At 40.3% G+C, this 144,179-nt stretch overlaps 1 protein-coding gene across 1 annotated transcript; it reads right to left on the bottom strand.

Annotated features, from left to right (window-relative positions):
- Positions 1-33,077: 33,077 nt before the first annotated feature.
- Positions 33,078-101,634, bottom strand: PLEKHF2 (pleckstrin homology and FYVE domain containing 2). The gene is made up of 2 exons (XM_053715221.1): positions 101,412-101,634; positions 33,078-35,268 (listed from the first exon to the last, which is right to left on the bottom strand). Exon 2 carries the CDS (start codon positions 35,252-35,254, stop codon positions 34,505-34,507), a length of 750 nt encoding a protein of 249 aa, XP_053571196.1. The 5' UTR covers positions 35,255-35,268; positions 101,412-101,634; the 3' UTR covers positions 33,078-34,504.
- Between the last annotated feature and the right edge of the window lie 42,545 nt (positions 101,635-144,179).

Below are 144,179 nucleotides of genomic sequence, written 5' to 3'. Positions count from 1 at the left end.
TCATTGAATTCAAATAGGCAATACTCTCTTCACATCCCTCTGACATTCACTGCACACTGAGAGGAAAACCGGGCTCCAGCCTGCTGCGAAGCGCATATCAACGAAAAATCTAGCACAAACTTACTTCACCACCTCCACAGGAGGCAAAGTTTGTAAAACTGATTTGTGGGTGTGGTGAGGGGTGTATTTATAGGCATTTTGAGGTTTGGGAAACTTTGCCCCTCCTGGTAGGAATGTATATCCCATACGTCACTAGCTCATGGACTCTTGCTAATTACATGAAAGAAACAAGTGTTACTCACAGTCATGTGGGTGCTTTGTGTGTGCTCCTCTTGGGAGTCAAAGCAATATTGTGTGCCTGCGTTACTTGTAGCCAAAGAGGAAAAAAATACTAGCAGACAAGATAAAATGACTGCTCAGTTGTGGAAAATATACAAGGCAGTGTCAAAGATAGCGCTCGTGGGGAGCCATCGTGTGACCCATCTCCCACCTATGCCCTTTCACCTACAGGGTGTCCAGTATTTTTATGGAAGACTGCTGGCAACCTTGTTTGCAGGTATTTTTAATTCCAGTATCACAACCCATTATAGTGGACAAAATACCTGCTCTAATTCATGACAGCATGTTATTTTAACACTGGAGACTCTGAAACTCAATCAGCAGCAGTAGTCTCTGCTGAGTGGTAGTTTCTGCTTGGGACCAGCGGTTCTCTGCAGCTCCTCAAAGGGACTTTGGGGTAGATTTATACCGACAGCATACGCTGTTGGTAATTAACATTACACAAACAGTTCTGCCACCCTAGAAGTCCCAATTCATTTAGCCATTACAGTCTTTTGCACCAATATTAAAAACATTTATTGCAGTGCTTTGTCTCTTAAGTACCTACAAAAATGGCAGTGCTTTCTTTTGTTTTGTTGTTTAGCATGCCACAAATATCTAAATGCAAAAAAAAAAAAAAAAGTGAATTTCTACAAGAAAGATGGTAAACAGCAGCATAAGGTAATTGTTTTAAGTACCTTTGCCTGCAACATTCTAAACAATGGTTGGTTAGTTTACAGAAAAAGATCCTTTAATTTTTTTCCCCAATTGGCCACACACCAAAGGCGACCAGGAACATGAATTTTGCCAGGCTTTTCAAGATTACATTCGGAAAGAAAATCATATATTCATTTTCGTAAGCAAATATCTGGATGAAAGCACCAGCAAAATTTAAAGAAAATTAGAAAATACTGACTAAATTCATCAGCATTAATTTGTTTTCTTTAATTACTTTTTAGGGGTACAATACTTACCCCTAATTTGTTCTGGATAGCACGCTATTCCGATCCTCTTATTGCTAGAGATTTGGCCTCGCTAACAGGAGGCTTTGCGCGCTCGGCTCCCAGGACCTGCACGGCCAAGGCTCTGGCAAGAAGAGGATCGGGTAAGTATTGTAGATACTGGTGAACTTTTCACCTGTAGCTTTGAAACATTTCACCAAACGAATGTAAATGTTTAACTAAATATCAGAATGTGTTTTGTTTTAAAATTAAAAGATTACTTAATAGTGTAGCCAGCAAATATTTGGGGAAACGAATGTCCCCGAAGATTCGGAACAAAACTATTTCTTGGCTGCACAACTCTATTGTATACCTAAACTGCTATATTTTTGCAATTGTGTTCAACTCTTCCAAAAGTGATGAACATGTATTTAATATGCATAAACAGGATGAATAGTTATCACAATACCAAACAGAAAATCCAATATACATATGTGTTAAGAAATATTACTTCCCCCCCTAAAACTAAGTTAATCAGTTCTATTTGGTCTAATCTGTAGGAATTTTATATAGTTCAAAAAAACAAATTATGCTTACCTGATAATTTCATTTCCATCTGTGGGAGGAGAGACCACTGCTTCATTCATCACTTGTGAGAAATAAGAACCTGGCCACCAGGAGGAGGCAAAGACATTCCAGCCATAGGCTTAAACTCCCCACTCCCCTCATCCCCCAGTCAATCTGCCAAGGGAACAAGGAACAGTAGGAGAAATATCAGGGTATAAATGGTGCCAGAAGATTAAAAATAAATTTAGGTCCGTCCACAGGAGAACGGGCGGGTGCAGTGGACTCTCCTCCCACAGATGGAAATTAAATTATCAGGTAAGCATAATTTATGTTTTCCATCTTAATGGGAGGAGAGTCCACTGATTCATTCATCACTTGTGGGAACAAATACCCAAGCTCTAGAGGACACTGAATGAAAAAAAACGGGGAGGGTAAAGGTGGCCACCTTACAACTGCTCCATAGAAGCCTCATTCTTAAAGTCCCAAGAAGAGGCCACAGCTCTACTCGAGTGAGCCGTAATCCTCTGAGGAGGCTTGTGTCCTGCTATCTCATATGCCAGACGGATCATACTCCTCAACCAAAAAGATAGAGAAGTTCCAGAGGCCCTTTGTCCCCTGCGCCTTCCAGAGTACACAACAAAAAAAGGACGACGTCTGAAATCCTTTGTGGCCTGAAGATAAAACTTCAAGGCCCGAACCACATCCAGATTATGAAGTAACCTCTCCTTCGGAGAAGGGTTAGGACACAAAGAAGGAACTACTATTTCTTGAAGGAATCCCAAGCCAGTGCGAAGAACAGCCTTATCAGCATGAAAAACTAAGTAGGGAGGCTCACATTGCAAGGCCGCCAACTCAAGAGACTGCGTGCCAATGCAATAGCCAATAACAATTCCAAGAGAGAATCTTAATGTCCAGGGTATGCATAGGCTCAAGCAGAGCCTTCTACAAAACCTTAAGAACCAAGTTTAAGCTCCAAGGAGGAGCCAGATTCCTGAAGACAGGTCTAAACCTAAGCAGAGCATGAACAAAAGACTGAATGTCAGGAAGCTCCGCAAGCTTCTTATGCAACAGTACAGATAAAGCCGAGATCTGTCCCCTTAGGGAACTGGCGGCAAGACCCTTATCCAGATTGTCCTGAGAAAGGCCAAAATCCTGGATACCCTGACCTTATGCCAGGGATATCCTCGTTCCTCACACCAGGGCAAGTAGGTCCTCCACAACTTGTGGTAGATGCGTCTAGTAACCGGCTTCATGGCCTGAACGAGTGTCAATCACTCTCTCTGAAAATCCTCTTGGCTAAGGCTAGGCGTTCAATCTCTACGCTGTAAGCCTCCGAGAATCGAGATTTTGATGTTGAAAGGGACCTTGGGCTAGCAAATCCTTGCGACAAGGTAACTTCCACGGCGGAGATGACGACATCGCCACTAGATCAACAAACCTCCGCAGCCATGATTGAACAGAATAGACAAAGCTTGCTCCTGCTTGATGCGGGCCACTACCCGAGGTAGAAGAGGCAACTTTGAAAATATGTAAATTAGGTTGAAAGCCCAGGGTACCGCTAAGGCGTCTATCAGTTCCGCCTGGGAATCTCTGGATCGCGACCTATATCTGGGTAGCTTGCAATTGAGTCTGGACGCCATGAGATCTATCTCCGGCATCCCCCATCTGCTGCAGTTCTCCACAAACATCTCGGGGTGGGGAGACCATTCCCCTGGATGAAACGTCTGTCTGCCGAGAAAATCCACTTCCCAGTTGTCCACACCAGGAATGTGGATCGCTGAGAGCGAACAATTGGGAGTCTCTTCCCGTTCCAGAATCCGAGATACTTCCCACATTGCTATTTTTTATGTAAGCCACCAAGGTAATGTCTGATTGGAATCTGATGAATTGGGACGACCCCAGAGTGGGCCAAGTCCTCAGAGCGTTGAATATCGCTCGAAGTTCCAAAATATTTATAGGTAGACTCGATTCCTCTAGAGTTCATCTGCCTTGTGCCTTTCTGGCACCCTAAACAGCTCCCCATCCTGATAGACTTGCATCCATGATTACAATGTCCCAGGATGGTCTCAGGATGGATGTCCCCTGAGACAACTGCCCCAGTCGGATCCACCAAGATAGTGACTCCCTTACCGGTCTGTCCAAAGATTTCTGTTGGGACAAATCTGAATGATCGCTGTTCCATTGTCTCAACATGCACAGCTGAGATGGAACCTGGCGAATCTATGCTGGATACCATGAGCCCGATTACCTCCATGCACCTGGCCACAGATGTCCTGGAGAATGTCTGCAGGGCTAGACAGTTGGACGCAAGCTTGCAACATCTCTGATCTGTCAAAAATATCTTCATTGCTAAAGAATATATTATCGTACCCAGGAACTTTACCCCCTTTTGCTGGGGACCAATGAACTCTTTCCTTTGTTTGTCTTCCACCCGTGGGACCAAAGAAGAAGAGCCTGGACCAGGATATCGTCCAGATACGGTGCCACTGCAATATCTCTGGCTCTCGCTACAGCGAGAAGAGCTCCCAGAACCTTTGTAAAGACTCTTGGGGCAGTCGCCAGACCAAACGGAAGGGACACAAACTGGAAGTGCTGGTCCAGGAAGGCGAATCTTAGAAATTTGAAGTAATCCTTGTGGATTGGAACATGAAGGTAAGCATATAGTCATAAATTGCCCCTCTTGAACCAGGGGCAAAATTGTCCAGATAGTCTCCATCTTGAACGATGGAACTGACAAAAACTTGTTTAGGGCCTTTAGGTCCAGAATTGGACGAAACATGCCCTTCTTTGGGACCATGAAAATGTTTGAATAATACCCCAGACCTCTTTCTGCCAGAGGGACAAGGATGATTACCCCGACAGATGAGAGATCCCTCACACACCCCAGGAAGGCGTCTTTTTTTTCTGATCTTGAAGAGACGTTTGAGAGGAGGAACCTGCCTCTGGGCTGATACGATTTAAAATCTATCCTGTACCCCTGGGCGACGACCTCCAGGACCCAAGGGTCTGAAATGTCTCTCTTCCAGGCCTCCACAAAAAGAGATAGTTTGCCCCCTACCAGATCCAAGGACGGGTCGGGGGCCGCCCCTTCATGCTGACTTTGACTCGGCTGGCTTATTGTTCTGCTTGGACTTGTTCCAAGAGTTTGCTGGCTTCCAAGATCCGTTGGATTACTCAGATTTTGCGGCCGGCTGCTGGCGCTGAGACTTGTCCGCACGAAAGGGACGAAAAGTAGATACCATAGGTTTGGCCTTCTTATCCTGAGGTAAGATGGGCCAATCAAAACCTTCCCCTTGAATGGTAGGGAAATCAAGCGAGACTTAGACATGTCGGCAGACCATGATTTTAGCCACAGAGACCTGCGGGCTAAAACAGAAAACCCTGATTTCTTAGCAATCAGGCGAATAATCTGCATGCTAGCATCACAAATGAACAAATGCGCTACCCTTAGGGCTTTGATTCATTCTAGAATCTCATTGAGGGGAGTCTCCACCTTGACCATTGCTGATAGTGCGTCACACCAGTAGGTAACCACAGCGACTGCCGCCACCGGTTGGAAAACAAACCCTGTGAGTTGGAACATCTTCCGCAACATGGACTCCATCTTTTTATCCATGGGTTCCTTAAAAGAGGAGCTATCCTCAAGCAGAATGGTCGTTCTCTTAGCGAGTGTGGAGATAGCACCATACACCTTAGGGACGGTTCCCCACAGTTCGATATGTGTGTCCAGAATGTGGAAAAACTTCTTAAAAGAAGACGAGGGAGAAAAGGGCGAACCCAGTTTCTCCCATTAATTCTTTATAATGTTCGCCATTTTGATAGGAACCGGGAAGGCCTGGGGCACTACCCTGTCCTCGTAAACCCTATCCAGTTTAGGGATCGAATGTTCCTCCGAGAGTTTTGGTTCCGGAACCTCCAGCGTAACAAGCAGAAAACACAAATGCTCCATCCTAAATTTGAAATCTGCAGACGGAGGCCTAGACGTAGCCAATTCCAACATCCTCTGATAATTTGGAGTTGTCATCCTCAGCAGATAATCTGTCTGAGACATCCAGCGGAATCGAAGACCCCTGAGACGGATAGCAGTGCCAAACCTTCCTCTTAGTAGGATGAGGCATCGCATTTATGGCTGCAGAAACCGCCGTCTGTAAATGATCTGTGAAGTCTGGAGGCGAAAGGGCCCCTCCCATGGAAGGATTAGTAGTGCCCTGGGGAACTGCTGTTGTAATCGGAGATGATTGTAGGGAACGCACATCGTGGGGCAGAGAACCCTCAGAGGTGGACGGCCGATTTGTACTAAGGGCTAGATTTATTATAGCTGAGGCGTACAGGGGCGTGTATACGCGCCCCTGTACACCTCAGCTCGCCTGTGGCGGGGCGAAATTACCCACAGGTATTTGGCATTGCATACGAGCGCAATTTTGCGCTCGCGTGCAATCCCGCCCCCTGCCCGCGCACAGCCAATCACGCGCGGGCAGGAGCTGTCAATCTGGTGACCGCTGCTTGATAAATCACGGCGAGCCAGTTCTTGTGAGAACTTGCTTCCGTAGGGGCTTGATAAATCTAGCCCTAAATACTTTATTCTTTTTTGATACAGCAATATTGTCAAAGCATGTGGAACAGAGTTGTGTCGGCGGTTAAACTGAAACCTCCTCACAGTATACACAGTTAATAGGTTTAGATAAAGAGGGAGTAACCTCCAACATATCAGAGTCCTCCATAGCTTGCTCCTTTATTACGGACTTGATCAAATTATTAAATGGTACCTTTATATCCCAATGGCCGGGGCACTCACCACCTCCTATGACCCAGACTACAAGAAACCGCTTTTGTCTCCTCCGAACGCAGGTCGCAAGAGAGTAAGTTACAGAGGCCACACAGGGTCACATGGAGTGCCATGCAGGATCTCCCCTGCATTCGAGCGGGAGACGCACCAAAAAAAAAAAACCCTGCCTCAAGCTCTTGCTAATGACTGACTGTTCCACACTGACAGAGCCTCATCTCACACAAGTGCAGCAGAAACACAAACAATATTATGCATAATAAAATCCCCCCTGTTCCATAACCCGCTTTCAAGGGTATTACCCTAGATCAGGGGTGTCAAACTTGCGGCCCTCAACCTAATTTTGTGCGGCCCACGCCACCTCCATGAAAAATATTAATTATAATATGCTTATTACTTAAAGAGCGAGTGCGCTTACTGTTAGGGATGCACATACATTAAAACATACGTTATTAAAAAGAAAAAGACAGATAAGTGCATAATGATTTCTTTAACACATGCAGTTCATTACTATGGTAGCACTGATTTCCCACATCATTTCTGTCCATTCCTTTCCATCATTTTCTCTTTAACTAAAATCACATACTTTATATATATTTCTATGTATTTATATTATGTACAACAGGTATGTCTATCACTATTATAAACAGTGGGTCGCAGATGGAGCGTGTGTCTCACCTTCTTAAAAGCATTAGAGCACATTTCCTCAAGCCAGAGTAAGTTAATTAGGAGTTACAGAACACAATTTTTTGAAATGTATACAGTTATAGCAAATGCCACTGCACTGTTTAGCAATGACAAGATATGTAGGTAGTGAGCGGCCCACGTGAGTTGTTCTTGTATGGAAAATGGCCAGCGACTAAAATGAGTTTGACACCCCTGCCCTAGATTCTATAAAGATAAAAGGACTCACACTGTGACCCTGTCTTCTTGCGTTACCATATACATATATATATATAGTGAAACTATCATACCAGAATCAACGCCGTGAAACAGGAACACGGCCCTTCAAGTGTGACAGGTTAGTAGCGTCGCTCCTGACATGGACTTCAGAGAAGAAAAACACAATTTATGCTTACCTGATAAATTTATTTATCTTGAGGTGTATCCAGTCCACGGATCATCCATTACTTGTGGGATATTCTCCTTCCCAACAGGAAGTTGCAAGAGTACACCCACAGCAGAGCTGCTATATAGCTCCTCCCCTAACTGCCATATCCAGTCATTCGACCGAAAACACGCAGAGAAAAGAGAAACCATAGGGTGCAGTGGCGACTGTAGTTTAAATGAAAAAATTACCTGCCTTAAAATGACAGGGCGGGCCGTGGACTGGATACACCACAAGAGAAATAAATTTATCAGGTAAGCATAAATTGTGTTTTCTCTTGTAAGGTGTATCCAGTCCACGGATCATCCGTTACTTGTGGGATACCAATACCAAAGCTAAAGTACACGGATGAAGGGAGGGACAAGGCAGGTACTTAAACGGAAGGTACCACTGCCTGTAAAAACCTTTCTCCCAAAAATAGCCTCCGAAGAAGCAAAGTATCAAATTTGAAAATTTTGAAAAAGTATGAAGCGAAGACCAAGTCGCCGCCTTGTAAATCTGTTCAACAGAAGCCTCATTTTTAAAGGCCCAAGTGAAAGCCACAGCTCTAGTAGAATGAGCTGTAATCCTTTCAGGAGGCTGCTGTCCAGCAGTCTCATAAGCTAAGCGGATTATGCTTCTTAACCAAAAAGAAAGAGAGGTTGCCGAAGTCTTTTGACCTCTCCTCTGTCCAGAGTAGACAACAAACAAGGTAGATGTTTGACGAAATCTTTAGTAGCTTGTAAGTAAAACTTTGAAGCACGAACCACGTCCAGATTGTGTAATAGACGTTCCTTCTTTGAAGAAGGATTAGGACACAAGGATGGAACAACAATCTCTTGATTGATATTCTTGTTAGATACCACCTTAGGTAAAAACCCAGGTTTGGTACACAGGACTACCTTATCCGTATGGAAGATCAGATAAGGAGATCACATTGTAAAGCAGATAACTCGGAGACTCTACGAGCCGAGGAAATAGCTACCAAAAAAAAAGAACTTTCCAAGATAAAAGTTTGATATCTATGGAATGAAGAGGTTCAAACGGAACTCCTTGAAGAACCTTAAGAACCAGATTTAAGCTCCATGGCGGAGCAACAGGTTTAAACACAGGCTTGATTCTAACCAAAGCCTGACAAAATGCCTGAACGTCTGGAATATCTGCCAGACGCTTGTGCAAAAGAATAGACAGAGTAGAAATCTGTCCTTTTAAGGAACTAGCTGACAATCCTTTTCCCAAAACCATCTTGGAGAAAAGATAATATCCTGGGAATCCTGACTTTACTCCATGAGTAACCCTTGGATTCATACCAATAAAGATATTTACACCATATCTTATGTTAAATTTACCTAGTGACAGGCTTTCGTGCCTGTATTAAGGTATCAATGACTGACTCGGAGAAGCCATGCTTTGATAAAATCAAGCGTTCAATCTCCAGGCAGTCCATCTCAGAGAAGCTAGATTTAGATGATTGAAAGGACCCTGAGGTAGAGGGTCCTGTCTCAGAAGCAGAGTCCATGGTGGAAAGTATGACATGTCCACCAGATCTGCATACCAGGTCCTGCGTGGCCACGCAGGCGCTATCAAAATCACCGAAGCACTCTCCTGCTTGATCTTGGCAATCAGTCGAGGGAGCAGAGGAAACGGTGGAAGCTTGACGTTCTGGCTAGACGCCATGAGATCCAGTTCTTGTTTGTCCCAATGATGAATCAATTGTGCAAACGCCTCCAGATGGAGTTCCCACTCTCCCGGATAAAAAGTCTGACGACTTAGAAAACTATCCCTGAGCCTTTAGGGAGTTCCAGACTGTGCCCCAACTTAGAAGGCTGACATTTGTTGTAACAATTGTCCAATCTGGCCTGCGAAAGGTCATACCCTTGGACAGATGGACCCGAGATAGCCACCAGAGAAGAGAATCTCTGGTCTCTTGATCCAGATTTAGCAGGGGGACAAATCTGTGAAATCCCCGTTCCACTGACTGAGCATGCATAGTTGCAGCGAGCGGTCTGAGATGTAGGCGTGCAAACGGCACTATGTCCATTGCCGCTACCATTAAGCCGATTACATTCATGCACTGAGCCCCCAAAGGGCGCGGAATGGAATGAAGAACACGGCAGGAATTTAAAAGCTTTGACAACCTGGACTCCATCAGGTAAATTTTCATTTCTACAGAATATATCAGAGTCCCTAGGAAGGAAACTCTTGTGATTGGGGATAGAGAACTCTTTCCTTGTTCACTTTCCACCCATGCGATCTCAGAAATGCCAGTACTACGTCCGTATGAGACTTGGCAATTTGGAAGTTTGACGCCTGTATCAGGATGTCGTCTAAATAAGGGGCCATTTCTATGCCCCGCGGCCTAAGGACCGCCAGAAGCGACCCCAGAACCTTCATAAAGATTCTTGGGGCTGTAGCTAATCCAAAGGGAAGAGCTACAAACTGGTAATGCCTGTCTAGAAAGGCAAACCTGAGAAACCGATGATGATCTTTGTGTATCGGAATGTGAAGATAAGCATCCTTCAAATCCACTGTAGTCCTATATTGACCCTCCTGGATCATAGGTAGGATGGTACGAATAGTTTCCATCTTGAATGATGGAATTCTGAGGAATTTGTTTTAAGATCTTTAAATCCAAAAATTGGTCTGAAGGTTCCCTCTTTTTTGGGAACCACAAACAGATTTGAGTAAAAACTATGTCCCTGTTCCTCCTTTGGAACTGGATGGATCACTCGCATAACTAGGAGGTCTCGTACACAGTGTAAGAATGCCTCTCTCTTTATCTGGTTTGCAGATAATTGTGAAAGGTGAAATCTCCCTTTTGGGGGTGAAGCTTTTAAGTCCAGAAGATATCTCTGGGATATAATTTCCAACACCCAGGGATCCTGGGCATCTCTTGCCCACGCCTGGGCGAAGAGAGAAAGTCTGCCCCCTACAAGATCCGTTACCGGATAGGGGGCCGTTCCTTCATGCTGTCTTAGAGGCAGCAGCAGGCTTTTTGGCCTGCTTACCTTTGTTCCAGGTCTGGTTGTCTCCAGACCGTCTTGGACTGAGCAAAAGTTCCCTCGTTTTGCATTAGAGGAAGTTGATGCCGCACCTGCCTTGAAGTTTCGAAAGGCACGAAAATTAGACTGTTTGGCCCTTGATTTGGACCTGTCCTGAGGAGGGGCATGACCTTTTCCTCCAGTGATATTAGCAATAATCTCCTTCAAACCAGGCCCGAATAGGGTCTGCCCCTTGAAGGGAATGTTAAGTAGCTTATTTTTTGAAGTCACGTCAGCTGACCATGATATAAGCCATAGCGCTCTGCGCGCCTGTATAGCAAAACCAGAATTCCTAGCCGTTAGTTTAGTCAAATGAACAATGGCATCAGAAACAAAGGAATTGGCTAGCTTAAGTGCTCTAAGCTTATCAAGTATGTTCATCCAATGGAGTCGCTACCTGTAAAGCCTCTTCCAGAGACTCAAACCAGAACGCCGCAGCAGCAGTGACAGGAGCAATGCATGCAAGGGGCTGTAGAATAAAAAACTAATTTCTTATCCATTGGATCTAAAAAAGCACAACTGTCCTCGACAGGGATAATAGTACGCTTTGCTAGAGTAGAAACTCTTCTCTCCACCTTAGGAACTGTCTGCCATAAGTCCCATGTGGTGGCGTCTATTGGAAACATTTTTCTAAAAATAGGAGGGGAAGAGAACGGCACACCTGGTCTATCCCATTCCTTATTAATAATTTCTGTAAACCTCTTTAGGTATTGGAAAAACATCAGTACACACCGGCACTGCATAGTATTTATCCAGTCTACACAATTTCTCTGGCACTGCAATTGTAACAGTCATTCAGAGCAGCTAAAACCTCCCTGAGCAACACGCGGTGGTTCTCAAGCTTAAATTTTAAATGTAGAAATATCAGAATAAGGTTAAATCATCTTCCCTGAGTCAAAAATATCACACACAGACTGAAGCTCCCCTTTCTCAGCTTCTGCATATTGTGAGGCAGTATCAGACATGGTTCTTAAAGCGTCTGTATGCTCTGTATTAGGTCTAACCCCAGAGCTATCTTGCTTTCCTTTAAATTCAGGTAGTCTGGCAAATACCGCTGACAGTGTATTATCCATGACTGCCGCCATGTCCTGTAAAATAAACGCTATGGGCGCCCTTGATGTACTTGGCGCCATTTGAGCGCGAGTCCCTGAAGCAGGAGTCAAAGGGTCTGATACGTGGGGAGAGTTAGTCGGCATAACTTCCCCCTTGTCAGAATCCTCTGGTGATAAATTTTTTTAAAAGACAAAAAAACAGAATTTATGTTTACCTGATAAATTACTTTCTCCAACGGTGTGTCCGGTCCACGGCGTCATCCTTACTTGTGGGATATTCTCTTCCCCAACAGGAAATGGCAAAGAGCCCAGCAAAGCTGGTCACATGATCCCTCCTAGGCTCCGCCTACCCCAGTCATTCGACCGACGTTAAGGAGGAATATTTGCATAGGAGAAACCATATGGTACCGTGGTGACTGTAGTTAAAGAAAATAAATTATCAGACCTGCTTAAAAAAACCAGGGCGGGCCGTGGACCGGACACACCGTTGGAGAAAGTAATTTATCAGGTAAACATAAATTCTGTTTTCTCCAACATAGGTGTGTCCGGTCCACGGCGTCATCCTTACTTGTGGGAACCAATACCAAAGCTTTAGGACACGGATGAAGGGAGGGAGCAAATCAGGTCACCTAAAAGGAAGGCACCACGGCTTGCAAAACCTTTCTCCCAAAAATAGCCTCAGAAGAAGCAAAAGTATCAAACTTGTAAAATTTGGTAAAAGTGTGCAGTGAAGACCAAGTCGCTGCCCTACATATCTGATCAACAGAAGCCTCGTTCTTGAAGGCCCATGTGGAAGCCACAGCCCTAGTGGAATGAGCTGTGATTCTTTCGGGAGGCTGCCGTCCGGCAGTCTCGTAAGCCAATCTGATGATGCTTTTAATCCAAAAAGAGAGAGAGGTAGAAGTTGCTTTTTGACCTCTCCTTTTACCAGAATAAACAACAAACAAGGAAGATGTTTGTCTAAAATCCTTTGTAGCCTCTAAATAGAATTTTAGAGCGCGAACAACATCCAAATTGTGCAACAAACGTTCCTTCTTTGAAACTGGTTTCGGACACAGAGAAGGTACGATAATCTCCTGGTTAATGTTTTTGTTAGAAACAACTTTTGGAAGAAAACCAGGTTTAGTACGTAAAACCACCTTATCTGCATGGAACACCAGATAAGGAGGAGAACACTGCAGAGCAGATAATTCTGAAACTCTTCTGGCAGAAGAAATTGCAACTAAAAACAAAACTTCCCAAGATAATAACTTAATATCAACGGAATGCAAGGGTTCAAACGGAACCCCCTGAAGAACTGAAAGAACTAAATTGAGACTCCAAGGAGGAGTCAAAGGTTTGTAAACAGGCTTAATTCTAACCAGAGCCTGAACAAAGGCTTGAACATCTGGCACAGCAGCCAGTCTTTTGTGAAGTAACACCGACAAGGCAGAAATCTGTCCCTTCAGGGAACTTGCAGATAATCCTTTTTCCAATCCTTCTTGAAGGAAGGATAGAATCCTAGGAATCTTAACCTTGTCCCAAGAGAATCCTTTAGATTCACACCAACAGATATATTTTTTCCAAATTTTGTGGTAAATCTTTCTAGTTACAGGCTTTCTGGCCTGAACAAGAGTATCAATAACAGAATCTGAGAACCCTCGCTTCGATAAAATCAAGCGTTCAATCTCCAAGCAGTCAACTGGAGTGAAACCAGATTCGGATGTTCGAACGGACCCTGAACAAGAAGGTCTCGTCTCAAAGGTAGCTTCCAAGGTGGAGCCGATGACATATTCACCAGATCTGCATACCAAGTCCTGCGTGGCCACGCAGGAGCTATCAAGATCACCGACGCCCTCTCCTGATTGATCCTGGCTACCAGCCTGGGGATGAGAGGAAACGGCGGGAACACATAAGCTAGTTTGAAGGTCCAAGGTGCTACTAGTGCATCCACTAGAGCCGCCTTGGGATCCCTGGATCTGGACCCGTAGCAAGGAACTTTGAAGTTCTGACGAGAGGCCATCAGATCCATGTCTGGAATGCCCCACAGCTGAGTGACTTGGGCAAAGATTTCCGGATGGAGTTCCCACTCCCCCGGATGCAATGTCTGACGACTCAGAAAATCCGCTTCCCAATTTTCCACTCCTGGGATGTGGATAGCAGACAGGTGGCAGGAGTGAGACTCCGCCCATAGAATGATTTTGTTCACTTCTTCCATCGCTAGGGAACTCCTTGTTCCCCCCTGATGGTTGATGTACGCAACAGTTGTCATGTTGTCTGATTGAAACCGTATGAACTTGGCCCTCGCTAGCTGAGGCCAAGCCTTGAGAGCATTGAATATCGCTCTCAGTTCCAGAATATTTATCGGTAGAAGAGATTCTTCCCGAGACCAAAGACCCTGAGCTTTCAGGGATCCCCAGACCGCGCCCCAGCCCATCAGACTGGCGTCGGTCGTGACAATGACCCACTCTGGTCTGCGGAATGTCATCCCTTGTGACAGGTTGTCCAGGGACAGCCACCAACGGAGTGAGTCTCTGGTCCTCTGATTTACTTGTATCTTCGGAGACAAGTCTGTATAGTCCCCATTCCACTGACTGAGCATGCACAGTTGTAATGGTCTTAGATGAATGCGCGCAAAAGGAACTATGTCCATTGCCGCTTCCATCAACCCGATCACTTCCATGCACTGAGCTATGGAAGGAAGAGGAACGGAATGAAGTATCCGACAAGAGTCTAGAAGCTTTGTTTTTCTGGCTTCTGTCAAAAAAATCCTCATTTCTAAGGAGTCTATTATTGTTCCCAAGAAGGGAACCCTTGTTGACGGGGATAGAGAACTCTTTTCCACGTTCACTTTCCACCCGTGAGATCTGAGAAAGGCCAGGACAATGTCCGTGTGAGCCTTTGCTTGAGGAAGGGACGACGCTTGAATCAGAATGTCGTCCAAGTAAGGTACTACAGCAATGCCCCTTGGTCTTAGCACAGCTAGAAGGGACCCTAGTACCTTTGTGAAAATCCTTGGAGCAGTGGCTAATCCGAAAGGAAGCGCCACGAACTGGTAATGTTTGTCCAGGAATGCGAACCTTAGGAACCGATGATGTTCCTTGTGGATAGGAATATGTAGATACGCATCCTTTAAATCCACCGTGGTCATGAATTGACCTTCCTGGATGGAAGGAAGAATAGTTCGAATGGTTTCCATCTTGAACGATGGAACCTTGAGAAACTTGTTTAAGATCTTGAGATCTAAGATTGGTCTGAACGTTCCCTCTTTTTTGGGAACTATGAACAGATTGGAGTAGAACCCCATCCCTTGTTCTCTTAATGGAACAGGATGAATCACTCCCATTTTTAACAGGTCTTCTACACAATGTAAGAATGCCTGTCTTTTTATGTGGTCTGAAGACAACTGAGACCTGTGGAACCTCCCCCTTGGGGGAAGTCCCTTGAATTCCAGAAGATAACCTTGGGAGACTATTTCTAGCGCCCAAGGATCCAGAACATCTCTTGCCCAAGCCTGAGCGAAGAGAGAGAGTCTGCCCCCCACCAGATCCGGTTCCGGATCGGGGGCCAACATTTCATGCTGTCTTGGTAGCAGTGGCAGGTTTCTTGGCCTGCTTTCCCTTGTTCCAGCCTTGCATTGGTCTCCAAGCTGGCTTGGCTTGAGAAGTATTACCCTCTTGCTTAGAGGACGTAGCACCTTGGGCTGGTCCGTTTCTACGAAAGGGACGAAAATTAGGTTTATTTTTTGCCTTGAAAGGCCGATCCTGAGGAAGGGCATGGCCCTTACCCCCAGTGATATCAGAGATAATCTCTTTCAAGTCAGGGCCAAACAGCGTTTTCCCCTTGAAAGGAATGTTAAGTAGCTTGTTCTTGGAAGACGCATCAGCCGACCAAGATTTCAACCAAAGCGCTCTGCGCGCCACGATAGCAAACCCAGAATTCTTAGCCGCTAACCTAGCCAATTGCAAAGTGGCGTCTAGGGTGAAAGAATTAGCCAATTTGAGAGCATTGATTCTGTCCATAATCTCCTCCAAAGGAGGAGAATCACTATCGACCGCACTTATCAGATCATCGAACCAGAAACATGCGGCTGTAGCCAGGGCCGCCATCAGGGGGTGACAGGGGCGACTCCTGTCAGGGGCCCAATGGGTCAGGGGGGCCCCATGAGGCAAGAACTAAAAAAAAAAAAAAATTTTTTTTTTTTTTTTTTTTTTTAATTTGGCAGCCACCAGTGGGTACTACAGCAGAGTGCTAATTGAGCATGGGAAATGTTATTACAAGGAGTAAAGTATTAGCATTTGAGAGGATTTCTAAGTGTGCACTAAACCACTATGCACAGTGTGAGACAGACTTGGCACTTTGTTTGTACAGTGTGTGCCTAAGTGAGACAGCAGATCACTTTCATTTGCAGAAGAGGTAGGAATTACTTAGTAAATGTTTTTTGTTTCTTTGTGCAATTTCAGATTGTAACTTCAGTGTGGTAGTAATTGTATGGTGGGGCCAGGGGTCCATAAAAACACATTTTTTTTAGCAACAGTGTATTTATGATTATTTGATAATGCTGTAGAAATTCTATATTTAAAACCATGCAGAAATGTTTCCTCCTCAATACACAAACGGTAGGTGCCCTTTTGGCAGATATGCATTTTTTTAATTTGAAATGAGACAGGTTAACTCCACAGCTGGCTTAATTTTGAAATACATACCAACAAGCCTAAATCCTGCATTTAACCAGATCTAATGGTATGAGTACCACAGCTTATGGTTCCACCAAGACCATATAGAGTACAGCATTTTCAAAATCGATAAGTACAGCTGACAGATGGGAACATTTGTACACTATATTTGAAGTTGTGCTCTTGGTTGGGGAAAATGGGGAAAAAACAAACTGTCAACCTTAAGTACTTTTCTTTATCTAGCCATCTACCCAGATCATTAATGTACTATTTTGAATTCACAGAATTATTTTTGTTTGCACATTTACAAATATAATTCTTTAAAAAGTGATCTCTTAATTTCTGCATTTTTTTTTATCATGCATGTCACGCACTGTTGATTTAGGGGATGCAAGGTGCATACATGTTTCCTCCTGTGAGTGTTTCTGTGGGTGTCTGTGTTTATGTCTTTGTGCTTTGGTTTGTGTCTCTATGAGTGTGTATGTATTGTTATTCTGTGGGTCTCTCTGTGAGGGTGGGTGTGTATGTCTGTGCATTTTCTGTGGATGTCTGTGAGGGTGTGTGCATATATCTTTGTGCTTTTTCTATGGGTGTCTCTGTGAGGGTGTGTGTATGTTTGTCTTTGTGTATTTCCCTGGATGCCTCTATGAGGGTGGGTGTGTATGTCTGTGTTTTCTGTGGATGTCTCTGTGAGGGTGTGTGTTTTCTGTGGGTGTCTCTGTGAGGGTGTGTGTATGTCTTTGTGTGTTTTCTGTGGATGTCTCAGTGAAGGTGTGTAAATGTATATGTCTTTCTGTGTTTTATGTGGTTGTCTCTGTGTGTGTGTGTATGTCTTTGTGTGTTTTCTGTGGGTGTCTCTCTGTGTGTGTGTGTGTGTGTGTGTATGTCTGTGTGTTTTCTGAGGCTGTCTCTGTCGGTGTTTCCTTGGGTGTATGTGCAAGTTTGTGTTTCAGTTTGTGTGTGTCCATTGTCTGTTCCTTTTTAGGACATTTTGACCTTACTACTGATTCACATCTTTCTACAGACTTTGAGACTAATGAGACCTTTCCGGAAGTCACCTAATCCACCATTTAACCTTTAAATTATTGTTTAGGCAGTTCAGGGCCCTTCCATTCAGCCACTGCATGCTGTTGTCATCATTTAGTTGACATCTTCCTTTACAAAAAGATAATCAGAACTCCATATTTTGCTTTCTAAATCTCTTTTTTTTACAAAACTACCTCATTACTTGTCAGGTCTATGTCAGTGTCTGTTTGGGTGTCTGAGTGTGCTTCTTTGTATGTCTGCTAGAGCGTCTATATGTGAATCCTTCTGTGTGAGTGTGTGTGTGTTTCAGTATATGAGTGTGTCTGTGTGTTTGTATGTTACTACCTTTACAACATTTCCAAGTTTAAATAGACACTTAAGAATAAAGTGCATATACGTTTTAGTCACTTGGTCAAAAATTGCACATGTCAAATGGGGGGGGGGGGGGGGGGGGTGTCTGTGTGTTTGTAACTACCTTTACAACATTTCCAAGTTTAAATAGGCACTTAAGAATAAAGTGCATATACGTTTTAGTCACTTGGTCAAAAATTGCACATGTCGGGGGGGGGGCCCTGATCAATGGTTAAGTCAGGGGCCCCAAAATTTCTAGTGGCGGCCCTGGCTGTAGCGACAGGGACAATGCATGAAATTGGTTGTAGAAGGTAACCTTGCTGAACAAACATCTTTTTAAGCAAACCTTCTAATTTTTTATCCATAGGATCTTTGAAAGCACAACTATCCTCTATGGGTATAGTGGTGCGTTTGTTTAAAGTGGAAACCGCTCCCTCGACCTTGGGGACTGTCTGCCATAAGTCCTTTCTGGGGTCGACCATAGGAAACAATTTTTTAAATATGGGGGGAGGGACGAAAGGAATACCGGGCCTTTCCCATTCTTTATTAACAATGTCCGCCACCCGCTTGGGTATAGGAAAAGCTTCTGGGAGCCCCGGCACCTCTAGGAACTTGTCCATTTTACAAAGTTTCTCTGGGATGACCAACTTGTCACAATCATCCAGAGTGGATAATACCTCCTTAAGCAGAATGCGGAGATGTTCCAACTTAAATTTAAATGCAATCACATCAGGTTCAGCCTGTTGAGAAATGTTCCCTGAATCAGTAATTTCTCCCTCAGACAAAACCTCCCTGGCCCCATCAGACTGGGTTAGGGGCCCTTCAGAAATATTAATATCAGCGTCGTCATGCTCTTCAGTATCTAAAACAGAGCAGCCGCGCTTACGCTGATAAGTGTTCATTTTGGCTAAAATGTTTTTGACAGAATTATCCATTACAGCCGTTAATTGTTGCATAGTAAGGAGTATTGGCGCGCTAGATGTACTAGGGGCCTCCTGAGTGGGCAAGACTCGTGTAGACGAAGGAGGGAATGATGCAGTACCATGCTTACTCCCCTCACTTGAGGAATCATCTTGGGCATCATTATCATTATCACATAAATCACATTTATTTAAATGAATAGGAATTCTGGCTTCCCCACATTCAGAACACAGTCTATCTGGTAGTTCAGACATGTTAAAGCAGGCATAAACTTGATAACAAAGTACAAAAAACGTTTTAAAATAAAACCGTTACTGTCACTTTAAATTTTAAACTGAACACACTTTAATACTGCAATTGCGAAAAAACATGAAGGAATTGTTCAAAATTCACCAAATTTTCACCACAGTGTCTTAAAGCCTTAAAAGTATTGCACACCAAATTTGGAAGCTTTAACCCTTAAAATAACGGAACCGGAGCCGTTTTGAACTTTAACCCCTTTACAGTCCCTGGTATCTGCTTTGCTGAGACCCAACCAAGCCCAAAGGGGAATACGATACCAAATGACGCCTTCAGAAAGTCTTTTCTAAGTATCAGAGCTCCTCTCACATGCGACTGCATGTCATGCCTCTCAAAAACAAGTGCGCCACACCGGCGCGAAAATGAGGCTCTGCTTATGTCTAAAACAGTGCCTGCCGATAGTATTATATCAAAATACCCAGATAAAATGATTCCTCAAGGCTAAATATGTGTTGATAATGAATCGATTTAGCCCAGAAAAAGTCTACAGTTTTAATAAGCCCTTGTGAAGCCCTTATTTACGATCGTAATAAACATGGCTTACCGGATCCCATAGGGAAAATGACAGCTTCCAGCATTACATCGTCTTGTTAGAATGTGTCATACCTCAAGCAGCAAGAGACTGCACACTGTTCCCCCAACTGAAGTTAATTGCTCTCAACAGTCCTGTGTGGAACAGCCATGGATTTTAGTGACGGTTGCTAAAATCATTTTCCTCATACAAACAGAAATCTTCATCTCTTTTCTGTTTCTGAGTAAATAGTACATACCAGCACTATTTCAAAATAACAAACTCTTGATTGAATAATAAAAACTACAGTTAAACACTAAAAAACTCTAAGCCATCTCCGTGGAGATGTTGCCTGTACAACGGCAAAGAGAATGACTGGGGTAGGCGGAGCCTAGGAGGGATCATGTGACCAGCTTTGCTGGGCTCTTTGCCATTTCCTGTTGGGGAAGAGAATATCCCACAAGTAAGGATGACGCCGTGGACCGGACACACCTATGTTGGAGAAATGATCTTTATTGCTTAAAGTGAAATCAGTACATTTGGTACACATTCTAAGATGGGGTTCCACCATGGCTTTTAAACATAATGAGCAAGGAGTTTCCTCTATGTCAGACATGTTTATACAGACTAGCAATGAGACTAGCAAGCTTGGAAAACACTTTAAATCAAGTTAACAAGCAAATATAAAAAAAGTTACTGTGCCTTTAAGAAAAACAAATTGTCAAAATTTGAAAAACAGTGAAAAAAGGCAGTGAATCAAACAAAATTTTTACAGTATATGTAATAAGTTAACAGAGCATTGCACCCACTTGCGAATGGATGATTAACCCCTTAATGCAAAAAACGCATCAAAAAAACGAGACTTTTTTAACAATCACAACAAACTGCCACAGCTATGCTGTGGCCTTACCTTCCCCATAAACGATGTTGGAAGCCTTTTTAGCCCTTTAGAGATGTCCTATAGTATTCATGGGACTGCTGAGGGAAGCTGGATGTCTCATTTTGTAATTTTAACTGCGCAAAAAAAGCGCTAAAATAGACCCCTCCCACTCATATTACAACAGTGGAAAGCCTCAGGAAACTGTTTCTAGGCAACATTTAAGCCAGCCATGTGGAAAAAAACTAGGCCCCAATAAAGTTTTATCATCAAAGCATATATAAAAACGATTAAACATGCCAGCAAACGTTTAATATGGCAAATTTAAAAGAGTATATATCTCTGATAGTAAGCCTGATACTAGTCGCTATTAAATCACTGTATTTAGGCTTAACTTACATTAATCCGGTATGAGCAGCATTTTCTAGCAATTCCATCCCTAGAAAAACTTATAACTGCAGATACCTTATAGCAGGATAACCTGCACGCCATTCTCCCTCTGAAGTTACCTCACTCCTCAGACATATGTGAGAACAGCAGTGGATCTTAGTTACAAGCTGCTAAGATCATAGAAAAACGCAGGCAGATTCTTCTTCTAAATACTGCCTGAGAGAAAATAGTACAACTCCGGTACCATTTAAAAACAACAAACTTTTGATTGAAGATAAAAAACTAACTATATTACACCACTCTCTCTTACTACCTCCATACGTGTTGAGAGTTGCAAGAGAATGACTGGATATGGCAGTTAGGGGAGGAGCTATATAGCAGCTCTGCTGTGGGTGTACTCTTGCAACTTCCTGTTGGGAAGGAGAATATCCCACAAGTAATGGATGATCCGTGGACTGGATACACCTTAAAAGAGAAAGCAGGCAGCGAAACTCGTCAACGATGATTGCTAATTGAGCTGTTTAACCGAGTCCGGATGGGTTCGCAGAAAGACTCTCCCTGCATCTCCGGACTCTAACTTTCACCCATGCTCTCACTGAGAGGCTAACAGGACTACTTAAAACTCCAGTTCCATTTTGAAGAGTACTACCCTGCATAAAAGACTACTCTGAATCTTCCGACACTTCTCTGCCAACCTCCTGTGATGAAAGGCAAAGAATGACTGGGGGATGAGGGGAGTGGGGGAGGAATTTAAGCCTTTGGCTGGGGTGTCTTTTCCTCCTCCTGGTGGCCAGGTCCTTATTTCCCACAAGTGAGGAATAAAGCAGCGGACTCTCCCCCCATTAAGATGGAAAAGAGAGAAAGAAAAAGCAGCAAAGTGTATATCAACAAAAGTTTTATGGGTTTTCAAACAATACCCAGGAGGGCTACATGACAAATCTTACAGTAGATTTGCATAATTAACACATGCATGATAACAAGACAATGCAATAGCATCCGTATGGAGCTTGATGCCCCGTGTTTCAGGCTCGCCGTAAAAAGAAGTTATGAAGCAGCGGTCTAAAGATCTGCAGGGGGCGGTATTGCACCAGCAGTTCACAAGAGCAATGATAAATGCCGAGAGCTTATGCTGTCGGCATTTATCGATGTGCAGCGGACATGATCCGCTATATCAGATCATGTCTGCTCACACAATCATAAATATGCCCCTTAGTCTGAACTTGAAATGAGATTTTCTTTCTGAAAATGTTCAGTTATGCCTATTTCCACTTCCACTGCATTGTGCGACAGTCATCAGCCAATCACAAATGTAAATATGTATATTCTGTGAATTCTTACACATGCTCAGTAGGAGCTGGTGATTCAAAAAGTATAAATATAAAAAGACGGCACATTTTGTTAATGGAAGTAAATTGGAAAGTTTGAAATTGTATGCTCTATCTGAATCATGAAAGTTTAATTTCGACCTGAGTGTCCCTTTAATATGTCAGATTAAATGAAAGAAAAGTGAATTATAGTCCACATAAAAGGAACAATATGTTATAATAATAAATATAAAAACAAAAGTGTTAAATGTAATATTTTATTTAACAGTTTGAAAAAACAAAAACAGCCAAAAAATACTGGATAATCAAAGTGCTAAGTTTAGCATATATATATATATATATATATATATATATATATATATATATATATATATATATATATATATATATATATATACTGCAACACAATTGAAAAGAAAAAAGGAAAATTACCCACAAAATAACAAGAGTTGATTTGTACTCAACACGACATGCATTATTTAACAAGAGCAAATATTTTCATAGAAAACATCATACCAACCGAAAAATAAATTACAGAAAATGTTTGCTAAATGTAAATTGCCAATAAAGTCCCTTTGATTTGTATTATTAGATTACTGTGCTACTCATTGTAACAAATTCACAAAAAACCATGTTGAAAATTTTAGCTGGTCTTTAACACCCTTGTCATTTTTGAAAACATTAAGTTTTAAGGATTTTTGGATAATTCACATCATGTTAGAAGAGATCGTTCATAGATCCAAGATTATATGTCAATATGTATATGCAGAAAGTATAGAGATTGTTCATAAATCCAAGATTGCATGTGCAAATATATATATTCAGAACATATAAACTGGCTTACAGTACAACTTCAAAGCACCTTATCCAAATAGAATCAGATTTTCCCCCCCAGACCTACTTTAATAAATAAAATAAAAAAACTATTAGCAAAAGGAGATATATATGTCCCCAATTAATAATTCTCTACACACATTATAAGAAAACATTTAAGGTTTTCCAAAGGAAGTGCCAACAAATGCCAGGTCATAATAGGACAAATGGGATGTGCATTTGGGTGTTTCGTTATCAAACAAATGCCGAATACGGCCACCCCTAGAAGCATTCAGTTCTTTTCGGAGCCAGATTTATTCTTGTGTAAGTGCTACACACAAAGATCTGGATGTGCACACAAGAAGAAATGTGGCTCCAAAAAGAGTCAAATGGTGCTGGTGGCGGCCGTATTCGGCATTTGTTTGATAACGAAAACACACATGCCCAGACTGAATGGCTAAGGTATAGATTGTAATAATTTTATCTAGAGAAGAAATACCAGGGAATATAACAAAGCCAAGGGGTTAGTTTTAGCAGTAGGACATCCCATACCTTAGAGATTTCATAGGAAGAACACAGCATATTTAGTTATTTGTGAAAGTATTTTTCTAGGAGTCATTGGATTTTTCTAGGGTAAATAAAATTGAAAGCATTTTAGAACCATTTAATATTTTTTTAAAAATACAGTAGCTTAAATGTGATGAGTTTTTAAAACATACATTAAAAAGAACACTGGTTGTATATAATCATGTAACATCTCTTTTTTGGTGATGTAGTTTTCTAAGCCTGTCAGTGCCTTTCAAAAGCGCTAATAAAATTAAGAACATGTGTTTCAGGCTATTTATTAAATAGTAGGTGGGTTAATCAGTCACTCGTCATTATTTCACTTGTGTTTTAATTAAAAAAATAACCCCAAAATCTTGGCTGCTAGTGGGTCCTCAGAACACATTTTTTTTTCATATTAAGATGCTATATAAAAGGGAACAAACAAAATACAGGATTCTCTATAATTCTAGAGTGAACAGATAATCCATATTAATACTGTGTACAAAGATAACCGTAAGGGATCCATGTTATTACTCAAACAGTGAATTAATAAAAATAATAGCAGAGATGGGCACTTGTAAGCAAGCCTATGTAAAACTTTGTTACAAGAAATACATAGGGCAATCATTGCACAGACAAAGGAAGTGGTAGCAAACACCAGAATGGCTTACAATTTGTTGCACAAGATATTCTTAGGAGAAAAAAAAATGTGTACAGTTTGGAGGCTGAAACGTTGGACTATGTCAAAATAAAGAATTTGAAAATGAAAAGCTGAGCTGAGTCATATGTAAAGATATCAATACTTGATGGAAGCTCAAAAAAGCAAATTAAGGGAAGCGCCAATTGTTTTCTAACACCTTGGATTGCCCCAAACACATATTAAGCAGTGATTTACCCCCTGATGCAACACAGTGGCCTCAGAGTACTAATCTGGCCCCTGCAGTCACTGTTATTGCTGCTTTGAATTGTGTGTAGCATGATGGGAATTAAAGTGCAATTCAAAGTGTGATACCAGCAGCTGCAGGGGAAGAAAGCGCCCTATAATGTGCAGTGTAGGATGCCAGGCACAGAAGGACTCAAATCTCAGCACCAGCGCTATAGCACCCAGCATTTGTAGAGAAAATAAATCAGATTGCCATTTTGCAAGCCCATATGTGATTTTTCCGGTGTCCAGCAAAACTGAAAATGAACTGAACTAATCAAGATCAAATGTAATGTTAGAAAGTAAATCAATTCCCATATTTATTTTTTTACCAAACATTTAAATAAAGCACAATTTAACCACTGCATTTTAGTATGGCTATTACTTTTTTCCTTGCTGTGCTTTTAAAGGATAGGAAAGTAAAACAAACTTGCATGATTCAGATAGAGCAGGTCATCATTTGACACTTTTAAATTCACTTCTATTTTCAAATGTGCTTCTTTCTCTTGGTATCCCTTCTTGAAAAAGAATACGCGCATATTATACACTAGTGGGAGCTAGCTGCTGATTGGTGTCTGTACACATTTGGCTTTTGTGATTGGCTAACTAGATGGGTTCATCTAGCTGCCAGTAGTGCAATGTTGTTCCTTCAGCAAAGGATAAGAAAAGAATGAAGCAAGTTTAATAGAAGTAGATTGGAAAGGTGTATGTATGTATGCTCTATTCAAATCATGAACTGAAATTTGGGTGTTTCCTGTCCCTTTAAAAATGGAAGCTCAACACGATGACACCAGACACAGTTCAAAAGCCTATTTTTATTTCAACACTGCAAAAAGCAGAATATTTTAAAAACTGAAAGCAGATAACAGTCCTGTAAATACAAAAATGTTTTTCTAGTATCAAATAAGCGAGTCTAAAGGGACAGACCCTAAGCAGGTGGTAAATATTAGACATTGGAAGCACTAAAGACAGTATACTACTTACCTTTATAAAAAGTCTGGGATTCCTCTTGTGGAAAACACTAAGCTCCGCTACATACCACAGGGGGCTGAAGTTCTTTTGCTGTTTTCCAGAAGGGGAATGTTAGATTATCTATCATGACAAACTCTGTTTCTGATTTGTAATATTTAACTGCTGCTCTAGGGACTTGTGTCCCTCTAACTAGGAACCTTTTCAGGCCTCATAGTCACTAAGGCTAGAGAGGGAGGTGAAATATAAGGTTTGATGCTTTCTCTGATTTCCTCTCATCTAATAAGCACAGGGATAGAGTTTGCAAGATACATACAGTACAGTTTTAATACATCTGATAACAGATTGCCAAGTCTGGACATACTTGGCACTATATTTAATATAGTGACTATCTAGAATAGCAAAAAAACTGAACATTTTCTATAATGCATTACTGATTCATGACAAGAAGTTGCAGGAAAGAGGTTTCATTATTTAAGAGGGCAATCTTATGTAGACCTCACCATAAACTCAAACCTCACCTATTTCCCAACAAACAGTAATTAAATAAATTTTAATCACTAGCCACATTGGTTTAAAAATTTTTTATATATATATATATATATATATATAAAAAAAAAATCACTTGCTCGTGTAAATTATTGCAATATAACCCTTGATTGTTTCTTCTTATGATAATTACTATAACTTGCTTTAACGGAAAATAAAAACGATGCGATTGTTCCTTTTTTCCCCCTCATATACACAGTAATATGCTCTACGGCTTTCATACACACATTGGGGTCAATTTATCAAGCTCCGTACGCTGCTCCATAACCTGTCCGCCTGCTATGCAGCGGACACGATACGCTACATTGTATCATGTCCGCTTGCACATTAATAAATTGACCCCATTGACAGAGTATATGTACTGTAAAATAGCAGTATATCTAATTAAATTTTAACAGCAAGGATGTCCGTGTTTGCATTACAAAAAAAAAAAAAAAAAAAAAATAGTCACAGAGAAGCACTAGATATTATATAACTAGCATTTCACTTGTACACTTGACTTTTTCATGGATAGCAAAATATTATGCATATACGCACAAAGTAATTACACAACACAAAATGATTTTATCAGGGAGGCTGGCACTCCCCCCCCCCTCACACAAATAATAGGAGCAGTCTAAATTATGTGGAGTCAACGGAGGGGTCTATAAATAGAAACATTACACTTATGAATTTTAAGGAGTCATAAATACTCATAATAATAATTCCTTAAAGGGACACTAAACCCAATTTTTTTTTCCTTTCATGATTCAAATACAGCAATTTTAAGCAACTTTCTAATTTACTCCTATTGTCAATTTGTCTTCGTTTTCTTGCTATCTTTATTTAAAAAGCAGGAATTTAAGTTTAAGAAACGGACCATTTTTGGTTCAGCACCTCAGTTACCCTTGCTGATTAGTGGCTTAATGTAGCCACCAATCAGGAAGCACTATCCAGGGTGCGGAACCAAAAATGGGCTGGCTCCTAAGCTTAAATTACTACTTTTTCAAATAAAGATAGCAAGAGAACGAAGAAAAATAGCTAATAGGAATAAACTTACAAAGTTGCTTAAAATTGCAAGCTCTATCTAAATCATGAAATAAAAAAAATGTGGGTTTAGTATCCCTTTAAGCTCAAATATCAACTTCCAAATATGTAATACCCTAAAAACAGAATTTATGTTTACCTGATAAATTACTTTCACCAACGGTGTGTCCGGTCCACGGCGTCATCCTTACTTGTGGGATATTCTCTTCCCCAACAGGAAATGGCAAAGAGCCCAGCAAAGTTGGTCACATGATCCCTCCTAGGCTCCGCCTTCCCCAGTCATTCGACCGACGTAAAGGAGGAATATTTGCATAGGAGAAATCATATGATACCGTGGTGACTGTAGTTAAAGAAAATAAATCATCAGACCTGATTAAAAAACCAGGGCGTGCCGTGGACCGGACACACCGTTGGAGAAAGTAATTTATCAGGTAAACATAAATTCTGTTTTCTCCAACATAGGTGTGTCCGGTCCACGGCGTCATCCTTACTTGTGGGAACCAATACCAAAGCTTTAGGACACGGATGATGGGAGGGAGCAAATCAGGTCACCTAGATGGAAGGCACCACGGCTTGCAAAACCTTTCTCCCAAAAATAGCCTCAGAAGAAGCAAAAGTATCAAATTTGTAAAATTTAGTAAAAGTGTGCAGTGAAGACCAAGTCGCTGCCTTACACATCTGATCAACAGAAGCCTCGTTCTTTAAGGCCCATGTGGAAGCCACGGCCCTAGTGGAATGAGCTGTGATTCTTTCAGGAGGCTGCCGTCCGTCAGTCTCATAAGCCAATCTGATGATGCTTTTAAGCCAAAAAGAGAGAGAGGTAGAAGTTGCTTTTTGACCTCTCCTTTTACCAGAATAAACAACAAACAAGGAAGATGTTTGTCTGAAATCCTTTGTAGCATCTAAATAGAATTTTAGAGCACGAACTACATCCAAATTGTGCAACAAACGTTCCTTCTTTGAAACTGGATTCGGACACAAAGAAGGCACGACTATCTCCTGGTTAATGTTTTTGTTAGAAACAACTTTCGGAAGAAAACCAGGTTTAGTACGCAAAACCACCTTATCTGCATGGAACACCAGATAAGGAGGAGAACACTGCAGAGCAGATAACTCTGAAACTCTTCTAGCAGAAGAAATTGCAACCAAAAACAAAACTTTCCAAGATAATAACTTGATATCAACGGAATGTAGGGGTTCAAACGGAACCCCCTGAAGAACTGAAAGAACTAAATTAAGACTCCAAGGAGGAGTCAAAGGTTTGTAAACAGGCTTGATTCTAACCAGAGCCTGAACAAAAGCTTGAACATCTGGCACAGCCGCCAGCTTTTTGTGAAGTAAAACAGATAAGGCAGAAATCTGTCCCTTCAAAGAACTTGCAGATAATCCTTTCTCCAAACCTTCTTGAAGAAAGGATAGAATCTTAGGAATTTTTATCTTGTTCCATGGGAATCCTTTAGATTCACACCAACAGATATATTTTTTCCATATTTTATGGTAGATTTTTCTAGTTACAGGCTTTCTGGCCTGAACAAGAGTATCAATGACAGAATCTGAGAACCCTCGCTTTGATAAAATCAAGCGTTCAATCTCCAAGCAGTCAGTTGGAGTGAGGCCAGATTCGGATGTTCGAACGGACCTTGAACAAGAAGGTCCTGTCTCAAAGGTAGCTTCCATGGTGGAGCCGATGACATATTCACCAGGTCTGCATACCAAGTCCTGCGTGGCCACGCAGGAGCTATCAAGATCACCGATGCCCTCTCCTGATTGATCCTGGCTACCAGCCTGGGGATGAGAGGAAACGGTGGGAATACATAAGCTAGATTGAAGGTCCAAGGTGCTACTAGTGCATCTACTAGAGTCGCCTTGGGATCCCTGGATCTGGACCCGTAGCAAGGAACCTTGAAGTTCTGACGAGAGGCCATCAGATCCATGTCTGGAATGCCCCACAATTGAGTTATTTGGGCAAAGATTTCCGGATGGAGTTCCCACTCCCCCGGATGAAATGTCTGACGACTCAGAAAATCCGCTTCCCAATTTTCCACTCCTGGGATGTGGATTGCAGACAAGTGGCAGGAGTGAGTCTCCGCCCATTGAATGATTTTGGTCACTTCTTCCATCGCCAGGGAACTCCTTGTTCCCCCCTGATGGTTGATATACGCAACAGTCGTCATGTTGTCTGATTGAAACCGTATGAATTTGGCCTTTGCTAGCTGAGGCCAAGCCTTGAGAGCATTGAATATCGCTCTCAGTTCCAGAATATTTATCGGGAGAAGAGATTCTTCCCGAGACCAAAGACCCTGAGCTTTCAGGGGTTCCCAGACCGCGCCCCAGCCCACCAGACTGGCGTCGGTCGTGAGAATGACCCACTCTGGTCTGCGGAAGCTCATCCCCTGTGACAGGTTGTCCAGGGTCAGCCACCAACGGAGTGAATCTCTGGTCCTCTGATCTACTTGTATCGTCGGAGACAAGTCTGTATAATCCCCATTCCACTTACTGAGCATGCACAGTTGTAATGGTCTCAGATGAATTCGCGCAAAAGGAACTATGTCCATTGCCGCGACCATCAAACCTATTACTTCCATGCACTGCGCTATGGAAGGAAGAAGAACAGAATGAAGTACTTGACAAGAGCTTAGAAGTTTTGATTTTCTGGCCTCTGTCAGAAAAATCCTCATTTCTAAGGAGTCTATTATTGTTCCCAAGAAGGGAACTCTTGTTGACGGAGATAGAGAACTTTTTTCTACGTTCACTTTCCACCCGTGAGATCTGAGAAAGGCCAGGACAATGTCCGTATGAGCCTTTGCTTGTGGTAGGGACGACGCTTGAATCAGTATGTCGTCCAAGTAAGGTACTACTGCAATGCCCCTTGGTCTTAGCACCGCTAGAAGGGACCCTAGTACCTTTGTGAAAATTCTTGGAGCAGTGGCTAATCCGAATGGAAGTGCCACAAACTGGTAATGCTTGTCCAGAAAGGCGAACCTTAGGAACCGATGATGTTCCTTGTGGATAGGAATATGTAGATACGCATCCTTTAAATCCACCGTGGTCATGAATTGACCTTCCTGGATGGTAGGAAGAATTGTCCGAATGGTTTCCATTTTGAACGATGGAACCTTGAGAAATTTGTTTAGGATCTTGAGATCTAAGATTGGTCTGAATGTTCCCTCTTTTTTGGGAACTATGAACAGATTGGAGTAGAATCCCATCCCTTGTTCTCCTAATGGAACAGGATGAATCACTCCCATTTTTAACAGGTCTTCTACACAATGTAAGAATGCCTGTCTTTTTATGTGGTCTGAAGACAATTGAGACCTGTGGAACCTCCCCCTTGGGGGTAGCTCCTTGAATTCCAGAAGATAACCTTGGGAGACTATTTCTAGCGCCCAAGGATCCAGAACATCTCTTGCCCAAGCCTGAGCGAAGAGAGAAAGTCTGCCCCCCACCAGATCCGGTCCCGGATCGGGGGCCAACATCTCATGCTGTCTTGGTAGCAGTGGCAGGTTTCTTGGCCTGCTTACCTTTGTTCCAGCCTTGCATTGGCCTCCAGGCTGGCTTGGTTTGAGAAGTATTACCCTCTTGCTTGGAGGATGTAGAACTTGGAGCTGGTCCGTTTCTGCGAAAGGGACGAAAATTTGGTTTATTTTTAGCCTTAAAAGACCTATCCTGAGGAAGGGCGTGGCCCTTACCCCCAGTGATATCTGAAATAATCTCTTTCAAGTCAGGGCCAAACAGCGTTTTCCCCTTGAAAGGTATGTTAAGCAATTTGTTCTTGGAAGACGCATCCGCTGACCAAGATTTTAGCCAAAGCGCTCTGCGCGCCACAATAGCAAACCCCGAATTTTTCGCCGCTAATCTAGCCAATTGCAAAGTGGCGTCTAAAGTAAAAGAGTTAGCCAATTTAAGAGCATGAATTCTGTCCAAAATCTCCTCATAAGAAGAATCTTTATTGAGCGACTTTTCTAGTTCATCGAACCAGAAACACGCTGCTGTAGTGACAGGAACAATGCATGAAATTGGTTGTAGAAGGTAACCTTGCTGAACAAACATCTTTTTAAGCAAACCCTCTAATTTTTTATCCATAGGATCTTTGAAAGCACAACTATCTTCTATAGGGATAGTAGTGCGTTTGTTTAGAGTAGAAACCGCCCCCTCGACCTTGGGGACTGTCTGCCATAAGTCCTTTCTGGGGTCGACCATAGGAAACAATTTCTTAAATATAGGGGGAGGGACAAAAGGTATGCCGGGCCTTTCCCATTCTTTGTTTACAATGTCCGCCACCCGCTTGGGTATAGGAAAAGCTTCGGGGGGCCCCGGGACCTCTAGGAACTTGTCCATCTTACATAATTTCTCTGGAATGACCAAATTGTCACAATCATCCAGAGTAGACAACACCTCCTTAAGCAGAGCGCGGAGATGTTCCAATTTAAATTTGAATGTAATCACATCAGGTTCAGCTTGTTGAGAAATTTTCCCTGAATCTGAAATTTCTCCCTCAGACAAAACCTCCCTGGCCCCCTCAGACTGGTGTAGGGGCATGTCAGAACCATTATCGTCAGCGTCCTCATGCTCTTCAGTATTTTCTAAAACAGAGCAGTCGCGCTTTCGCTGATAAGTGGGCATTTTGGCTAAAATGTTTTTGATAGAATTATCCATTACAGCCGTTAATTGTTGCATAGTAAGGAGTATTGGCACACTAGATGTACTAGGGGCCTCCTGTGTGGGCAAGACTGGCGTAGACAAAGGAGGGGATGATGCAGTACCATGCTTACTCCCCTCACTTGAGGAATCATCTTGGGCATCATTTTCTCTAAATTTTTTGTCACATACATCACATCTATTTAAATGAGAAGGAACCTTGGCTTCCTCACATACAGAACATAGTCTATCTGATAGTTCAGACATGTTAAACAGGCATAAACTTGATAACAAAGTACAAAAAACGTTTAAAAATAAAACCGTTACTGTCACTTTAAATTTTAAACTGAACACACTTTATTACTGAATATGTGAAAAAGTATGAAGGAATTGTTCAAAATTCACCAAAATTTCACCACAGTGTCTTAAAGCCTTTAAAGTATTGCACACCAAATTTGAAAGCTTTAACTCTTAAAATAACGGAACCGGAGCCGTTTTTATATTTAACCCCTATACAGTCCCTGGTATCTGCTTTGCTGAGACCCAACCAAGCCCAGAGGGGAATACGATACCAAATGACGCCTTCAGTAAGCTTTTTCTATGTATCTGAGCTCCTCACACATGCATCTGCATGCCTTGCTTCCCAAAAACAACTGCGCATTAGTGGCGCGAAAATGAGGCTCTGCCTAAGATTAGAGAAGGCCCCCAGAGAAAAAGGTGTCCAATACAGTGCCTGCCGGTTATTCAACATAATTCCCAAGAATAAAATAACTCCTCAAAGCTATAAACTATTAAAAATGCTTATAAATCAATCGTTTTAGCCCAGAAAAATGTCTACCAGTCTTTAAAGCCCTTGTGAAGCCCTTTATTCTTATTTAATAAAAATGGCTTACCGGATCCCATAGGGAAAATGACAGCTTCCAGCATTACCAAGTCTTGTTAGAAATGTGTCATACCTCAAGCAGCAAAAGTCTGCTCACTGTTTCCCCCAACTGAAGTTAATTCCTCTCAACAGTCCTGTGTGGAAACAGCCATCGATTTTAGTAACGGTTGCTAAAATCATTTTCCTCTTACAAACAGAAATCTTCATCTCTTTTCTGTTTCAGAGTAAATAGTACATACCAGCACTATTTTAAAATAACAAACTCTTGATTGAAGAATAAAAACTACATTTAAACACCAAAAAACTCTAAGCCATCTCCGTGGAGATGTTGCCTGTACAACGGCAAAGAGAATGACTGGGGAAGGCGGAGCCTAGGAGGGATCATGTGACCAGCTTTGCTGGGCTCTTTGCCATTTCCTGTTGGGGAAGAGAATATCCCACAAGTAAGGATGACGCCGTGGACCGGACACACCTATGTTGGAGAAAGAGCTATTACTTATTCTTAACTTGAAATTACAAAGCATTCAAATCCATGGATTTTACCCTCTCTATGATGAGCTGATACTTTTGTAATCTTCCAGGATCATTTTAGTTTCAGTGATTTTATTAGAAGTAAAAAATAATTCTCTAATGCTTTTCACCCCGTTTGCACTTGATCTTTTGTTCAAATTATGAATTTGGTATCCTTGAACGTCTTAGACTTTCAGTTTTAAGGTTCATAGTTCTGTTAGGAGAACCATAATCACCATCAGTACTTCTGTAAAATGTTGTTGCTATCTAAGCCAAAAACTTAATACATTTAGTTTGCATGCTCCACCCTTTATTAATTAAATTCAAGGGAATTCTTTTCAGATGATTTTGCAGTTTCTAACTTTTATAGACCTTTTACTAATATAACTTATTATAGTGTCATATATTGTGCTACTAAACGTTTTAAAGTAAGCAACTCCTTCGAGGCTCCCAAAATTTCAGTCTGGCTTCAACATTTAATATGCTTGAGTGTATTAAAAAAAAAAATCCATCCAAGTCTTTGTGTACATTTTGTGAAAATGTTTTAGTGCAATAAGTTAGAAAATTCTTGATGAAACATTTAAGAGACAGATGCTCCTTACCAAACAAACTACAGGCTCATTCATTCTCATTTTGGTTTGAAAACGATTCAATCGTGTATGTACTGTATGTTCTATTGATGCTTTACTATTAAATAAATTGATTTTTATTTATTTTTAGAACTGCCTGTATAAAATGACAGTTGCTATGGATACACGAGCTCTATAAAAATTGCTTATTTGATAAGTAATAAAATCATGTTACAAATGAACGCTTGTATTATTAGAATTTTTCCCATAAGAGACAAAGGGAAGACAGAAATATAAAACATTGATTGTAGCTTTAAGTAAAATACAAATGGACATTTGTATAAAACGATTGTGTACATAGGAATAAAAATACTCTGGAAAGCTAACCATTTGTTTTAGCTTTATGAAGTACACTGCTTTTATTCCTAGTGTTTGACCAAGCACCATGCATAGAATTAGTACAACTAAGTAATAGTATTTCTAAATTTAGGAGATAAGGCACAGAATAGTTTTATGCTTATTGCATGTGTGTGTAGAAACAGAATTTCTCATTCATTTAGAAAATAGTATTGAAGTCATAAAAAAGGTTTCCATTTAGATTCTTATGTACCTACCCCTAATTTTCTTAAATAATTATATCTCAGAAAAAGTAGATATTTTGCAGATTTTCAAAATCAAAACATACTGTGAAGAGAAAAAGAAGCAACTGAACTCCCCCCCCCCAAAAAAAAAATAAAATAATAATTATAGAATCTATAAAGTTTATCCCTGAAGGAACGGAAGTATTTTTATATTGAGGCACATCAAATTAAATATTCTCAGGCAAAACCAGACTATTAATTGGGGTTTACACAGTTGCTGAAGCTTTTAAGAACCCCATGTAGAAGCAGCTCAATATTTATTAAAATGTTCCAAAAATGTGTGCTGCATTAGCTTAGTCACTGCTATCTTCATCATCCTCATCGTCGTCGGACAAATCGTTTGAGGTTTTGGGAGATTGGCAAAATAAGTCTGATCTGCTGGCTTGGCCTAAAGTCAATTCCCCGGTGGTTAGAAGATCATAGCAGAAATCACAAACTCGCACAGGCTTCGAAGACTGGCTTGGCAGAAGAAACTTTTTTTCAGAACAGGGCCCGCAGATAACAAAACCACATTTCCGACAATGATGGCGGCGGTTAACTGGGGTAAACTTAACCTTCTGACAGCGCATACAAATTGAGGCCTCAGAATCCGGGATCCAGACAGCAGCATGTTCACTATTAGGAGTCTTTCCACTTTTTGATATTAAATCATACACACATTTATTTATGTGATTCATCCATTCAGATTTTTCCGTTGCAGTGGCAGCATAAACGGCAAACGATTTTGTGGGAGTCTTGATAAGCCACCCATTTCGTAGGTCTCCCTCGTCGGGCAGTGTGTCAATTGTGACATTTTCTAGAGGAATAATGTGTTGTTTATTATATTTCTTCTTCTGTAAAACAATATTACCATACACAAGAATGTCGTTGAACAGGAAAAACTGCCTTGCTTTAGGTTTCTTCCTGCAAAGTTTTGTTAACACACCCTCTCCGATAAGGACTCGGCCAGGAATAGCCAAAGGTTGACCAGCAGCACCAAAACAGTTTTCCACTAGATTTATACGCCTTGCATTTGCTTCACTATTTGCCAAACGATCTACCATCTTCTTTAAACAATCTAAAAAAAAAATTAAAAAAAATATACAGTCACAATAATTGCATAAACATTTTTTTAACTTATGGCTTGAATATTAAAAGCAAATGAAAACAAAACATTACTCATTTAAACTTTATACTATATTTTTAACAAAATACACAGCCACATTTTTTTTCTACAATGGTATACTGTATATGTATAAACTACATACATTATTAAACATCTTTAAAAAAAATTGCCCTTTGCAAACATTTTACAACATAATGTTCCTTTAATTTATAGGTAATTGTCATATAGTCTACAGCAGGGTTCGACGAATCTGTTTAAAATTTAGGAGCCAGTGGGAATATTTAGGAGCCAGACAAACTTTTAGGAGCCAGACAGTGGTATTTTTATGTTGAGAATAACCCAAAAAGTTAGGACCAGGGGTAAAATTCTAGGAGCCAGTGGCTCCCTGGCTGATGGGTTTGTCGAGCCCTGGTCTACAGACTAGATCACATACTATTTAAACACCTAAAGGGAGATGAAACTCAAAATTATTCTTTTATGATTCAGATAGAACACACAATTGTAAACAACTTTCCAATTTACTTCTATTATTAAGTTTGCTTCATTTTCTTTGTTGAAAAGCAAACCTAGATAGGCTCAGAAGCTGTAATGCACTGCTGGGAGATAGCTTCTGATTGGTAACTGCACATAGATGCCTCTTGTCATTGGCTTACCAGATGTGTTCAGCTACCACCCAGTAATGCATTTGTGCTACCTTAACTAAGGATATCAAAAGAATTAAGCAAAATTTGAAAATAGAAGTAAATAAGAAAATGATTTAAAATGGTATTCTTTATCTCAATCATGAAAGAAACAATCTAGGTTTCATGTCCTTTTAAAGTTAAGGATTATTATTACTCACATGAACACCATGTTAAAATTATTTTGCTCATGACAAGGGTTAAAGCTGAAGCTATTTAAATTGCTACACAAAACAATCAGGACCGACATGTTTGCGCACAACAGCACCACAATATAAAAACTCACTGAAATACTTCACAAGTGTAAAAACCGTGTTTATTTTATAGAAAACATCCATTTCTCAGAAACCTGCAATACATTTGAAATAAGGGATTTTAAAATGACACAAAACGAAAAAAATGATGATTTCTATAGATGCATGAACAGAGCTTTTCAAAAATTCCATTAGAAGCTTTTTATTTCTTGCAACATGCGTCTTTTTGAGAATTTTTTTCTCTCTGTGCTAGAGTGATAACGTGCAGCTAACTAGAGATATGACCATTGTTATTTTCACCAGAAGTGATATCAGCTGCTGTTTATTTACACAGTTATTCTATAGCAAATAGTGTAGTATTGAAATGTTCAGTATAGGTGGCAGATTCAGCACACAAAAACAGCTATTTCAAATGACAGAATAAAGTTAAAGATAAAGGAGCGGTTTATAAACAAATACACTCCAAAAGGTAAATTGTAGACACATTAAAGGGGAGTACCCCTTTAAACTCTCAAGACATTGTATACAAATGTAACTAATTGCCTCCTAACACAGCTGCTTTAACAACAAAATCACTAACATTTTTGGGGGCATCACAGAATTTAAGACGTCTACTATACTACTAGATTTCGTCATGTTTTTGAGGTTTGATTTCAGACTTTATAAAGATATACCAGAAGGTACATTGCACTGTTAAACTGGTTTCCCATTGATGTTTTTCAAGTGACTTGTTATACCAGCTGTACACAAAAATTGTTCCTTTAGGTTTGTTTGCATATAAAAATAGTTGTTTGTTAACTGAAACCACAACCCAATGAAATGGGCTGACCTTGCAGGGAGAACAGATCTCACTAGCATCTCTCTATATTTACACAACATCCTCCTTATTTTACCTCTCTATACACAAGAGGACCAATACTTAGGGCCTAATGATCTGAAACTAGCCTGCTTTGATTGATCACTATTTAGCAACCTGTGTGTCTCTCCATCACAACCAGAACTCTGCATAACTAGATAGGCAAATTTTAGCTTGAAAACAGTCTTTCTAAAATTCTTATAAATGACCTAGCAGAAGGAGAGTTTTAGATCATCCAGGCCCTTCGGGAGAACAATGGAAAAATTATAATTTTAGTACCACTTTGTCAAGAGAGGGGGGCGCTCCACATACACAGGGAGCATGATTTTGTTTTCTCTAAATCTTCTTCTTTACATTACTTTTTTTTTTTAAATAAAAAGGGACAGTCTAATCAAAATTAAAAACTTTTATGATTCAGATACGGCATGCAATTTAGTTTTATCATCAAATTTACTTTACTTTGTTCGCTTTTGGTATTCTTTATTGACCTATGTAGGCTCATATGCTTATTTCTAAGCACCTTAAGGCCGCCTCTTATCTCAGTGAATTGTGATAGTTTTTCACAGCCAGAAAGCTCTAGTTCATGTGTTCCATATTAACAACACTATGCTCACTCCCGTGTAGTTATTTATGACTCAGCACTCATTGGATAAAATGCAAGTCTGTCAAAAGAAATGAAACAAGGAAGTAGTCTGCAGAGGCTTAGATACCAGGTAATCAAAAGGTAACTGTGTTGGCTGTTGAAAACTGGTGAATGGGTAATAAAAAGGGATTATCTATCTTTTCAAACAATAAAAATTCGGGAGTAAACTGTCCCTTTAAGTATTTAAATTTTCAGTATGGGAATAAAAGGAAAAACAGCCATTTCAAATTACAAAATAAATGTAAAGGAACTATATGTAAACAATATCCATGCAATTTCATGGATATATAATATCCAAAAAACATAATTTATGCTTACCTGATAAATTTATTTCTCTTGTAGTGTATCCAGTCCACGGATCATCCATTACTTGTGGGATATTCTCCTTCCCAACAGGAAGTTGCAAGAGGATCACCTACAGCAGAGCTGCTATATAGCTCCTCCCCTCACTGCCATATCCAGTCATTCGACCGAGAAAGGAGAAACCATAGGGTGCAGTGGTGACTGTAGTTTAATTAAAATTTAGACCTGCCTTAAAAGGACAGGGCGAGCCGTGGACTGGATACACTACAAGAGAAATAAATTTATCAGGTAAGCATAAATTATGTTTTCTCTTGTTAAGTGTATCCAGTCCACGGATCATCCATTACTTGTGGGATACCAATACCAAAGCTAAAGTACACGGATGATGGGAGGGACAAGGCAGGAACTTAAACGGAAGGAACCACTGCCTGTAGAACCTTTCTCCCAAAGACAGCCTCCGAAGAAGCAAAAGTGTCAAATTTGTAAAATTTTGAAAAGGTGTGAAGCGAAGACCAAGTCGCAGCCTTGCAAATCTGTTCAACAGAGGCCTCATTTTTAAAGGCCCAGGTGGAAGCCACAGCTCTAGTAGAATGAGCTGTAATCCTTTCAGGGGGCTGCTGTCCAGCAGTCTCATAGGCTAAGCATATTATGCTCCGAAGCCAAAAGGAGAGAGAGGTTGCCGAAGCTTTTTGACCTCTCCTCTGTCCAGAGTAAACGACAAACAGGGCAGATGTTTGACGAAAATCTTTAGTAGCCTGTAAGTAAAACTTCAAGGCACGGACTACGTCCAGATTATGCAAAAGACGTTCCTTCTTTGAAGAAGGATTAGGACACAATGATGGAACAACAATCTCTTGATTGATATTCCTGTTAGAAACCACCTTAGGTAAAAACCCAGGTTTGGTACGCAGAACTACCTTGTCTGAATGAAAAATCAGATAAGGAGAATCACAATGTAAGGCAGATAACTCAGAGACTCTTCGAGCCGAGGAAATAGCCATCAAAAACAGAACTTTCCAAGATAAAAGTTTAATATCAATGGAATGAAGGGGTTCAAACGGAACTCCCTGAAGAACTTTAAGAACCAAGTTGGCTTAATCCTAACCAAAGCCTGACAAAATGCCTGGACGTCTGGAACGTCTGCCAGACGCTTGTGCAAAAGAATAGACAGAGCAGAGATCTGTCCTTTTAAAGAACTAGCTGATAAGCCTTTGTCCAAACCCTCTTGGAGAAAGGACAATATCCTAGGAATCCTAACCTTACTCCATGAGTAACTCTTGGACTCACACCAATAAAGATATTTACGCCATATCTTATGGTAGATTTTCCTGGTGACAGGCTTCCGAGCCTGTATTAAGGTATCAATGACTGACTCGGAGAAGCCACGCCTTGATAGAATCAAGCGTTCAATCTCCATGCAGTCAGTCTCAGATAAATTAGATTTGGATGATTGAAAGGACCTTGTATTAGAAGGTCCTGCCTCAGAGGCAGAGTCCATGGTGGAAGAGATGACATGTCCACTAGGTCTGCATACCAGGTCCTGCGTGGCCACGCAGGCGCTATCAGAATCACAGATGCTCTCTCCCGTTTGATTTTGGCAATCAGTCGAGGGAGCAGAGGAAACGGTGGAAACACATAGGCCAGGTTGAAGAACCAAGGAGCTGCTAGAGCATCTATCAGCGTTGCTCCCGGGTCCCTGGACCTGGATCCGTAACAAGGAAGCTTGGCGTTCTGGCGAGACGCTATGAGATCCAGTTCTGGTTTGCCCCAACGATGGACCAGTTGAGCAAACACCTCCGGATGGAGTTCCCACTCCCCCAGATGAAAAGTCTGATGACTTAGAAAATCCGCCTCCCAGTTCTCTACGCCTGGGATGTGGATCGCTGACAGGTGGCAAGAGTGAGACTCTGTCCAGCGAATTATCTTTGAGACTTCTAACATCGCTAGGGAACTCCTGGTTCCCCCTTGATGGTTGATGTAAGCCACAGTTGTGATGTTGTCCGACTGAAATCTGATGAACCTCAGTGTTGCTAACTGAGGCCAAGCTAGAAGAGCATTGAATATTGCTCTTAACTCCAGAATATTTATTGGGAGGAGTTTCTCCTCCTGAGTCCACGATTCCTGAGCCTTCAGGGAGTTCCAGACTGCGCCCCAACCTTGAAGGCTGGCATCTGTTGTTACAATCGTCCAATCTGGCCTGCGGGACAGATGGACCCGAGAAAGCCACCAGAGAAGAGAATCTCTGGTCTCTTGATCCAGATTTAGTAGAGGGGACAAATCTGAGTAATCCCCATTCCACTGACTTAGCATGCATAATTGCAGCAGTCTGAGATGCAGGCGCGCAAATGGCACTATGTCCATTGCCGCTACCATTAAGCCGATTACTTCCATGCACTGAGCCACTGACTGGCGTGGAATGGAATGAAGGACACGGCAAGCATTTAGAAGTTTTGATAACCTGGACTCCGTCAGGTAAATTTTCATCTCTACAGAATCTATAAGAGTCCCTAGGAAGGAGATTCTTGTGAGTGGTGATAGAGAACTCTTTTCCACGTTCACTTTCCACCCATGCAACCTCAGAAATGCCAGAAATATCTCTGTATGAGACTTGGCAATTTGAAAGCTTGACGCCTGTATCAGGATGTCGTCTAGATACGGAGCCACCGCTATGCCTCGCGGTCTTAGGACCGCCAGAAGTGAGCCCAGAACCTTTGTAAAAATTCTCGGGGTAGTGGCCAACCCGAAGGGAAGAGCTACAAATTGGTAATGCCTGTCTAGAAAGGCAAACCTTAGGAACCGATGATGATCTTTGTGAATCGGTATGTGAAGGTAGGCATCCTTTAAGTCCACTGTGGTCATGTACTGACCCACTTGGATCATGGGTAGGATGGTCCGAATAGTTTCCATTTTGAATGATGGAACTCTGAGGAATTTGTTTAAGATCTTTAGATCCAAGATTGGTCTGAAGGTTCCCTCTTTCTTGGGAACCACAAACAGATTTGAATAAAATCCCTGTCCTTGTTCCGTCCGCGGAACTGGATGGATCACTCCCATTACTAGGAGGTCTTGCACACAGCTTAGGAATGCCTCTTTCTTTATCTGGTTTGCTGATAACCTTGAAAGATGAAATCTCCCTTGTGGAGGAGAAGCTTTGAAGTCCAGAAGATATCCCTGAGATCTCCAACGCCCAGGGATCCTGAACATCTCTTGCCCACGCCTGGGCGAAGAGAGAAAGTCTGCCCCCCACTAGATCTGTTTCCGGATAGGGGGCCGTTCCTTCATGCTGTCTTGGGGGCAGCAGCAGGCTTTCTGGCCTGCTTGCCCTTGTTCCAGGACTGGTTAGGTTTCCAGGCCTGTCTGGAATGAGCAACAGATCCCTCTTGTTTTGAAGCGGAGGAAGTTGATGCTGCTCCTGCCTTGAAATTTCGAAAGGCACAAAAATTAGACTGTTTGGCCTTTGATTTGGCCCTGTCCTGAGGAAGGGTATGACCCTTGCCTCCAGTAATGTCAAAAAATAATTTCCTTCAAGCCAGGCCCGAATAAGGTCTGCCCCTTGAAAGGAATGTTGAGTAATTTAGACTTTGAAGTCACGTCAGCTGACCAGGATTTAAGCCATAGCGCCCTACGCGCCTGGATGGCGAATCCGGAATTCTTAGCCGTTAGTTTAGTCAAATGAACAATGGCATCAGAAACAAATGAGTTAGCTAGCTTAAGCGTTCTAAGCTTGTCAATAATATCATTCAATGGAGCTGTCTGGATGGCCTCTTCCAGGGCCTCAAACCAGAATGCCGCCGCAGCAGTGACAGGCGCAATGCATGCAAGGGGCTGTAAAATAAAACCTTGTTGAATAAACATTTTCTTAAGGTAACCCTCCAATTTTTTATCCATTGGATCTGAAAAAGCACAACTGTCCTCAAACGGGATAGTGGTACGCATTGCTAAAGTAGAAACTGCTCCCTCCACCTTAGGGACCGTCTGCCATAAGTCCCGTGTAGTGGCGTCTATTGGAAACATTTTTCTAAATATAGGGAGGTGGGGAAAAGGGCACACCGGGTCTATCCCACTCCTTGCTAATAATTTCTATAAGCCTTTTAGGTATAGGAAAAAACAGAATTTATGCTTACCTGATAAATTACTTTCTCCAACGGTGTGTCCGGTCCACGGCGTCATCCATTACTTGTGGGATATTCTCCTCCTCTACTGGGAAAGGCAAGGAGAGCACACAGTAAGAGCTGTCCATATAGCTCCCCCTCTGACTCCGCCCCCCAGTCATTCGACCGACGGTTAGAAGAAAAAGGAGAAACTATAGGGTGCCGTGGTGACTGTAGTGTATAAAGAAATTTTTTTCAACCTGATTAGAAAACCAGGGCGGGTGTGTCCGGTCCACGGCGTCATCCATTACTTGTGGGAACCAATACCAAAGCTTTAGGACACGGATGAAGGGAGGGAGCAAATCAGGTTACCAAAATGGAAGGCACCACGGCTTGCAAAACCTTTCTCCCAAAAATAGCCTCCGAAGAAGCATAAGTATCAAATTTGTAGAATTTGGCAAAAGTGTGCAGAGAAGACCAAGTCGCTGCCTTACATATCTAATCAACAGAAGCCTCGTTCTTGTAGGCCCATGTGGAAGCCACAGCCCTAGTAGAATGAGCTGTGATTCGGTCAGGAGGCTGCCGTCCGGCAGTCTCATAAGCCAATTGGATAATGCTTTTCAGCCAGAAAGAGAGAGAGGTAGCAGTAGCTTTTTGACCTCTCCTCTTACCAGAGTAAACGACAAACAAAGATGAGGTTTGTCTAAAATCTTTTGTTGCTTTCAAATAGAACTTTAAAGCACGAACAACATCTAAATTGTGTAATAAACGTTCCTTCTTTGAAACTGGATTCGGACACAGAGAAGGAACAACTATCTCCTGGTTAATATTCTTGTTGGAAACAACTTTTGGAAGAAAACCAGGCTTAGTACGCAAAACAACCTTATCTGAATGGAAAACCAGATAGGGTGGATTACACTGCAAAGCAGATAATTCAGAAACTCTTCTAGCAGAAGAAATAGCAACCAAAAACAGAACTTTCCAAGATAGTAACTTAATATCTATGGGATGTAAAGGTTGAAACGGAACCCCTTGAAGAACTGAAAGAACTAAATTTAGACTCCAAGGAGGAGTCATGGGTCTGTAAACAGGCTTGATTCTAACCAAAGCCTGAACAAAAACTTGTACATCTGGCACAGCTGTCAGTCGTTTGTGTAACAAGACAGATAAAGCAGAGATCTGTCATTTTAGAGAACTAGCTGACAACCCTTTATCCAAACCTTCTTGGAGAAAGGAGAGAATCTTTGGAATTTTAATCTTACTCCAGGAGAATCCCTTGGATTCACACCAACAGATATATTTTTTCCATATTTTATGGTAAATCTTTCTAGTCACAGGTTTTCTGGCTTGGACCAGAGTATCTATCACAGAATTTGAAAACCCACGCTTGGATAAAATCAAGCGTTCAATTTCCAAGCAGTTAGCTGCAGAGAAACTAGATTTGGATGTTCGAATGGACCTTGTACTAGAAGATCCTGTCTCAAAGGTAGCTTCCATGGTGGAGCCGATGACATATTCACCAGGTCTGCATACCAAGTCCTGCGTGGCCACGCAGGAGCTATCAGAATCACCAAGGCCTTCTCCTGTTCGATCCTGGCTATGAGCCTGGGAAGGAGAGGAAACGGTGGAAACACATACGCTAGGTTGAACGACCAAGGCGCCACTAATGCATCCACTAGAGTCGCCTTGGGATCCCTGGATCTGGACCCGTAGCAAGGAATCTTGAAGTTCTGACGGGACGCCATTAGATCCATGTCTGGAATGCCCCATAATTGGGTTAACTGAGTAAAGACCTCCGGGTGGAGTTCCCACTCCCCCGGATGGAAAGTCTGACGACTCAAATAGTCCGCCTCCCAGTTGTCTACTCCTGGAATGTGAATAGCAGATAGATGGCAGGAGTGATTCTCTGCCCATTGGATGATCTTGGTTACTTCCTTCATCGCTAGGGAACTCTTTTTCCCCCCTGATGACTGATGTACGAAACAGTCGTTATGTTGTCCGACTGAAATCTTATGAACCTGGCTTCCGCTAGCTGAGGCCAAGCCAGGAGCGCATTGAATATTGCTCTTAGTTCCAAAATGTTTATCGGGAGAAGCGACTCTTCCCGAGACCATAGGCCCTGAGCTTTCAGGGAGTCCCAGACCGCGCCCCAACCCAAGAGGCTGGCGTCGGTCGTAACGATGACCCACTCCGGTCTGCGGAAACTTATTCCCTGAGACAGGTGATCCTGGGTCAACCACCAGAGAAGTGAGTCCCTGGTTACCTGGTCTACTTGAATTTGGGGGGACAAGTCTGTATAGTCCCCATTCCACCGATTGAGCATGCACAGCTGTAGTGGTCTTAGATGAATTTGAGCAAAAGGAACCACGTCCATTGCTGCGACCATTAGCCTATTACTTCCATGCACTGAGCTATGGAGGGTTGAGGAATAGAATGAAGAACTCGACAAGCGTTTAGAAGCTTTAGCTTTCTGATTTCTGTCAGGAAGATCTTCATTTCCACAGAATCTATTATTGTTCCCAGAAAAGGAACCCTTGTGGACGGTGACAGTGAACTCTTTTCTATGTTCACCTTCCACCCGTGAGATCTGAGAAAAGCCAACACAATGTCTGTGTGGGCCCATGCTTTGGAAAGAGACGACGCTTGGATTAGGATGTCGTCTAGATAAGGTGCTATAGCGATGCCCCTCGGCCTTAGGACCGCTAGAAGGGACCCTAGCACCTTTGTGAAAATTCTGGGAGCAGTGGCTAACCCGAATGGAAGCGCCACGAACTGAAAATGTTTGTCCAGAAAGGCGAACCTCAGGAACTGATGAAGAGTTTTGTGGATTGGGATATGCAGATACGCATCCTTTAGATCCACTGTAGTCAAATATTGACCCTGCTGGATTGTCGGCAAGATTGTCCGAATGGTTTCCATCTTGAAGGTTGGAACTCTGAGGAACTTGTTTAAAATCTTTAAATCCAGAATTGGCCTGAAAGTTCCCTCTTTTTTGGGAACCACAAACAGGTTTGAGTAAAATCCTAGACCCTGTTCCCCGGAGGGGACTGGGTTTATCACTCCCATCTTTGATAGGTCTCTTATACAATGTAAGAATGCCTGTTTCTTTATCTGGTCTGAAGATAAGCGAGACAGGTGGAACCTTCCCTTTGGAGGAAGTCCCTTGAACTCTAGCAGGTATCCCTTGGAGACTATCTCTAGTGCCCAGGGATCCTGAACATCTCTTGCCCAAGTCTGAGCGAAGAGAGATAGTCTGCCCCCTACCAGATCCGGTCCCGGATCGGGGGCTACCTCTTCATGCTGTCTTGGTAGCAGCAGCAGGTTTCTTGGTCTGTTTACCCTTGTTCCAGCCTTGCATGGGCTTCCAAGCAGGTTTGGGCTGGGCCGCGTTACCTTCTTGTCTAGCGGCAGTGGAGTTATTAGCCGGTCCGTTCCTGAAATTGCGAAAGGAACGAAAATTAGACTTGTTCTTAGCCTTAAAAGGCCTAACCTGTGGGAGGGCATGGCCCTTACCCCCAGTGATGTCTGAAATAATTTCCTTCAATTCCGGCCCAAAAACAGAATTTATGCTTACCTGATAAATTACTTTCTCCAACGGTGTGTCCGGTCCACGGCGTCATCCTTACTTGTGGGAATATCTCTTCCCCAACAGGAAATGGCAAAGAGTCCCAGCAAAGCTGGCCATATAGTCCCTCCTAGGCTCCGCCCACCCCAGTCATTCGACCGACGGACAGGAGGAAAATATAGGAGAAACCATATGGTACCGTGGTGACTGTAGTTAGAGAAAATAATTCATCAGACCTGATTAAAAAAACCAGGGCGGGCCGTGGACCGGACACACCGTTGGAGAAAGTAATTTATCAGGTAAGCATAAATTCTGTTTTCTCCAATATTGGTGTGTCCGGTCCACGGCGTCATCCTTACTTGTGGGAACCAATACGTGTCGCTTTAGGACACGGATGAAGGGAGGGAGCAAATCAAGTTACCTAAACGGAAGGCACCACGGCTTGCAAAACCTTTCTCCCAAAAATAGCCTCCGAAGAAGCAAAAGTATCAAATTTGTAAAATTTGGCAAAAGTGTGCAGTGAAGACCAAGTCGCTGCCTTACATATCTGATCAACAGAAGCCTCGTTCTTGAAGGCCCATGTGGAAGCCACAGCCCTAGTGGAGTGAGCTGTGATTCTTTCAGGAGGCTGCCGTCCGGCAGTCTCGTAAGCCAATCGGATAATGCTTTTAAGCCAAAAGGAAAGAGAGGTAGAAGTCGCTTTTTGACCTCTCCTTTTACCAGAATAGACGACAAACAGAGAAGATGTTTGTCTGAAATCTTTTGTAGCTTCTAAATAGAATTTTAGAGCACGGACTACGTCCAAATTGTGTAACAAACGTTCTTTCTTTGAAACTGGATTCGGACACAAAGAAGGTACAACTATCTCCTGGTTAATATTCTTGTTAGAAACAACCTTTGGAAGAAAACCAGGCTTAGTACGCAAAACCACCTTATCTGCATGGAACACCAGATAGGGCGGAGAACACTGCAGAGCAGATAACTCTGAAACTCTTCTAGCAGAAGAAATAGCAACCAAAAACAAAACTTTCCAAGATAACAACTTAATATCTATGGAATGTAAAGGTTCAAACGGAACCCCTTGAAGAACTGAAAGAACTAGATTTAAACTCCAGGGAGGAGTCAAAGGTCTGTAAACAGGCTTGATCCTAACCAGAGCCTGAACAAATGCTTGAACATCTGGCACAGCTGCCAGTCGTTTGTGTAGTAAGACAGATAAAGCAGAAATCTGTCCCTTTAGAGAACTCGCAGATAATCCTTTATCCAAACCTTCTTGCAGAAAGGAAAGAATCTTAGGAATTTTTTATCTTATTCCATGGGAATCCCTTGGATTCACACCAGCAGATATATCTTTTCCATATTTTATGGTAAATCTTTCTAGTTACCGGTTTTCTGGCCTGAACCAGAGTATCTATCACAGAATCTGAAAACCCACGCTTTGATAGAATCAAGCGTTCAATCTCCAAGCCGTCAGCTGGAGGGAGACCAGATTTGGATGTTCGAATGGACCCTGAACAAGAAGGTCCTGTCTCAAAGGTAGCTTCCATGGTGGAACCGATGACATATTCACCAGGTCTGCATACCAAGTCCTGCGTGGCCACGCAGGAGCTATCAAGATCACCGAGGCCCTCTCCTGTTTGATCCTGGCTACCAGCCTGGGAATGAGAGGAAACGGTGGAAACACATAAGCTAGGTTGAAGGTCCAAGGTGCTACTAGTGCATCCACTAGAGTCGCCTTGGGATCCCTGGATCTGGACCCGTAGCAAGGAACCTTGAAGTTCTGACGAGACGCCATCAGATCCATATCTGGAATGCCCCATAATTGCGTCAACTGGGCAAAGATCTCCGGGTGGAGTTCCCACTCCCCCAGATGGAATGTCTGACGACTCAAGTAATCCGCTTCCCAGTTTTCCACACCTGGGATGTGGATCGCAGATAGGTGGCAGGAGTGATCCTCCGCCCATTGTATTATTTTGGTCACTTCTTTCATCGCCAGGGAACTCCTTGTTCCCCCCTGATGATTGATATACGCAACAGTCGTCATGTTGTCTGATTGGAATCTTATGAATCTAGCCTTTGCAAGCTGAGGCCAAGCCCTGAGAGCATTGAATATCACTCTTAGTTCCAGAATGTTTATCGGGAGAAGAGACTCTTCCCGAGACCATAGTCCCTGAGCTTTCAGGGATTCCCAGACCGCGCCCCAGCCCACTAGACTGGCGTCTGTCGTGACAATGACCCACTCTGGTCTGCGGAAGCTCATTCCCTGGGATAGGTGGTCCAGGGTTAGCCACCAACGGAGTGAATTTCTGGTCTTCTGATCTACTTGAATCACTGGAGACAGGTCTGTATAGTCCCCATTCCACTGTTTCAGCATGCACAGTTGTAATGGTCTTAGATGAATTTGCTGCAACCATCAACCCTACTACTTCCATGCACTGAGCTATGGAAGGACGTGGAACAGAATGAAGAACTTGACAAGCGCTTAGAAGTTTTGACTTTCTGACATTTGTCAGAAAAATCCTCATTTCTAAGGAATCTATTATTGTTCCCAAGAAGGGAACTCTTGTTGACGGAGACAGAGAACTTTTTTCTATGTTCACCTTCCATCCGTGAGATCTGAGAAAGGCCAGAACGATGTCTGTATGAGCCTTTGCTTTTGAAAGGGACGACGCTTGTATTAGAATGTCGTCCAAGTATGGTACTACTGCAATGCCCCTCGGTCTTAGGACCGCTAGAAGGGACCCGAGTACCTTTGTGAAAATCCTTGGAGCAGTGGCTAATCCGAATGGGAGGGCCACAAACTGGTAATGTTTGTCCAGAAAGGCGTACCTTAGGAACTGATGATGTTCTTTGTGGATAGGAATATGTAGGTACGCATCCTTTAGATCCACGGTAGTCATAAATTGACCTTCCTGGATAGTGGGTAGAATCGTTCGAATGGTTTCCATTTTGAACGATGGTACCCTGAGAAATTTGTTTAGGATCTTTAAATCCAGAATTGGTCTGAAGGTTCCCTCTTTTTTGGGGAACTACGAACAGATTTGAGTAAAATCCCATTCCTTGTTCCGTCATTGGAACTGGGTGTATCACTCCCATCTTTAACAGGTCTTCTACACAATGTAAGAACGCCTGTCTCTTTATTTGGTTTGAGGATAAGTGAGACATGTGGAACCTTCCCCTTGGGGGTAGTTCCTTGAATTCCAGAAGATAACCCTGAGAAACTATTTCTAGCGCCCAGGGATCCTGAACATCTCTTGCCCAAGCCTGAGCAAAGAGAGAGAGTCTGCCCCCCACTAGATCCGGTCCCGGATCGGGGGCTACTCCTTCATGCTGTTTTGTTAGCGGTAGCAGGCTTCTTGGTCTGCTTACCCTTGTTCCAGCCTTGCATCGGTTTCCAGGCTGGCTTGGACTGTGAGGCATTACCCTCTTGCTTAGAGGATGCAGAATTAGAGGCCGGTCCGTTCCTGAAATTACGAAAGGAACGAAAATTAGACTTATTCTTGGCCTTGAAAGGCCTATCTTGTGGGAGGGCGTGGCCCTTTCCCCCAGTGATGTCTGAGATAATCTCTTTCAATTCTGGTCCAAAGAGAGTTTTACCCTTGAAGGGGATGTTAAGCAATTTTGTCTTGGATGATACATCCGCTGACCAAGACTTTAGCCAAAGCGCTCTGTGCGCCACAATTGCAAACCCTGAATTTTTCGCCGCTAATCTAGCTAATTGCAAAGCGGCATCTAAAATAAAAGAGTTAGCCAACTTAAGTGCGTGAACTCTGTCCATAACCTCCTCATATGGAGTCTCTCTACTGAGCGACTTTTCTAGTTCCTCGAACCAGAACCACGCTGCTGTAGTGACAGGAACAATGCACGAAATGGGTTGTAGAAGGTAACCTTGCTGTACAAAAATCTTTTTAAGCAAACCCTCCAATTTTTTATCCATAGGATCTTTGAAAGCACAACTATCCTCAATAGGACAAAAAACAAAAACAGGCGCCACATGTGTAGGTCAAAAAAGATAAATTGAATCCAAACAGCAACAGAATAAGGGTACTCACAAAATGAGCGGCACTCTATTGTGCCAAAAAGAGCAGGCTGGTTTTCTACAGCAAACCAGCTGGCTGTGTGTAAGATCCCCACCGAAGATGTGCAGTATTAGGGTTGTGCTGCCTGTAGAGGTGTTATCTACTCTGGATGATTGTGACAACTTGGTCATTCCAGAAAAATTATGCAAGATGGACAAGTTCCTAGATGTTCCGGTGCACCCCGACGCTTTTCCTATACCCAAGCGGGTGGCGGCCATAGTGAATAAGGAGTGGGAGAAGCCCGGCATACCTTTTGTTCCCCCTCCTATATTTAAGAAATTATTTCCTATGGTCGACCCAAGAAAGGACTTATGGCAGACAGTCCATAAGGTCGAGGGGGCAGTTTCTACTTTAAACAAGCGCACTACTATTCCTATTGAGGATAACAAAAGAAGCAGCCGTGATGATAATCACTGAGCTTCTATAAGAGGCGCTAGAGTTAAACATACATGTAAACAATATGATATATAATATACACTGTATGTACAAAATGAAAACAATGCAAATTGGTACAGTACAAATAAAATAAGTAAATGAAAAAAATAAACAAAATTAAAAGAAAAGTTGGACAAGCCAAAACTGTTAAGTCCAATGTGTATCCTCGGACGTCCCAAAGGTAGATAGGCCACTCTCTGTCGTCACCCAAGGGGATGATGTACTTCTATGATATTAAGACAAAAAACAAAAACAGAGGCGCCACATGTGTAGGTCAAAAAAGATAAATTGAATCCAAACAGCAACAGAATAAGGGTACTCACAAAATGAGCGGCACTCTATTGTGCCAACAGGAGCAGGCTGGTTTTCTACAGCAAACCAGCTGGCTGTGTGTAAGATCCCCACCGAAGATGTGCAGTATTAGGGTTGTGCTGCCTGCAGGGCTTCTGGATAGGATCCAATAGTATTCCTTCCCTTCAGCTGAAACTGTAGGTGGAGTGGAGAGATGGGCTGAGATGCCCTAAGGTTACTGATGTGGAGACAAACACACCAACGCCAGACTGATGTAAAAGTTAAAATTAGTATTTTATTATACAGAATAAAAATACCAAAAGTATAACAATATACAGCTGGGTTGTGTGAATATAAATCTCCTAATAAGAGTAAAGTAGCTACGCGTTTCTCGGGAGACCCCGTTTCCTCAGGCTGGTATACTCTCTGTGTATAAAATCACCCTTTAAATAGGGCTCAGTAACCTCATGAACATTCGTCCCTCCCCTTCCTTCTCAAACGATATCCAATCACATCCTTCCTTTCCTACTACACCCAATTGCTGTTGTAACTAAGATTAAATTTATAATGATCAATGTCTGTTAATAATTTCTAATAATAAAAGTAACCAAGTTTATCCTGTTGTGATCATAATGTGTTGAAGTGTGAACTCTAATCTAAGTTAATAGGTCTCCATCGTGACTTAATGTGCAACGCTGTGTATAGCCATATAAGTAAACAAACAAAGCATGTGTTTCGTAATCGGCCAATAGTATGCCTCCATTTGGTGGGTTTGTGTATGAGTCATCAGGCGTTCAAGTTAGTATGCGATGCTCTTCGCTAAGGGAAAACCGGAAGTGACAATAGGTCACATGATTCCAGTTGTCCGCAACTACAAGTGTAAACAAACTAGTGACGTATGCTCGCCTGACCGCCAGGGACCATGCGTATTCGGCTCAGCGCGATCAGTCAAGACAGAGAAACAAAAAAACTCCATGGTAACCACCATTGGGTGTTAGTAACCTAAGGAGTATAAGTAGAAATGACACTATGTGAGTAGTTATCTACTTAAATAGAAGTGCGATGTGGCGTGAAATACTTAATCGCAAAAACTAGCCATATACTATTGTTGCGATGTATAGTGGGGTGAATATAATATATGTTTGATATATTGTGCGCTCCGGGATTATACACATATTTATTCCTAAAAATATATGAATGAAATTAGCTATAGTGGGAATATGTATATGTGTATGTACCCACAACTAAATGTGTGAATAAATATACATAGTTGTATGCTATCCTAGAGCGGGACAAACAATTATATTTGTTAATAGGTGAATAACTAATAAAGTTAAAAATATATGTGTTTTATGAATGTGTTATGATCTCTAGTGTACAATTGATGTATAAAGTGAGTAGAAATGAATTATAGTGAGTGTGCCTTAAATTAGTGCAGGATATGTGATTGGAGACAAGGTCAATAATAAAATATAAATGATATATCGTAATACCAACAGCAACCGAAGTGAGGAAAGTCTAGACAGTGGATAAACATGATTCCATAGAAATATTAATATATACACATAATACTTGAGCATAAAATTAATTGGAATCACAATTGATTCTACAAAAAGAAATATGATGTTTTAAAATTAATCCAAATAACAGATATACATAAATATACATGATTATAAAAAAGTAATATAAACCTCATATTTTTAATAAAATGATTCCCATGTGACCCTATCCTATAAATCCTGATATGTATTTACAAAAAAGCTGCAGAGTCAATGACTTCGTTGAGACCTGTGGGGAATAGACTATTGAATTTATATATCCAATAGGTTTCTCTTTGTCTCAATTTTGAGAACCTATTGTACAGATTGCTTTGTGGAATCCCTTCTAATGGAGTAATTTTGAAGGAACATTTCCCTGGGATATATTTATCACAAATATGTCTTGAAACACTATGTTTTGGAGATTTAGATTTTATGTTTCTCAGGTGTTCACTCCAACGGGTTCTGATTTTCCTACAGGTCCTGCCTATGTATTTCATCCCACATGCGCAAGACAGTACATAGATTACGTAGATGGAGTCACATGATAGTCGGCTTTTAATGGGTACCCTTTCCCCTGTATTATGGGATACTAGATTATCACATCCGTGTGTTATATGTTTACACATGTAACATAGTTTTTTACCACATCTAAAGGTTCCTATCTTATTAAAAGGTATGGTTATTATGGAACATGTTCCCCGATCTAACAGTGTTGACCGGTTTCCTTTTTGACATTACCACCTTACTAGGGGCCAATTTCTGTTTGTAAGTTGGTGCTCTTTTGAAGACTAATTTGGGTTGAGATGGGAGGGTTTTTTTCAAAATAGGATCCTTTAGAAGGATAGGCCAATGTTTTTTCAGTATCTTATTAATACTTCTGTGATTAGAGTTATATTGGGTCACAAATAGAGGTTGCTTATTTGTAAATCCCTCCTTATCACTCTCCTTGGATGATATAGATGATAATAGCTGATCTCTATTGAGATCCCTCGCTCTCTCATAACCCCTAATGATACGTTCAGAAGGGTATCCCTTTTCTAAGAACCTGCGTTTAAGGATGGTAGATTGCTGATTATATTGCTCTATTGAACTACAATTCCTACGTAATCTGCAGAACTGACTAAATGGAATATTAGTTTTCCACCTCGTCAGGTGGTTGCTAGAAAAATGCAAGAAATTGTTGCAATCTACTTTTTAAAAAAAAGTAGAAGTGGATATACTATCTTCCTGGTCCCAGGCAAGAACTACATCCAAAAACTCTATACTGTTTTTTTGTAGATTGTGAGTGAACCCTATACCCATGTCATTTTCATTTAAGTGTGACACAAACCCCAAAGCATTTGACTCAGTGCCATCAAAAATAAAAATCAGATCATCTATATAGCGGCCATAGAACACCAGATTGCCCCTCCATTGCGAATGGTATATATAGCGATCTTCAAAATACCCCATAAATAGGTTCGCAAAACTAGGGGCAAATCTGGTGCCCATGGCCGTTCCCTTGATCTGTAAATAAAAAGTGTCCAGAAACTGAAAATAATTATGTTTCAAAATGAAATTAATAAGTGAAATTATATAATCCTTTTGGACATTGGGCATATATAGATCTCTATCCAAATATATCTTTGTGGTAAAAGCACCCAAATCATGCGATATATTTGAATAAAGTGATCCAACATCACAAGACAGCCATAGGTAGTTCTTACTTTTATCCAATTCAATAAGGGAGAGTTTATTTAGCAGGTATTTGGTATCCTTAATATAAGATGGTAAATTAATAACATACCTCTGGAGGTAGATATCAATGTATTCCGACAATTTGTCGGTAATGCTATTAATGCCTGCTATAATCGGCCTACCTGGTGGCACTTTTTCATTTTTGTGTAATTTGGGGAGATGGTAATAGTATGGTATACTAGGGTGGTCCGGGGTAAGATATCTTTTTTCTTTTTTTGTTAGGATCTTAGATGTAGTGCCTAATTCCAATAGGGCATTTAGAGTTATCATATATTCTTTAGTGGGATCATATGATAGTTTTATATAGTAATCAGTATCATCCAAAATGCGGCAAGCTTCTTTGACATAATCAGAGTAATTTTGTAGAACTATACCACCTCCCTTGTCAGCCTGCCGGATGACCAAATTTTGGTCATCCATCAGACTTCTAAGAGCCCTGGCTTCATTAGGCCAAGTCTTCTTTTTTCCCATAATTCTTTTCGGCATGGATTCAAGGTCTTCCAAAACTAATTGTTGGTAAAGATCGACATATGAAACTTCCTCCTTAGGAGGATTGAAAGTGGAAGGAGGTGCCAGAGAGGTATGTATTATCCCCTCAAAAAATTCCTCCATTAATAAATTGGAATCATAAAAAAGAACAGTTGAAGGATCCCTTGTTTGATCTGAATCAAGTAATATAAGTGAGCCTTCCGTATTTTGCTTCCTCAAGGCTTTAATTGCAAAATATCTCCGTATTTTGCTTCCTCAAGGCTTTAATTGCAAAATATCTCTGCAGAGACAGTTTGCGAGTGTACTTATTGAGATCAACAAAAAGCTCAAATATATTATGGGGGTTCGGAGGGCAATATGAAAGGCCCCTTCCCAAGACTCTCACTTCGTCATCGGTGAGTGTGTGGGATGAGAGATTAAATATGCCCTTTCTTAGTTTTTGGAGTTTTTATTTTTGGTTGGTTTTCCCTCTCCCTCTCCTTCCCCGTTTGGTTAAGGTCTTTTCTTTTGATTTGTGGGGGGGGGTTGGTCTCCTCCATAGGGGTGCTAAATTGGGGTTCTCTAAAAAAACCCCAGTAGATGTGGATGGAGTATTGATAGCTCTGGATGTAGATGTGGAGGGTCTTTCCCCTCCAGGATGATCAAATACACCATCCTGTCCAGGGGTGAGAGCCTGGAATCTATTATGAATAGGAATGTAATTAGGATTATGATGTTCCTGATGTTGTGATGTTCCTCTATAGTCTCTATCTGAATGGGTCGATTTAAAATGATAACCTCCTATTTGGGAATTTTCACTGAGACCCCTATTCTGATTCTCATGTGGGTACTGATGATCATGATGATAAAAATTAGAACGATTGGTGTTATGCAAATTATCTCTATCAGTATAAGAGGATGGCTTATAGTTGTAATTGTTCTTATTTTTATTTTTGTGGTGTTGAACTACAGTCCAATCATTTGTTTTGTTGGGTTTGGTTCTATTGAAAGTGTAAACATTACCTTTACTGTAATCTTCCTCGTCTCTCTTTAATTTGTGATTTTTGTTAGTGATAATTTCTGTCAGGTACTCATCAACTGATTTGATAGTTTGGGTGTTGAGTTTATGATATTCCGGATGTTCTTTAAACCCTTCTAGTTCTTTCTGAATGGTATCTATTTCTAAACCAACCTCATCAACTAGTTGTTGTCTATGGGATATGAGCAAATCAATTAGATTAAAAGAACATTCATCTAAAATGTTATACCACTTAGTTAAAAGTTCAGGGTTATTTTTAAAAGAGCAATTTTAGAAAATACGTAAACCCCGAGGGATCTGTTTCTTTTCTTTATATTTTTTAAGACAATCTAGATCCCACCAATGCCTGTTTTCATTTTTGAGTAAATCTTCCAGTTTAGTGAATAAGCTCTCTATACTTGCATTGGTAGCAGGATCTACAATAATCCCTGAGTTGCCATCACCCTGTGCGGTGCTTTGTCTCCTTAATGCTCTTTCAGAGGAGGATAACATAGTGGTAGCAACTGGGAATCAGCAGCTCTCTTATCAAACCAAAAACAGGTGTACTATAACAAAAGAAGCAGCCGTGATGATAATCACTGAGCTTCTATAAGAGGCGCTAGAGTTAAACATACATGTAAACAATATGATATATAATATACACTGTATGTACAAAATGAAAACAATGCAAATTGGTACAGTACAAATAAAATAAGTAAATGAAAAAATAAACAAAATTAAAAGAAAAGTTGGACAAGCCAAAACTGTTAAGTCCAACGTGTATCCTCGGACATCCCAAAGGTAGATAGGCCGCTCTCTGTCGTCACCCAAGGGGATGATGTACTTCTATGATATTAAGACAAAAAACAAAAACAGAGGCGCCACATGTGTAGGTCAAAAAAGATAAATTGAATCCAAACAGCAACAGAATAAGGGTACTCACAAAATGAGCGGCACTCTATTGTGCCAACAGGAGCAGGCTGGTTTTCTACAGGTAATGTCAAAAAGGAAACCGGTCAACACTGTTAGATCGGGGAACAGGTTCCATAATAACCATACCTTTAATAAGATAGGAACCTTTAGATGTGGTAAAAAACTATGTTACATGTGTAAACATATAACACACGGATGTGATAATCTAGTATCCCATAATACAGGGGAAAGGGTACCCATTAAAAGCCGACTATCATGTGACTCCATCTACGTAATCTATGTACTGTCTTGCGCATGTGGGATGCAATACATAGGCAGGACCTGTAGGAAAATCAGAACCCGTTGGAGTGAACACCTGAGAAACATAAAATCTATATCTCCAAAACATAGTGTTTCAAGACATATTTGTGATAAATATATCCCAGGGAAATGTTCCTTCAAAATTACTCCATTAGAAGGGATTCCACAAAGCAATCTGTACAATAGGTTCTCAAAATTGAGACAAAGAGAAACCTATTGGATATATAAATTCAATAGTCTATTCCCCACAGGTCTCAACAAATTCATTGACTCTGCAGCTTTTTTGTAAATACATATCAGGATTTATTGGATAGGGTCACATGGGAATCATTTTATTAAAAATATGAGGTTTATATTACTTTTTTATAATCATGTATTTTTTTGTAAATACATATCAGGATTTATAGGATAGGGTCACATGGGATTCATTTTACCAAAAATATGAGGTTTATATTACTTTTTTATAATCATGTATATTTATGTATATCTGTTATTTGGATTAATTTTAAAACATCATATTTCTTTTTGTAGAATCAATTGTGATTCCAATTAAGTTTATGCTCAAGTATTATGTGTATATATTAATATTTCTATGGAATCATGTTTATCCACTGTCTAGACTTTCCTCACTTCGGTTGCTGTTGGTATTACGATATATCATTTATATTTTATTATTGACCTTGTCTCCAATCACATATCCTGCACTAATTTAAGGCACACTCACTATAATTCATTTCTACTCACTTTATACATCAATTGTACACTAGAGATCATAACACATTCATAAAACACATATATTTTTAACTTTATTAGTTATTCACCTATTAACAAATATAATTGTTTGTCCCGCTCTAGGATAGCATACAACTATGTATATTTATTCACACATTTAGTTGTGGGTACATACACATATACATATTCCCATTATAGCTAATTTCATTCATATATTTTTAGGAATAAATATGTGTATAATCCCGGAGCGCACAATATATCAAACATATATTATATTCACCCCACTATACATCGCAACAATAGTATATGGCTAGTTTTTGCGATTAAGTATTTCACGCCACATCGCACTTCTATTTAAGTAGATAACTACTCACATAGTGTCATTTCTACTTATACTCCTTAGGTTACTAACACCCAATGGTGGTTACCATGGAGTTTTTTTGTTTCTCTGTCTTGACTGATCGCGCTGAGCCGAATACGCATGGTCTCTGGCGGTCAGGCGAGCATACGTCACTAGTTTGTTTACACTTGTAGTTGCGGACAACTGGAATCATGTGACCTATTGTCACTTCCGGTTTTCCCTTAGCGAAGAGCATCGCATACTAACTTGAACGCCTGATAACTCATACACAAACCCACCAAATGGAGGCATACTATTGGCCGATTACGAAACACATGCTTTGTTTGTTTACTTATATGGCTATACACGGCGTTGCACATTAAGTCATGATGGAGACCTATTAACTTAGATTAGAGTTCACACTTCAACACATTATGATCACAACAGGATAAACTTGGTTACTTTTATTATTAGAAATTATTAACAGACATTGATCATTATAAATTTAATCTTAGTTACAACAGCAATTGGGTGTAGTAGGAAAGGGAGGATGTGATTGGATATCGTTTGGGAAGGAAGGGGAGGGACGAATGTTCATGAGGTTACTGAGCCCTATTTAAAGGGTGATTTTATACACAGAGAGTATACCAGCCTGAGGAAATGGGGTCTCCCGAGAAACGCGTAGCTACTTTACTCTTATTAGGAGATTTATATTCACACAACCCAGCTGTATATTGTTATACTTTTGGTATTTTTATTCTGTATAATAAAATACTAATTTTAACTTTTACATCAGTCTGGCGTTGGTGTGTTTGTCTCCACATCAGTAACCTTAGGGCATCTCAGCCCATCTCTCCACTCCACCTACAGTTTCAGCTGAAGGGAAGGAATACTATTGGATCCTATCCAGAAGCCCTGCAGGCAGCACAACCCTAATACTGCACATCTTCGGTGGGGATCTTACACACAGCCAGCTGGTTTGCTGTAGAAAACCAGCCTGCTCCTGTTGGCACAATAGAGTGCCGCTAATTTTGTGAGTACCCTTATTCTGTTGCTGTTTGGATTCAATTTATCTTTTTTGACCTACACATGTGGCGCCTCTGTTTTTGTTTTTTGTCTTAATATCATAGAAGTACATCATCCCCTTGGGTGACGACAGAGAGCGGCCTATCTACCTTTGGGACGTCCGAGGATACACATTTGACTTAACAGTTTTGGCTTGTCCAACTTTTCTTTTAATTTTGTTTATTTTTTCATTTACTTATTTTATTTGTACTGTACCAATTTGCATTGTTTTCATTTTGTACATACAGTGTATATTATATATCATATTGTTTACATGTATGTTTAACTCTAGCGCCTCTTATAGAAGCTCAGTGATTATCATCACGGCTGCTTCTTTTGTTATCCTCAATAGGAATAGTAGTGCGCTTGTTTAAAGTAGAAACTGCCCCCTCGACCTTATGGACTGTCTGCCATAAGTCCTTTCTTGGGTCGACCATAGGAAATAATTTCTTAAATATAGGAGGGGGAACAAAAGGTATGCCGGGCTTCTCCCACTCCTTATTCACTATGGCCGCCACCCGCTTGGGTATAGGAAAAGCGTCGGGGTGCACCGGAACCTCTAGGAACTTGTCCATCTTGCATAATTTTTCTGGAATGACCAAGTTGTCACAATCATCCAGAGTAGATAACACCTCCTTAAGCAGTGCGCGGAGATGTTCTAATTTAAATTTAAATGTCACAACATCAGGTTCAGCCTGTTGAGAAAATTTTTCTGAATCTGAAATTTCCCCATCTGACAAAACCTCCCTCATGGCCCCTTCAGATTGGTGTGAGGGTATGACAGAACCATTATCATCAGTGCCCTCCTGCTCTTCAGTGTTTAAAACAGAGCAATCGCGCTTTCTCTGATATGCAGGCATTTTGGATAAAATATTAGCTATGGAGTTATCCATTACAGCCGTCAATTGTTGCATGGTAATAAGCATTGGCGCGCTAGAAGTACTAGGGGCCTCCTGCGTGGGCAAAACTGGAGTAGACACAGAAGGAGATGATGTAGAACTATGTCTACTCCCTTCATCTGATGAATCATCTTGGGCAACTTTACTAACTGTGGCAGTACTGTCCTTACTTTGTTTGGACGCTATGGCACAATTATCACACAATTTTGAAGAGGGAGACACATTGGCTTTCATACATAAAGAACATAGCTTATCTGAAGGCACAGACATGTTAAACAGGCTTAAACTTGTCAATAAAGCACAAAAACCGTTTTAAAACAAAACCGTTACTGTCTCTTTAAATTTTAAACAGAGCACACTTTATTACTGAATATGTGAAAAAATATGAAAGAATTGTTCAAAATTTACCAAAATTTCACCACAGTGTCTTAAAGCATTAAAAGTATTGCACACCAATTTTCAGAGCTTTTACCCTTAAAATAACGAAACCGGAACCGGTTACAGATTTAACCCCTATACAGTCCCAGCTACAGCCTTTGCTGTGACTTTACCAAGCCCAGAGGGGAATACGATACCAAATGACGCCTTCTAGGAACTTTTCCAACCACTTTCAGGTCCTCACACATGCATCTGCATGTCTTGCTCTCAAAAACAACTGCGCAGTAATGGCACGAAAATGAGGCTCAGCCTACAACTGGGAAGGCCCTTCCTGACTGGAAAAGGTGTCTAACATAGTGCCTGACGTTAAAAAACGTTCCCCAAGTTTATAAGTGTGAATTATCAGCATAAACATGTATAAAATGTCCAAATAAATCGATTTAGCCCATAAAAGTGTCTACCAGTTTTATAGCCCATATTAAGCCCTTTATTCTGTTTGAGACTAAGAAAATGGCTTACCGGTCCCCATGAGGGGAAATGACAGCCTTCCAGCATTACACAGTCTTGTTAGAAATATGGCTAGTCATACCTTAAGCAGAAAAGTCTGCTGTTTCCCCCAACTGAAGTTACTTCATCTCAACAGTCCTATGTGGAAACAGCAATCGATTTTAGTTACTGTCTGCTAAAATCATCTTCCTCTCACAAACAGAAATCTTCATCTTTTTCTGTTTCAGAGTAAATAGTACATACCAGCACTATTTTAAAATAACAAACTCTTGATAGTAGAATAAAAAAACTACAACTAAACACCACATACTCTTAACCATCTCCGTGGAGATGTTGCCTGTGCAACGGCAAAGAGAATGACTGGGGTGGGCGGAGCCTAGGAGGGACTATATGGCCAGCTTTGCTGGGACTCTTTGCCATTTCCTGTTGGGGAAGAGATATTCCCACAAGTAAGGATGACGCCGTGGACCGGACACACCAATGTTGGAGAAAAGGGTCTTACCCTTGAAAGGAATATTAAGTAACTTAGTCTTGGACGACACATCTGCCGACCAGGATTTTAGCCAAAGCGCCCTCCGCGCTACTATAGCAAAACCTGAGTTTTTCGCCGCCAATTTGAAAAGCGGCATCCAATATAAAGGAATTAGCTAACTTTAATGCGTGAATTCTGTCCATGACTTCTTCATAAGAAGTCTCTTTCTGGAGCGACCTTTCTAGTTCCTCGAACCAAAAGGACGCCGCTGAAGTGACAGTAATAACACACGTAGCTGGTTGAAGGATGAACCCTTGCTGAACAAAAATCTTTTTAAGCAATCCTTCCAATTTTTTATCCATAGGATCTTTGAAAGCGCAGCTGTCCTCTATAGCAATAGTTGTGCGCTTCGCTAGTGTAGGGTCTACTATGGGAAACATTTTCTTAAATATAGGAGGTGGGGCAAAGGGTACACCTGGCTTCTCCCACTCCTTATCCACTATGATCGCTACCTTCCTGGGTATTGGAAAAGCGTCGTCGTGCACTGGGACCTCCACTAGAACATCTACTACCATAGAATCACAGTCATCCAGAGCAGCTAATACCTCCTTAAGCAAAGCGCGGAGATGTTCTAGCTTAAACTTAAATGCTACTATATCAGGTTCTGCCTGTGGAGAAATTTTTCCTGAGTCTGAAATTTCACCCTCAGACAGCCCTTCCCTCACAGCCAATTCCGATTGATGTGAGGGTAAAATAGATAAGGCATCGTCAGCGTCTGATTGTTCATCCTTTTTATCTATATTTAAAACTGAACAATCACGCTTTCTCTGAAATGCTGGCAGTTTGGATAAAAGATTTGCTATAGAATTATCCACTACTGCTGTTAATTGTTGCATAGAAATAAGCACTGGCGCGCTAGGTGTCGCCTGCGCGGGCACAACTGGTGTAGACACAGAAGGAGAGGACTTAGAACTATCCCCACTACCTTCATTAGATAATCATCTTGGGCAACATTATGAAATGTAACAGAGCTGTCCTTATTTTGTTTGGATGCTATGGCACAATTATCACACACACTCAAAGGGGGAACCACATTTGTCTCTACACACACAGAACATAGACATGGCACAGACATGTTAAACAGATTTAGGCAGACAAACAGTGCAATAAAAACGATTTTAAACAAAAACGTTACTGTCTCTTTAAATAATAAAATGACACACTTTATTTCTGAATGTTCAAAAAACTATGAAGGCAATATCCGATTTTTATGAAATTTGGACCCCAGTGACTTAATGCTTAGAAAGTATTAAAACAAGCAAACCGGAGCCAATTGTTGGATTTAACCGTTTTTATACACCACAATCCCTGCAACAGCATTGCTGTAGCTTTTTACCTTCCTTAGGGGTCAACCATCCACAGAAAAAAACCTTCTGGGGTCACTTTCTGAGCCACAGTACCCTCTCACATGAAACTGTATGCACTGCCTTAAAATCAACTGTGCAGCTGAAGCTCCAAAATGAGGCCTCCTCCCTCAGTATACTAGAGTGAAGGGGCCTTCCTGACTAGATTTAGGTGTCTAAAACAAGCCAGATCAATAAAAAACGTCCCCAAGTGTGTATAAGTTTATAAAACATTTCAAATGTCATGGTATTGTAATAAAAACCAATCGATTTGGCCCCTAACAGTGTCTACCAGCATAAAAATCAAAAAGGGGAAGCCTGTTATCTTTTTTGCTGAGGTGAAAGAAAAACATAATTTATGCTTACCTGATAAATTCCTTTCTTCTGTAGTGTGATCAGTCCACGGGTCATCATTACTTCTGGGATATTAACTGCTCCCCTACAGGAAGTGCAAGAGGATTCACCCAGCAGAGCTGCATATAGCTCCTCCCCTCTACGTCACTCCCAGTCATTCGACCAAGGACCAACGAGAAAGGAAAAGCCAAGGGTGAAGTGGTGACTGGAGTATAAATTAAAAAATATTTACCTGCCTTAAAAACAGGGCGGGCCATGGACTGATCACACTACAGAAGAAAGGAATTTATCAGGTAAGCATAAATTATGTTTTCTTCTGTTAAGTGTGATCAGTCCACGGGTCATCATTACTTCTGGGATACCAATACCAAAGCAAAAGTACACGGATGACGGGAGGGATAGGCAGACTCTTTATACAGAAGGAACCACTGCCTGAAGAACCTTTCTCCCAAAAATAGCCTCCGATGAAGCAAAGGTGTCAAATTTGTAAAATTTGGAAAAAGTATGAAGCGAAGACCAAGTTGCAGCCTTGCAAATCTGTTCAACAGAGGCCTCATTCTTGAAGGCCCAAGTGGAAGCCACAGCTCTAGTAGAATGAGCTGTAATTCTTTCAGGGGGCTGCTGTCCAGCAGTCTCATAAGCTAAACGAATTATGCTACGAAGCCAAAAAGAAAGAGAGGTAGCGGAAGCTTTTTGACCTCTCCTCTGCCCAGAGTAAATGACAAACAGAGAAGACGTTTGTCGGAATTCCTTAGTTGCCTGCAAGTAAAATTTTAGAGCCCGGACTACATCCAGGTTGTGCAGTAGACGTTCCTTCTTTGAAGAAGGATTTGGGCATAAAGAAGGAACAACAATCTCTTGATTGATATTCCTGTTAGTAACTACCTTAGGTAAGAACCCAGGTTTAGTACGCAGGACTACCTTATCCGAATGAAAAATCAAATAAGGAGAATCACAATGTAAGGCTGATAATTCAGAGACTCTTCGAGCCGAGGAAATAGCCATTAAAAATAGAACTTTCCAAGATAACAACTTTATATCAATGGAATGAAGGGGTTCAAACGGAACGCCCTGTAAAACATTAAGAACAAGGTTTAAACTCCATGGTGGAGCAACAGTTTTAAACACAGGCTTAATCCTGGCCAAAGCCTGACAAAAAGCCTGGACGTCAGGAACTTCTGACAGACGTTTGTGTAACAGAATGGACAGAGCTGAGATCTGTCCCTTTAATGAACTAGCAGAAAAACCCTTTTCTAAACCTTCTTGTAGAAAAGACAATATCCTAGGAATCCTAACCTTACTCCAAGAGTAACCTTTGGATTCACACCAATGTAGGTATTTACGCCATATCTTATGGTAAATCTTTCTGGTAACAGGTTTCCTAGTCTGTATTAAGGTACTAATAACTGACTCAGAAAACCCACGTCTTGATAAAATTAAGCGTTCAATTTCCAAGCAGTCAGCTTCAGAGAAGTTAGATTTTGATGTTTGAAGGGACCCTGTATCAGAAGGTCCTGTTTCAGAGGTAGAGACCAAGGCGGACAGGATGACATGTCCACCAGGTCTGCATACCAAGTCCTGCGTGGCCACGCAGGTGCTATTAGAATCACTGATGCTCTCTCTTGTTTGATTCTGGCTATCAATCGAGGAAGCAACGGGAAGGGTGGAAACACGTAAGCCATCCTGAAGTCCCAAGGTGCTGTCAGAGCATCTATCAGGACTGCTCCTGGATCCCTGGATCTGGACCCGTAACGAGGAAGCTTGGCGTTCTGTCGAGACGCCATGAGATCTATCTCTGGTTTGCCCCAACGTCGAAGTATTTGGGCAAAGACCTCCGGATGAAGTTCCCACTCCCCCGGATGAAAAAGTCTGACGACTTAAGAAATCCGCCTCCCAGTTCTCCACTCCCGGGATGTGGATTGCTGACAGGTGGCAAGAGTGAGACTCTGCCCAGCGAATTATCTTTGATACTTCCATCATAGCTAGGGAGCTTCTTGTCCCTCCCTGATGGTTGATGTAAGCTACAGTCGTGATGTTGTCCGACTGAAACCTGATGAACCCCCGAGTTGTCAACTGGGGCCAAGCCAGGAGGGCATTGAGAACTGCTCTCAATTCCAGAATGTTTATTGGCAGGAGACTCTCCTCCTGACTCCATAGTCCCTGAGCCTTCAGGGAATTCCAGACGGCACCCCAACCTAGAAGGCTGGCGTCTGTTGTTACAATTGTCCAGTCTGGTCTGCTGAATGGCATCCCCCTGGACAGGTGTGGCCGAGAAAGCCACCATAGAAGAGAATTTCTGGTCTCTTGATCCAGATTCAGAGAAGGGGATAAGTCTGAGTAATCCCCATTCCACTGACCTAGCATGCACAGTTGCAGTGGTCTGAGGTGTAAGCGTGCAAAGGGTACTATGTCCATTGCCGCTACCATTAAGCCGATTACCTCCATACATTGAGCCACTGACGGGTGTTGAATGGAATGAAGAGTGCGGCAAGCACTTTGAAGTCTTGATAGCCTGTCCTCTGTCAGGTAAATCTTCATTTCTACAGAATCTATAAGAGTCCCCAGGAAGGGAACTCTTGTGAGTGGAACGAGTGAACTTTTCTTTTCGTTCACCTTCCATCCATGTGACCTTAGAAATGCCAGCACTAACTCTGTATGAGATTTGGCAGTTTGAAAGCTTGAAGCTTGTATCAGAATGTTGTCTAGGTATGGAGCTACCGAGATTCCCCGCGGTCTTAGTACCGCCAGAAGAGCACCCAGAACCTTTGTGAAGATTCTTGGCGCTGTAGCCAATCCGAATGGAAGAGCCACAAACTGGTAATGCCTGTCTAGGAAGGCAAACCTTAGGTACCGGTAATGATCTTTGTGAATCGGTATGTGCAGGTAAGCATCTTTTAAATCTACAGTGGTCATGTACTGACCCTCTTGGATCATAGGTAAAATTGTCCGAATAGTCTCCATCTTGAACGATGGAACTCTTAGGAATTTGTTTAGGATCTTTAAGTCCAGGATTGGTCTGAAAGTTCCCTCTTTTTTGGGAACCACAAACAGATTTGAGTAAAACCCCTGTCCCTGTTCCGATCGTGGAACTGGATGGATTACTCCCATTAACAAGAGCTCTTGTACGCAGTGTAGAAAAGCCTCTTTCTTTGTCTGGATTGTTGACAATCTTGACAGATGAAATCTCTCTCTTGGAGGAGAGTATTTGAAGTCCAGAAGGTATCCCTGAGATATTATCTCTAGCGCCCAGGGATCCTGAACATCTCTTGCCCAAGCCTGGGCGAAGAGAGAAAGTCTGCCCCCCACTAGATCCGATCCCGGATCGGGGGCCCTCAATTCATGCTGTTTTGGGGGCAGCAGCAGGTTTCCTAGTCTGCTTGCCCTTGTTCCAGGACTGGTTAGGTTTCCAGCCTTGTCTGTAGCGAGCAACAGCTCCTTCCTGTTTTGGTGCAGAGGAAGTTGATGCTGCTCCTGCTTTGAAATTACGAAAGGAACGAAAATTAGACTGTCTAGTCTTGGCTTTGTCCTGAGGCAGGGCATGGCCTTTACCTCCTGTAATGTCAGCGATAATCTCTTTCAACCCGGGCCCGAATAAGGTCTGCCCTTTGAAAGGTATATTAAGCAATTTAGACTTAGAAGTAACATCAGCTGACCAGGATTTTAGCCACAGCGCCCTGCGTGCCTGAATGGCGAATCCTGAATTCTTCGCCGTAAGTTTAGTAAGATGTACTACGGCCTCCGAAATGAATGAATTAGCTAGTTTAAGGACTCTAAGCCTGTCCGTAATGTCGTCCAGAGTAGCTGAACCAATGTTCTCTTCCAGAGACTCAATCCAGAATGCCGCTGCAGCCGTGATCGGCGCAATGCATGCAAGGGGTTGCAATATAAAACCTTGTTGAACAAACATTTTCTTAAGGTAACCCTCTAACTTTTTATCCATTGGATCTGAAAAAGCACAGCTATCCTCCACCGGGATAGTGGTACGCTTAGCTAAAGTAGAAACTGCTCCCTCCACCTTAGGGACCGTTTGCCATAAGTCCCTTGTGGTGGCGTCTATTGGAAACATTTTTCTAAATATCGGAGGGGGTGAGAACGGCACACCGGGTCTATCCCACTCCTTAGTAACAATTTCAGTAAGTCTCTTAGGTATAGGAAAAACCTCAGTACTCGTCGGTACCGCAAAATATTTATCCAACCTACACATTTTCTCTGGTATTGCAACTGTGTTACAATCATTCAGAGCCGCTAACACCTCCCCTAGTAATACACGGAGGTTTTCCAGTTTAAATTTAAAATTTGAAATATCTGAATCCAGTCTGTTTGGATCAGAACCGTCACCCACAGAATGAAGTTCTCCGTCCTCATGTTCTGCCACCTGTGACGCAGTGTCTGACATGGCCCTAATATTATCAGCGCACTCTGTTCTCACCCCAGAGTGATCACGCTTACCTTTTAGTTCTGGTAATTTAGCCAAAACTTCAGTCATAACAGTAGCCATATCCTGTAATGTGATTTGTAATGGCCGCCCAGCTGTACTCGGCGCTACAATATCACGCACCTCCCTCTGAGCGGGAGATGTAGGTACTGACACGTGAGGCGAGTTAGTCGGCATAACTCTCCCCTCGTTGTTTGGTGAAATTTGTTCAATTTGTACAGATTGATTTTTATTTAAAGTAGCATCAATACAGTTAGTACATAAATTTCTATTGGGCTCCACTTTGGCATTGCAACAAATGACACAGGTATCATCTTCTGAATCAGACATGTTTAACACACTAGCAAATAAACTTGCAACTTGGAAATACAATTCAAATAGAATAATATTAAAACGTACTGTGCCTTTAAGAAGCACAGAAGATCTATGACAGTTAAAAATTAATAAATTGAAACAGTTATAGCCTCAATCCTTGTAAACAACACAACTTTAGCAAAGGTTTAATCCCATTAGCAAAGATAACAATTTCTGAAAGCAGGAAACAAATTACAGAATAAAAGTTTTTATTTCAGTCAAACTATAATTCTCACAGCTCTGCTGAGAGAAATTACCTCCCTCAAAATAAGTTTTGAAGACCCCTGAGCTCTGTAGAGATGAACCAGATCATGCAGGGAATACAATGAGTTGCTGACTGAAATATTTGATGCATAGTAAAAGCGCCCCTCCCCCACACACACAGCAGTGAGGGAGAACAGAAACTGACAGAAAAAACAGATTTAAGCAACTGCCAAGTGGAAAAATGGTGCCCAAACATTTATTCACTCAGTATCTCAGCAAATGAAAACGATTTTACATTCCAGCAAAAACGTTAAACATAATCTCTAGTTATTAAACAGCTTTATGTCTTTATTACAGTGTAATTCTAGTGAAGTACCATTCTCCCAGAATACTGAAGTGTAAAGTATACATACATGACATTATATCGGTATGGCAGGATTTTCTCATCAATTCCATTGTCAGAAAATAAAAACTGCTACATACCTCTATGCAGATTCATCTGCCCGCTGTCCCCTGATCTGAAGTTTACCTCACTCCTCAGATGGCCGAGAACAGCAATATGATCTTAACTACTCCGGCTAAAATCATAGCAAAACTCTGGTAGATTCTTCCTCAAACTCTGCCAGAGAGGTAATAACACACTCCGGTGCTATTTTAAAATAACAAACTTTTGATTGAAGATATAAAACTAAGTATAATCACCATAGTCCTCTCACACGACCTATCTAGTTGCTGGGTGCAAGAGAATGACTGGGAGTGACGTAGAGGGGAGGAGCTATATGCAGCTCTGCTGGGTGAATCCTCTTGCACTTCCTGTAGGGGAGCAGTTAATATCCCAGAAGTAATGATGACCCGTGGACTGATCACACTTAACAGAAGAAAATGGCTTACCGTTTTCCCTGAGGGGAAAAATGACTGTCATCTAGCATTAGCCTGTGTTGTTAGAAGGAGACTAGTCATACCTGAAGCAGATGAGTCTGCAAACTGTTACCCCCAACTGAAGTTCTCTGGTTTCAACAGTCCTGCGTGGTAACAGTAATGGATTTTAGTTACTTGTGCTAAAATCATAGCCCTCTTAAACAGAAATCTTCATCACTTTTCTGTTGTAGAGTAAATAGTACAAGCCAGCACTATTTTAAAATAACAAACTCTTGATAGAAGAAATAAAAAACTACAACTAACACCACAAACTCCTCACAATCCCCGTGGAGATGCTACTTGTTCAGAGCGGCAAGGAGAATGACTGGGGGGCGGAGTCAGAGGGGGAGCTATATGGACAGCTCTTGCTGTGTGCTCTCCTTGCCTTTCCCAGTAGGGGAGGAAAATATCCCACAAGTAATGGATGACGCCGTGGACCGGACACACCAATGTTGGAGAAACGTCAGTACACACCGGCACCGCATAGTATCTATCCAGCCTACACAATTTCTCTGGAATTGCAACTGTGTTACAGTCATTCAGAGCAGCTAAAACCTCCCCAAGCAATACACGGAGGTTCTCAAGCTTAAATTTAAAATTAGAAATCTCTGAATCAGGTTTCCCCGAGTCAGAGATGTCACCCACAGACTGAAGCTCTCCGTCCTCATGTTCTGCATACTGTGACGCAGTATCAGACATGGCTCTAACAGCATTTGCGCGCTCTGTATCTCTCCTAACCACAGAGCTATCGCGCTTGCCTCTTAATTCAGGCAATCTAGATAATACCTCTGACAGGGTATTATTCATGATTGCAGCCATGTCCTGCAAGGTAATCGCTATGGGCGACCCTGATGTAATTGGCGCCATATTAGCGTGCGTCCCCTGAGCGGGAGGCGAAGGGTCTGACACGTGGGGAGAGTTAGTCGGCATAACTTCCCCCTCGACAGAACCCTCTGGTGATAATTCTTTTATAGATAAAGACTGATCTTTACTGTTTAAGGTGAAATCAATACATTTAGTACACATTCTCCTATGGGGCTCCACCATCGCTTTCAAACATAATGAACAAGTAGGTTCCTCTGTGTCAGACATGTTTAAACAGACTAGCAATGAGACTAGCAAGCTTGGTAAACACTTTAAAACAAGTTTACAAGCAATATAAAAAACGTTACTGCGCCTTTAAGAAACACAAATTTTCCCAAATTTGTGAAAAAATGCAGTTACACTAACGAAATTTTTACAGTGTATGTAATAAGTTAGCAGAGCATTGCACCCATTTGCAAATGGATGATTAACCCCTTAATACCAAAAACGGAATAACAAATGACAAAAACGTTTTTTAAACAGTAACAACAACTGCCACAGCTCTACTGTGGCTTTTTACCTCCCTCAATATGACTTTTGAAGCCTTTTGAGCCCTTCAGAGAAGTCCTGGATCATGCAGGAAGAAGCTGGATGTCTGTGTCTGAAATTTTTGCTGTGCAAAAAAAACGCTAAAATAGGCCCCTCCCACTCATATTACAACAGCGGGAAGCCACAGGGAACTGTTTCTAGGCAAAATTCAAGCCAGCCATGTGGAAAAAACTAGGCCCCAATAAGTTTTATCACCAAACATATGTAAAAAACGATTAAACATGCCAGCAAACGTTTTAAAATACACTTTTATAAGAGTATGTATCTCTATTAATAAGCCTGATACCAGTCGCTATCACTGCATTTAAGGCTTTACTTACATTACTTCGGTATCAGCAGCATTTTCTAGCAAATTCCATCCCTAGAAAAATATTTTAACTGCACATACCTTATTACAGGAAAACCTGCACGCTATTCCCCCTCTGAAGTTACCTCACTCCTCAGAATATGTGAGAACAGCAAAGGATCTTAGTTACTTCTGCTAAGATCATAGAAAACGCAGGCAGATTCTTCTTCTAAATACTGCCTGAGATAAACACTCCTGTACCATTTAAAAATAACAAACTTTTGATTGAAGAAATAAACTAAGTATAAAACACCACAGTCCTCTTACGACCTCCATCTTAGTTGAGAGTTGCAAGAGAATGACTGGATATGGCAGTGAGGGGAGGAGCTATATAGCAGCTCTGCTGTGGGTGATCCTCTTGGAACTTCCTGTTGGGAAGGAGAATATCCCACAAGTAATGGATGATCCGTGGACTGGATACACTTAACAAGAGAAAGTGTATATAAATTTACACACTTATCAACTAATCCCACCGTATTGAATTTATTAAAAAAAAAATTATATCTGGATGGTATAATTGGAAATTCGATAATTCCCCTTTAAATTAATAGTTTTTATCTTATTCGTTAAAACAGTGTGGATGTGTGTGTATATATATATATATATATATGCACTAAAATAGATAAATTAAATATCTCTTTGTTGGTTTAGAAGTAATTCTATGAGTGGTTACAAATGTCACAATCTCAGTCTGAGCATAAATTGCTCTCGTGTTTTTCAGGATACCCTTACTTGTTGGCTTATATTAGCATTTAGACCGAGTGTGTTACTATAAGCGTTATTTGTTGCAAAAATTTATCTTTCTTGTAAATAATACAACGCCTTATAGAGCAATAATAGTGTTTATAGTTATCATGATTTGATTAGTGCTTAGAATTATCTAATACACTTTAAATAAGTTTTAATCATGGATGTTTCAAATATAACCCACGTAAATAAAATCGGATGTTACGTGGTCACTGATATTTTTTCTGCGTTTGTTATAAACATTCAGTGCAAATCTCTTTTAAGAATACTTATCTATTAGCTTGTAAATGTATTTGTTATACAAGTGGTTTAAAACACGTACATTACGATTAATCAAATGGTAAATTATTACAGATATTTCTATCAGTTGGTCATCGACGTTTCAAGTTTGAATATTGCCGCCTAGTAACCGCTGTGCTTTAACCTGTATCCTCTCAATTATACTGCTTTCAGCTTCTAAATAGTTGCTTATGGCATTCTTAATAGATAGTCTTGGCAATAATACTAAATTTGCCCCACCAAATGTACAATTATTGCAGTGATATTAAATCATTGTAAGTGTCAAATCTATTTGCAACTTTAAAATAAGTAAGGAGTTGAAAGAATCAATAGTCCTTCCTTAACATGTTTCACCGTTTTAGATTCCGGCTTTTTAAAAAAAAAAAATAATAAAAAAACAAAACAAAAAAGCCGGAATCTAAAATGGCTACGCAAAAGATCTATGTTACGTGTGTGCGTTACATGCAATAGTTGCAACAAATTACCGTTATATCAGAGGTTATAGTTAACCAGTTTTAATAACAAAAGTGATGATACAGTACATTTGATATTAAATATATAATGTACTTTCACATTGTGAACCATTAGTGATAGCACATTGATGATGAATTGGTTCTGCATAACAGACCCGAAGTACCAAAGACTTTCTCTATGTCTGACATAAAACATTGGACACAGATGGCAAATATTAGGTATAGATATTTGATTATTTCGACATGGAAAAGATGGGGCATTCACAGATGATTTCTTATAATCTATCATTATAAAGAAAGTGCATATTTTGCTAGCAGCCATTCCAGGGCTAATATATTTCAAAAGGGCTAAAACAATAAAATAAAAAGTAGGGCATTATATTAACCCTTTAAATTACATTTTGTTGTCATTTACAGAGTCAGCTCAGATACTTAAAATGCATAATAGTCCAATACACACAAGGACAGCACTTAAAGCATAAAATCATACATAAAAGAACCCACCAAAAAAGGGTGAATAAAAACCAATGATTTAAAGCAAAAAAAAAAAAAAAGTGTTTTGTTTTTTTTCAATTTAAATCTTATTTTTTTTTTTAATAAAATGCTTATTGTGGAAAATAAATAAAAGCTAAAGAAAGCTTCTATTTGAGATACATTATAATCCTTAACTAAGGATTAGTTGTTAATTATGTAGCATGAGGCTGTATATTCATAGCCATAATGTTTGTTTGTTTTTTGGTAAATTAATTTTTTCCCCATCTTGAAGATATTCTTGGTTTTGCAGTTCTCAAAACTGAACTTATGTCTGTAGGAATAACATGCTTTCTTGTTCACAATATATATATATATATATATATATATATATATATACACACATACATACATACATACATACATATATATACACATATACATATATATATATATATACACACACACCTTAAAAAAAAAAAGCCATGATTTAAATCAAGTCTTAAAAAGGGACAATGAAACCAATTTTCTTCTTTCGCGATTCAGATGCATGCAATTTTAAGCAACTTTCTAATTTACCCCTATTATCAATTTTCAGCCTTCTCTTGCTATCTTTATTTTAAAAAGAAGGCATCTAAGCTGTTTTTGGGGTTCAGAACCTTGGACAGCACTTGTTTATTGGTGGGTGCATTCACCAAAAATGGTCCGGCATCTAAACTTACATTCTTGCATTTCAAATAAAGATACCAAGAGAATGAAGAAAATTTGATAATAGGAGTAAATTCAAAAGTTGCTTAAAATCTCATGCTCTATCTGAATCACAAAAGAAAAAAAATTGGGTTCAGTGTCCCTTTAATTACTTGTGATTTAAAGCTAATCCACCCCACACAATAATAGTTGATGACATCTAGAGCACTGCCTATAAAAAAAGGGCCCTGGCACCAGGTTAATAGCTAGACATACTTTAGCTGGGTAAAAGTGCAGGAATCACATCTGAACTTCTTTCAGTAAAGCCTGTCAGGGACAGCCACAGATGAACTTCTCACGCTGAATAATTCCTCTGCGGAACAAAGCAGCAACTATTGCAGCGGGGGTTGGGCTTTCAACACGAAAAGGACAACCTATGATTTGTGCAAATTGCCTTGTTTCAGGCTGCTGGGATTATGGCCCTCTCCCTTCAGTGCAAGTTCAGAAAACAGGCACAGTGACACCTTTATACTAATCCTTTTACTTTACTAGTCTGACTGCTATAAAAACAGGGGGGGGGGGCACTTTGTCAGTTTCAGTGGAACTGAAGATTTAAAGGGACAGTCAAGTCCAAAAAAAAACTTTCATGTTTCAAATAGGGCATGTAATTTTAAACAACTTTCCAATTTACTTTTATCACCAATTTTGCTTTGTTCTTTTGGTATTCTTAGTTGAAAGCTAGACCTAGGAAGGCTCATATGATAATTTCTAAGCCCTTGAAGGCCGCCTCTAATCACATGCTTTTGTATTTGCTTTTCACAGCAGGGGAGAGCTAGTTCAGGTAAACCCTATAGATAACATTGTGAGCACGCCCGTGGATTGTGGCAGACACTGCACTAATTGGCTAAAATGAAAGTCAAAAGATAATAAATAAAATGTCATGTGATCAGGGGGCTGTCAGAAGATGTTTAGATACAAGTTAATCACAGAGGTAAAAAGTGTATTATTATAACTGTGCTGGTTATGCAAAACTGGGGAATGGGTAATAAAGGGATTATCTATCTTTTAAAACAACAAAAATTCTGGTGTTGACTGTCCCTTTAACTAATGAATAGTCTGAAACAGTCCCACCCCCCATCAGTAAGAAACTGACCACGTTACCCTTTTTTCTTGTGCTGCATTGGTGATTTTTATCTCCAGAATCCTTGAGCTTAGGATTCATGAAAGCACATAAAAAGTATGTATGAATAAACATAAATTCTATACAATGACAGTTGAAATCACAATGGATTGTATAGTGTTTAAAGTGGATATACAATATAGATATATATGCACAGCTTTTCTTGGAAATATTATCTGCCAAGGCAGAATTTCAAAGTAGGTTGATGAGGTTTATGTGCATTGAGTTTAATGTAGAGGTAAAAGTCTCTCTCTCTCTCTATTAGGGCTGAAACAACTAATCGATAAAATCAATAAAAATTGATGACAACGATTTTCATTATCGATTAGTTCCTTATCGATTAGTTGTTATGCTGAGCCTCAAACTGTTCAGCGCTGCGGCACCATCTTACTCCTCCCCCACGGCATGCAGACTGCTTTGCGCAACGGCACCACCTTACTCCTCCCACGGCGTGCAGGCTGTTTACAGAACTGGATGCAATAATCTACTCTCATCCTATTGGTTGAAGCGTAGCTCACGTGACGTTACAGGAAGCTGTATTAGGGGTCGGCTGCTTTACATAGTCATTCTCATTGCGTGTTAGAGTAATGTGCATAAGTAGCTTTTATCTCTTCCTTGGCCCCCAGCGTTTGGTAGTTGGATCGCAAGCATGCTGTGAATGCAAACTGACCATGTGTTCCCGTTTGCTCTTCTGTTGGCGGTGTTTTGAATCACTAGGAAATAATTTTATAATTTCGTCATCTTACTGATAGCGGGCCTGAGCGGGGGGTTGCTGTAGAGTAGATTTAGCGGTGCAGGACTGGGTACTAAACGCACTGTTAGGCAGGACAAAGTAACACCAGACCAGTCAAAAAGTTTACTTTAATTACCTGGTCGGTCCTGCCTAATAGTTCCTAGTACCCAGTCCTGCACAGCTACATCAGGAAATACATCACCACTGCACTGCAAAAATTTACCTCAAAAATACAACTTTAAAACATTTATAAACTTTCAGTTTGTTAGCAAATTCCACTGTTCTATTTTAATTTTATATCTTATATCCCTTTATTAAAATGAGCTATGGCACTGCTCGAGGAACTACAGTAACTACAGTAAAACAAGAGACAAGGTCCCTTAAGTCCCTGCTTGTATAATAAAGATTCTGTCCTATTTTCTGTTTTTTTTTTTTGGCAAAAATAAAATAAGCAAGCACTGGGGGAGTGTGGTGGAAGGCTGTTGCCTTATGGGAGCCTTTTACACACACTAAATTAATCTGTATTAAAGGATCTGGGACTTGGTATAAGACTACAGTTGTGCCTCTGCATTTGCACTTAAGTCTCTCTTTGGGGACAGCAGAATAATATAAAAGTTAAACTACAGGAAGAGTGGACAAAATAAATAAGGTAGAAAACTCTTATTTCCTTCTGATTCAGAGACCTGGCATATATATGATTTTTGCAGTAATTAATGTAAGAAAATTGATATTTTGAAATATACAATTTTATTACACAATCTGTTTTAGACTTGATTCACTTAAACATGCATGTTCACACTAATGAGGAAGTCCAGTCTGTGAACAGAACTTATTCAGTCATAGCCCAGAGAATTACTGAAATAGCGTACTAAGCCAGCAAGTTTTATTAAGTTCAGGAGGGGATTTTAAGACAATTTGTTTACAATTTCTTAACATTAGCTAAGTAGTCTCCGTGTCAATTATGCAAAACAGGGGTTTGGGTAATAAAGGGATTATCTATATTTCTCTTGTAAGATGTATCGAGTCCACGGATTCCTCCATATTTGTGGGATATTCTCCTTCATAACAGGAAGTGGCAAAGAGAGCACCCACAGCAGAGCTGTCTATATAGCTCCGCCCCCAGTCATTCTCTTTGCCTGCTTAACTGCTAGGAAGGGTGAAGTGAGTGTGGTGACAAAAATGTTGGTTTTTATTTTCTCAAGCAAAAGTTTGTTATTTTAAATGATACCGGTGTGTACTATTTACTCTCTGGCAGAAAAGGAATGAAGATTTCTGCAAGGAGGATGATGATCTTAGCACTTTGTAACTAAGATCCACTGCTGTTCTCACAAGGGCTAAAGAGTACAGGAAAACTTCAGTTGGGGGAACGGTTTGCAGGCTAAACTGCATTGAGGTATGTTCAGTCTATTTTTTTCTAGACAGACTGTGTTATTTCTAGAAAAGGCTGGCAATATCCCCATGAGGGAAGGGTAAGCTGTATTCAGACAAAAAAGGATCCCAGCTTGCATAAAGGGCTCATTAGTTACTGGTGACACTGATAGGAAAAAACGTTTTGGTTTTATTGCAAATATAACGTTTTTTGAGGGACTTTAAGGGGTCATTGAGGCTTGTTTAAGGGTTATTAACCCACATGGCTAGTTTAAGAAACACTCTGTTGTGTTTCTTTTAGGCACCATAACATTGAGTGAGGTGGGAGGGGCCTATTTTTGCACCTCAGTTGCGTAGTTTCTTTTCGTCAGAAACATCCAGCTACTTCTCCAGAGGTTCCTACTGTGTTTGAGGGCTGTAAAGAAGTTTCCCCCCCCCCCCCCCACAAATCGTTCCTAAAGGGCAGGTAGGCGCCACAGCAGAGCTGTGGCAAGGTGCTGAACATTTTGTCAATAAGGTTTTTGCATTAAGGGGTTAATTGTTTATTTGCATAGTTGTGCAAAGTTACTAAGGCTTTATGATGCTACTGTAAAAAATTTGTTTTGTTTACTGCTTTTTTACACTGTTTTGCAGAGTTTGTGCAGCTTTTTTTTCTCTTAAAGGCACAGTACCGTTTTTTCTAAGTGTTATTTACTTTGATTAAAGTGTTTTCCAAGCTTGCTTGTTACATTACTAGCCTGTTTGAACAAGGATTTTCCTTGGTGTCAGACATGTTAATGTGTTTAGAAGCCATTGTGGAACCCCCTCTTAGAATGTGTCCCACTTGCACTGATATGTCTATAAATTATAAAGAGCATATTTTAGCACTTAAAAATTTGCAATAGATGATTCTCAGACAGAAGGAAATGAGGGTTTAACATCTAGCTCTCCCCAAGTGTCGCAACCAGTAACGCCCGCACAAGTGATGCCAAGTACCTCTAGTGCGTCAAATTCATTTACTTTAAAAGACATGGCCACAGTTATGAAAAAAACGCTCACAGAGGTTCTCTCTAAACTGCCTGGTTTACAAAGAAAGCGTGACAGCTCTGGGTTAAGAACAAATGCTGAGCCGTCTGACGCTTTAGTAGCCGTATCCGATATAGCCTCACAATGTTCTGAAGTAGGGGTAAGGGATTTGTTATCTGAGGGAGAAATTTCTGATTCAGGAAAGACGCTCCCCTCAGACAGATTCTGATATGACGGCCTTTAAACTTAAGCTTGAACACCTCCGCTAATTGCTCAGGGAGGTATTAGCAACTCTAGATGATTGTGACCCTATAGTGGTCCCAGAGAAATTGTGTAAAATGGACAAATACTTAGAGGTTCCTGTTTACACTGATGTTTTTCCAGTCCCTAAGAGGATTGTGAATATTGTTACTAAGGAGTGGGATAGACCAGGTATTCCGTTCGCTCCCCCTCCTGTTTTAAAGAAAATGTTTCCCATATCTGACACCATGCGGGACTTTTGGCAGACAGTTCCTAAGGTGGAAGGAGCTATTTCTACTCTGGCTAAGCGTACAACTATACCTATCGAAGACAGTTGTGCTTTCAAAGATCCTATGGATAAAAAATTAGAGGGTCTCCTGAAGAAAATTTTTGTTCATCAAGGTTTTCTTCTCCAACCTATTGCGTGCATTGTTCCTGTAACTACTGCAGCTGCTTTCTGGTTCGAGGCTCTTCAGATGGAGACTCCATTAGAGGATATTATGGACAGAATTAAGGCCCTTAAGTTGGCTAATTCTTAAATTACAGATGCCGCTTTCCAACGGGCTAAATTAGCGGCAAAGAATGCAGGTTTTGCCATTTTAGCATGCAGGGCGTTATGGCTTAAGTCCTGGTCTGCTGATGTGTCATCAAAATCTAAACTTTTGAACATCCCTTTCAAAGGAAAGAGCCTATTCGGGCCTGAACTGAAAGATTATTTCAGACATCACAGGAGGGAAAGGCCATGCCCTCCCTCAAGATAAGACAAATAAAATGGAGGACCAAACAAAATAATTTTCGTTCCTTTCGGAACTTCAAGGGTGGTCCCGCTTCAGCTTCCCCTGCTGCAAAGCAAGAGGGGAATTTTGCCCAATCCAAGTCAGTCTGGAGACCTAACCAGGCTTGGAACAAAGGTAAACAGGCCAAGAAGCCTGCTGCTGCCTCCAAGACAGCATGAAGGGGTAGCCCCCGATCCGGGACCGGATCTAGTAGGGGGCAGACTCTCTTCGCTCAGGCTTGGGCAAGAGATGTTCACGATTCCTGGGCTTTAGAAATTGTGTCCCAGGGATATCTTCTGGACTTCAAAGACTCCCCCCTCAAGGGGGAGATTTCACGTTTCTCAATTGTCTGCAAACCAGACAAAGAGAGAGGCGTTCTTACGCTGTGTAGAAGACCTACATACCATGGGAGTGATCCGCCCAGTTCGAAAAGCGGAACAAGGGCTAGGTTTTTACTCAAACTTGTTAGTGGTTCCCAAAAAAGAGGGAACTTTCAGACCAATCTTGGATCTCAAAATTCTAAACAAGTTCCTCAGAGTACCATCATTTAAGATGGAGACTATGCTACCTCTGATCCAGGAGGATCAATATATGACTACCGTGGACTTAAAGGATGCGTATCTACACATCCCTATTCACAAAGATCATCATCAATTCCTCAGATTCGCCTTTCTGGACAGGCATTACCAGTTTGTGGCCCTTCCCTTCGGGTTCACCACGGCTCCCAGAATTTTCACAAAGGTGCTAGGGTCCCTTTTGGCGGTTCGAAGACCGCAAGGCATAGCAGTGGCTCCTTATCTAGACGACATCTTGATTCAGGCGTTGACTTCCCAGCTAGCCAAGTCTCACACGGATATCGTGTTGGCTTTTCTGAGATCTCACGGGTGGAAGGTGAACATAAAAAAAAAAAAAAAAAAAAAAAAAAAAGAGTTCTTCTTCCCTCTCACAAGAGTTTCCTTCCTAGGGACTCTGATAGACTCGGTAGAAATGAAAATATTTCTGACGGAGGTCAGAAAATCAAAACTCTTAACCACTTGCCGAGCTCTTTATTCCATTCCTCAGCCATCAGTGGCTCAGTGTATGGAGGTAATTGGACTCATGGTAGCGGCAATGGACATAGTTCCTTTTGCCCGCCTACACCTCAGACCACTGCAACTATGCATGCTCAAACAGTGGAATGGGGATTATGCAGATTTATCTTTAACTGCATTTGGACCAGAGATTCTATTCTCTGGTGGTTGTCCCAGGACCACCTGTCTCAGGGAATGTGTTTCCGCAGGCCAGAGTGGCTCATAGTAACGACAGATGCCAGCCTGCTAGGCTAGGGTGCTGTCTGGAACTCCCTGAAAGCTCAGGGGTTATGGTCTCGGGAGGAAACTTTACTCCCGATAAACATTCTAGAACTGAGAGCGATATTCAATGCGCTTCAGGCGTGGCCTCAGCTAGCTGCGGCCAAATTCATCAGATTTCAGTCGGACAACATCACGACTGCAGCTTATATCAATCATCAAGGAGGAACACGGAGTTCCCTAGCGATGATGGAGGTAACCAAAATAATCCGATGGGCGGAGGATCACTCTTGCCATCTCTCAGCAATCCATATCCCAGGGGTACAGAACTGGGAGGCGGATTTCCTAAGTCGTCAGACTTTTCATCCGGGGGAGTGGGAGCTCCATCCGGAGGTATTTGCCCAGCTGACTCAGCTATGGGGCACACCAGAATTGGATCTGATGGCGTCCCGTCAGAATGCAAAACTTCCTCGTTATGGGTCCAGGTCCCGGGATGCCCAGGCGGTACTGATAGATGCTCTAGCAGTGCCCTGGTCCTTCAATCTGGCCTATGCATTTTCACCGTTTCTTCTCCTCCCACGTCTGGTTGCCAGAATCAAGCAGGAGAGAGCTTCAGTGATTCTGATAGCACCTGCGTGGCCACACAGGACTTGGTATGCAGACCTAGTGGACATGTCATCGGTTCCACCGTGGACTCTGCCAATGAGGCAGGACCTTCTAATCCAAGGTCCATTCATGCATCCAAATCTAATTTCTCTGCGTCTGACTGCTTGGAGATTGAACGCCTGATTCTATCAAAGCGTGGTTTCTCTGAGTCGGTCATTGATACCCTGATTCAAGCTAGAAAGTCCGTCACCAGGAAGATCTATCATAAGATTTGGCGCAAATATTTTTATTGGTGTGAATCCAAGGGTTACTCATGGAGTAAGATTAGGATTCCTAGAATACTGTCCTTTCTCCAAGAAGGATTGGAGAAGGGATTATCAGCTAGTTCCTTAAAAGGACAAATATCTGCTTTGTCTATTCTTTTACACAAACGTCTGGCAGATGTCCCAGACGTTCAAGCGTTTAGTCAGGCCTTGGTCAGGATCAAGCCTGTATTTACACCTGTTGCTCCGCCATAGAGCCTAAACTTACTTCTTAAAAGTTCTTCAAGGGGTTCCGTTTGAACCTATGCATTCCATAGATATTAAGCTTCTATATTGGAAAGTTTTGTTTTTAGTAGCTATCTCTTCGGCTCGAAGAGTTTCTGACTTATCTGCTTTACAGTGTGACTCACCTTAAAAATCAGAGAATACATATACTCATGGATCCATGGTTAGTAACATGAATAATAATACAATCGACATTAAAACATAATTAAAAGCAATAGAGGGTCTATATCAGTAGATATATGCTGGCTTGTGCAGTGTGACCTCTAACTGATGGTCTGTTCCGGTTAGGTCTGGTGGGACCGGGGGTTAAAAATGATATGCGTGATAAGGAATAATAATGGGTGTCTTTAGAAAAAATGTTCACCAAATTTGAATTAGAGGTTGTCACAAAATAACCCTGGTGCTCCTATTTGGATCAGAGAAGAGACCCAAAAAATGTGTGTGTAGAAAATGAGGTGGACAAAAGCTGTGCAGAAAGCATGAAGGATAAAATTGGATATAAACAAACTAAAAAACTGAAAAACCCTCAGGTGTAAGGTGGGTTAATATAAAACAATATAAAACAATATGAATCCCAAAAAAGGCAATTAACAGTCTGTGTGCAAAAACCTATAAAGAAACAGTTGTTGCAAAGGACGATCTGATTCCCCAAATAAATAAACAATGTTATAGTCTGAGTGCAAAAATGCAATAAAGAAACACTTGATGTGAAAAAGTCTAAGTGCGATATATCCGAATAGAAGCTGGGCTGCTGGCTCCTTAGTGCAGCTTGATGAAAAAAATGAGACAACGGTCTCGAGTGATAAGAAAAAAACTCCAAAGTGTATAAAAAAACGTCAATCCAACCTGTGAAAAAAGCAAATAACAGCAATGTGCAGAAAATCAATAATAATCAGCTAAGATTGAAAATAAACTCACCAGTACTGGTCTACGCGTTTCGGCCTGATATAGGCCTTTCTCAAGACTGGTTTTACATGCTTACTGGTGATCTTTTATAGTGTTTGTGCTAAGGGGACCCGGATGTGGGAAATTACTCAGCACTTCCGGTTTACTGTAAAGTTCCGATATCTAAATGGATTAACTTCTTAAATGTAGAGTGAATTTACACCTTACATTAGGAACCTATCTTACTATATTAGATACTGTGTTGATCCATTTAGTGGATGATATACGTCCACTATGTACCGCTTAGCCTCCGTTCTGGCAGTGACGTCACTTCCGGTTGGCGTAAGACTGCCTTAGTATGCAGTTTGTTCTTTCGTTTATACCAATCAGCAGGGGTATCTCGTTTGTGCTCCCCACATTTTGTGCTCCCCACCCCCGGTCCCACCAGACCTAACCGGAACAGACCATCAGTTAGAGGTCACACTGCACAAGCCAGCATATATCTACTGATATAGACCCTCTATTGCTTTTAATTATGTTTTAATGTCGATTGTATTATTATTCATGTTACTAACCATGGATCCATGAGTATATGTATTCTCTGATTTTTAAGAATTTTTAATTTGAATGCAATAAATTTTATATTGATTGTAACAAATCTTATCTAGATCTTTTAGTACACCTAGCCTCCGTTAGTTGGCGCTTGGGCCCTCCCCTCACTATCTAAGTTCTTTTAGGTGAGAGCTAGGTCTCACCTCTCCCAGGCATACAGGTGTTTTGTTGGCGCTTTGAGTAATACCAATTACATAGTGTGACTCACCTTACCTTGTTTTCCATGCAGATAAGGTGGTTTTCTTCCTAAGGTTGTTTCTAATAGGAATATCAATCAGGAGATTGTTGTTCCTTCTCTGTGTCCTAATCCTTCATCAAAGAAGGAACGTCTGTTGCACAATCTTGATGTGGTTCGTACTTTAAAGTTCTACTTACAAGCAACTAAAGATTTCCGTCAAACATCTTCATTGTTTGTTGTTTATTCTGGTAAACGGAGAGGTCAAAAGGCTACGGCTACCTCTCTTTCCTTTTGGCTGAAAAGCATCATCCATTTGGCTTATGAGACTGCTGGCCAGCAGCCTCCTGAAAGAATTACTGCTCATTCTACTAGAGCAGTGGCTTCCACATGGGCTTTTAAAAATGAGGCTTCTGTTGAACAGATTTGTAAGGCGGCGACTTGGTCTTCGCTTCATACTTTTTCCGAATTTTACAAATTCGATACTTTTGCTTCTTCGGAGGCTATTTTTGGGATAAAGGTTCTACAAGCAGTGGTGCCTTCCGTTTAGGGTACCTGTCTTGTCCCTCCCTTCAGCCGTGTCCTAAAGCTTTGGTATTGGTATCCCACAAGTATGGATGAATCCGTGGACTCGATACATCACAAGAGAAAGAAATTTATCAGGTAAGCATAAATTCTGTTTTTTAAACAATAAATATTGGTGTAGACCATCCCTTAAGTAATCTTAATTTTTTTTAAAAATTTTTTAACCGATTTAGGGCTGCAACTAACGATTATTTTCATAATCGATTAATTGGCCGATTATTTTTTCGATTAATTGACTAATCGGATAAAAAACAAAAAAACAATAATTGTTTCCTATATTTTACATAGAATCCACATACCGAGTATTACAAATATAAAATTCAGACTAAAACTTTACATTAACACAACTGTTTGTCCAATTTTTAAACAGCAGAGCACAGTTAACAAAAACTGTTTGAAAAGAGGTAGAACTTCCACCTTGGCAAGGGGCCTCTCAATAAAGTAACCCTTGACTCCATTCTAACATAAAAATATCTTGAATATCTATATTCAATGGTAAATAACCAGCTATAAAGTTATTGGAAAATATCTAGTCCGCTCTAAAAATAACAGATATATACTGTACTTATAAAGGATGCAGCTGGTACATATTGATTAAAAATATAAAAAAAACAATAAAAAACTAAATCAAAAGCGCTAAGGACTTTATAACAATAAAAGGACAAAGCCTTACACATTTTTTTTATACAGTACATATAATCAGCAATTGCAAGCAGTCCACTAATAATTGTGCAAACCGATTTAATATGAACAATCCAAATGATGACTATTATATCTGGGTTGCACATAAGCCAGGGGTAGTTGTAAACTTATACTGTCCTGAAAAAGTGAAAAGTAAATGTTTGTAGACGTCCTTTAGGCTAAGGACATAACCATAAAACACAATACCATGTGCAGGAGCTCAGTGGAGTGAAGCAGCTGGTGCTGTGCACAGGCCAACTAATTGCAAACCAACTAATCGATTATGAGATTCGTTGACAACTATTTTCATAATCGATTATGACGATTAGTTGTTGCAGCTCTAATCCGATTAATCTAAAAAATAATCAGCCAACTGATTATGAAAATAATCGTTAGTTGCAGCCCTAATTATATATATATATATATATAAATAATAATAATATTTTTTTTTTTGTTCTTCATTTTCCAGCTCCTTGCACTCACTTATAATTTATATAAATAACTGGGTGCAGCTTTAGAAGTCCTTGTATTCAGTCACATATTTGTAGAAAGGCACTCCAAGGATTTATGTATAAAAACATAAACGTCCTTCATTTTAGATCCATTAAAACATGTCAACGTTTCAACTGAGACACCAGCCTTTTTCAAGACAACAACATAAAGTGCATACTATCTAAAAAATTACCCTATCCCTTAACATCTAATACCTTCTCTGTCTTCCACCCTTACTCCAGCTCTTGCATCTTCAACCTATCCCTTACTACAGATTCATTCCCATCTTGTTCCAAACATGCAAACGTCCCCCCCATACTCAAAAAAAATCAAAACTCTCCCTTGACCCTAGTCCTCCTGCAAACTGCTGCCCCATATCACTGCTTCAACTAACATCAAAACTCTTCGAAAAACTAGTTTACGACCTCCAAACCTACTTCCTGTTCTCCAACTACTTGCTTGACCCCCTGTAATTTGGCTTCTGTCCCCAACACTCAACTGAAACTGCGCTCACCAAAGTAAATAAACACAGTTAACCACCCCTTCCTCCTACAGACTTCTCAGCTCTCTGTGACACTGCTCTCTTGGATCCACTCATCTTCCTAACAGATACTTTTCTGTATCATATGCTGGTGAGTCCTCCTCTTTAATGCCTTTCTCAGTTGGAGTATCTCAAGGCTCTGTCCTAGGTCCTCTTCTGTTCTCCATTTATACTTCTTCACTAGGTAAACTTACCAACAGCTTTGGCTTCAAATATAAGCTCTATGATGATTGACACTTGATCTACCTCTCCACCCCTGGTTTCTCTCTCTCTGTGTACTTTCTCACATCAGTGGCTTCTTATCTGGTATTTATTCCTGGAGGGCTATCAAAACCTAAAAGATTAACATGTCCAAAATTAAACTCCTAATCCCATGTCTAGCTGACTTTTCTATCACTGTAGATGGAATCACTCCGCATTACTTCAAGTCTGCTGCCTTGGAATTTCACTTGACTCCAACCTGCCCTTCATCCCTCACATCCATAAAGATGAAATAAGAACAAACACAGAGGCGCCACATGTGTAGGTCAATAAAACCAAGAAAATCCAATTAGCAACAGAATAAGGGTACTCACAAACAGGGCGGCACTCTCTTGTGCCGGCAGAGGCAGGCTGGTATTTACAGCAAACCAGCTGGCTGTGTGGCAGGTCTGTACCGGATGTGGTCAGCGCTGAAGTTTGCTGGTTGTATTGCCTCTATCCGGTGTTCCCAGAGTGTTGTTTCTCCTCAGCTGGAGTTGCACTTTTTTTCTTTGCTGAGTCCAGAGCAGTAGTGAATCTATAGTAGTGCTGAGGGGCTGTTGCAATGCACCTAATTTCTTTTCTATAGCACCCTCAGACTTAAAAGAAATCCAGTTGCTTTGAATCTGCAAGCTAGTGCCTTATTGCCTAGTGCTTTATCCAGAGCAAAGACAGAGATCTCACAAGAGAATGCCGCCCTGTTTGTGAGTACCCTTATTCTGTCGCTAATTGGATTTTCTTGGTTTTATTGACCTACACATGTGGCGCCTCTGTGTTTGTTCTTATTTCATCTTTACAGAAGCACATCATCACCTTGGGTGACCACAGAGAGCTGCCTATCCAGTGTTGGGAAGTTGAAGACTCCCTTTGGACTTTTCCTCCGGCTTTGTTTGGCTGGTTCTTATATATACTTTTAATTTTCTCTTATTTTATGGTTATATTGTTTTACTCATATTTGTCAATTGTGCATCATCTGCCCCATTTTTTATTATTACACCAGTGTATTCATTGTTATTTTAACCACATAAATTTTATATATATATAGAGAACCACATTATACTATATATACCCCACGCCTGTTAGCGCCTCCTATAGAAGCACTGTGATTCTTATATCACTGTCACTTCTTTATCCCTCACATCCAACTGCACTCTTCCTGCCGCAACCACCTACACAATATTTAAAAAAATCTAACTGTTTCTGAGCGCTGACACCACTAAGAAACTAATCCACTCCCTTGTAATTTTCGATTTGACTACTGCAATAACTGGCCTTCCTATCTCCCCTTCAATCCATCCTAAATGCCTCTGTCAAGCTAACCCACCTTTCCCGTCACTCTGTATCTGCTGCAACTCTCTGCTTGTCTCCTTCACAGCAGAATTAAATAAAAATTCTCACCCTGAGCTACAAAGTCCTTACCAATGCTGCTCCCCACTACCTGTTCTCTCTAATAAATATAATCCAGCCCTCCCATAAGATCCGACAATGACCTGCTCCTTGCATTTTCTTTTATCAACTCCCCCATGCTAGACTGCAGGACTTCTTTCATGAGACACCAACCCACTGCAACGCACTCCCTTGTGCTGTCCGACTTTCCCCTAGAATGCCATCTGTAAAACATTCCCTAAAAGACATTTTTGTTCAGGGAAAATCTACCACCCAATGAATCCCACTTATCTAATAATTGCCCTCATCTAACTCTGTATTAACATAATTTTCAATCTTGTAGTCCTCAACTCCTGTTTCTCACCCTCTTACCCTTCTAGACTGAGTTTCCATGGGAATTGGTCCCTTAATTCTAATTGTAGCCATGGACAGCGCTACGGAATATGTAAGCGCTTTATAGTATAATGATAATACATACACAGGGCTCCATTTATCAATCATTTGGGGAATTCTCCATTCTGTTATCCACAGTTCTCCTTAGGAGAGGCGCACATATTTATCATAAAAAAAGTTTTTTTCTCTCCATAGGAGAGCTGAAGAGAACTAATGATAAATTTCTCCAGTCGGATTAGTATCTTCTTCTTATTTATCAATAAAAATAAGCAACTATTCTCCATTTCAATCATATATAAACCAATAGAAATCTTAATACAGCCTTCCTAGTAGCTTTGTTAACGCCTCTCTTCAGCAAACTTTCAAATAAGAAAATAGATCTACATTTTCATTGTTTTTGTGCTTTTTTTATATCTTATTTTTATGCCCCAAAAGATATAATTTTTGTGCTCTGTTATATATTATTTTGGAGCTCCATTATATATATTTTTTTTCACTCCATCATAAATTATTATTGCACTCCAATAACCATTATTATTGTGCTTTGTTATAAATCATTTTTGCACCTTGTAGAGCACTTTTTTTTGTGTGTAACTGCTTCTACAACTGGTAGAGAATAGATTTCTAATGCTGTTCTCCACTGTAGCTATGGAGAATTTTAATGCAGGAACTTGCAGGAGAACTTTCAGTCCTCCACAGGAGAATATAAACGATAAATTTGTAACTAGGAGAATTATGAGAACTATATGAAATCCGACTAAAAAAATCTAAGTTAACCCTTTTTTGGAGCACGTTCTCCAAGGAGAGTGAGAACAGAGTAGGAGATTTTTACAGTCGAACCTGCACAATTTATTTATTTTTGAATAATAAATAGGGGAATTATTTATCAAGAGAACTTTTAGGAGAAAACATAGGAGAATTGGAATGATAAATGGAGCCCACATTGTTACACACAGTATATTAAAACATAATACAAGAAATGTGTGCACTTATATTATATATATACAGTTGCGCTCATAAGTTTACATACCCTGGCAGAATTTATGATTTCTTGGCCATTTTTCAGAGAATATGAATAATAACACAAAAACTTTTCTTTCATTCATGGTTAGTATTGGCTGAAGCCATTTATTATCAATCAACTGTGTTTACTCTTTAAATCATAATGACAACAGAAACTACCCAAATGACTCTGATCAAAAGTTTACATACCCTGGTGATTTTGGCCTGATAACATGCATACAAGTTGACACAAAGGGGTTTTAATGGCTATTAAAGGTAACCATCGTAACCTGTGATCTGTTTGCTTGTAATGCGTGTGTGTGTGTATAAAAGGTCAATGAGTTTCTGGACTCCTGACAGACCCTTGCATCTTTCATCTAGTTTCTGGATTCGGAGTCATGGGGAAAGCAAAAGAATTGTGAGAGGATCAGCGGGAATAGGTTGTTGAACTGTGTAACACAGGAAAGGGATATAAAAAGATATCAAAGGAATTGAGAATGCCAATCTGCAGTGTTCAAATTCTAATAAAGAAGTGGAATATGAGGGGTTCTGTTGAAACCAAACCACAGTCAGGTAGACCAACTACAATTTCAGCCACAACTGCCAGGAAAATTGTTCAGGATCCAAAGAAAAACCCACAAATAACTTCAGGTGAAATACAGTACTCTCTGAACACATGTTGTGTGGCTGTTTCAAGATGCACAATAAGGAGGTACCTGAAGAAAGCAAGACAGCCCAAGAATTTACAGGAACTGGAAGCTTTTTGTCTGGAAGAATGGGCAGCTTTACCATCTGAGAAGATAAATAGCCTTATCTACAAATACCACAAAAGACTTCAAGCTGTCATTGATGTTAAAGGGGGCAATAGACGGTATTAAGAACTGCAGTATGTAAACTTTTGATCAGGGTCATTTGGGTAGTTTCTGTTGTCATTATGATTTAAAAAGACTAAACACAGTTGATTGATTATAAATAGCTTCAGCCAAACACTAACAATGAGTGAAAGAAAAGTTTTTGTGTTATTTATATTCTCTGAAAAATGGCCAAGAATTTATAAAATGTTGTCACGGTATGTAAACTTATGAGCACAACTGTATATATGTCAATATAGTTGAAAAAGCGCACTCTCATTCGCTCATAAGATAGGTACCAGGGCGCAAAAAGTTTTCAATAAAACACAGTCCAGCAATTGCACTCTCTGAATTTAAAATCACAGCAAACTTTATTGTGAAAGTTTTCAGTCTAAAGAAGGAGTGAATGCTCCGAAAACATTCACAATAAAGTTTACTGCAATTTAAATACAGAGAGTGCAATTGCTGGACTGTGTTTATATTAGTCTGTGCAAATTCAGATCTGTGTGTGTTGCACTTTCACAAGAAGAAATCCAGCTCCAAAAAGAGACCAATACTGCTAGTGGTGGCTATATTCGGCATTTATATATATATTCCAATAGCCGGTGGCTCAGCACTCCACTCTTTGTAGTCAGCAAAAAACCTGAGTGCAGTCCTCAAAGTTTCAGATACACAGATTGGCAAGAAGGGAGGGCACTCACAGGGTTTGACGATAATCAAAGTTTATTGAACATACATGGCATGTTTATGCGAAATGAGTCATAGTCGACGTTTCGACTGCTATAATGAGCCTTCTTCAAGACAAATTTTTAAATCTTAGAGTGGCTGAAAAGCCGTGCTCCCAGTGGAAAAGTTGAACAGAGGCTGTTCTACTGTCAGCACACTCCCGTGCTGGTAACTTGAAGCAGCACCTGAAAATCCAGGATGCACTTGGCTGAAAACCGCGTCTCCCCCACCAAATTATTTTAAAATATTTTTTCGTTTTGTTTGCATAACTAGACTAGACAAATGCATTAACCGGTATTGAAAAACTGCAAGCTAATAAAATAACCACACTTTTATTGAAAGTAACACACGACAATTGGATAAAAAAAAAAAAAAAATCTTAAAATTATTATGTTATTTGTAGAGCGCCAACAGATTCCACAGCGCTATAAACATAGGCGGAATACAAGGAAACATTTATAAGGATCAGATGGGTAGAGGGCCCTGCCAAGAGTCGCACTGTTGTAGTCAGCTCTAAAGAAGGTGATCTACAGCATGGCTCTTTGGCTTACATGCTAAGGGAGTTCAAGGGGATAGCAATGGAGGAGAGGAACTGGTATAAAGAAAGGTTAGTGTAGGTTGTATGCATCCCTGAACAGTAGAGTCTTTAGGGAGTGCTTGAAGCTTTCAAAACTAGGGGAGAGACTTGTGGAGCAAGGCAGAAAGTTCCACAAGATGGGAGCCAGTCTGGAGAAGTCCTATAAACGGGAGTGTGAGGAGGTAACAAGAGAGGAGAGTAGGAGGTCATGAGCAGAGCGAAGGGGGCGGGAGGGAGAGTATCTGGAGACAAGGTATGTCAGAGTGAGACTTTTGTGTTTAATACTGGAGGCAAGAGGAAGCCAGTGAAGGGATAGGCACAGAGGTGCAGCTGATGAAGAGTGACGTGTAAGGACGATGAGCCTGGCAGAGGCATTCATTATGGATTGTAAAGGAGCTAGGCAGCAGCTGGGGAGACCAGAAAGGACAGAGTTGCAGCAATCAAGGCAGGAAAGGATGAGAGAGTGGATTAAAATCTTAGTTGTGTCTTGTGTAAGAAAATGTCTAATTTTAGAGATGTTTTAAGGTAGAAGTGGCATGATTCAGCCAAGGACAGATTGTTGAAGACATATTAAAACAATAATATGCTACACAATTTTACCAAGAAACAAAGAAAAAAATGTATACCATTTTTTGCCAAAATGTTTCTGCGACCGAAATTTCGGTACATCCCTACATAAAACATTAAATATTAATATACTGTATTATTCTTTATTTAGTTCTGTGTAACAGAATCAGATTTAACGTCAAGTAATGAACTAAAAAAGCAGCTTTAGGCTAGCAACCTACCATCAAATATGAAACATGCTGCTTCACAATAATTTTACAGAAAATAACAAGCAAAAAAACTTTTCTGGGGCCAAATTTCGGTGCATCCCTAATATTTACCAAGGGTGTGTGTATGGATATGGATATAGATTATATATATATGCGACAGGAGAGCACTCTCACTTCTAAGTCAAGCTGCCAGGGTTCATGCAGTAGTTGAATAATAGCAATGAACAAATGGCAGCACTCACTGGTCCTTGTTCATTGCTATATATATATATATATATATATATATATATATATATATATATATATATATATATATATATATATATATATATATATATATATATATATATATATATATATATATATATATATATATATATATTACTTTAATGTATAAAGTTTAAAAACAGAGCATAACGTTTCGAGACCACATAGGTCCCTTTGCAAATGCAGATACAATCCCCAAAAAAAATCTTACCTAATATATATTTTCTCACACACACACGTACATAAGGGAGCTATTTTGTCTAACGCCTATATTTGTGAGCCCTTAAAGGTACATGAAACTCAAAAAATTTCTGTCATGATTCAGATAGAGAATACAATTTTAAACAACTTTCTAATTTACTTCTATTATCTAATCTGTTTCATTCACTTGGTATCATTTGCTGAAGGAGCAGCAATGCACTACTAGTTTCTAACTGAACACATGGGTGAGCAATCACATTCAATATATATATATATATATATGCAGCCACCAATCAACAGCTAGAACCTAGTTTCTCTGCTGCTTATGAACTTGCCTAGATAAACCTTTCAGCAAATAATAACATGAGAAAGAAGCAAATTAAATAATAGAAGTAAATTGGAAAGTTGTTTAAAATAGTATTCTCTATCTGAATCATGAAAGAAAAATTTTGGGTTTCATGTCCCTTTAACTGTCTGAATCTAAGATTACTTTGATTCATTTGCTGTGTGCAGTCTACAGATTATCCTCTATGCATACTGGGAAACTACATTTCCCTGTATGCTGCACAACAAAAGGAAAAGTGTGCTCGTGGGAATGGTTGCTTGCTGAGTCCGGAGTGCATGTCTACAGAACAGTGAGAAATGCTTATCAGTGTAAAGTATTTGAAATAAACAATCCTCGGGATACTACTACAAGTCATGTGCAGGCAGCAAAAGACACTGAGTTCATATCAACCATACTTAAAAGGGACAGTCCACACCAAAACTGTTATTTAAAAAAAAAAAAAAAAAAAGATACACAACGCCTTTTCTACCCATTCCTTAGTTTTGTACAACCAACATTGTAATATTAATATACTTTATAACATTTAAACCTCTAAATTTCTGCCTGTTTCTAAGCCACTACAAACAGCCTCTTATCACATGCCATTTTATTATCTTTTCACAATAAGACTGCTAATTCATGTGGGCCATATAGATAACATTGTGCTCTCTCCCGTGGAGTTGTGGCTGACACTGCACTAATTGGCTAAAATGAAAGACAATATATAATAAATAACCATGTGATCAGGGGGCTCTCAAGAGGATTAGAAACAAGGTAATCACAGAGGTAAAAAGTGAATTAAACAAAGGACAGTATACACCAATTATCATTTAACTGCATGCAATAGACACTACTATAAAGAATAGTACGCACAGATACTGTTATAAAAATCCTGTATAAAACCGTTTAAAATCTTACGTAGAAGCTCCCAGTTTACCACTGTTAAAAAGTTTAGCTGGAACACCCACTGAAAGTGGTTCAGTAGAAAAAAAAAGCAGACACTCCCCCTCTCCCCTGCATATGAAAAGACTCTTTACACAAACAGGAGCAAGCTAGAGAAGGTATACATCAGTATTATCCTAAAACTTTGGGGCTTGGTAAGGAGTCTGAAAATCAGCTCAATGTAATTTAAAAAATAAAAAGCTGTATAGGCTATATAAATGGACAATCTACAAAACATTGATGCAAAGAAAAATCTAGTGTATAAATGTCCCTTTAATACAACTGTGTTGGTTACGCAAAACTGGGGAATGGGTAATAAAGGGAATATCTATCTTTTAAAACAATTACAATTCAGGAGTAAAGTTTCCCTTTAATGTCAGTGCATTTGTCTACATGTTACCTGTCTTAGAGCTGCTGTCACATAAATCAGTAATTGCTTGCAACCTCTCCCTCAGTAACTCCCAGCAGAGCTACAAGCAATCAGGTAGATTTTTTTGTATACAACAGGCAGCCTGTTTCTGTGCAACATTGTGTTTATGTGAGTTGCTGTTCATTTGTCTGGTGTTAACAGCAAAACAGGACTTGACAAAACTAGTTTCCAATCTAGGAGCCAGACAAGATATTCATTTTATAGAAATGTAGGCCTTGTACATTTGTGGGTGTCATATGATACAAAAAGATATAACACAGGGCTTAATAGAAGAAAAAAAATTGCACTCACCAAAGCACATTAAATAAATAGAGTAGATTTGAATAATCAACAAATACATGATACAAAAATGTCCGAACTTAGACACTTAGGCCTAGTTTCCATTGAGGTGATAAAGTTTGGAAACTGGTGGTAACATAAAAAGTATCCATAGACTTTAATGGAGATAAATGCTTTTTTATCACCAGTTTTCAAACTTTACCACCTCAACGGAAAAGAGCTCCTCGGTGTCTGAACTTCAAATGAGTAGTAGATATTTTTTCAGACACATTTCAATGTTATGTCTTTTTTTCCACTCCCGCTGCATCATGTGACAGCTATCAGCCAATCACAAATGCATATACATATATTTTGTGAATTATTGCCATGCTCAGTAGGAGCTAGTGACTCAAAATATGAAAATATAAAAAGACTGTGTATTTTTTGTTAATGGAAGTTCACTGGAAAGTGGTTTAAAATTGCATGCTCTATCTGAATAATGAAAGTTTAATTTTGACTTGAGTGTCCCTTTAAAGAGACATGAAAACCAAAATGTTTCTTTCATGATTTAGGTAGAATATACAATTTTAAAGAACTTTCCAGTTTACTTCTATTATACATTTGGTTTCATTCTCTTGGTATCATTTTTTGAAAAAGCAGCAATGCACTACTGGTTGTTAACTCAACACATAGGTGAGCCAATGACAATCGGTATATATATGCAGCCACCAATCAGCAGCTAGAAGCTAGTTTCTTTTCTGCTCCTGAGCTTATATAAACCTTTCAGCAAAGGATAACAAGAGAAAAATAATAATAAGTAAACTGGAAGTTGTATGTTCTGTTTAAATCATGAATGTCTAATTATGACTTTACTGTCCTTTTAAAAAGGTATTCATGCAGTCTGTAGAGCTTCAATGCAGTTCTTAGACGGTAACAAAAAAAATAATAATTAGTGTTTAAAGGGACAATCAAGTCCAAAAAAACAAAAAAAAAAAACCTTTCATGTTTCAAATAGAGCATGTAATTTTAAACAACTTTCCAATTTACTTTTATCACCAATTTTGCTTTGTTCTTTTGGTATTCTTAGTTGAAAGCTAAACCTAGGAAGGCTTATATGATAATTTCTAAGCCCTTAAAGTCTGCCTCTTATGTTTTTTTATTTGCTTTTCACAACAGGGGAGAGCTAGTTCTTGTAAACCATATAGATAATATTGTGATCACGGCTGTGGCTTGTGGCAGACACTGCACTAATTGGCTGAAATGAAAGTCAATAGATAATAAATAAAATGTCATGTGATCAGGGGGCTGTCAGAAGATGCTTAGATACAGGATAATCACAGAGGTAAAAAGTATATAAATATAACTGTTGGTTATGCAAAATTGGGTAATGGGTTATAAAGGGATTATCTATCTTTTAAAACAACAAAAATCCAGGTGTTGACTGTCCCTTTAAGTGACAGCAAAGTGCTTCAGTACATTTAAAGAGGGCATTTTGATATAGATTATATGTTTTAATTTTTACATATAGATGCTCCTGTGCTAAAAAAAGAAAAGTGGAGTGTACCTATGTTCATTCAATAGAGCTGTAAGATGGATATATGTTTATGTTCTTACACCAGTGTGCACTGCCTGTTATTTTCAAAATTAAAAAGCTTTAACTTTTCTTTTCATGCAAACACAAAAATTTTAACATAAATAACACTGTTTAATATGCTTAAAACACATTTTTTAAAGGGATTTGAAACCCATTTTTTCTTTTGTGATTCAGACCGAGCATAAAGCTTTCAAATGTAGTTCTATTATCAAATTTGCTTTCTTCACGTTTTTCTTTGTAGCAGAGATACCTAGGTATCCGGTGCACTATATGGCATGAAAGTGCTGCCATCAAGTGATCCAGACTTACTCATGTGTAGACTGTCAAGAAACAGGATCATAGCGCAACACTAACATTATAGACAATCCACTGGTACTCACGCTCTTCTGAGCTACAATACGCTCAAAGTTAATAGCTCTATATAACACCGCTCTCAGAAATCCAGGTATCCTTTATACAACATTTATATAAAACAGGGGTGCTGTGGGAAAAGCCTTATGGAATTTATCACAATAGGAGATGATAGGACTCTGCTAGATGTACTGGAACGGTTTTACAGCTCTTTGTATAAACCAAAGTGGGCTGAGTTTTAGAGATAGGTTTACCAGCATAAGTACCCAGATTAACCCTTTCGTGACAGGGTTAAAGTGTCTACATCGGAACACCTGTTCCGATGTAGACAAATTGAAACTACGCGATCGTGCATACGATCGCGAGATTTCAATTATTGGATCGCATCTGGGGGGCGTCCCTACAACCCTAGGAACGCCCTCCAGACCGCGATCAAGTCCTTGAAGCGCAGAAGGCTTCAGGACAGCCGTTTGATATGACGTTCTATTCCGTCATAACGGCTTTAAAGCCCAGTGTAAATATGACGGAATAGAACGGCATAACGGCGTTAAAAGGTTAAGGCTAAATATTCGCAGTGTTTTTATTTGTTTTAAATAAATGTTGTAAATAGGAGACCTGAATTTCTGAGAGAGTTGTTAAATAGAGCTAATAGCTCAGAAGAGGGAGTACCAGTGTTCTTATAATAAAGTGGATTGTTAAAGCGATAGTAACCACACATTTTTTTTCTTTCATGATAGCAACTTTCTAATGTATTCCGGTTATCAAATGTTTCTTCCTTTTCTTGGTATCTTTATTTGAAAACGCAGGATTGTAAGCTGGCCCATTTTTGGTTCAGCACCCTGGGTAGCTCTTGTTGATTGGTGGCTACATTTACCCGCCAATCAGGAAGAGCTACTTAAAAATGGGCTGACTACTAAGCTTAAAAAGGGACACTGAACCCAAATTTTTTATTTTGCGATTCAGATAGAGCAGAAAATTTTAAGCAACTTTCTAATTTACTCCTAATATCAAATGTTCTTCATTCTCTTGGTACTTTTATTTGAAAAACAAGAATGTAAGTTTAGATGCCGGCCCATTTTTGATTAACTACCTGGGTTGTCCTTGCTGATTGGTGGATAAATTCATCCACCAATAAACAAGTGCTGTCCAGGGTCTGAACTTTCTTTTTCAAATAAAGATAGCAAGAGAATGAAGAAAAATTGATAATAGGAGTAAATTAGAAGGTTGCTTAAAATTGCATGCTCTATCTGAATCACGAAAGAAAAAAATGTGGGTTCAGTATCCCTTTAACATTCCTTCTTTTCAAATAAAGATACCAAGAGGGGTGAACTTCCGGGCGGCGGCCATGATAGGTTGTGTTGTTGTTAGCTGTTCCAGTAATCCTGCAATATCTGCAAAATATCTCTAGAACCAGCTAGCATCCAGACTTTAACCAGCAGATATTTGATTAAGAACAACTTCATTATCTAAATTATGTTTTTTTGTTGGGGATTGCTGCCCGCTACAACGATCCGGAATTTTATTCTGAGGTTTTGGCCTCACTCTAACCCCCCCCAGTGGTATACCCTTGGGATACTGCTGTTGCATAGGGCCTGAGTGCTCTAATACAACCTAGGACTTAATATAATACCCTCAAACACCTGCATAAAGTCTGCCACGGAGATCTAACATCGAGACTGCTGCATGCTTCCTAACAGAACTGAGCCGCTTGCTCGTCAGCTATCAAGATTTAATTGAGGAAAAGCTGCGAATGGCGTCAGGCCCTAACAAGTATATTCAGGAGGGGCCTCTCCAACAAGAACCTAAGTACTCGAAAGAGGAGAGTACTGGAGCTTCCTGTCTCCAGAGCCCGCTACCGACTACTCACTCATCAGTTGAGCTGCCAGGGACAACGGTGCTCAGCGTTGAAATACTGCAAGCACGGGAGAACACCCCTCATCAAATAGGGAGCTTTACTGCTGCACTTCCGACCTGGGAAGATCTGCTCTTACAGAGGAGCCAGAAACTGAAACTCCTGCACTTTTAAAGGGACAGTATACACTCATTTTCATATAACTGCATGTAATAGACACTACTATAAAGAATAAGATGCACAGATACCGATATAAAAATCCAGTATAAAACTGTTTAAAAACTTACTTAGAAGCTTTCAGTTTAGCTTTGTTGAAAAGGTAGCTGGAAAGCCCACTGCAAGTGGGAAATAAGACACTTCCCCCCTCCCCCTTCTTTTGCATATGAAAAGACCCTTTACATAAACAAGAGCAAGCTGGAGAAGGTATACATAAGTACTCACATAAAACTTTGGGGCTTGGTTAGGAGTCTGAAAATCAGAGCAATGTTATTTAAAAATAAGCAAAACTAAACATTTTTTAAAAAAAAAAAACTTTATGGGCTATATAAATAGATCATCTACAAAACATTTATGCAAAGAAAAAATGAGTGTATAATGTCCCTTTAAGGATCGCAACTGCTAGCCCAAAGAGGGTTAAAGGGCTCCACATATTTGCCTTACCTGGCCATGAAGATGCGTTGACTAGGCAGGATCTTGCCGCAAATAACTGGGCTCGCCCGCAGCTGTCCATCACCTCTGTATACAAGGAGATACCAAATATGAGCCATGACTTTGTCAGCTCTCAACTAGCGTCTACGTGGGAGGCTGACCCTTACCTCTACATCACAGAAAGTTGCGCCAGCTGCAACACTCCTAAGGCTATGGGAACAGAAACAGGCTCCATGAGAGGCCCGCTACCGGACCTGCGATTACAGCAGTTTCCAGAAAATACTGCCCCCTCTCCCAATTCTTCTGTGGTCTGGCAGCATCACCATACTTCAGATGGGATCCTTGAGGTCTGTATGCGCTTTATGTTCAGGAGCTAGAACAGAGGCCGCTAACTGTTTTCACTGTCCCCCACATGGATGTTTTGTGATGCAAAGGGTCGCTGTTGCACTGTTTTATGGACAGAGTAAGGTAAACACCTGGACATCCACTATTCTGGGCACCCTGCTCTCGCTATATATATATATATATATATATATATATATATATATATATATATATATATATATATATATATATATATATATATATATATATATATATATATTTACTAAATTTATAATAACTGTCCCCCATAATACCCTTATGTTATGTTCAGGTGTTAGACCAGCTTAGCTATACCGGATCATTATACCCTATCTCATCGCTAACTCTCTTTAAATGACAAGGTATAAACCTTTCAACCATACATACCCTAATGGACCTTAACATGCCCCATGAGCAAGTCTATCAAGTAACCCCCTTCGGCTAATTCACTTCGTATCTGCCCCCCCTCCCACTCCATTCAAACTACATGAAGGGATCTCTAGAACCATAACTATCCCACCTTTTAGCCACACATTCTGTTTCACCTTTAACTGACAGACAGGTGTTGGCACCCTAACTACCAGTGTCTTCCTTAAAGTTACCAATTATTGCAAGTTGAAAAACCCAAAATCTGAGGTAAATCTGTTGAGATCCATAAGTGGTCTCTTATATTAAAGTTAGCCTTCTGACAAAGTAGATCTTTCCCGTGGTTAAGGGTCCAAAAGTGGCCCTCTATATGAGAAGAAAGGCTTAGCCTTATACTGGCATGGTTACACTATGTCCCTATGCAGCATTATTCAAACCAACAACTCCATGTCATATTGTTATTTGATATTGCTCCTTCCACTAGGATTCATAATATGTAAACTATCAGATAAGCTATGTAATAATGTTGTTGTTTTTGAGAATATTTGTGCAATGCTTTAACACTATGTTTGTATGCCAAATTTTACCTCAATAAAAATTATAAAAATAAAAAAAATGATACCAAGAGTATGAAGAAAAATTGATAATAGGAGTAAATTAGAAAGTTGCTTAAAATTGCACGCTCTATCTGAATCATGAAAGAAAACATTTGGGTTTACTATGCCTTTAGTGACCACTTTAATAAAAGGACCTTTTTCACTCATCTAATTGGTTCGTTATGAAATATGTATATTTTGTGCACTGTTGGTAATATTTTTTAACACTTTTTTTTATATGTGTTCTTAGTTATTTGAGATATTGTGTATCTTTTTTACAGGGTGTTACAACATTGTTTTTATTGCACTGTCAAGAAAAAGGTTTGAACGAACAGGAATTAATTTATTGTTCTGTAAATATGAACTCTCTCATAGAAAAATGGTGCCACTTATACACCCCTTTCTAATGCTATACTTGTATAAGAGTATTACCTCTTAGCCAAGCAAACAAGTTTGTTATATGTACTTTTAGCACTATGATGTGGAGAATAATTTGGGTAATAGCAGTAAGGATATATTTACTCATCTGATTTGCTTAGGACTATACCCAGTCATGTAATTGTTTTACCCACCTTTCATTCCTACTCCCAGGTGTGCATTTAGGGATCCTACACCAGTGTTTTTCAACCAGTGTGCCGTGAGAGATCCTCAGGTGTGCCGCAGCAGACTGACAACAGTGCAGGGGTGTCCCTCTTTCAAATTTTGAAATATTGGGAGGTATGTGACAGGCTCATCAGGCATCATTTACAACCATGACATTGACATTCATTCACAGACAATCATTATGATTGTTTGTGAATGAATGTCAGTATGTCATGTATAGTTTGTAGGAGGCATGACAGCACAGTACGTGTGTGTGTATATATATATATATATATATATATATATATATATATATATATATATATAAATATACTGCATATATATATCCTGTATTAGGCTACAATGTGTGATTTTGTAAAATTTTAGGATGGTGGTGTGCCACAGGATTTTTTAATGTTAAAAAGTGTGCCACGCCAAAAAAAGGTTGCAAATCACTGTCCTACACCATTGTTAAACACTTATTTCAGTGAGTCTGGAGGTCTAGTAAAAGGGTTTTTGTGGGACACTTATTAAACTGAGGCAGACAGGGGAGTACATACGTGCCCCTGTCCGCCGCAGCTCGCCTCTGGCGGAGTGAATTCCCCTGGCAGAATTCAGCATTGCACACAAGCGCCATTTTGCAGGGCAAGAGCAGTAATTGCAGCTGATCCAATCAGAAGCATTAGCAGTGTTCTCCACAGAAAATGTTGCCAGCCAGGTGGCATTATGAAGTAGCAGGGTGGGTGCAGTCTAATATTTTCTAATATTATATCATTTTCAGCCATCCAAAGCACAAATTAATTGCATAATTTAACTATACGTTGTGCAACAAAAATGGAACATTTTTAATATTAGCTAATTATAGTTTTATATTGGCTTAAATTTTAGCTGGGGCGAACACCGACTAGTTACACAGCTTAATCGTGTGACCAACAGTGATGATTGGATCCGCTGCAATTTTCACTCAGGACCAAAAGATCCCCGCTAATCCCAACAGCACTTCTACTCTGTGTCCCCTTTGCCAAAGTTAAAAAGATAGGTCACTAGTTATAAAATTGCATGCTTTAACAAATTAGAGCATGACATTTTTAGACTATTATGGCCCTTTAAGCACCAAAACATGGAGGTTTGTACTTCAATTTATGGGATGGCACCTAAAAATAGGCTTTTAGTTTAATTAAAAAAAAAGTTCTCAAACTAACAAATAATTCTGTCTTTCTTAATAAAATGTTAAGCTTGATTTTGTAAATTATGTCATGCTAGATCATTTATTCCCTATAGTGTTGGAGATGGGCTGAACTGGCATCAACTCCAGCTTTTTTATGCCCTATAATTTATACACAAACATACATGCACTTATTTCAATCTTAGAAATCTGATGGGAAGTTTAACAACTTTCAAACTATTTTGAGAACAGAAAGAAAAAGTATACTTGCCTACTATCACAAACAATTTTAAACGAAGACTTCCTGAATTAGTGGAACCTAGAAACGTATTAAAAAAATACTAAAATAATGTAATACCATGCATCATTTTAAAATGGTACGACTAGGTTCATTGCTATTTTACCATACATGAGTAAAGACAGAACATAATGTGGCTGTATATTTGTGTGTCACAGCAGGATCCTAAACTAATACTGTTGAACAGGAGCTAAATAGTCACAATCTAAGTCTATTCAACCACAACCATGATAAAATAATCCAGGGAGTACTGATCTGAACACAGCTTGCAAGATCTGCTGTCATGTACATTTTTAAAAACATATATTATAAGCAAACTCCAGCAGATCGTTAAGAAAGCACCCACAACATGCAGCTAGACCTCTCCCTGTACTCGATCCCAACATGGCCGCGGGAAACCGGAGAAGAGGACTAGGGGAGGAGGAAAAGTTTTCAAACCGCTTCTCACTACAAACACAGAGCGGGTAGTAGGAAAAAAAGTGGGAGAAGGCGCTTTGGCTTAGCCACCAATACACTTACCGAATAAATGGTGTGCCACTGACAGTCACTGTGAAGTGACAAGGAGACCCGATATCTCCCTCAATACGCACAATTTTACTACCAGAAACTTTCCGCCACCTTTTTCAATTCACGACTTCTATCAAATCAACACTTTGGATTAAGCTGATACCTGTATTCCAGTTATTATTATTATATAAATAAAACACCACTGCCAGGTTACACCAGGGAGTCACCACGCCTCTGATCACATGCAGCCCCACGTCCCACCCACTGGGCTGGCGGGGATTGTAAAATGTGTATGAGGAAATAGCTGTGTTTGTGGTAGAAAAAATAGGAAGTTTATTGCCACACACGACTAGGTAATGAATTATTTGCTCGTTTATGTCACTTGTTAACCCACAGGATTCCTTAGAGAGCGCTACGATGCGTTGGGCAAAACGCATTAAAGCCCTATCTACAATTGAAAGGGTTAATATTTGGCAAGTTTGCTATTTTTATTGTAAGTTTGTACACAAAACAAAATCGTGTAATTCGTTGTGATCGAGCGCTTGAATCTGAGAGAAAGATAAGATGGTAAACAAGCCTGTAGTCAACCAATGTTGACTCATTATGGGTGGAACCAAAGGGAAGTGCAACCCACATTGCCAACCATCTTGGAGGTGGCATATATCTTGTAGGTTGTGCTAAGTGTGTGTGTGGCAGTGCCATCTGTTGTATGACACTTGGCAAAACAAGCAAGGATTATTGTAATTGTAAATAATTAAATAGAGCAATTAAAAAGTATTTTTTTACATATACTGTATATCAATCACCACTGCATTTCAAAATATGTGCATATAATACAAATGTTTAAAAAGCATTTGGAAAAAAAAACTAATGTGAAATGCCATACTCGGTTTAGATTTCTGCATAGTGAGTTTGTCATTCTAAATTATGCAATAGGTAGCACAAAAGTAAATCATACAACAAAGAACACCTATTGGTTTACTAATAAACGTGAGGCAAAACATACTTTTGTACTCAATATTAATATACAGTATAGTCTTGGATTCAAGAGCAGATGTGCAAGAGTCTTCCCTCCTCTAAAATAATCTAAAATATCTGAGAGTCCACATGAGTAGTGATTATTTTTAAAATAGGTTAGGGTTAACTGGATATTCATAACTGAATATACAATTGTGTGCTGCCTTATTTTTACCTGTATTCTAGCTCCCTTGCAGCAACTTAATTAGAATAGATGGTGCCTGGGACATAATCAGGGCCATCTTTAATATTGACTGGACCCTGGGCAAAACTGTTCTTGCCCCCCCCTTCCACCCCATGCAATTTCGCTCTCCACCCCAACATCCCAAAAAACAACTAAATCAATTTTTTTTTATTATTATTATTAGCCCAGCGGTGGATCATCCACTGCTGGGCTAATCATTAAAAAAAATAAAATAAATTGCAATATGTGAAACTGGACCTAAGCAGTACTAATAAGTAAATAAATATATAAATTCCTCCACTGTGGATTCATTTAATATTCTTTTGAATGTGATTCTGGTGTGAGGTTTGCTGGTTAAAGAGATTTAGGGCAGCCAACAGGAGCAAAGCAAGGTAAAGACTGAGGAGGAAGCATGGAGGTGCAGACAAATATAAGTTTACTGACTGAAACAGCAGAACTACTATGGGAAGCTGTAAAATCTGAGACAGAGAGAAAATAAAAACTATAAAAATAAACCTTACATTAATGTGTGAAGTATCAGCATGACACTATACATCAGCCACAGCAGCACATGTCGCTTCTTTGCTAGGAACAAGTTCCCTCTCACCCTGCACTAGACAATGCTGCATGGGGAGGGGCATGTGTGCACTCACTTATTCTTCCCACTGACACCTTTCTAAAAAGCACTGTTCCCCTAACAAACTTCAGTTAGTTGATCTTAGGGCCACAGCAGAAAGAGCAGGGCTAAGGGGACCAGTAGACTGGATGCTGTCTGTCCAAGGCTGCATGGATACAGTGTGATATGAGTCACACAGCCTCAAGACTGAAAGGGCCATAATACCCAAATGTTTAAACACTTGAAAGTGATGCAGCCTAGCTGTAAAAAGCTGATTAGAAAATATCACCTGAACATCTCTATGTAAAAAAGAAAGATATTTTACCTCAAAGTTCCTCAGTAGCCACCTCCCATTGTAAAGGATTTCTAAGCAGCATTTTAGTGTGTTTGTCCTGGGACATCTGAAGGGTCTAGCATTGTGCACTCTCATATTATTTCACCAATCAGGTAAAGGAAGCTTACTATGAAATCTCATGAGAGTTAAGTCAAATCTCATGAGATCACAGTAAAATAGTTCATGACCTCAGCACTGCTGATGCTGATTGGCTGCTGTTCATTTCTTCATTTTTTTAAATTTGTTTACCTGCAGCTGGGAGCAGCTGAGTATAACTTTTTACACAGAACTTACTCTGGTGAGCTGAGGAGATTGTGATGTAAAATATCTTCCTTTTTTACATAGAGATGCTCAGGTGATATTTTCCTGTCAGCTTTTTACAGTTATATTGCATCAGTTTCAAATGATTTAGCATATGAGTATTATGTCCCTTTAAGAGAGCAGTGTGTGCAGCTGCACAGATGCTCAAATCCTCACGTGCTTGACGCTCCAGCTTTCTGCTGCATCCGCCTACAGTCAGCCCTACACAGAAACAATCCCCACCACCAGAGAAGTTAGGACGTTTTATGATGCATTGGGAATGGCTGGATGCAGAGTTAGGGCTTTTATTATTATTATTATCGGTTATTTGTAGAGCGCCAACAGATTCCGCAGCGCTAGCTTTGCATTCAGTGCTGCACAGTGCACATCTAAAACAGCACATGGCAATAGCTTGGCATGACACCGGCACGGTCTGGCACAGTTTTTTTTAAAAAAAATATATAAGCAGAGTACTTTTGACTGTGACAGTATTAGGACTGAATGTGTGTGTTCCCCATGTCACATCAGCAGTCTGGTATGAACCATAAAAAAAAATTTTTTTTTTTTTTTTTAGGACTCTTAGGCCCCTCAACAGAGACTGGGCCCTGGGCAGCTGCCCCTTTTGCCCTGTGTTAAAGACGGTCCTGGACATAATACTCTGTTCTCCAGCTTCAAAGGCATCTAAGCACATATTGGTTTTATGTGGAATACAGACATTGACACCAAGGGCCAGTACTTGATGCTTAGTGGCTATCCAGCACACAGTTATTCAGTCCAGAAATAGAAAGACCCAAAGCAGGGACATGAGATAGCCTTCCTCTCTACACAGTAGCAAACAGCCAGAAAAGATCTGTCAGCCAACCATCATATTATTGTGAACTAGAATCTGAGAAGGACAAGTTTTAGTGATAGTTGTGAGGACTCTAGTCCCACCTCCAGGCCACGCGGGATGACTGAGGGAATTTCTGTTGGTCCTTAGTTTTGCTATCTTAATTGAAGGGGCATGAAACCCAAAAATTATCTTTCATGATTTAGATAGAGCATACAGTTTAAAAAAAGAAGTTTTCAATTTACGTCTATTATGAAATTTGGTTAATTTTTATGGTATTATTTGTTTAGGAAATACCTAGATAGGTAGTGAGCACATGTGTGGAGCGCTACATGGCAGGAAGAAGTGTTACAATCTTTAAAATGTATAACATTCTTGAAAATCTGCCATATAGGTCTGCAGACAAGTGCACGTTTCTAATCTTACCTTCCTGCTTTTTAACAAAGGATACCAAGAAAATAAAGACAATTTGATAATAGAAGGAAAAGGGACATTCAAGTCTAAATAAACTTTTATGATTCAAAAAGAGCATGCAGTTTTAAGACACTTTCCAATTTACTTCCATTATCAACTTTTACACTTTTTATACGCACACTTTCTGGGGAACAAGATCCTACTGAGCATGTGCACAATCTCACAGGGTATACAAATACTAGTCTGTTATTGGCTGATGTCTGTCACATGATACAAGGGGCCAGAAAATGGGAGAAAAAATAAATTTGTCAGAAAAAAAAATCTACTTCTTATATGAAATTCAGAGTAGTTGTTAAATCATTGTCTTTTTATTTTGCACATGTTAACCCCTTAATGACCACAGCACTTTTCCATTCTCTGTCCGTTTGGGACCAAGGCTATTTTTACATTTTTGCAGTGTTTGTGTTTAGCTGTAATTTTCCTCTTACTCAGTTACTGTACCCACACACATTATATACCGTTTTTCTCGCCATTAAATGGACTTTCTAAAGATACGATTATTTTCATCATATCTTATAATTTACTATAAAAAAAATATAAAATATGAGGAAAAATGGAAAAAAAACACACTTTTTCTAACTTTGACCCCCATAGTATGTTACATATCTACAACCACCAAAAAACATCCATGCTAAATAGTTTCTAAATTTTGTCCTTAGTTTAGAAATACCCAATGTTTACATCTTCTTTGCTTTTTTTGTAAGTTATAGGGCAATAAATACAAGTAGCACTTTACTATTTCCAAACCATTTTTTTTTTCAAAATGAGCGCTAGTTACATTAGAACACTAATATCTGTCAGAAATCCCTGAATATCCATTGACATGTATATATTTTTTTTTAGTAGACAACCCAAAGTATTGATCTAGGCCCATTTTGGTATATTTCATGCCACCATTTCACTGCCAAATGCGATCAAATACAAAAAATCGTTCACTTTTTCACAAATTTTTTCACAAACTTTCGGTTTCTCACTGAAATTATTTACAAACAGCTTATGCAATTATGGCATAAATGGTTGTAAATTCTTCTCTGGGACCCCTTTGTTCAGAAATAGCAGACATATATGGCTTTGGCGTTGCTTTTTGGTAATTAGAAGGCCTTTAAATGCCACTGCGCACCACATGTGTACTATGCTCAGCAGCGAAGGGGTTAATTAGGGAGCATGTAGGGAGCTTTTTGGGGTAATTTTAGCTTTAGTGTAGTGTAGTAGACAACCCCAAGTATTGATCTAGGCCCATTTTGGTATATTTCATGCCACCATTTCACTGCCAAATGCGATCAAATACAAAAAATCGTTCACTTTTTCACACATTTTTTCACAAACTTTCGGTTTCTCACTGAAATCATTTACAAACAGCTTGTGCAATTATGGCACAAATGGTTGTAAATGCTTTTCTGGGATCCCCTTTGTTCAGAAATAGCAGACATATATGGCTTTGGCATTGCTTTTTGGTAATTAGAAAGCCACTAAATGCCGCTGTGCACCACACGTGTATTATGCCCAGCAGTGCAGGGGTTAATTAGGGAGCTTGTAGGGTTAATTTTAGCTTTGGTGTAGTGTAGTAGACAACCCAAAGTATTGATCTAGGCCCATTTTGGTATATTTGATGCCACCATTTCACCGCCAAATGCGATCAAATAAAAAAAAACGTTCCCTTTTTCACAAACTTTAGGTTTCTCACTGAAATTATTTACAAACAGCTTGTGCAATTATGGCACAAATGGTTGTAAATGCTTCTCTGGGATCCCCTTTGTTCAGTAATAGCAGACATATATGGCTTTGGCGTTACTTTTTGGTAATTAGAAGGCCGCTAAATGCCGCTGCGCATCACACGTGTATTATGGCTAGCAGTGAAGGGGTTAATTAGGTAGCTTGTAGGGAGCTTGCAGGGTTAATTTTAGCTTTAGTGTAGAGATCAGCCTCCCACCTGAAACATCAGACCCCCTGATCCCTCCCAAACAGCCCTCTTCCCTCCCCCACCCCACAATTGTCCCCACCATCTTAAGTACTGGCAGAAACTCTGCCAGTACTAAACTAAAAGGTATATTTGGGCTTTTTGTGTGTTTTTATAGCATATTTACATATGCTGATGTGAAGGATCCCCCCTTAGCCCCCAACCTCACTGATCCCCCACCAAACAGCTCTCTAACCCTCCCCCTCTGCCTTAATGGGCGTCATATTGGGTTTCTGTAGTGTAGCTCCCCCCCCCACCCAAGACTAACCCCCACCCCTCCAGCATCCCTTAAATTTTTTTAGATTTTTAAAATCCCCCCTTTTCTCCCACTTAATTACAGGGAGTGCAGAATTATTAGGCAAATGAGTATTTTGACCACATCATCCTCTTTATGCATGTTGTCTTACTCCAAGCTGTATAGGCTCGAAAGCCTACTACCAATTAAGCATATTAGGTGATGTGCATCTCTGTAATGAGAAGGGGTGTGGTCTAATGACATCAACACCCTATATCAGGTGTGCATAATTATTAGGCAACTTCCTTTCCTTTGGCAAAATGGGTCAAAAGAAGGACTTGACAGGCTCAGAAAAGTCAAAAATAGTGAGATATCTTGCAGAGGGATGCAGCACTCTTAAAATTGCAAAGCTTCTGAAGCGTGATCATCGAACAATCAAGTGTTTCATTCAAAATAGTCAACAGGGTCGCAAGAAGCATGTGGAAAAACCAAGGCGCAAAATAACTGCCCATGAACTGAGAAAAGTCAAGCGTGCAGCTGCCAAGATGCCACTTGCCACCAGTTTGGCGATATTTCAGAGCTGCAACATCACTGGAGTGCCCAAAAGCACAAGGTGTGCAATGCTCAGAGACATGGCCAAGGTAAGAAAGGCTGAAAGACGACCACCACTGAACAAGACACACAAGCTGAAACGTCAAGACTGGGCCAAGAAATATCTCAAGACTGATTTTTCTAAGGTTTTATGGACTGATGAAATGAGAGTGAGTCTTGATGGGCCAGATGGATGGGCCCGTGGCTGGATTTGTAAAGGGCAGAGAGCTCCAGTCCGACTCAGACACCAGCAAGGTGGAGGTGGAGTACTGGTTTGGGCTGGTATCATCAAAGATGAGCTTGTGGGGCCTTTTTGGGTTGAGGATGGAGTCAAGCTCAACTGCCAGTCCTACTGCCAGTTTCTGGAAGACACCTTCTTCAAGCAGTGGTACAGGAAGAAGTCTGCATCCTTCAAGAAAAACATGATTTTCATGCAGGACAATGCTCCATCACACGCGTCCAAGTACTCCACAGCGTGGCTGGCAAGAAAGGGTCTAAAAGAAAAAAATCTAATGACATGGCCTCCTTGTTCACCTGATCTGAACCCCATTGAGAACCTGTGGTCCATCATCAAATGTGAGATTTACAAGGAGGGAAAACAGTACACCTCTCTGAACAGTGTCTGGGAGGCTGTGGTTGCTGCTGCACGCAATGTTGATGGTGAACAGATCAAAACACTGACATAATCCATGGATGGCAGGCTTTTGAGTGTCCTTGCAAAGAAAGGTGGCTATATTGGTCACTGATTTGTTTTTGTTTTGTTTTTGAATGTCAGAAATGTATATTTGTGAATGTTGAGATGTTATATTGGTTTCACTGGTAAAAATAAATAATTGAAATGGGTATATATTTGTTTTTTGTTAAGTTGCCTAATAATTATGCACAGTAATAGTCACCTGCACACACAGATATCCCCCTAAAATAGCTATAACTAAAAACAAACTAAAAACTACTTCCAAAACTATTCAGCTTTGATATTAATGAGTTTTTTGGGTTCATTGAGAACATGGTTGTTGTTCAATAATAAAATTAATCCTCAAAAATACAACTTGCCTAATAATTCTGCACTCACTGTAGATAAACATTTTCTGTAGTGTAGCGGTTCCCACCCGCCCCGTGCACGCGCCCGCCAGCTGCCCCCCACCGTGCACGCGCGTCGGCCCCGTCCGATCCCGCCCCCCTCCACATTACAGGGTCCATTGATGGCCGCCCACCCGCCTCCCAAGTCAGCTTCCACCCACCAATGATACCAGCCATTGATGTCTGGTGCAGGGCCACAGAATGGCTCTCTCTGCATCGGATGGCCATGCAGGGTTATTGCAGGATGCCTCCATATCAAGGCATCACTGCAATAACCGGAAAGCAGCTGGAAGCGAGCAGGATCGCTTCCAGCTGCTTTCCAGACCGAGGACGTGCAGGGTACGTCTTTGGTCGTTAACTGACATTTTTTAGAGGACGTACCCTGCACGTCCTCTGTCGTTAAGGGGTTAATTATGCTGTTCTACTGCATTGAGTGGTTCTTTACAATTGCATGTTCTATCTGAATTATGTAAGAAAAATGTATGGTTTCCAGTCCCTTTAACACTTTCGCTACCGGGAATTTCAGGGAAAAACACCCAAAATCCATAAGAATTTTTAGCATTTTTACTATCACTCCTTTTAACTCCGTTAGCATGTTCTTTTCCGTCCTAACCGCGCCGGGCTTTAGAGCCGTTGGGACGGAATAGAACGTCCTAACAGTTTCTGTGTCCTGTGCCCCCTCCATGCTGGATCGGGTTGGGGGACGTGCTTAGCACAACAGGCACTCCCCCAGGATCCACTCAGCACGCAGGAGGTGCATAGATCTGTTGCAGTCACAATGTTACAGCCAATGAGTGGGATCATGGCTGTTACAAGTGTATCCGATTCCTCTCTTCCCTCACTGCGATCTGAAGGAGAGAGGAAGGTAGATCAGCGTTTCACTGTGTGTGTGAGCTTGAAAAAAAAAATCTATATATATTTAAAAAAAATGCCTGTTAGGGCTTTGATCAGTGCTGATCAAAAGTATTGGGGTTTATGTTTGGGGATCTTTAGTTACTATTAAAAATATATATATTTTTTTGCTGCTGATCACAGAACTGCTACTGTGATCAGCCTGTTAGCACTATGATCAGCCTGTTAGGGCTTTGATCAGTGCTGATCAAAAGCATTGGGGTTTACTTGTGGGGATCTTTAGTTGCTGTTAACCCCTTTCCTGCCCTTTTCTGCTGTTCCCAATCACCACCCTTCCCAGTGCTTTCCTTATTTTTTTTTAGTTTGTATAAAAAAAAGTCTGAGGGACTAAGGTGGGTGGGAATAGGTAGGTGGGAATTCGGGTGGTGAAGTGGGATTTTGGGGGAGGTGAAGTGGGATTTGGTGGTGGTGAATTGGTAATTGGTGTTAGAAATAAAATAAAAAAAAATCCCTTATAGCTGCACGCTATTCAGCAGAAGAGACTTATGCCATTCTTTCAGACGATTCAGGGAGTGAAACCCTCTCTGCTTTATCTGACAGTGCAACCCTTACGGCATCAGATATAGAGCCCCCGAGTGATGCATCTAATGCTAGTGCTCCTTGCCCTTCACCTAAAAGGAGGCATTGCACAAATTATCAAAATTGGCTACCCCAAATTTAACTGCCCATGATATACCCCCATTTACAGAGACTCTTGGCATCACAATTAATGTTCCAGTATGTGTGCCAATAAACTATCTCTCCCTGATTCTGACAGATACCATGCTTGAGCATATAGTAGCTCAAACAAATTTATATGCCAGCCAGTATCTGTCAGAGAATCCACAATCTCAGTATGTCAGGAAAAAATACCTGGCACCCCACTGACATATCTGAGATTAAAAAGTTTTGGGCCCCGACTTTCGTAATGGGGCTTGTGAAGAAACCCAGCATACATTCTTACTGGAGCCAGAACCCCATCCTGGCTACCTCTCGTTTTCCAGGGATTATGAAGAGGGATAGATATGAACAGTTGCTGCGGGTTCTCCATTTTAATGATAATTCCCAGTGACCCCCAGAAATGACTCCCTGCATGATAGGTTATATAAAATAAGGCCCCTGATAAATCACCTGTCCCAAAAATTTAAAGAAATTTACATCCCTGGCCAGGACATTTGCATTTATGAGTCCCTCATGAAATTCAAGAGGAGATTGCTTTTCAAGCAATATATACCATCTAAGAGGTCCCGCTATGGAGTAAAATTGTATCAACTTTGTAAATGCAGCACTGGGTATACCTTGGCATTTTGCATCTACCAGGGTAAAGATAGCCACTTAGATCCACCTGACTGCCCAGATTCAGTTGGCTAAACAAAGGGTACCATTTGTGGCTCAATAATTTCTACACCAGCACAGAACTAATTAAATTTTTATTTTTTTTGATACCCTGGCCTGTGGCACAACCCGAAAAAATCGCACAGGTTTCCCCCAGAAGCTGACGTATGGAAAGAAAATACGGGCACAATGTCAGCTTTAGGCCACAATGAGCTACTGGCCCTTCAGTACACTGATAAAAAAAGATGTGTACATGTTTTCCACAATGCACGATGAAGCTTCAGTGCCAGTGTCTGTAAAGGGAAGATCTGCACAGATCCTAAAGCCAAAGTGCATTGTGGAGTACCACAAAAACATGGGGGGGAGATTTAGTTGACCGGTGCCTGCAGCCATATCTAATTCAAAGAAAGACCAGAACCTGGTATAAAGAGGAGCGTTTTATGTTATGTATATTGCAGTCTATAATGCATATGTGCTCTACAAAAAAGCAGGCACAGGGAAACCTTATACTTTTTGGAAATTTTTGTTAAATGCTACATCTGATATTTTGTTTAACCAGACCCCTAATCCTCCCACAGTTCATTTTGAAAATGTCCAGCGACTCTGCGGCAGACATTTTCCTTCTAGGACCCCCACAGCCTGCAAAAAGACACCCCTGAAAAAAATGCATATTCTGCTATAAAAAAGGAGTGAGGAAGGATTCTAGTTACCATTGCCCTGACTGCCCCTCACTATCTAGGATCCCCCCCCACAGCCTGCAAAAAGACACCCCAGAAAAAATGCAGTCTGCTATAAAAAAAAGGAGTAAGGCATAATTTTAAAATAGCATTATACGCAGATGACGTGCTCTTCTCGGTATCGCACCCTTCCCAATCAGTATTAGAAATCATGAAGGAAATTTAGATATTTGGTCAATTTTAACATTTTTTAGTAAATCCCCTTAAATCGGAGATCCTCATCGTCAATCTCCCACATCTAACCTTTTAGTCAATGGCCTCCATTTGTCCGCTAAAATTACAAGCTAAAACTTTAAAGTATTTAGGTATTCACCTTTCCTCGAACACTAAAACTTTATTTGAAAAGAACTATACATCCCTCCTACAAGACACATAACAAGACCTACACAATTGGGCGAGTAAACCTATCTTGTGGTGGTGGAGAATTCAATGCATCAAACTGACCACACTGCCTAGGATACTTTACATCTTACAGACGCTCCCTCTAACCCTCCCAAGAGGGTTATAGATAGACTACAAAAATTGATTAATACTTTTATATGGGGTCAAAGTAAACCAAGGATAAATAAAGATAACATGTACAGATCACTGGTAAATGGAGGGCTGGGAGTACCACGTATTTTAGATTACGTAGAGGCAGTTACATTGTAGAGGGTACTAGACTGGCATGCAGCAGGTAATAACAAGGCATGGCTCTTGACTATCAAATAATGCAGGTTAAGTAGGAGCATTATGCTGGATACCAAAAAACCTGAGATGGATGAGATAATCTCAAACAGACCCCATATAATGGGAGTAAGATCACCACTTTTCCCCATCCCTATGAATGCAGAGTTGATAGGAGGGTTGGATAAAGGACAACAAAGACTAACTGAATGGGGATTTACAACACCCCTTATAAACTTCATTAACAATGGTAAACTCAGAAATAGAGAAGATATTAGAGGGGTTGCTATGGGTAATTATTCTAATTGGTTGAAATACCACCAACTCTCACACTTTATACTCACCTCGCCTCACAAAGCAGATTATTTGAGACATCTATCTCCTTACGAACACCTTTGTGATAGAAATGAGACTTTTACTCATGCTTTATCAATTTCTAGGAAATTGTTATAAGCAAACCAGGCCACACAACTCCCCACTAATTCTAGCCAATGGCAAGAGGAGTTAGCTCCCAACATAGATATAAACAACTGGGGGGAAAAATTCATACAAACTAAAAAATCCTCTACATCTCCAAAACTGCTCAAACTTAATTTTAAAGTACTATTGAGATGGTATCTAACTCCCACGAGAGGTTGTGCTACAAGAGGTAATTACATTCACATGTGGTGGGAATGTGATAAGTTGAAGCCACTATGGGATGGAATAGAAACACATTTTCAAACCATATTAACAAGGGATTTTTGTTTAACCCCAAAGATGGCCTTACTTAATGACCTGCCAGTCTTCCCTTGTAAACTGAGACTATTTTACAAATAGGATTAAATGGAGCAAAGGTGCTTATCGCTCACAAATGGAAAACCCCAGATATCCCTTCTGTAGGAGTGTGGAAATCAAATGTCACAGACCTGATCTCATTAGAGGAGTTTGGATATCTCAAAAGACAGAAGTTAAACACTATATTAGATATAAAATCTTCTAGGAGAAGGGGAGAACACATAGCTTCCTTGTCATATAAAATCCTGTGAGTTTTTATACAAAACCAGAGTTGCATAATTTCACAGCGACTCGTTGTTTGCTCGGGTATTGAGGTGGGAAACGTGTTAAGTTAATATATAAAGGGAGAGGTGGCATGTTTTAGAACGCTATGGTTTATTACTACTCAGAGACTGTTATAAAAGAGTTGTTCAAGAGAATGGACATTTGTTTTTGACATTAATGTGATTTTTATGCTGAGACAGTTGAGTACATGTATAAATGTATTCAAATTCCTTCAGTTGTACTTGTTAGAAAAATACATATGTAAGAGTATGTTTGGAACAGATAACCAAATAAGACATTGCTTAAGTCTATCCTGTTATTGTAAACAAATTCTGTAACATGAAAAGTTTCAATAAAGAGATGTTTAATAAAAATAAAAATAAAAAAAAAGGAGTGAGGAAGGATTCTAGTTACCATTGACCTGACTGCCCCTCACTATCTGGCCTCTGTATCACTGATTGCTTTAGAGTATATCACACAGAGTTAAACTTTTAATTGGAAGCAATCTGTATGTGTTACTAATTTATTTTATTATATTATTCTGTATTCCTAACTTCATGGATCCCTGACCTTGTCCTGCCCCTTTATATGTTAAGCCCATCCACTCTACGGCCATAATAAGTTAACTATACAAAACAATTAAAATACTCCTTTTAGAATATCCTGAGTTATCCAATTTTGCAAATGGTATGTCATGAGGGGGTTAATTTTTATTCCTGGGCTGCCATATTGTCTCAAAGCCAACATACAGTAGGTCCAGAAAATTTCCATGTAAATGGCCAGGCCCCATGTTGGGCCCTGTAACTTCCTGAAACCCCATAAAACCTATGCATGGGGGGTATTGCTGTACTCATGGGACATCGCCGAACACAAATATGAGTGTATTATAGCAGTAAAATATATAAGGATGATAATCCAAATAGCTAAGGGCACTGTTTGTGTTAAATAAAGCAAATAAAAATATATGACCACTAAATTTGGCCAGGTGTTGTAACTAAGTGGCTACAAAAAAAGACTGGACATACCCTTTTGAAATACCCTAGGTTGTCTACTTTGCAAATGGGGTTATTTTCATTCCTGGGCTGCCATACTATCTCTAAGGCAACATAGGTCCAGAAAATCAATGTGCCAAATTTCCATGTAAATGGGTAAGCCCCATGTTGGGCCCTGTAACTTCCTGAAATCCCATAAAACCTGTGCACGGGGTATTGTTGTACTCATGGGACAGCGCTGAACACAAAAATCTGTGTTTTATGGCAGTAAATCATATAAGAATGATATAAACAGCAAAAAGGCAGCGTTTATGTGATAAACTAAAAATAAAATATGAACACTACATTTGGCCAGATGTAGTCTACAAAAAAGACTAAACATAGTCCTTTTTGAATACCCTGGGTTATCTAATTTTGCAAATGGTATGACATTATAGGGTAATTTTCATTCATGGGTTGCCATACTGTCTCAAGGGCAACATAGGTCCAAAAAATGAATGTGCCATATTTCCATATAAATGGACAGACCCAATATTTGTAACTTCTGTAAACCCCATAAAACCTGTACATGGGGGTACTGTTGTACTTGTAGGACTTTGCTTAACACAAATATGTGTGTTTTATAGCAGCAAAACATATAACGAGGATGACAGAAACAGCCAAAAAGTAGTGTTTGTGTGAAAAACGCATACAAAAAATGTGACCACTACATTTGGCCAGGTGTTCTGACTAAGCGGCTTCAGAAAAAGACAAGTCATGGCCCCTTTGGAATACCTTGGGGTGTCTTCTTTTGCAAATGGTATGCCATGATGGGGTAATTTTCATTCCTAGGCTGCTATAATGTCTCAAAGAGGACATAGGCCCAGAAAATCAAGGTGCCAAATTTCTATGTAATTGGGCAGACCTTATGTTAGGCCCTGTAACTTCCAGAAATCTCAGTAAACTTGTCAATGGGGGGTATCGTTGTAGTAATTTCTATCAGGATGATGATATTCACAATAAAATCATTTGGCAAACATAACATTTCTTAATTTCTCATTTCTTGAAATGGGCAGGCTCCATATTTGGCCCTGTAACTTCTGTAAACCCCCAAAAAACCTGTACATGGGGGGTACTGTACATTGCCGAACAAAAATATGTGTGTTTTATAGCAGCAAAACATTAAAGAATGGTAACAGAAACAGCCAAAGTGCAGTGTTTGTGTGAAACGCATACAAAAAATATGACCACTACATTTGGCCAGGTGTTGTGACTAAGGGGCTTCACAAAAAGACAAGACATAGCCCTTTTGGAATACCCTGGGTGTCTACTTTTGCAAATGGTATATCATGATGGGCTAATTTTCATTCCTGGGCTGCTATAATGTCTGAAAGGTGACTTAAAGTGATGGTAAACTCATTTAATTGATAATCACATATTTACATTTGTATGGTTATAATTTACTAAACCGCATTATCCGTTTTATATATTTATATGTATTTTATTGTAAATTTTAATAATTTTATTTAACCTTGTTGCTCTGCTTCTCTCCGCCTTGCTCCGCCCCTCTTATCTATCTCTAACACTATTATGTGCTTTGTCCTGTCTCTACCCTCTCCTCACGTCAGAATGTTCGCTCCCGATATTCTAATTTTTAACGCATGCGCATTGGTTTGCATGAGTATATCAAGTAAACATTGACTCGTGACATTCAATGTTTACTTTTTCATTGCGATCGCAACATTTCTGTGTATCGGGTGTGCGAGCGGTCTTACCCATTTTGAAAAGGTTAATATTTCATAAGTCCTAACGGAGTGCCGTGTTGAAACTAACATAACACGCATGCGTCAAATAGAATGTGCATGCGCAAAATCTGCTGATTGGTTGTTACAATCCTAGGAATTGGTTGTTAGGGCGCATGCGCAAAAAATGTATTGCAGGAAGCCTGTCTAGCGACAGGAAAGATCATTGGACACACAAAGGAAAAATTTATGTGACGTCACGGTGGGCTGGCGATTTTACGGAACCAGTATATTCTTTATTAGGAAATAGTAAGTAAATGGCTATATCATGTTTTAATGGAAATTTTGTGTGAAGATGTAATAAAAATAGACAATCTTGATGAAATATTATGCCTATACTGAGTTTACCATCCCTTTAAGCCCAGAAAATGAATGTGCCAAATTTCTATGTAATTGGGCAGACCTTATGTTAGGCCCTGTAACTTCCAGAAATCTCAGTAAACTTGTCAATGGGGGGTATCATTGTAGTAATTTCTATCAGGATGATGATATTCAAAATTAAATCATTTGGCAAACATAACATTTCTTAATTTCTCACACTTAGAATTTTTTCATATACAATTACAGTTTAGAAATAAATATTTGATGCAAAAAGAAAGCCATATCTGTCGTCCAAAAAAGTATGGGTGCACTGTCACAGATACCAAGCTGCCAAGGCCACCCTCCATCAATATTGGATTACTTCATACCCAACCCCATTTTACTTGTCTCTACTCTGCTTTTACTATGTCACTGAAAGAGCGATTTATGACCGCTTGGCCCCTTTCAGAAGAGCTGGGTTTGTGGAACTACTCGCCGACTGGGTTTGCTAGGGATCCCTGTGGAACTTCAACCTAGGTCGCTCCAGAGGCCCTTTGCCCCAGATCTCCGCTCTTTTGGGGATTTGTACTTCCTATGAAGGGCAAGGAGTGGGGTGATTGCCTGTAGGAAGCTCACTTTGGAACTCGGGGTTTCGGACCCCCTCTACCCCTACTACTACTGGCTGACCCGGTGTACCTTTGATCAGCTGCCGCTCTGGTCCCCAGCAATGGATCATGACGTTTTTTGGACTGTGACACCTTAGGGCCCTGAGCTCTCCAACGGTACCCGGGAATAGCCGCCTGTTCCCTCAGGATCAACCCGAAATGGCGACCTAGCCATTATGGGATCTCTATGTGACGGTTGCTCCTATGGAGGCGCAGGCCTGTCTGGAGGGGCGGGAATTTTGGGATAAAAAAAGGCTCTTATCAAGATGGCCAAGTTGTTTAAAAGCAGTGTGTTTTTCCCAATAAAGTCTGTTAGGGTTTCACTTTAATACTGGTCTTGTCTGGTTATTAGGGTGGGCTCTTGCTAAAATCACTTTCTCCGCTCTATAGCTACAAGTTCCAGGTATAGGAAGAACTTTTTTAGCCGGAGTCCATCACATGCACTTAATGCGAAGGAGATACATTATGGTTAAACAGACATATATCTTAAATTCTAGGTTTTCTTTACGTTCAGAACTTGGACAATTGCCTATGTCATAAATAGTTAAACAGAAATAGAGCCTTATTTTTTATTTACCTTTCCAAAAAAAATTAAAAAAAATTATATATATACAGTATATATATATATACGTATATATATATATATATATATATATATATATATATATATATATATATATATATATTATATATATTGTATATGTTAGACAAAGAGTTCCTCTGTGCCTAACTTGGATATGTTTTGCTATGTACCCCGGCAGTTGAACTTTGAGTAAGTGTGTGCCAGCCTTCCTGTGGTACCTTATATATATAAACAGGGTATTAATCTAGGCCCATTTTGCTATATTTCATGGCACTTTATTTTTTAATATAAAATGAATTATATTTATTTATTTTTCTGTAGTGTAGGATCCCCCTTACCCTCCCACCTCTCTGGTCCCTCCCGAACAGCACTCTAACCCTCCCTCTCCTGGTGTCCATCAGTACCCAGTTTATAGTTTTTTTTTAATGTATTTTTTTCCATAGTGTAGGGGTCTCCCGACAATCTAATTTTCTGTAGGTAGGGTGCCGCCCCTCCCACTCACTCCCCCCATCACCACTGTGCTGCCCACCCGTGGCTTTGCTCTTTTGGTATCTTTTATTGAAGAGTAAAACTTAGTAGGCTCATAAGGAGTGTGCACATGTCTTTAGTACTCTATGGCAGCAGTATTTTTGCAACATTGTATAACAAAGCTGCAAATAATGTTGCAAAACACGGCAGCCATAGAGTACTAAAGACACGTGCACACTCCTGAGCTCTTATGAGCCTACCTAGTTTTACTCTTCAATAAAAGATACCAAGAAAACAAAGCAAATTTGACAACAGAAGTAATTTGGAAAGTTATTTAAAATTGCATGTTCTATCCAAATCGTAAAGTTTAATTTTGACTTTACTGTCCCTATAAAGGCTAGATTACAAGTGGAGTGCTAATTTATTGTGTACCTGGAAACAGGCAAATTAAGCAGCTCTCATCCTATTGGCTGATTTGAATATTTCAGCCAATAGTAATGCAAGGTACCCCACAAATAAAAGGGGTACCTTGCATTCAATCTTCAGTGTTCGTCAGGCATCACATGAAGAGGAGATCCGTGCTGAATGTCATCACCGCCGCCGATCCTGCCCACCGGGATGAAGATAGAAGATTCACCCGCCATGGATGAAGACCCGTTGCCGCCTGGATGAAGATGGATGTCCGGACTTTAGAAACTATCGGTCAGATTATGAGTTTTGCATTAGGAGCTGTGCGGTGCTAACGAGCAGTTTTTTCTCACCGCTCACATACCTGCAGCGCTGGTATTACAGGTTTTTACAATCCCGGCGTTAAAAGGCAAGAAGTAAGCGTAGAGCAAAATTGTGCTCCATACCGTACTCCAATACCAGCGCTGCTTAAAGGATTACTTTCTGTTATAATTTTTAAGCTAAACAACTAACATATTAAAGTTAATAAACATTAATTAAAACCTACTGACCTATATTTTCTCCAAAACGAAGTTTCATAACGTTCTAAAAGTTATATCTTTTATTCACCGATGATGTCACGTTATCCTGCCCACTATTTTCAGCACTGCATGTTCAAAATACTTAAACCAATAACTTTGTGTTTAAAGCGCCATTTTGAAACCTAGGTATTGTAAACGGATTGGTACAGAGCAAAGGATACCCACGGAGTGGGATTGGAAAACAATTAAATTTGCAGACAAGATTTCTGATATACGGTAGAGATATGTTAATGAAATGCTATTGATAAAAAGCGTATTTGGGGTAGTTAGTTAGTAACAGGCATTGAAAATATTTACTTACAGTGGCCCTTTAAATCAGCGGTGAGCTGGTCGTACGTGCTTGTGCACAATTTCCCCATAGACATCAATAGGGAGAGCAGGCTGAGAATAAGTCTAACACCTGCAAAAAAGCAGCGTAAATCTCAGTAACGCAGCCCCATCGATTCCTATAGGGAAACACATTTTATGTTTACACCTAACACCCTAACATGAACCCAGAGTCTAAACACCCCTAATCTTACGCTTATTAATCCCTAATCTGCCGCCCCCAACATCGCCGCCACATACATTATATTTATTAACCCCTAATCTGCCGACCCCAATGTCGCCGCAACCTACCTACACTTATTAACCCCTAATCTGCCGCGCCCAATGTCGTCACCACTATATTAAATGTATTAACCCCTAAACCTAAGTCTAACCCTAACATCCCCTAACTTAAATATAATTTAAATAAATCTAAATAAAATTACTATCATTAACTACATTATTCCTATTTAAAACTAAATACTTGCCTATAAAATAAACCCTAAGCTAGCTACAATATAACTAATAGTTACATTGTAGCTAGCTTAGGGTTTATTTTAATTTTACAGGCAAGTTTGTATTTATTTTAACTAGGTAGAATAGTTATTAAATAGTTATTAACTATTTAATAACTACCTAGCTAAAATAAATACAAATTGACCTGTACAATAAAACCTAACCCAAGTTACAATAACACCTAACACTACACTGCAATTAAATAAATTAACTAAATTAAATACAATTAAATAAATTAAATTAGCTAAATTACAAAAAAAATACAAACACTAAATTAAAGAAAATAAAAAACAAATTACAGATCTTTAAACTAATTACACCTAATCTAATAGCCCTATCAAAATAAAAAGCACCCCCAAAATAAAAAAAACCCTAGCCTAAACTAAACTATCAATAGCCCTTAAAAGGGCCTTTTGCGGGGCATTGCCCCAAAGTAATCAGCTCTTTTACCTGTAAAAAACAAAACAAACAACCCCCCCCAACAGTAAAACCCACCACCCACACAAACAACCCCCCAAATAAAATACTAACGGCATCTTCTATCTTCATCCTTCCGGCGCGGAGCGGATCCATCTTCAAGACATACGGCGCGGAGCATCCTTCGTAATGAATATCTCTTTAAGTGACGTCATCCAAGATGGCATCCCTTAGATTCCGATTGGAAGATAGAATTCTATCAGCCAATCGGAATTAAGGTAGAAAAAATCCTATTGGCTGATTGGATCAGCCAATAGGATTGAACTTTAATCCTATTGGCTGATCCAATCAGCGAATAGGATTGAGCTTGCATTCTATTGGCTGATTGGAACAGCCAATAGAATGCCAGCTCAATCCTATTGGCTGAATGCATCAGCCAATAGGATTTTTTCTACCTTAATTCTAATTGGCCAATTCAGCCAATCAGAATCTAAGGGACGCCATCTTGGATGACATCACTTAAAAAGATATTCATTACGAAGAAGCCGTCATTTGAAGAGGATGCTCCGCGACAGATGTCTTGAAGATGGACCCGCTCCGCACAAGAAGGATGAAGATAGAAGATGCCGTCTGGATGAAGACTTCTGCCTGTCTGGAGGACCACTTCTGCCCGTCTGGAGGACCACTTCTGCCGGCTTCGTTGAAGACATCTTACCGCTTGGATGAAGACTTCTCCCGGTAAGTGAATCTTCGGGGGTTAGTGTTAGGATTTTTTTAAGGATGTATTGGGTGGGTTTATTTTTTAGGCTAGGGCTTTGGGCCTGTAAAAGAGCTAAATACCCTTTTAAGGGCAATTCCCATCCAACTGCCCTTTTCAGGGCAATGGGGAGCTTAGGTTTTTTTAGTTAGTATTTTATTAGGGGGGTTGGTTGTGTGGGTGGTGAGTTTTACTGTTGGGGGGGTTGTTTGTATTTTTTTTTTACAGGTAAAAGAGCTGATTACTTTGGGGCAATGCCCCGCAATAGGCCCTTTTAAGGGCTATTGATAGTTTAGTTTCGGGTAGGGTTTTTTTTTATTTTGGGGGGCTTTTTATTTTGATAGGGCTATTAGATTAGGTGTAATTAGTTTAAAGCTCTGTAATTTGTTTTTTATTTTTTATTTTCTGTAATTTAGTGGTTTTTTTTTGTAATTTAGCTAATTTAATTTATTTAATTGTATTTAATGTAGGAAATTGATTTAATTATAGTGTAGTGTTAGGTGTTATTGTAACTTAGGTTCTATTCTATTCTATTGGGTACTTGTAAAGCGCAAACTAATCACCTGTGAGGGTCTCAAGGCGCTATGGGAGGGGGGGAGAGGGGGCTAAGGGAAGATGATTCAGTTGAAGAGCCAGGTCTTGAGGTCCTTCCTAAAGTTTGTAAGGGAGGTGGATTGTCTGAGGTGCAGCAGGAGGGAGTTCCATGACCTTGCTGCCATATAGGAGAAGGATTTTCCTGTTTTTTCCTTGATGCGGGGGATGACTGCGAGTGCTTGGTCGGCAGAGCGGAGTTGTCTGGAGGGGGTGTAGAAATTGACACGGTGGTTGTATTCAGGACTGATGTTGTGGAGGGCCTTGAATGCATGGGTTAGGAGCTTGAAGGTGATTCTCTTGTTGACGGGGACCCAGTGTAGGTTCCTTAGGTGTTCGGTGATGTGGTTTTGGCGAGGGATGTCGAGGATGAGTCTGGCCGAGGTGTTCTTGATGCATTGGAGTCGTTTCTGGAGCTTGATGGGGGACCCGGCGTAGAGTGCATTGCCGTAGTCCAGTCGACTACTGACGAGGGTGTGGGTGACAGATTTTCTAGTTTCGTTGGGGATCCACTTGAAGATTTTTCGCAGTAGGTGGAGTATGTGAAAACAAGTCGAAGAGACAGTGTTGACTTGGCGGTCCATGTAAAATAATGAGTCGAGGATAACGCCTAGATTTCGTGCGTGGTGTTTTGGAGTTGGAGGGTGTCTGAGGGCTGTGGGCCACCAGGAGTCATCCCATGCAGATTTGGTGGGTCCGAGGAGGAGGAGGATTTCGGTCTTGTCAGTGTTGAGTTTGAGACGGTTGTTGTTCATCCAGGTGGTGATTGCTGTAAGTCCTTCGTGGACGTTTTTCTTTTTTTCTTTTTTTTTTTACAGGTAAATTTGTATTTATTTTAGCTAGGTAGTTATTAAATAGTTAATAACTATTTAGTAACTATTCTACCTAGTTAAAATAAATACAAACTTGCCTGTAAAATAAAAATAAATCATAAGCCAGCTACAATGTAACTATTAGTTATATTGTAGCTAGCTTAGGGTTTATTTTATAGGTAAGTACAGGTGGCCCTCGATTTACGCCGGTTCAATTTGCGCCGTTTCAGAATAGCAACCTTTTTTTTCAGTCATGTGACTGCTATTGAAAAGCTTTGGAAAGCAAAGTGCACTAATTAAAATAGCCAGTAGGTGGAGCTGTCCGCTTGTTTTGCAGCAAAGTTATGCAACTTAAAAGCCTGAAATTGATCTGTGTACACAGAGCAGACATTAGCTATCGAGCAACAAGATCTAGTAGGCACGTCCCTATTATCTTCCTGTCCAGCTGCTTGAGGTGAGGGTGCCTAACTGCTTATTAATCAATGCAGATTGAAATGCATAGAATAGGTGCAGACCCAATATTATCTAACATGATAACAATGCAGAGAACTGATTGTAGAAAAATGCAAGTAAAAAATGTTTTTGTTTATTAAACTTAGTTTGATGATGATGCAGTCTGTTGTGTGATTATTTAAATAGGTGCTGTTAGCAAATGTTAGCAAATGTTTTTGTTCATTAAACTTAGTTTGATGATGATACAATCTATATTATTAGGTTTATAATGCTGTTTAGCATTTAAAGTCTTCATTTCAAAGCTTTAAAAATAGTGTATTAGGTGTTACTTATGACAATTTTGAGAGGGGCCTGGAACCTAACCCCATCACTTCCCATTGACTTACATTATAAACTGGGTTTCAATTTACAACGGTTTCAATTTACAACCATTCCTCCTGGAACCTAACCCCGGCATAAACTGAGGACTACCTGTATTTAGTTTTAAATAGGAATAATTTAGTTAATTATAGTAATTTTCTTTAGATTTATTTAAATTAAATTTAAGTTAGGGGGTGTTAGGGTTTGGGTTAGACTTAGATTTAGGGGTTAATACATTTAATATAATGGCGGCGATGTTGAGGACGGCAGATTAGGGGTTAATAAGTATAATGTAGGTGGTGGCGATGTTAGGGGCGGCAGATTAGGGGTTAATAATATTTAACTAGTGTTTGCGAGGCGGGAGTGCGGCAGTTTAGGGGTTAATATGTTTATTGTAGTGGCGGTGATGTCCGGAGCGGCAGATTAGGGGTTAAAATTGTATTATAGTGTTTGCGATGTGGGAGGGCCTCGGTTTAGGGGTTAATAGGTAGTTTATAGGTGTTAGTGTACTTTTTAGCACTTAAGTTATGAGTTTTATGCTTCGGCGTTGTAGTGTTAAACTCATAACTACTGACTTTAGAATTCGTTACGGATCTTGGAGGTATAGGGTGTACCGCTCACTTTTATGACCGCTTGGCCCCTTTCAGAAGAGCTGGGTTTGTGGAACTACTCGCCGACTGGGTTTGCTAGGGATCCCTGTGGAACTTCAACCTAGGTCGCTCCAGAGGCCCTTTGCCCCAGATCTCTGCTCTTTTGGGGATTTGTACTTCCTATGAAGGGCAAGGAGTGGGGTGATTGCCTGTAGGAAGCTCACTTTGGAACTCAGGGTTTCGGACCCCCCTCTACCCCTACTACTACTGGCTGACCCGTTGTACCTTTGATCAGCTGCCGCTCTGGTCCCCAGCAATGGATCATGACGTTTTTTGGACTGTGACACCTTAGGGCCCTGAGCTCTCCAACGGTACCCGGGAATAGCCGCCTGTTCCCTCAGGATCAACCCGAAATGGCGACCTAGCCATTATGGGATCCCTATGTGACGGTTGCTCCTATGGAGGCGCAGGCCTGTCTGGAGGGGCGGGAATTTTGGGATGAAAAAAGGCTCTTATCAAGATGGCCAAGTTGTTTAAAAGCAGTGTGTTTTTCCCAATAAAGTCTGTTAGGGTTTCACTTTAATACTGGTCTTGTCTGATTATTAGGGTGGGCTCTTGCTAAAATCACTTTCTCCGCTTTATAGCTACAAGTTCCAGGTATAGGAAGAACTTTTTTAGCCGGAGTCCATCACATGCACTTAATGCGAAGGAAATACATTATGGTTGAACAGACATATATCTTAAATTCTAGGTTTTCTTTACGTTCAGAACTTGGACAATTGCCTATGTCATAAAAGAGTTAAACAGAAATAGAGCCTTATTTTTTATTTACCTTTCCAAAAAAAAATTACAATTTTTTATATATATACAGTATATATATATATATATATATATATATATATATATATATATATATATATATATATATATATAGATATATATACATATATATATATATATATTTATATATATATATATATATTGTATATGTTAGACAAAGAGTTCCTCTGTGCCTAACTTGGATATGTTTTGCTATGTACCCCGGCAGTTGAACTTTGAGTAAGTGTGTGCCAGCCTTCCTGTGGTACCTTATATATATATAAACAGGGTATTAATCTAGGCCCATTTTGCTATATTTCATGGCACTTTTTTTTTTTAATATAAAATGAATTATATTTATTTATTTTTCTGTAGTGTAGGATCCCCCTTACCCTCCCACCTCTCTGGTCCCTCCCGAACAGCACTCTAACCCTCCCTCTCCTGGTGTCCATCAGTACCCAGTTTATAGTTTTTTTTTAATGTATTTTTTTCCATAGTGTAGGGGTCTCCCGACAATCTAATTTTCTGTAGGTAGGGTGCCGCCCCTCCCACTCACTCCCCCCATCACCACTGTGCTGCCCACCCGTGGCTTTGCTCTTTTGGTATCTTTTATTGAAGAGTAAAACTTAGTAGGCTCATAAGGAGTGTGCACATGTCTTTAGTACTCTATGGCAGCAGTATTTTTGCAACATTGCATAACAAAGCTGCAAATAATGTTGCAAAACACGGCAGCCATAGAGTACTAAAGACACGTGCACACTCCTGAGCTCTTATGAGCCTACCTAGTTTTACTCTTCAATAAAAGATACCAAGAAAACAAAGCAAATTTGACAACAGAAGTAATTTGGAAAGTTATTTAAAATTGCATGTTCTATCCAAATCGTAAAGTTTAATTTTGACTTTACTGTCCCGATAAAGGCTAGATTACAAGTGGAGTGCTAATTTATTGTGTACCTGGAAACAGGCAAATTAAGCAGCTCTCATCCTATTGGCTGATTTGAATATTTCAGCCAATAGTAATGCAAGGTACCCCACAAATAAAAGGGGTACCTTGCATTCAATCTTCAGTGTTCGTCAGGCATCACATGAAGAGGAGATCCGCGCTGAATGTCGTCACCGCCACCGATCCTGCCCACCGGGATGAAGATAGAAGATTCACCCGCCATGGATGAAGACCCGTTGCCGCCTGGATGAAGATGGATGTCCGGACTTTAGAAACTATCGGTCAGATTATGAGTTTTGCATTAGGAGCTGTGCGGTGCTAACGAGCAGTTTTTTCTCACCGCTCACATACCTGCAGCGCTGGTATTACAGGTTTTTACAATCCCGGCGTTAAAAGGCAAGAAGAAAGCGTAGAGCAAAATTGTGCTCCATACCGCACTCCAATACCAGCGCTGCTTAAAGGATTACTTTCTGTTATAATTTTTAAGCTAAACAACTAACATATTAAAGTTAATAAACATTAATTAAAACCTACTGACCTATATTTTCTCCAAAACGAAGTTTCATAACGTTCTAAAAGTTATATCTTTTATTCGCCGATGATGTCACGTTATCCTGCCCACTATTTTCAGCACTGCATGTTCAAAATACTTAAACCAATAACTTTGTGTTTAAAACGCCATTTTGAAACCTAGGTATTGTAAACGGATTAGTACAGAGCAAAGGATACCCACGGAGTGGGATTGGAAAACAATTAAATTTGCAGACAAGATTTCTGATATACGGTAGAGATATGTTAATGAAATGCTATTGATAAAAAGCGTATTTGGGGTAGTTAGTTAGTAACAGGCATTAAAAATATTTACTTACAGTGGCCCTTTAAATCAGCGGTGAGCTGGTCGTACGTGCTTGTGCACAATTTCCCCATAGACATCAATAGGGAGAGCAGGCTGAGAATAAGTCTAACACCTGCAAAAAAGCAGCGTAAATCTCAGTAACGCAGCCCCATCGATTCCTATAGGGAAACACATTTTATGTTTACACCTAACACCCTAACATGAACCCAGAGTCTAAACACCCCTAATCTTACGCTTATTAATCCCTAATCTGCCGCCCCCAACATCGCCGCCACATACATTATATTTATTAACCCCTAATCTGCCGACCCCAATGTCGCCGCAACCTACCTACACTTATTAACCCCTAATCTGCCGCCCCCAATGTCGTCACCACTATATTAAATGTATTAACCCCCAAACTTAAGTCTAACCCTAACATCCCCTAACTTAAATATAATTTAAATAAATCTAAATAAAATTACTATCATTAACTACATTATTCCTATTTAAAACTAAATACTTGCCTATAAAATAAACCCTAAGATAGCTACAATATAACTAATAGTTACATTGTAGCTAGCTTAGGGTTTATTTTAATTTTACAGGCAAGTTTGTATTTATTTTAACTTAGTAGAATAGTTATTAAATAGTTATTAACTATTTAATAACTACCTAGCTAAAATAAATACAAATTGACCTGTACAATAAAACCTAACCCAAGTTACAATAACACCTAACACTACACTGCAATTAAATAAATTAACTAAATTAAATACAATTAAATAAATTAAATTAGCTAAATTACAAAAAAATACAAACACTAAATTAAAGAAAATAAAAAACAAATTACAGATCTATAAACTAATTACACCTAATCTAATAGCCCTATCAAAATAAAAAGCACCCCCAAAATAAAAAAAAACCCTAGCCTAAACTAAACTATCAATAGCCCTTAAAATGGCCTTTTGCGGGGCATTGCCCCAAAGTAATCAGCTCTTTTACCTGTAAAAAACAAAACAAACAACCCCCCCCCCAACAGTAAAACCCACCACCCACACAAACAACCCCCCAAATAAAATACTAACGGCATCTTCTATCTTCATCCTTCCGGCGCGGAGCGGATCCATCTTCAAGACATACGGCGCGGAGCATCCTTCGTAATGAATATCTCTTTAAGTGACGTCATCCAAGATGGCGGTCCTTAGATTCCAATTGGAAGATAGAATTCTATCAGCCAATCGGAATTAAGGTAGAAAAAATCCTATTGGCTGATTGGATCAGCCAATAGGATTGAACTTTAATCCTATTGGCTGATCCAATCAGCGAATAGGATTGAGCTTGCATTCTATTGGCTGATTGGAACAGCCAATAGAATGCCAGCTCAATCCTATTGGCTGAATGCATCAGCCAATAGGATTTTTTCTACCTTAATTCCAATTGGCCAATTCAGCCAATCAGAATCTAAGGGACGCCATCTTGGATGACATCACTTAAAAAGATATTCATTACGAAGAAGCCGTCATTTGAAGAGGATGCTCCGCGACAGATGTCTTGAAGATGGACCCGCTCCGCACAAGAAGGATGAAGATAGAAGATGCCGTCTGGATGAAGACTTCTGCCTGTCTGGAGGACCACTTCTGCCCGTCTGGAGGACCACTTCTGCCGGCTTCGTTGAAGACATCTTACCGCTTGGATGAAGACTTCTCCCGGTAAGTGAATCTTCGGGGGTTAGTGTTAGGATTTTTTTAAGGATGTATTGGGTGGGTTTATTTTTTAGGCTAGGGCTTTGGGCCTGTAAAAGAGCTAAATACCCTTTTAAGGGCAATTCCCATCCAACTGCCCTTTTCAGGGCAATGGGGAGCTTAGGTTTTTTTAGTTAGTATTTTATTAGGGGGGTTGGTTGTGTGGGTGGGTGTGAGTGTGAGTTTTACTGTTGGGGGGGTTGTTTGTATTTTTTTTTTACAGGTAAAAGAGCTGATTACTTTGGGGCAATGCCCCGCAATAGGCCCTTTTAAGGGCTATTGATAGTTTAGTTTCGGGTAGGGTTTTTTTTATTTTGGGGGGCTTTTTATTTTGATAGGGCTATTAGATTAGGTGTAATTAGTTTAAAGCTCTGTAATTTGTTTTTTATTTTTTTATTTTCTGTAATTTAGTGGGGGGTTTTGTAATTTAGCTAATTTAATTTATTTAATTGTATTTAATGTAGGAAATTGATTTAATTATAGTGTAGTGTTAGGTGTTATTGTAACTTAGGTTCTATTCTATTCTATTGGGTACTTGTAAAGCGCAAACTAATCACCTGTGAGGGTCTCAAGGCGCTATGGGAGGGGGGAGAGGGGGCTAAGGGAAGATGATTCAGTTGAAGAGCCAGGTCTTGAGGTCCTTCCTAAAGTTTGTAAGGGAGGTGGATTGTCTGAGGTGCAGCAGGAGGGAGTTCCATGACCTTGCTGCCATATAGGAGAAGGATTTTCCTCCTGTTTTTTCCTTGATGCGGGGGATGACTGCGAGTGCTTGGTCGGCAGAGCGGAGTTGTCTGGAGGGGGTGTAGAAATTGACACGGTGGTTGTATTCAGGACCGATGTTGTGGAGGGCCTTGAATGCATGGGTTAGGAGCTTGAAGGTGATTCTCTTGTTGACGGGGACCCAGTGTAGGTTCCTTAGGTGTTCGGTGATGTGGTTTTGGCAAGGGATGTCGAGGATGAGTCTGGCCGAGGTGTTCTTGATGCATTGGAGTCGTTTCTGGAGCTTGATGGGGGACCCGGCGTAGAGTGCATTGCCGTAGTCCAGTCGACTACTGACGAGGGTGTGGGTGACAGATTTTCTAGTTTCGTTGGGGATCCACTTGAAGATTTTTCGCAGTAGGTGGAGTATGTGAAAACAAGTCGAAGAGACAGCGTTGACTTGGCGGTCCATGTAAAATAATGAGTCGAGGATGACGCCTAGATTTCGTGCGTGGTGTTTTGGAGTTGGAGGGTGTCTGAGGGCTGTGGGCCACCAGGAGTCATCCCATGCAGATTTGGTGGGTCCGAGGAGGAGGAGGATTTCGGTCTTGTCAGTGTTGAGTTTGAGACGGTTGTTGTTCATCCAGGTGGTGATTGCTGTAAGTCCTTCGTGGACGTTTTTCTTTTTTTCTTTTTTTTTTACAGGTAAATTTGTATTTATTTTAGCTAGGTAGTTATTAAATAGTTAATAACTATTTAGTAACTATTCTACCTAGTTAAAATAAATACAAACTTGCCTGTAAAATAAAAATAAATCCTAAGCCAGCTACAATGTAACTATTAGTTATATTGTAGCTAGCTTAGGGTTTATTTTATAGGTAAGTACAGGTGGCCCTTGATTTACGCAGGTTCAATTTGCGCCGTTTCAGAATAGCAACCTTTTTTTTTCAGTCATGTGACTGCTATTGAAAAGCTTTGGAAAGCAAAGTGCACTAATTAAAATAGCCAGTAGGTGGAGCTGTCCGCTTGTTTTGCAGCAAAGTTATGCAACTTAAAAGCCTGAAATTGATCTGTGTACACAGAGCAGACATTAGCTATCGAGCAACAAGATCTAGTAGGCACGTCCCTATTATCTTCCTGTCCAGCTGCTTGAGGTGAGGGTGCCTAACTGCTTATTAATCAATGCAGATTGAAATGCATAGAATAGGTGCAGACCCAATATTATCTAACATGATAACAATGCAGAGAACTGATTGTAGAAAAATGCAAGTAAAAAACGTTTTTGTTTATTAAACTTAGTTTGATGATGATGCAGTCTGTTGTGTGATTATTTAAATAGGTGCTGTTAGCAAATGTTAGCAAATGTTTTTGTTCATTAAACTTAGTTTGATGATGATACAATCTATATTATTAGGTTTATAATGCTGTTTAGCATTTAAAGTCTTCATTTCAAAGCTTTAAAAATAGTGTATTAGGTGTTACTTATGACAATTTTGAGAGGGGCCTGGAACCTAACCCCATCACTTCCCATTGACTTACATTATAAACTGGGTTTCAATTTACAACCATTCCTCCTGGAACCTAACCCCGGCATAAACTGAGGACTACCTGTATTTAGTTTTAAATAGGAATAATTTAGTTAATTATAGTAATTTTCTTTAGATTTATTTAAATTAAATTTAAGTTAGGGGGTGTTAGGGTTTGGGTTAGACTTAGATTTAGGGGTTAATACATTTAATATAATGGCGGCGATGTTGAGGACGGCAGATTAGGGGTTAATAAGTATAATGTAGGTGGTGGCGATGTTAGGGGCGGCAGATTAGGGGTTAATAATATTTAACTAGTGTTTGCAAGGCGGGAGTGCGGCAGTTTAGGGGTTAATATGTTTATTGTAGTGGCGGCGATGTCCGGAGCGGCAGATTAGGGGTTAAAATTGTATTATAGTGTTTGCGATGTGGGAGGGCCTCGGTTTAGGGGTTAATAGGTAGTTTATAGCTGTTAGTGTACTTTTTAGCACTTAAGTTATGAGTTTTATGCTTCGGCGTTGTAGTGTAAAACTCATAACTACTGACTTTAGAATTCGTTACAGATCTTGGAGGTATAGGGTGTACCGCTCACTTTTATGACCGCTTGGCCCCTTTCAGAAGAGCTGGGTTTGTGGAACTACTCGCCGACTGGGTTTGCTAGGGATCCCTGTGGAACTTCAACCTAGGTCGCTCCAGAGGCCCTTTGCCCCAGATCTCTGCTCTTTTGGGGATTTGTACTTCCTATGAAGGGCAAGGAGTGGGGTGATTGCCTGTAGGAAGCTCACTTTGGAACTCAGGGTTTCGGACCCCCCTCTACCCCTACTACTACTGGCTGACCCGGTGTACCTTTGATCAGCTGCCGCTCTGGTCCCCAGCAATGGATCATGACGTTTTTTGGACTGTGACACCTTAGGGCCCTGAGCTCTCCAACGGTACCCGGGAATAGCCGCCTGTTCCCTCAGGATCAACCCGAAATGGCGACCTAGCCATTATGGGATCCCTATGTGACGGTTGCTCCTATGGAGGCGCAGGCCTGTCTGGAGGGGCGGGAATTTTGGGATCAAAAAAGGCTCTTATCAAGATGGCCAAGTTGTTTAAAAGCAGTGTGTTTTTCCCAATAAAGTCTGTTAGGGTTTCACTTTAATACTGGTCTTGTCTGATTATTAGGGTGGGCTCTTGGTAAAATCACTTTCTCCGCTTTATAGCTACAAGTTCCAGGTATAGGAAGAACTTTTTTAGCCGGAGTCCATCACATGCACTTAATGCGAAGGAAATACATTATGGTTGAACAGACATATATCTTAAATTCTAGGTTTTCTTTACGTTCAGAACTTGGACAATTGCCTATGTCATAAAAGAGTTAAACAGAAATAGAGCCTTATTTTTTATTTACCTTTCCAAAAAAAAATTTAAAAAAATTATATATATACAGTATATATATATACGTATATTTATATATATATATATATATATATATATATATATATATTTATATATATATATATATATTGTATATGTTAGACAAAGAGTTCCTCTGTGCCTAACTTGGATATGTTTTGCTATGTACCCCGGCAGTTGAACTTTGAGTAAGTGTGTGCCAGCCTTCCTGTGGTACCTTATATATATATAAACAGGGTATTAATCTAGGCCCATTTTGCTATATTTCATGGCACTTTTTTTTTTTAATATAAAATGAATTATATTTATTTATTTTTCTGTAGTGTAGGATCCCCCTTACCCTCCCACCTCTCTGGTCCCTCCCGAACAGCACTCTAACCCTCCCTCTCCTGGTGTCCATCAGTACCCAGTTTATAGTTTTTTTTTAATGTATTTTTTTCCATAGTGTAGGGGTCTCCCGACAATCTAATTTTCTGTAGGTAGGGTGCCGCCCCTCCCACTCACTCCCCCCATCACCACTGTGCTGCCCACCCGTGGCTTTGCTCTTTTGGTATCTTTTATTGAAGAGTAAAACTTAGTAGGCTCATAAGGAGTGTGCACATGTCTTTAGTACTCTATGGCAGCAGTATTTTTGCAACATTGCATAACAAAGCTGCAAATAATGTTGCAAAACACGGCAGCCATAGAGTACTAAAGACACGTGCACACTCCTGAGCTCTTATGAGCCTACCTAGTTTTACTCTTCAATAAAAGATACCAAGAAAACAAAGCAAATTTGACAACAGAAGTAATTTGGAAAGTTATTTAAAATTGCATGTTCTATCCAAATCGTAAAGTTTAATTTTGACTTTACTGTCCCGATAAAGGCTAGATTACAAGTGGAGTGCTAATTTATTGTGTACCTGGAAACAGGCAAATTAAGCAGCTCTCATCCTATTGGCTGATTTGAATATTTCAGCCAATAGTAATGCAAGGTACCCCACAAATAAAAGGGGTACCTTGCATTCAATCTTCAGTGTTCGTCAGGCATCACATGAAGAGGAGATCCGTGCTGAATGTCGTCACCGCCACCGATCCTGCCCACCGGGATGAAGATAGAAGATTCACCCGCCATGGATGAAGACCCGTTGCCGCCTGGATGAAGATGGATGTCCGGACTTTAGAAACTATCGGTCAGATTATGAGTTTTGCATTAGGAGCTGTGCGGTGCTAACGAGCAGTTTTTTTCTCACCGCTCACATACCTGCAGCGCTGGTATTACAGGTTTTTACAATCCCGGCGTTAAAAGGCAAGAAGTAAGCGTAGAGCAAAATTGTGCTCCATACCGCACTCCAATACCAGCGCTGCTTAAAGGATTACTTTCTGTTATAATTTTTAAGCTAAACAACTAACATATTAAAGTTAATAAACATTAATTAAAACCTACTGACCTATATTTTCTCCAAAACGAAGTTTCATAACGTTCTAAAAGTTATATCTTTTATTCGCCGATGATGTCACGTTATCCTGCCCACTATTTTCAGCACTGCATGTTCAAAATACTTAAACCAATAACTTTGTGTTTAAAGCGCCATTTTGAAACCTAGGTATTGTAAACGGATTAGTACAGAGCAAAGGATACCCACGGAGTGGGATTGGAAAACAATTAAATTTGCAGACAAGATTTCTGATATACGGTAGAGATATGTTAATGAAATGCTATTGATAAAAAGCGTATTTGGGGTAGTTAGTTAGTAACAGGCATTGAAAATATTTACTTACAGTGGCCCTTTAAATCAGCGGTGAGCTGGTCGTACGTGCTTGTGCACAATTTCCCCATAGACATCAATAGGGAGAGCAGGCTGAGAATAAGTCTAACACCTGCAAAAAAGCAGCGTAAATCTCAGTAACGCAGCCCCATCGATTCCTATAGGGAAACACATTTTATGTTTACACCTAACACCCTAACATGAACCCAGAGTCTAAACACCCCTAATCTTACGCTTATTAATCCCTAATCTGCCGCCCCCAACATCGCCGCCACATACATTATATTTATTAACCCCTAATCTGCCGACCCCAATGTCGCCGCAACCTACCTACACTTATTAACCCCTAATCTGCCGCCCCCAATGTCGTCACCACTATATTAAATGTATTAACCCCTAAACCTAAGTCTAACCCTAACATCCCCTAACTTAAATATAATTTAAATAAATCTAAATAAAATTACTATCATTAACTACATTATTCCTATTTAAAACTAAATACTTGCCTATAAAATAAACCCTAAGCTAGCTACAATATAACTAATAGTTACATTGTAGCTAGCTTAGGGTTTATTTTAATTTTACAGGCAAGTTTGTATTTATTTTAACTTGGTAGAATAGTTATTAAATAGTTATTAACTATTTAATAACTACCTAGCTAAAATAAATACAAATTGACCTGTACAATAAAACCTAACCCAAGTTACAATAACACCTAACACTACACTGCAATTAAATAAATTAACTAAATTAAATACAATTAAATAAATTAAATTAGCTAAATTACAAAAAATACAAACACTAAATTAAAGAAAATAAAAAACAAATTACAGATCTTTAAACTAATTACACCTAATCTAATAGCCCTATCAAAATAAAAAGCACCCCCAAAATAAAAAAAAAACCCTAGCCTAAACTAAACTATCAATAGCCCTTAAAAGGGCCTTTTGCGGGGCATTGCCCCAAAGTAATCAGCTCTTTTACCTGTAAAAAACAAAACAAACAACCCCCCCCCCAACAGTAAAACCCACCACCCACACAAACAACCCCCCAAATAAAATACTAACGGCATCTTCTATCTTCATCCTTCCGGCGCGGAGCGGATCCATCTTCAAGACATACGGCGCGGAGCATCCTTCGTAATGAATATCTCTTTAAGTGACGTCATCCAAGATGGCGTCCCTTAGATTCCGATTGGAAGATAGAATTCTATCAGCCAATCGGAATTAAGGTAGAAAAAATCCTATTGGCTGATTGGATCAGCCAATAGGATTGAACTTTAATCCTATTGGCTGATCCAATCAGCGAATAGGATTGAGCTTGCATTCTATTGGCTGATTGGAACAGCCAATAGAATGCCAGCTCAATCCTATTGGCTGAATGCATCAGCCAATAGGATTTTTTCTACCTTAATTCCAATTGGCCAATTCAGCCAATCAGAATCTAAGGGACGCCATCTTGGATGACATCACTTAAAAAGATATTCATTACGAAGAAGCCGTCATTTGAAGAGGATGCTCCGCGACAGATGTCTTGAAGATGGACCCGCTCCGCACAAGAAGGATGAAGATAGAAGATGCCGTCTGGATGAAGACTTCTGCCTGTCTGGAGGACCACTTCTGCCCGTCTGGAGGACCACTTCTGCCGGCTTCGTTGAAGACATCTTACCGCTTGGATGAAGACTTCTCCCGGTAAGTGAATCTTCGGGGGTTAGTGTTAGGATTTTTTTAAGGATGTATTGGGTGGGTTTATTTTTTAGGCTAGGGCTTTGGGCCTGTAAAAGAGCTAAATACCCTTTTAAGGGCAATTCCCATCCAACTGCCCTTTTCAGGGCAATGGGGAGCTTAGGTTTTTTTAGTTAGTATTTTATTAGGGGGGTTGGTTGTGTGGGTGGGTGTGAGTGTGAGTTTTACTGTTGGGGGGGTTGTTTGTATTTTTTTTTTACAGGTAAAAGAGCTGATTACTTTGGGGCAATGCCCCGCAATAGGCCCTTTTAAGGGCTATTGATAGTTTAGTTTCGGGTAGGGTTTTTTTATTTTGGAGGGCTTTTTATTTTGATAGGGCTATTAGATTAGGTGTAATTAGTTTAAAGCTCTGTAATTTGTTTTTTATTTTTTTATTTTCTGTAATTTAGTGGGGTTTTTGTAATTTAGCTAATTTAATTTATTTAATTGTATTTAATGTAGGAAATTGATTTAATTATAGTGTAGTGTTAGGTGTTATTGTAACTTAGGTTCTATTCTATTCTATTGGGTACTTGTAAAGCGCAAACTAATCACCTGTGAGGGTCTCAAGGCGCTATGGGAGGGGGGAGAGGGGGCTAAGGGAAGATGATTCAGTTGAAGAGCCAGGTCTTGAGGTCCTTCCTAAAGTTTGTAAGGGAGGTGGATTGTCTGAGGTGCAGCAGGAGGGAGTTCCATGACCTTGATGCCATATAGGAGAAGGATTTTCCTCCTGTTTTTTCCTTGATGCGGGGGATGACTGCGAGTGCTTGGTCGGCAGAGCGGAGTTGTCTGGAGGGGGTGTAGAAATTGACACGGTGGTTGTATTCAGGACCGATGTTGTGGAGGGCCTTGAATGCATGGGTTAGGAGCTTGAAGGTGATTCTCTTGTTGACGGGGACCCAGTGTAGGTTCCTTAGGTGTTCGGTGATGTGGTTTTGGCGAGGGATGTCGAGGATGAGTCTGGCCGAGGTGTTCTTGATGCATTGGAGTCGTTTCTGGAGCTTGATGGGGGACCCGGCGTAGAGTGCATTGCCGTAGTCCAGTCGACTACTGACGAGGGTGTGGGTGACAGATTTTCTAGTTTCGTTGGGGATCCACTTGAAGATTTTTCGCAGTAGGTGGAGTATGTGAAAACAAGTCGAAGAGACAGCGTTGACTTGGCGGTCCATGTAAAATAATGAGTCGAGGATGACGCCTAGATTTCGTGCGTGGTGTTTTGGAGTTGGAGGGTGTCTGAGGGCTGTGGGCCACCAGGAGTCATCCCATGCAGATTTGGTGGGTCCGAGGAGGAGGAGGATTTCGGTCTTGTCAGTGTTGAGTTTGAGACGGTTGTTGTTCATCCAGGTGGTGATTGCTGTAAGTCCTTCGTGGACGTTTTTCTTTTTTTCTTTTTTTTTTTACAGGTAAATTTGTATTTATTTTAGCTAGGTAGTTATTAAATAGTTAATAACTATTTAGTAACTATTCTACCTAGTTAAAATAAATACAAACTTGCCTGTAAAATAAAAATAAATCCTAAGCCAGCTACAATGTAACTATTAGTTATATTGTAGCTAGCTTAGGGTTTATTTTATAGGTAAGTACGGGTGGCCCTCGATTTACGCCGGTTCAATTTGCGCCGTTTCAGAATAGCAACCTTTTTTTTCAGTCATGTGACTGCTATTGAAAAGCTTTGGAAAGCAAAGTGCACTAATTAAAATAGCCAGTAGGTGGAGCTGTCCGCTTGTTTTGCAGCAAAGTTATGCAACTTAAAAGCCTGAAATTGATCTGTGTACACAGAGCAGACATTAGCTATCGAGCAACAAGATCTAGTAGGCACGTCCCTATTATCTTCCTGTCCAGCTGCTTGAGGTGAGGGTGCCTAACTGCTTATTAATCAATGCAGATTGAAATGCATAGAATAGGTGCAGACCCAATATTATCTAACATGATAACAATGCAGAGAACTGATTGTAGAAAAATGCAAGTAAAAAACGTTTTTGTTTATTAAACTTAGTTTGATGATGATGCAGTCTGTTGTGTGATTATTTAAATAGGTGCTGTTAGCAAATGTTAGCAAATGTTTTTGTTCATTAAACTTAGTTTGATGATGATACAATCTATATTATTAGGTTTATAATGCTGTTTAGCATTTAAAGTCTTCATTTCAAAGCTTTAAAAATAGTGTATTAGGTGTTACTTATGACAATTTTGAGAGGGGCCTGGAACCTAACCCCATCACTTCCCCTTGACTTACATTATAAACTGGGTTTCAATTTACAACCATTCCTCCTGGAACCTAACCCCGGCATAAACTGAGGACTACCTGTATTTAGTTTTAAATAGGAATAATTTAGTTAATTATAGTAATTTTCTTTAGATTTATTTAAATTTAAGTTAGGGGGTGTTAGGGTTTGGGTTAGACTTAGATTTAGGGGTTAATACATTTAATATAATGGCGGCGATGTTGAGGACGGCAGATTAGGGGTTAATAAGTATAATGTAGGTGGTGGCGATGTTAGGGGCGGCAGATTAGGGGTTAATAATATTTAACTAGTGTTTGCGAGGTGGGAGTGCGGCAGTTTAGGGGTTAATATGTTTATTCTAGTGGCGGCGATGTCCGGAGCGGCAGATTAGGGGTTAAAATTGTATTATAGTGTTTGCGATGTGTAGTTTATAGGTGTTAGTGTACTTTTTAGCACTTAAGTTATGAGTTTTATGCTTCAGCGTTGTAGTGTAAAACTCATAACTACTGACTTCAGAATTCGTTACGGATCTTGGAGGTATAGGGTGTACCGCTCACTTTTTGGCCTCTCAGAACAGACTTGTAATACTGGCGCTATGGAAGTCCCATAGAAAAAAGGGTTTACGAAGTTTATGTAAGTCGTTTTACGGTAAGGCCAAAAAAGTGTGCGGGCCCCTAAACCTGCAAGACTCGTAATAGCAGCGGCGTAAAAAAGCAGAGTTAGGACCAGTTAACGCTGCTTTTTTACCTTAACGCACAACTCGTAATCTAGCCGCATGAGTAAATTTTTTGGGGTTAGTGTTAGTTTTTTTTATTTTTTATTTTTTTGGGGTGTTTTTTTTTTAGATAAGGCCTTTTTTTATTTTTTAATGGGCACTAAAGAACTAATTGCCCTTTTAAGGGCAATGCCCATATAATTTCCCCTTTAGGGGCAATGGGTATCTTAGATCTTTTTTTAGACTTAAGTTTTTTTGGGTTGGTTGGTTTGTGGGTGATTTTACTGTTAGGGGGTACTTTGTAATTTTTTAATGTAAAAAAAATTTATGCTTACCTGATAAATGTCTTTCAACATCATTCCAATTACTAGTGGGATATTCACTCCTGGCCAGCAGGAGGAGGCAAAGAGCACCCCAGCATAGCTGTTAAGTGTCACTTTCCTTACCCATAACCCCCAGTCATTCGGCCAAAGGGAAATGGAAAAAGAAGATAAGACAAAGGTGTAGCGGTGCCTGAGGTTTAACAAAAAAATACTGTCTTATTTAAGGGTGGGGTTGTGGACTCTTCATGTCTCGAAAGAAAGAAATTTATCAGATAAGTATACATTTTGTTTTCTTTCCTAAGACATGGAGAGTCCACAACATCATTCCAATTACTTGTGGGACACGGAATGAACAAGCAGGGAGAACAAGACAGACAGACCTAAACAGAAGGCACCACCGCTTGAAGAACCTTTCTCCCAAATGAGGCCTCAGCCGAGGCAAAAGTATCAAATTTGTAAAATTTGGAAAAAGTATGCAAAGAGGACCATGTAGCCGCCTTGCAAATCTGTTCCACTGAAGCTTCATTTTTGAAAGCCCAAGATGAGGAGGCAGCCCTAGTAGAATGAGCCATAATTCTCTCAGGAGGCTGCTGTCCAACAGTCTCATAAGCAAAACGTATCATACTTCTCATCCAGAGGGAAAGAGAAGTAGAAGTGGCCTTCTGTCCCTTCCTCTTTCCAGAGAAACAAACAAATAGAGCAGAAGACTGACGAAAATCCTTAGTAGCCTGTAGGTAAAATTTTAAAGCACGCACAACATCTAGGTTATGCAAAAGACGTTTCTTATGAGCAGAAGGATTAGGACAAAGAGAAGGAACAACAATTTCCTGATTAATGTTTAGATCCGAAACCACTTTAAGGAGAAATCCTAACTTAGTACGAAGGACTGCTTTATCCGCATGAAAAATAAGGTAAGGTGGATCACACACACCCAGAGCTCAGAAACTCTGCGAGCAGAGGAAATAGCACAAGAAACAAAACTTTCCAAGATAACATTTTAATATCTACAGAAAGCATTGGCTGAAACGGAGCCTGCTGCAAAACTTTAAGCACAAGGTTCAAGCTCCAAGGAGAAGCAACAGGTTTAAACACAGGCCTGATTCTGACCAGGGCCTGACAAAAAGATCTGCACATTCGCCAAACGCTTGTGTAAAAAAATAGTCAGTGCAGAAATCTGACCCTTCAGAGAACTGACTGACAAACCCTTCTCCAGACCTTCCTGGAGAAAAGACAAAATTCTAGGAATCCTGACCCTACTCCAAGAGAAGCCCTTCGATTCACACCAAAATAGGTATTTATGCCATACCTTATGGTAAATTTTACATGTAACTGGTTTGCGGGCCTGAAGCATAGTATCAATGTCTGACTCAGAAAATCCACGCTTAGCCAAAACTAAGCGTTCAATCTCCAAGCAGTCAGCTTCAGAGAAACTAGATTTGGATGGAGGAAAGGACCCTGAGTTAGAAGGTCCTTTCTCAGAGGTAACCTCCAAGGTGGAAGAGATGACATCTTCACCAGATCCACGAACCAGATCCTGCGAGGCCATGCAGGAGCAATCAAAATCACAAATGCTCTCTCCTGTTTGATACGAGCAATGACTCATGGAAGGAGAGAAAACGGAGGCAACAGGTATGCTAGACCGAAATCCCAAGAAACCGCCAGAGCATCTATCAGGGCAGCCTGAGGATCTCTTGACCTTGAACCGTACCTTGGAAGCTTGGCATTCTGAGGAGACGCCATCAGATCCAACTCCAGCACCCCCCACTTGAGGGTTAACCTGGAGAACACCTCCGGAAGGAGAGCCCACTCCCCGGGATGAAAGGTCTGTCTGCTCAGAAAATCCGCCTCCCAGTTGTCCACTCCTGGAATATGGATGGCAGATAGGAGACAATCATAAGCTTCCACCCAGTGAATAATGCGAGTAACCTCCTTCATGGCCAAGGAACTCAGAGTTTCTCCTTGGTGGTTGATGTAAGACACCGAGGTGATGTTGTCCGACTGGAATATGATAAACTGGGCTAAAGATAACAGAGGCCAAGCCATCAAGACATTGAAGATCGCTCTCAACTCCAAGATTCTTATGGGGAGAGAAGACTTTAAAAAGCCCCAGACTGTTCCCCAGCCTAGCAGGCTGGTGTCCATTGTCACAATCACTCAGGAGGGTCTCCGGAAGCATGTGCCTCGAGACAGATGATCCTGAGAATTCTACCACTAGAAAGAGTTTCTTGTTAATGGATCCAGATCTATCTTCTGAGATAGATCTGAATGGTCTCCGTTCCATTGCCTGAGCATGCATAATTGTAGAGCTCTCAGATGGAATCGAGCAAAAGGAATGATGTCCATGGAAGCGACCATCAGACCAATTACCTCCATGCATTGAGCCACTGATGGCCGAACAGAAGACTGGAGAGAGTGGCAAGAAGAGAGAAGTTTAGATTTTCTGACCTCCGTCACAAAAATCTTCATAGATAGGGAATCTATGATGGTCCCTAAGAAACACACCCTTGTAGATGGAACAAGGGAATTCTTCTCCAGATTTACTTACCATCCGTGGGAAACATAGAAAAGACTACAAGGTCTCAGTATGAGAGTTTGCTAGTTGAAAAGATGACGCCTGAATCAAGATGTCATACAGGTAAGGCGCCACCGCAATTCCCTGAGACCTGACTACTGCCAAGAGCGCTCCTTTGTGAAAATTCTGGGAGCCATGGCAAGGCCAAACGAAAGAGCAACAAATTGAAAGTGTTTGTCTAGAAAAGTGAATCTCAGGAACTGGTGATGATCCCTGTGAATGGGAACATGAAGATACGTCGTCATGAACTGACCCTCTTGGACCAAAGGAAAAATGAGCTGAATGGTTTCCATCTTCAAAGACGATACCCTGAGAAATTAGTTGAGACATTTAAGGTCTAAAATAAATCGAAAAGTTCCCTCTTTTTTGGGAACCACAAACAGATTTGAATATAATCCCAGACCCTGTTCCCTTACTGGGACTGGAACAATCACTCCCAGGGAATTAAGATCCTGAACGCAGCTTAAAGGGCCATAATACCCAAATGTTTAAACACTTGAAAGTGATGCTGTATAGCTGTAAAAAGCTGATTAGAAAATATCACTTGAACATCTCTATGTAAAAAAGAAAGATATTTTACCTCAAAAGTTCCTCAGTAGCCACCTCCCATTGTAAAGGATTTCTAAGCAGCATTTTAGTGTGTTTGTCCTGGGACATCTGAAGGGACTAGCATTGTGCACTCTCATATTATTTCATCAGGTAAAGGAAGCTTACTATGAAATCTCATGAGAGTTAAGTCAAATCTCATGAGATCACAGTAAGAGTTCATGACCTCAGCACTGCTGATGCTGATTGGCTGCTGTTCATTTCTTCATTTTTTTTAATTTTTTTACCTGCAGCTGGGAGCAGCTGAGTATAACTTTTTACACAGAACTTACTCTGCTGAGCTGAGGAAATTGTGAGGTTAAATAACTTCCTTTTTTACATAGAGATGCTCAGGTGATATTTTCCTGTCAGCTTTTTACAGTTATACTGCATCAGTTTCAAGTGATTTAGCATATGAGTATTATGTCCCTTTAAGAATGCCTCTCTCAGAAATAATCTCAGCCAGACCAGGATCAAACAGGGTCTTGCCCTTGAAAGGTAGCGACAGGAGCTTGGACTTGGAGGTAACATCAGCTGACCAAGATTTTAACCACAGAGTTCTGCGGGCTAGAACAGTGAAACCAGACAACTTGGCTCCCAGTCTAATGACTTGCATGTTAGCATCAGAGATAAAGGAATTGGCCAGCTTGAGAGCCTTGATCCTATCTTGGATCTCCTCTAACGAAGTCTCCAAAATTAGCTTGGACAAAGCGTTCTTGTCTGGTTATTAGGGTGGGCTAATGCTAAAATCACTTTCTCCGCTCTATAGCTACAAGTTCCAGGTATAGGAAGGACTTTTTTGGCTGAGCTACCCAGTCGGCATAGCATGCTTGTTACCGCTTGTTACCATAGCAATACAAACAGCAGGTTGCCATTGTAAACCCTGATGAACATACATCTTCCTTAAATAAGCCTCAAGCTTTTTATGCATGGGATCTTTAAAAGAACAACTATCCTCTATAGGAATCGTGGTTCTCTTAACCAAAGTAGAAATAGCTCCTAACACTTTAGGCTCAGTGTGCCATGAGTCCCGAATGGAGTCAGCAACAAGAATCATCTTAAAAACGGGAAAAGGGGATCCCTAGCTCATTCCATTCCTGAGATATGATCTCCGACACATGGAGGCCTACTTATCAAGCCGTCAACTGTGCTGCATTCGCCGGCACCAATACGCTCGCCTGACATCGCCTAACATCGCTGCCGCGGACCTGAATATGTTCTCCATATTTAACAAAAAAACTGTCAAAAAGCACCAAGTACGGGGCGATGAGCAGCGGACTGTTGTTAACTTACAGTCATCAATCTCGCTGCTCTTCGGCTTTTTCCCAGCTTTATTTGTATACTGTCACTAAACACCGCCACTATACTAAACTGTTTAATTCCTATATTGCCACTCCCAGACCCCGCCGCAACTAAATAAAGTTATTAACCCCTAAACCGCCGCTCTCGGAGACCACCACCACTCTAATAAAATTATTAACCCCTATTCCTCCGATCCCGGAGCCCACCGCCACCTACATTATACTTATTAACCCCTAATCTGCCACCCCCTATACCGCCGCAACCTACATTATACTTATTAACCCCTAATCTGCCACCCCCTATACCGCCGTCACCTACATTATCTTATTAACCCCTAATTTGCTGCTCCCTACACCGCCACCACCTACATTATGTTATTAACCTCTAATCTGCTGCCCCTACACCGCCGCCACCTACATTATGTTATTAACCCCTATCCTGCCACTCCCGCCACCGCATCTAAATAAAGTTATTAACCCCTAAAACGCCAGCCCCCCACAACGCCATAAATTAAATTAACCTATTAACCCCTAAACCTAACAACCCACTAACTTTATATTATTATCGGTTATTTGTAGAGCGCCAACAGATTCCGCAGCGCTGTTATTAAATATTAACTCATCCCTATCTTATAATAAATTTAAACTTACCTTTAAAATTACATTAAACTATATTAAATTAATAATTAGATAGGAGACAAGAGGGGCGCCTCATGTGTGTATCAATATACTAAACCAAGATGAGGGGGCTTCCC

The sequence above is a fragment of the Bombina bombina genome, chromosome 5 (genome assembly GCF_027579735.1).
Source record: "Bombina bombina isolate aBomBom1 chromosome 5, aBomBom1.pri, whole genome shotgun sequence".
Taxonomy (NCBI): Eukaryota; Metazoa; Chordata; class Amphibia; order Anura; family Bombinatoridae; genus Bombina; species Bombina bombina.
Note: the sequence above shows the minus strand (reverse complement) of the source record. Positions and strands in the feature narration are given on the sequence as shown.

Excerpts from the sequence above, each read along its gene's own strand:
- PLEKHF2 (XM_053715221.1), bottom strand. The coding sequence starts at position 35,254 with ATGGTAGATCGTTTGGCAAATAGTGAAGCAAATGCAAGGCGTATAAAT.